This window comes from Hirundo rustica, chromosome 1 (genome assembly GCF_015227805.2).
Source record: "Hirundo rustica isolate bHirRus1 chromosome 1, bHirRus1.pri.v3, whole genome shotgun sequence".
In the NCBI taxonomy this organism is placed as follows: domain Eukaryota; kingdom Metazoa; phylum Chordata; class Aves; order Passeriformes; family Hirundinidae; genus Hirundo; species Hirundo rustica.
Genome location: NC_053450.1, coordinates 83,688,093 through 83,832,271, shown reverse-complemented (window position 1 = coordinate 83,832,271; position 144,179 = coordinate 83,688,093). Strand labels below are relative to the sequence as shown.

The following is a 144,179-nucleotide window of genomic DNA, read 5'->3' as shown; positions in this document are numbered from 1 at the left end:
AGAAGCTGGGGGAGAATGGATTAAGAGCAGCCCTAAGGAGAAGGACTTAAGGCATCAGGCTGTTGGTTGACAAGGAGCTTGACATGGCCTGGCAACATGCACTTGAAGCCCAGAAAGCCAGCTGTGTCCTGGCTGCATCAAAAGATTCTTGGCCAACAGATCCAGGGAGGTGATTCTGCCCTGAATTGCTGTGCTCAGCTGTGGAGCCCCTGGTATAGGAAGTACATCAGCCTGCTGGAGTGAGTCCAGGGAAGGGCTGTGAAAATGGTTAGAGGGTTGGAGCCCTTCTATGAAGACAGGCTGAGAGAGTTGAAGTTCTTCAGTCTGGAGAAGAGAAGGCTCAGTGGAGATCTTATAGAACTTTGCAGTACCTAAAGATGACCCACAAAAAAAGCCAGAGAGAGACTTTTTGTAAGGGCATGCAGTGATTAGGACAAGCAGGAGTGGCTTCACACTGAAAGAGGGTATATTTAGATTAGATACTAAGAAGAAATTCTTTACTGTGAGGGTGGTGAGAAACCAGGACACATTTCCCAGAGAAACTGTAGATACCCCATTACTGGAAGGGTTTAAGGCAGGGTTTGATGGGGCTTTGAGCAACCTGGTCTAGTGGAAGGTGTCCCTGCTGATGGCAGGGGTGTCGGAACTAGGTCGCTTCCAACTCAAACAATTCTAGGTTCTCTAATCCTCTCCAGCAGAGTGAGAGGATAGATGTGGGTTTGCACCCTTCTGTACTTCTGGGCTTAGGCATTGGTTTGATGCATAGCCCCCGAAAAATGGCTTCATAGCATCTCTGCATCGCATTGCTGGTTTGTGTACTGGAGCCTAAACGTGCTCATAGTACTGTGGGGATACAGTAAGGCACATTAAATGTCTGTTGGCTTCACAGAGTGCCTCTCTAATCTTAGCCATCTGAAATAACTTTCCAGTCTCATTTGGAGAGTTAAATGCCTCTTGAATAACAGGAAGGAATTAACTTTGTTCAACCAAGACAAACTAAAATGGGCCGTAAGTAACTGGGTAAGTTCCCACTGACTGCTGAAAATGGTCCTCATTAGAGAACAGTCATCTCTTTGGGTGCTTTTTTTTCCATTTTGTGTTCCCTTTTCTGCTGAAAGATATAACTCTGTCTCTATTTCGTATTCTCATGCACCTGTTCACCACCAGATATTGTCTGAGGAGGTAAGGAAGTGAAACAGACAGCACTTTGCAGCTCCCTGTGTCAGCTGTGAAAAGCCTCCTGTGAATCACAGTTGAGCAGACATGTCCTCTCTTCTTTAGAGAAAGCATCCTAAGACAAGACTGTGCTGTTAGGAGACAAACTAGCTGCAGGAGGGACTGTGATTTTTTTTTTTTTCTTAATAGTTCTTAAGTGAGTCTTTTTCACTCTGAGCTTTTCTTAATTAATCACCAGAGGACAAGAGATTGTTGCATTCAGAATGCACAGCTGCATGATTATTTTGTTTCTGAAGACTTGAAATTGCAGTAGCTGGCAATATCTCAGCCCCAACATGAGCTACACTGCAGCTGAAACTTTGGAACCTCCTGTCCCTGTCAAGGTCACTTCCATGCTGTGACATGAGCCCAAGATCCAGAGTTCAGCACACAGAGCAGTGATACAGGTAGTAATGCAAGTAATTAGAGAGAATCCTGATGGTATCCTCTGCATGAGGAAAGAAAGAAGTTGCAATAGGTAAATATAATTTTTTTGCAGGATGGTGGGGTTAAGTTAGAATTTCAAAGAAACATAGTTTTGGGAATTGAAGAAGATTTTTATAATCTCTTGATATACTTCTGGAATTAAAGCTTTATAAGTGAATTCCTGAAATTCATTCATTCCCTCTTATTTTTCAGCGTGTTTTCTGGTTATCAGGAGGACAGCAACTACGAATTGCTGTTGGAGTCAATAAAAGCAACCATAATGTTTGCCTTTGATTAACAACTTCTGTGCAGGGGATTCTCTCTTGTGAATCTGTCCCTTGATTTTTATTAGAGAAATGGAAATTTAGAGCAGTGGTGTTTTCACGTATTGTAAGAACCAGTCAACCAAATTAAACTTTTGTTTAAAAACTGATTGCCACCATTGAGGAAACCGTAGTGTAGATGGAACCTTAGGAAGAACCAGTCGGAAATTGAGTGGTTTTTCTTAAAAAGAATTTAAATAATATTTCATAATTTCTCAAAATGTTCAGCAGAAGATCTCAGCTTTTCTTTGAAAAAGTGAATAATTAATTTTTTTTACCTGTCAAGACAGAGTAGTTCTCAAGAAAAGAATGCACTTTCTGGAATGATACCAATTTAACAACAATAGTAATAATAACAATGACACAACAGGTTTGAGCTGATGAAAAGGCAGTTGGAACAGGATGAGTGGGATGGAAAGGAGGCTAGAGCAGGAGACAAAGCAAACCAGATGGGTAGTTCTGTACATTGAAAGTCTTAGGACCTGTGTCACCCAATAGCTTTGTAACAGCAATTAAAATTACCTCACCCTTCAAAAAAATCACAGAACCCTTCTCACTCTTCATTCATCTGCAAGTGTTGCCCCTTCCTGGTGTGTACACCAAGATATCTCCTGCATTCTGATTAGTAGAGAAGTTGCTTTGCAGCACTGGTCCCCTCTTTTCCCTTTGGCTGCGGTCAGGCGAGCTGACGGGATGCAGAACGGAACACATGCAATACTGCAATACCTGTACATGCAATAATGTCACTTCTAGTGGTACTGAATGGGGAACTTTCAGGTTACTGTACTATCCATGCTCCCTGTGTCATGAGTGTGTTGTTTAATGCTTCATAGCCATTTCTCTTGCAAATAAAACCAGAAGTGACGATTCAAATTATGCTAAAAAGTGCTGATCTTGTGTTTGCAGATTTGCTATTTCCCTTGAGTGTAGGCAGGACAGAGCTCTTAGTGAGAGCTGTGCCTTTCCCCAAGGCAAAATTAGGACAAGGAAGCCCGTGTGTTGCTTTTCCTTTCTTTCTTTGAGTGTGTCCTGTCTCTTTGGAGCAAAAGTATTTCTGGTGTAATGCTGACACTAAATGAAAGTAAACAGGGCTGATGGGCAACTTGCGAAGAGTTTAGCTCAGCTAAGCATTCCAGGGTTATTTCTTATTAATTATTGAGAGTATCTTTGTGCTGGAAATGGTGGAATACACAAAGGATAAAGTGAACTAGAGAACACACAGAGTAACTGAGTCACTGTATTGCTCTTCCACCAAATGCAGTTTAGGGACGAAGGGCGAGAGGGGTTTTAGTGTCACCATGCTGCTGAGTCAGGCATGTGCAGAAACGGTGACTTCATGCAGCTTCCAGAGCACACACTTGGGATGACTTTTTGCATGAGAAAGCCTGTACTTTCTGGATCCTGCTAAAATCTGGCTGTCAGGTTGCATGAAGAATCATAGGCTCGCACTTTCCTCTTCTATGCCCGGTCCTCCCAGCGTCAGAACTGGTAGTGTCACTTTCCTTAAGGAAAAACTTGTTCTGGATTCTATTTTTTCAGTCTATTCTAGCATATAGAACTGAGAAATTAATTCAGAACAGAGCCATGCTGTCCTCTCAAACTAGAATTCAAGCTGATGACTTGAAATGCAAAAACATATAGGTTATTCGCAGTGTCATGTGGCATGAAGCACTTCGAACCACTGAGAATGAGTCTTCTAAATTCTTCTCCCTGGAAAATCAGTGAATGAATGAAGTTTTTAATTTTCTCATAGCAGAGTCAAAAGATCTGTTCACAGAACTGTTTCATTTGGAATAGAAATTGCTGTAGGACAAAATCAGCGCAGATATAAATTTTACAGTGAAAGGGATGCAGTAAGAGAGGGCATGATGTGAGTCACACATAAAAAGCACCAAAAGAATGTGTTCTGAATAAGTTGCATTTGCAAGGAGGTTTAAAAGACAAATAATGGGGCCCACTTTTCAAAACAGAGTTAGCATAGAGCCCTTTCAGGTGCCCTCCATCTCCTGTACTCCTGTTCCTCTTCCAGAAGGTTGTGCCGTGTGTGTAAGTCCCATGAGGATGTCTTACATACTTAAGGGTATCTCAAATGGCACTTCACAATTATGTTCAGGTAGCCAAAACCCTGTGAATGACAATTCCAGAAAGTGTTTGGGTGGAATTGTGGGGACTGATCCAGCTTTTTGTTCTGTATTAGTAATTCCTCCTACCATTTATTTATTCTGCATCAGTGAAGTAAAAGCAGCCTTTACTGCAGGTTATTTCACGGTTATATCTGTCCCACTGTGGGGCAGAGGTACAAACAGTCACTTCTAGCTGAGATTTGAAAAGTGAATAAATCTTACTGACACATTAGGAGCAGGTGATTTAATCTCTGCTTGAACCACACTTTGACTGAGTAAAAGGATAACAACATATATTTTGCCAAATTAGGCTTCAAAAAGATCTTAAAAGTGAGAGTGCCAGATTACAGTAGTATTTTCTTGTCCAGACAGTTAAAAGAAGAGCTGCATTAATTGTGTGCTAATCAGTGACTACTTAAGTCAGTGGTTAACATTACCATAAATAATTAATAGTTCTTGGACTTGAATTTCAATACTGAAATGCATTTGTGTCATATTTATATGGCCTCACTATCTCTTCTTATTTTTCTCTCTTTTTTCTTTTCTTATCAAGATAATAAATTCAGTTCTTCACAACTGTTCTGATTATTTTCTTCTCAAGATTCTCAGGTTCCTCTCTGTGAATAATACTTGCTTTGTAAAGCAGTTGTGTGTGCAGCAAAAGGCTGGTGTTTGGAGAATCCAAAATTTTCAAATAATTAGATTGAGATAGGGGATCTTGTCTTGTTTGAATGTCCACAAAGTGCTGTTTTTCTATTCTGTATAGGGCCATACATCATTCTAGCACCTGAGTGCCTCTTAGTGTTTTGAGGTCCCTGAGTTCCTGTAGATCAAAAGCAGAATCAGATTACATTTCCTTTGTTTTTCCAGCTACAATAGGGACCGGTGAAGACACTGGATTCGATCCTCCCAGCTGACCTTGGAAGCTCCAGAGTTACAAAACCTCCTTTACACCAGCTTTACAATATGTTGCTGTTTTTAAAGTAGATAGGCTGTTTTAAAATCAGCAATGCAGAACAAGCAAATGTTAATGGGATTTACCAATACAGAGCAAATGTCTCCTTGGAGCATCTACAGTTGCAAGCTTGCAAACGATTTGGAAATCCTCTGAGATTTTAATGCAATTTAGCTTTCCTTAGAACAAAAGAGTTATATGTTTGGCCATTTTAAGGACTGCTACTTCCAGCTACATGAGTCAATCTGATAATAACTGCGTGCCTAGAATTTGGTGATCCAAAATTTGCAGGTTTACGTACAGAACTATTTTTTGCTGAGGAAGCAATGTATAATGAGCTCTAAGAGCTGCCAGCAAGCGTCTGCAGCTTAAAGTTATGCAGTTAAAAAATGAATACAGCCCTGTGAATTGTGAGCAGCTCTTTGGGAATCTCTTTAATATGTGTAAAGCAGGGTGTGCATAGTAATAGCAAATGCACGGATACCACAGCACAAACATTTTGGAGCAGGAAAACAATGTTTTTCCCACTGTTTTATTTGTTTTAACTAACCCATGTGCAGCATCAAAAATTATATCCGAGACCAGCTCTGGGTTCTTGAAAAGTCACTGTACTGTGTTAAACTACAGCAGTGGGGTAATAAATCAGTGTGAGCCTGAAGGAAATACAGCCCCATGCATTATGCTTTGCTGTGTTTAGTGTGAGATCGGTCCTTGAGGCTTAGCATGGGTTATTGACTATTTGGAGAGAACAAGGAGCTTCTGCAATGATTGCTTACAGCACTAAGTCATCGAACTGATGTTCCTACCAGACACATTTCCAGGGCAGTTCAGAGACTGCTGGCAAACCAGTCCCCATGCTTGGGCAGTAAGTGACCCAGCTTTACTGGGTTGTGATGTACCTGCTGGGGGAAAATGGGCTGCCCCGACTGGATCAGTGCTTGCAGGACACTGCACATCCCAGTGAAGCTGCCAGCTGGAACTGCTGAGACTGGAACACAGTGCTTCCCAAGAATGCTCCTCTGCAAATGTACCTTTGATATCAATCACTGAAATACGTTTCACATTCTTTCTTTTACAATTAAGTTTTGGGGAATGTACAATCAAATTTTACAGTTAAGCTTTGAGGAATGGTAACTCTTTAAAGCCTTTAGATGTTGAGGTTGAACAAAAGCCTGACTTTTCAATGACTCCCATGTTGCTTCTTGAAACTTACGGACTCAGTGCCTTCTTTATTTTGGTTATGCTATTGCTTCTGCTGTTTCTCACAGAATTTGGTAGGCATGTCTCATACTGGCTGAATAATATTAATATGTGTGATATATCTTCTATGATATCCTAGGTATTCCAAAACATCCTGGCAAAGTTTCAGCAGTTTCACTCCAGGTGTCATTGCAGTGTGAGCAGACTTAGATGCTTTTCAAGATACTTATTTTCTTATTCCACTTACCTGCAGGACATAATTGCCTTCTGGCATACTGATCTGTCTTTGAGAATAAAGAGAGAAAAAGAGAAGACAGTGTAACATCCAAGATTTTGATTCTTTTTTCCATTTATTCTTCTCTGTTACTGAGCGAAGCGGAGCTTTCTTAGTTTGCCGGCATAACATTGCCTCTACGCAAAAGCTTTTTTGTCATCTGGATCACCTTAATTTTTTACCATCCTCTGAATATAAACCATGAAAATAGTCCCTTTTCTTCTACCCTGCCTTGTGAATCTCAATTGTACATTGAGAGGGTCACAAGCAAAATGTACAGGATACCAGATGTAGCAGTTTAAAGGTTTCATGGACACTCATCTGGGATGACCTGCATAATTCACTGGTCATGTAATGTTTTAGTAAATTGGAAGTAATTAATTCATAAATTAGTGGGAAAAATTACTGTGAATTTGAATACAAGTGTACTATTCACAGGAATGGAACTTATTAAACTTCAAAATATAACGCAGCCTCTTCACCCCCTAGGCTCTACAGTTGTGATTATAACAGATAGAGATTCAGAGGTACTTAATTGGCTGCATGAAGGCTTTCTGACTGGATTTGAATAGCGCAATGGTAAAGGAGGGAGATAGTTGCAAAGAAAATCAAGATGAAGGACAAAAAAAATCCCAAGTTTATATCATGCCTGTTCTCCAGTTTGTGGTGAGTCACAATCATCTGCACTACCCAGGGGTTTGTTTTCCTCAGTAAGAAAAATGGAAGAATTTATCTTGCCTCTTTTATGCTTGCTTGGGTGTGTTCCCCCATTAGAAGTACTTTTCTCTCTGAGATGATTTTCCTGTCTCCCAAGGTGCAGCCTCTGTGCAACCTGGTTCTTCCGTCTAACTACAAAACCTCCACACCACTGAGAGCAAGCAGCAGCTTTTTCAGTATGGCTTGCTGCAGACTGAACTGTATCTCTGCACCTTGTATGTCTCTCTCCTGGTTACTCTCCTGCCAGGCAGTGCTAAGGTGTTGTATGAATACTTGCTTACACATTTTTGAATATGTTCTCCTAAGGAAAGGAGGCTCTGTAGGCTGATGCTACTTAGGAAATATAATGGAATTGCATGTGCATGTGTTTTCTGTCTGCCTATCTAGGTACTAATAATTCTCCTGGTTTTTGGAAAAGTAAAGCTTACTGTGTTTATCCAATTTCTTTAAACTGAAATCTAAAGTTTGGTTCTTTTGTATTCATGCTTTTCTTGTATGTCTGGTCAGCGCTTAGTTCTGGTTCAGTTAATATGCATTTATCTGCCTTACTTTTCAATTGAACTTTTACCCGTCATGGGCTGAGAAACAAGTTGTATTGTCAGGCCTCAGTTAATTACCAGTGCCATTATTTTTTTGTGGTGCCTAAGCAATCAGAACAGCAGGTTAAGTCACATTTGCAAAGAGATCACTACTCAATTAGTGCTTAAGCGTATAAAATGAAAAAAGGAATAATTAAGGGTATGGCAGTAACAACATTAAATGCCTGGTTTAGTGCTAAGGAACCTGCTCTACATAGAAGCTCACTAAAAGAATGAAGGATTAGAAGGGATGTATATAACGCCTGAAAGCAACAGGGAATTTGTGTGAGACTCTTCTCACAGAAACATTAGAAGAGCTTGTTAGAACAGGGCACAACATCTGGTTCTGCAAAATTAGATGTCTTTGGTTTGGAGGATTTGCTGCAGGGCTAGTTTAATTTTGGTTGTGAAAACAGAATTAAAAAGCATCTGACATTCAAGATCATCCTTGTCCACTCTAATCAAGAAGGCCCTGAACTGTCAAAGTTTTACTTGTTAGCTCTTCTTTCTCTCACTAGGGAAAGCTGTTTTAACTTCTAGGTTCAGCCATGCTTCTTTCTTTTGCATGCTGTAATTACACTAATTCCCATTATTTTTAATTACTTGCCCCAAAAAGTACTGAGCTGCAAACTCAGTAACTGAATGGATCGTTGCATGGGATTGGAAAGGCTGCCTCTAATTTTATTCTACTTACAACCTTGTGGTACTGACAGTGTGGAGGAGAGGTGCTGTTTCCCTTGAAGTAAAACTGCTAAGCAGTTGGAGCCAGCTGAGGAGCCAACTTTTTGGGTTATACATCCTTCCCTGGAAACTAATTAATTTGAGAGACATTGAATGTTTCCTATTTGTTAGCTGGGTGAAATGTTTCTGAATGGGGTGGTGGCTCAAGGATTTTTGAAGGAATTCTGGAGAAGAAATTGTTGTACACAGGAGCAGAGATATGCCAAAATACTGTTCACCTCCTTTTCCATTGAAAAGGTGGTTCCAGCTTGTCCTCCACCTCCAGGCTGAGAGACACAGCCCCTTGGCTGTGGCTTGCTCCTTCTCACACTGCAGATTTATCTTCCAAGTTTGTCCTCTTGCTCACTCATTGGGGTAGTCTGTGTCTGAGCAATATATGACTGCTTCCCTTCTCTATAGGAAGCTGGCTGGGAAAGTAAGACTTTTTCATGAGGAAAATCCATCTGCTCTTAAATCTGAGTGTTTTCAGCTCACTTCTTTGTGGCACTCTTTTACTGTTCCTTAGTTTTTAAAAAACTTGCAGACAGCCCCTGTGATGTGAGTCCGAGTAATGGAGCTGGCAGCAGTACACAGGAGAATAGGGAAGCTGAACTGCAGGATTAGCACAGTAAAAAACAATACTGGCACCGCACCAGTCCACAGCCGTGACTGAGTGTATAGATCACCACAGAAGGTGGATGGGGTGAATGTTCTTTTTTCACTGGGTTACAGATCCATTCAATGATGAGACCCTAGAGGAATTTGAATCTTCAGTGGAGAACAGCCACTTTCCTGTTGCTACTTGAACATACAATCACCGAGCTGTTTATATCCCACAGTGCCATGTAGAATACATAGGGAGTCCACTTCTCCTCCTGGGAAAAGTACAGTTTGGTACTATGGTGCTCTGCTCTAGCACTGCTATAAGGCAAGGATTACTATTCTGAGAAAAATTAATTTTTTGTGCAGCAAAATTTCAGCTAAGTGGTATGTGAACTTTTTCTGTGGGACAGGGTTATTCAGTAACACCAGGGGACTCTGACAGCTTGAGTAGGGGAAAGATTATCAAATATTTATTTTTTACTTTACAGGTGTGCGTTTAGAATTGCATGTGTTTTTAAACACCTGCAAATATTTTCTGAGTCTGAAAAACTGATCAGGAAGCATGTTTCTCCACAGAGCTGCAACCCTTTGTCAGGCGAGCTCCATGCAACTGCAACCAGCTGAGGTTACACTTAGTGTAGACATTTCATGTGGATTTAAACAAACTTGAAATTTTATTACATTTGCTTTTCTTATAAAGGCACCAACCTCTTTTCTTGACAGATGCAGTGGATTGACTCTGGCTGCACACCAGGTGCCCACTGAAGCCTCTCTGTCCTTCCCTTCCTCAGCTGGACAGGGGAAGGAAAACGTAATGAAAGGCTCCTGGGTCGAGATAAGGCCAGAGATCATTAACCGGTCACAGTCAAGAGCAGATAGACTCAGCTTAGGAATGCTAGTTTAATTTGTTGCCAGTCAAATCAGAGTAGAATAACGAGAAGTAAACCCAAATCTTAAAACATCTTCTCCTCACTGCTCCCTTCTTCCCAGCTCAATTTCACTCCTGATTTTCTCTGTCTTCTCCTCCCCAGCTGTGCAGGAAGACAGGGAATGGGGCTTGGGGTCAGTACTTCACATATTGTCTCTGTTGCTCCTTCCTCCTCAGGAGGAGGACTCCTGCCCGTGCTACAGCATAGGGACTCTCCCACAGGAGACAGGGAAGTCCTCCATGGACTGCTCCAACCTGAGTCCATTCCATGGGCAGCAGTTCTTCACCAACTGCCCCAGCAGCCCAGCAGAGGGGAAATATCAATGTGCCAAATTCACGGTACACATGACAGAGAACCCTGTCAGAAACAACTATTAGCAGAAACCGAGATAATGAGATGGGAGATGCTGCATTCCCTCTGCTCCAGAAAATCAGGAGCCTGTTGCTTTCCAGGGCAGGCTGCCAAGTTAGTCACTCTCCTTCATCCTTGAGCTACAGCTTAAGAGCTGGAGATTAATGGCTTCGAGGGACTGGGTAGGTCAGATGACTTTTGTTTCTTGTACTGGGGCTTGGCTAAGGGTATGTTCATGACCAGAGCATTAGGGGTTAATAGGCCACTAAGGGGCATTTTGTTATATGGTTAATTAGTTACCATGCAGGCTGATTGATTGCCTACCTATTAAATCTTCTGTTGGTGGACTTATAAAATGTATTACTCATCTGTAAAATGGTTATAACAGCTACAAATCATTTAAGGAACCTTATAACTCCTTTATGAACCTATTATTCAGAGTGAGGATCTTCATACCCTGTTTTTTAAAATTACACAGATTATGACAACACTTGTGTCACATGTGAGCGTATCTACCATACTGTACAATTTAATAGAAAGGATCAGCTCTGTTTCATAGTGGCTTCTTGTTTTCCTCTCCAAGTTTTCATCCTTGCCTTTATGAAAGTTAACACACTGCCTTTAAAGATATCCTACAAGGTCTGTGGCAAAATCCTGTTGGCAAAAGTGTTGGAGCCAAGGGGAGCACAGCCATTTGCTCTGTCAGTGGGAAGTGCTTGTTTGGGGCTGTTACACCACCGTGAGAACCCAAAAACGTGCTGAGCAAATGCCAGGTGGTCCTGTCCAGTGGAACCTGGTGGAGTTCTCAGTGGCTTATGAAGAGTAATCTAAGTTCTTGGCCAACACTGTTTTAATTTGATTAAGTCATGGGTTACCTGGTTTAACCTGCTAGTTCCTGAGGGCATTTCTGATTGTGCTTGCTTATGGCACTGAGGAATGATTCTAGGGACTGTGGAAAGCTGGGAGTGAAGCCTGTTTCCAGACCCTCTTATTTCCAGTAAAACCCTCGCTCTTTGAAGAGCAAGGACTGTACCAGCTGTCACATGCCATCATTTCCTTGCTTTTGGAGAGACCCTGTGGAGGACTTGCCGACAGTTTTATTTAACCAGGGAGCTTGTGTGGATGTGTTTGTGGAATAATTCTGGATATTCTTAAGCCTACGGTTTTCTTTTTTTTTTTCTTCACTTGATTCACCTCCAAATGTATCATTCAGCCTCAGTGCTGTTGCTGGGAAGAGACTGCCAGGGTATTTTTTTAAATTAAATTTTCAAACGCTTCCTTCCCACTCCTATGCTTTTTATATTAGCCTTTTGGAAATCAGAAATTGAAATCTGTTTCCTCCCTCGGGTTTCCTCTCTCTGTCTCTCTCTCTCTTCTATTTTTCCTTTTTTCCCTTATATTGCTCGAGTGTTTGATGACCAATTTTAGAAGTCAGCCTGTAAGTTCATGAAATGAAACAAGCCAAGAAACAAATGGTACTACGCTGAGATCGGGAGGGTGTTAATATATTTTGCAGAAAGGCTTTGCAGACTTCAGACACAAGCAGGAATGCAAGGATACAATAGGCAGTATTAGAATGGAGAGAATCCCATAAATACCTCTAGCACAGATGTGGGTTTCCAGTAGACAGCTGGTAGCAGACAATGAAGTCTGTAGATCCCAAATGGAATGTGTCTCATTATGAGACATCCTATGTTACGCCTCAGGACATGTTCATGTGAAGGCTGGACATTGGAACATTGGTCCAACAAACTGTGCCAGTTTCTCTCCGTGTGCTCTTAGTGCAGTGGGGTGTGATGTCATGCTGCTCTCTGGAGGTGATGCTGGTTCAGCCTGGTCTCCCTGGCACCTCACAGAATGCATCAGCGCCCCAAAGTGCGCCATGAGCCTGTGCCTGTCTTATTTCTCTTTCCATGTGCCCTTCCCTCCTTAAAGGGATTAACTTGCAGTGTGAGATAAGAAGAAAATCAGTCCCTTCTTTTATAATAAAAACCTGATTCCAGGAGTCTTGGACCATGTTCCGGGCTTTGGGGGTTTCATCACAAAATACTTGCTATACACGTTTTTTCATTAAAATCCACACCCACCTGAGAAAGCAGTTCAGTTTTTTCAATTATTTAGAGAGATTTTATCATGACTGGAAGCTCTGGGACATGATCTCCAAAGTTGCTAGTGTTAGTGGCAGATAGTTAAAAACAAAATGCAATTACTTCTTAGAAGAAAAACTTATTACAGTGAAGCAAAGAAAGCTTAATAATTTGGAAGTAGCTACCTTTTGGTGTTTTTGTTTGTTTGTTTGTGGGTTTATGTATGTATGTATGTATGTATGTATTTATTTATTTAAATGCTTGTAACTGACATAGCTGTTGCCCCTGCAAAAGAAAACATGGGGGTACAGGAGGATTGGAGGATTACCTGTCCTCCATGTCTCCTAACTGCAGTGTGATTTATACTTCATGCTTGGTATTAATGACACAAAAATATTTTTTTTTATTGTTGTGCAAATTTTAGCTTTGTTATTGAAGACTTTCCAGAGAAGTGCTTCTGGAGATGTTCAAATTAGCAAGCCCATATATAAGGAGATGACAGACTCCTTCTCTTAGCCTATGGGTTTACACAATTGTATAGCCTCCTCACTTGCATCAGAAATTCCAGCATGAAGTAGCTGCTGAAGCCATTGTTTTTTGTTCATCCTCAGATCTTTGTTCATGCATTTCTAACATGGTCCTTCACAGTTTGCCTCTTTTCCTCTTTAGCTAAAAGAATATGAAGTAGGATCAATATTTTCCCCTTATTGTTGTTCCGTCATCGTGTTCTGAATATTCTCTTTGCAGGGATAAACTGAATATCCTCACAGCCATGAGCATCCTCACAATCAAATGCCTCCATCTCCTTTCCACTGTCTGATTCCCAGACCGTTTAAATGGCAATTTTTTTCCCATGTGCCCCAAATCTCATGATCAGACAGCAACTTCCCTCTGGCTTCCTGCTCCTTTTGGACGGGCACACTGCCCAGTGATGAGATGTTACCTCCTCCCTTCTCTCATGAGCTGTGCTACCCTTAAATATGAGTCCACTTGCACATCTCAGGCATGCTTGGCTGACACGTGGTGTGGATCTGATGAAGGCAGAGTCTGGTTGCACATGGTGACAGTTTGGGATACGTGCAGCCTACGTGGGGTCTCGGTCTGCAGTGAGGTGCATCTTGGCACCCTCTAATACTGGTGTTTCTGGATGGAACCTATCCACTCCAGAGCAAGCCTCTGGAGTTGAGTAGCCTCTGCCAGAGGTATTATGAATGCAAAGCAGTTATTATTTACTGTGAACTCTGTCTTGCCCATCCCCTGCATGATGGATCCCCTTGTCAGTCATCTTAAAAGCAGCTCAGGGAAATCCTGAGCACAGTTAAACAAATGAGTCCTGAAAGCAGGACCTTACAGCCATAAAAGGCTTCAGTTATAAACTCAGCTCATCCAAACACCTTAACAACATTGCCAGGCTCCTCAAACACTGCTGCAGTGTGCCAACCCCAATTACCTGTTGCAGGGAAGTTTTCCTGTTTTCAGAGTGGTGCTATCGGAACTGTTGCAGGGTTGGACTGGATTTTGTCAGCTCCAAGGAGAGCCAGGGAAGCTGAAAGCTCTGAGGGGAAGCAGGAGGCTGGCATGTGCCATGGTTCAGTTGGCTTGCAAAAAGCTGCATTAGAGCCTGACCATAGTGTGGCTTCTCATCCCTTGCCACATTTTCAGCAAAGGGGGACGCTCCAGCCTTTATGATGTATTGATTAGAGGGAGAAAATAGCGTGCCTGGAGATGCTGTCTGTAGGCTCTCTCAGTGAAACTTTTCAGCCAAAACTAGGTCAGGTTTGAAAACCTAATGTGTGCACTGAAGCACAAAGGCAGTGATAGAGAGGACTTGTTCCCAGTAATGATATTTTAAACAAAAGGAAAGAGCAGGCATTCTGTTTGTTTAATGGCTGCAAGCTGATGGGATGTTTCACTACAGCTGTGTTTTGCTTTTAGATGGCTATCACAGTATTTACTTGCAAAGACAGGACAATGTGTTGCAGGCAGAGGCTGGCAGGGAGGATGCAACAGCAAAAGTAGCTAAATAGCATAATTTTTCTTGTTGTAATTCTGATACATTGCAGTACCCATTATCCAGACACAAAATGAGAGGTGCTCCCGTGGCCTTACAGGCAGAGTAGCTAAGGTGGAGGAAGCCATTATCTCTGTGTTGAGGACAGGGAACTGATACTAATAGAACAAAAAATTTGCTACGGGTCTAAAGAAAGTTTCTATCACACTATGTATGAAACCAGTGCCACGTTCTTGCGTCTGATCCTCAGTACAAACTTCTTTCAATTAAAAGAGAGGTTGGCCAGCTTGTTTTTGCCACGTGGCAGATTGAGCTTTGAGACAGGGGGGTAGTAGCTGGTGCTGACACCAGGTATATCCACCAGCAGTGGATGTGCCTGCTGGGCTGTACACTCTTGTGAAACTTGTGAAGCAGCATGTGCAGCACTACAGGTACCCAACACAATAAACTGGGTTCCTCTGAAATGTTACTCTTCACCAGGGTCTCTTGCACTGATGACTTAATGAGACTTCCCTTCATCCCTTTTGGAGTTGTGCAGGATCATAAATGTTAGGATCATAAGATCATAGAATGGTTGGGTTGGAAAGGAATATTAAGATCACCTAGTTCCAACCCCCTTGGTGTGGACAGGGACACTCTCCACTAGACCAGGTTGCTCAAAGCCCTGTACAACCTGGCCTGGAACGCTTCCAGCAATGGGGCATCCACAACTTCTCTGGACAACCTCTTCCAACGCCTCAGCACCCTCACAGTACAGAATTTCTTCTGGATATTTAATCCAAACCGACTGTTTCTGTTTGAAGCCTCAGCAGTCCCTTGGGCAACTCTGGTCCATGGGGACACCTCCTGTGTGGCCAGCAGATGATGGCCTGGGGAGAGAGAAACACTCCTTTAGGGCTGAAATCTTCCTGTCCTGAGAAGGGTGTCTAAGGTAATGTGCATGTTTTGCTGAGAATTCATGTTCTCTCTCTATAGAAAGAGCTTAGACATTTCATTTTTACATCTGGTCTGCATTTTTTCTGGAAAAATGGGACCTGCTCTGTTATTGGTCTCAAATCCTGCTGGGCTGCACCAAGGCACTCAGCTGATTTTCTTTAACAATGTTATTACAATAATAGAGTAATACTCTCCCAGGGCTACTGATAATAGAGCCACTGTACACATCAAGAATGCTGTGCTGCTTTAGTTATTCATATTTATTGTGTGCTTTGATGTTTTTGGGGAGAAGATCTGACAAAGAAGCAAAATATTGTGACTATGGCTGATAAAGTGAGACAAAGGGAATTATCTAGGATCTGGCTCGCCACAGCATTTTGTTGAAATATATTCTAGGTACGCTTTAAGGGAGCCTGCATCCCTACAACCTCTGAGTGCTTTCCAGTAATGCGTTAAGAGATGCTACCAACATCTGCTGCTTGTGAGTCATCCTTCTTTTCCTCTTTTCCCAGAGCTCAAAGTGTTCTTTGAAAAGAAATACGCAGCTTTATATCCTATCTAGCATGTGCCTGGGGCTCTAAAATGCTTAGCAGTCTGCTTAGATAAATATCAAAATTCTTCATGTTGTTATGTGATTTTAGAATGGGTAGCAGAGAGTTACCCCTGTGGTATGCTGGGTGGAAAGCCACAGCACAGAAAGACCATGAAAATTTGCCTGACCTGCAAGTAGCATCAATACCAGAGTCAAAACCACACCTCTAGTCCTGCAGTCCCTTGGTGTTGGTTGTTAGTGGTGAGCTGGGAAAGTACGCTGGGCCCATAATAACCCTTACATGGGGTTATTATGGCTTCACTGAAGGGTTGGTGGCAGATGCCTTGCTTTCTGCGAGCCCAGATATGAAAACATGGTACTGGGATCATAGGGAAGGTTTTCAGTCTTCCTTTCTACTTCACCCAACATGTTTTTGGGGTAGCTGCTGCAGTGGTTTATAGACTCTAGTTCCACCCAGGGGATGGAGCTGTTGGCTTTACTGACACTGGTTTTTCTTGCACCAACCTGCAAATGAAGCCAGGGCTGGCGAGGCTCTAAGACTATACCTTATCAGAAATTGCTGACAGGAAATGCTTGTTTAATTTGGTCTCGTTCTAAGCAAAGCCAGCAGTTTACCACATCTTTGAATGTGCTGTTCATTTATCAAGCAGAATCATAAGGTGGATGAAATTAGTCGGAGAAGATGAAGAAGGTACAGTATCTTACAAATTGGTCAGTTTGGAACTCTCACTGTGAGTGATGTTTCAAAAATGCTAACATCATCTGTAATGACTCAAAATTGCACATAATTTATGTTGTGCTTGTTCACTGCTCTAACAGTCTAGGAAAACACTTTACAATTAACTCTGGATGATAAGATTTAATTAGAGCTTTCAGAAATTTTTATCCTACTCATCTGTTTTGAGTTGTAAATGCAACATTGACTTTTGATTTCTTTAGTGGTTGGACAGTTGGTTGAATAGTAAATGATAGGCTCTAATATACAGAAATCATGAAGTGAAATTCCCCTGGATTAGTAGCAGAGATAATTTTCTGCTGTGGGACTATATTTATCATTTAACTCACAGATATGTTTATGTTATCGGTAAAAAAATAAATTTGCACCTGAGCTATAGCTCAAAATTCTATTGCCCACCTGCCATCTATGCCATAGGCATAATTTACTAAGTTGCAAGACGAATTCTGTTTAGGTCAGCAGACTGTTGGGAGAGGCTACCATTTCAACAATGATTTCTTTTGAAATCTTCATAATTTTTTAAACTTCTCTATGTTCCCGTTTATTTGTCTGTAAAAAAATCCAGACTATTCTGTAGCAGAATTTGCAAAACACTTTGCAATCTCAGGACAAGAACATAGTGTACAAGCAGAATATGCAGTTTTTTCCTACCTTCTTTCCTTTCCTTCCTTCCTAGTGTACATCTTAAATGCAAGATCATGGCAGTGGGCACCAGATTGAGGCTGTTGAAAGTATGTACATCAACTAATTAGCTTTCTTTTTGAGAATATGTCTCTAACCTGAAAGTAAACAAGAGTTTTTTTAAACCAGAAGGCTGCTCTGAGGTTGGAGTAAGTCATATGCAGGCTGGGGCTCTGTTTGTTTCCATTAAAAAGATATTTGATTGCTTTGTACCTCATTTTTTTTACTTTTCACCTGTGATACCTATGATCTTACAGAATATTTGGTTGAGCTTCATAAAGAAATGACTTTCATGGACAGATTATCTCCCTTTGACAAGCCCCAAGAATAATCTATGCAAAAAAAGAAAAGAAATAATGCCAAATAAATCATCATGTGTTAGCACCACTTCTTGAAAGAAAAGTTTTCCAAATTTTTCTTTTCCTAGAAAAGACCAAATCTTCTGTTTGGCACTCATCATGGTATTGTGTTGCACTTTGATTTGCCCATGTATGTTTGGCAGAAATAATCGCAGAATCATCACAGAATCACAGAATAGCCTGGACTGGAAGGGAACTTATAGATCGTCTAATTCCAGTACCTCTCCCATTGGCAGGGATACCTATGACTCGTTCCTCAGAGCTCCATCCAGCCTGGCTTTTGACACTTCCTGGAACATCTGGAACTACTAATCCTTTAACTAGGGATTCAGCTTCCTAAATTCCCTTATGAGTCTGGTAACGTTCACCCTTCCCACAAAGCAGAAGCAAAATCTGACCCCCATTATCATAGCTGTTGTCATTATTATTGTTATTGGTTTTATATGGCATGGCAAGAACTTCTGCCTCTAGTATTAAGGTGTAGCTCATGCTCCTTTGGGAAAAAAAATTATAGGATTAGTCCTCATGGAACCAGCCTATAGATATTAAGACATACCTTTGAAAATTCATGTTTCCCAAGGGGTCTATTCCCTAACGGTGAGCTTAATATCAAATGAGGTCTGAAAATGATATTCAGACTGTGTACTGTCTCCTACATCAGCTCTTAAAAAAATCACATGATTTTTAAAAGTCATTATGAAGTGACTCTCTTCTACCTCCTCCACTATATTATTCTATTGTCTCTTGGGAAATACAATATTAACACTGCACTGCAGCTTCTGCTCAGAGTCAGTGATACAGGCGGTTTGATGTGCCACCTCTGAGGTCAACAGCAAAATATCTTGCATGTCACTGTGGGCTAGGTCTTCAGAAGGTTGATATAAGAAAGCAAAACAGAAAACTTGCTCTTAAAGTCTTGGTTTGACAGTGAGACTCCCCAGCTCCTACTGCTTTCCTAGGATCACAGCTCTGACCCCACCTCAGTTTCACTGCTGTCTGTTAATTTTCCTGTCTGTTTCAGCAGGATGCACTGATACAGATTATTGCTGCATTACAGTCCAGATGAGAGGCAAATCACTGACCTTTATGCAGGAGAACGAATCCCTTAGGTGATACAGCTGTTTTGCAGCAGTGGCTATCTTGGAGCTCTCTGATGCCATATGGATTGGTGTGAGGGAGACAGGGCACAGCTGAGTGTGGAATGCAGCCCCTCCTCTTCTGAATGCTGCACATCTCAGCAGGCACAAAGTAGGATGTCTTGGACAGTCCCACTGCCTGTTTACACCAGTTTCGTTTTGAGAAAATACATTAAAGGCTCTTCCTTGAGCAGGATGAAATGGGCTTTCTCACACCCTGACACATAGGAGGAAGGAGAGCAGCAACATAATTAGCTCACAACAGTACAGATTTCCTCACATGCCATCCTCACTTGTTACTGAGCCCACCTTCTCTCCTGAGTTTGATCTAACTTACAGCTAAGCTGGGATAAACCAAGGTGATCTTAGTAATAAGACCTTGGCAGCACAAATGCAAAAGCAACTTAATCTCCTCGACTTTGAATTTGTCCAGGTCAGAACTTTTCTGGAATCTGTAAGGTATCACTTGTGCCTCTTTTATATGCCTCCTTTCTCTTACTTACAGGACAAGTAAGATGTAACGCATTTGCAGAACATACTTGTGGGACATATCCATCCCTCCAGTTTGATGGCTCCTGGGAGCTGTGCTCTGACAGCAGGTTCTAGCTTGTGCTATGTGAAAGTTGCATCAAGGAAAATGCTGGCATGGGCTAATAAATCATATTTCAAGGTGACCAAAATATAACTTCTGGGTCCCTGAAGGATTTGTGTCACTATTGGCTTTAATGAATGGTCTAAAAGGGGATTTTAGGCAACAAATATGAGGTAGGATAAAATGATTAAGAGCAATAAAAGCTGGAGGAGAAATGACAAAATTGAGAGGGGGCTAATAAAGCTGTATGAATGGGCAATGCAGCAGCAAATGAAAGGCAGTGTTGCAAGAAAATGTAAACTAGAAAAAATGATGTTAACTCTTTTCATGCATTCTTGAGTTCTTTATTTTGCTCTGAAGAAATCTGGAGTCCTTGACAGATGGTTTAAAGAACACTTGCTACTCAGAGCCTAGGTGTGATGACCACTGCAGAATAAGAGCATCAGGTCATGCAATCTACCTTGACAAGGCAGAGATGGGGGGGTAGGAAAAGCAAAGGAAAACATCAGAGACTGTACTGTTTGCCCATGGTCACTTGTAAAACCAAATGTAGAGCAGAGGGCTTAGGAGTGTCATGCCTAGGGCCAGACTGAGCAGCAGGGATGAATCCCTAGAGGCCAGGCCACTAACTGAGAGGCATACAGCTCCAGGGGGCCATAGCATCATACAGATGGCCAGAATGGGGGGAATGAATCACTTTGTCTAACCCTGTTTGTTAGAGAGTTGAGATGGATTGCTTAGCCCATATGCTCGATTTTTAAGTGGCTGAAATTACTAGAATTACTTGCACGCTGTTATTTTTTCCCCTGAATCACTGATTTGCAGCCAGAGCTGAGACTAGGGGATTGTTGCTGGAGGGCAAGTCCTTTGTCATCAGAGGAACAAACCAAAATGATTAGTGGTAACAGTTCTGTGCACTCACACCAACTTGGAGCACAAGGGGACAGGGGACACTGGTGAGGGCACATAGGACCTTGTCCTGACCCTCTGACATTTCTGTCCTTACACCAGGGCAGTGGATAGAGTGGGTGCCATGCAGAACTGGGGCTGTCCCTGGAGGTGTCTGGTGGTGTGGCAAAGTCCAGTCCCTCCACCATGGCAGGCTGAACTCCCTGGCTGTAAACCATGAGCAGGTTTTATGTAGTGCTGCAAATGTTCATGCACACAGCCAGGGCTGCCCATGAGCAGGAGGCTGAGGACCTATGTGACCAGTGTGCTTGTGTCACCGACAGTCTGTGGCACCACGCATTTTCTTTGGGCTTGGAGTCTTCTCTTCTACTCTGGGCCTGGGCCTTGATGTGTCTGAAAATGGATCCTTCTCATATCTCATCAGCAAAACCAGAGGGTTCTTCTGTTTTGTTTGTGGCAGTGTGATAGACGCAAGTGTTGGTTGTTGGCACGGAGATTTCACAGACTGCAGAAACACTGTCACCTGTTCCATAAAACAGGGGGGAAAAAAAAGTGCCAGGCTGCCAAGTGCCTACTAAACACCAGCTGGTAAGTGTCACAACATCAAGCTGTGCAGCTATTGACTGTGATCACAAGCTGAGGCAAACCTGAGGACAATCAGAGAGCCCAACGCTGACATGCAGCTTGGGAAGGTGGGTTATGAATCCCCCTGTGACATGAGTGCAAGCCCCTAGCAAAAGGGCTGCTGGTCTTTCCACACTGGGCGATAAAAAGCCTGAGAAGCTGCTCCTGGCTGCTGCATAGCCTCTCTTGCAGAGACCATGTCTGGGGGCTTCTGTGAAGTCAAAACAGACCGTGAGGCAGCTCGTCCTGGGAAAGCTCTCAGTCAATGCAGAAGGTTGAAGGCAATATGATGCTGGACTGTACTTTGAAGCCTCATCCTCTCACTCTGCCTACAATAGGAGATTTAAACCCTCATGGAATCAGGGTATGAAGAACAGTCTAAAGGCTCTTTTGTTACTGTAGACTGTGACTACCGGGAGAGACAGTAATGGTCTAAAAATACCAGATCATAGCTCTGTGGCAGGGCAGAGTCATCTATGTTCATTCCAGGCTTGAATGGCTGCAAGGGGTTTTATGCTTTATACTTCTCCTGGAATGCTTTCAACAATGAGTGTACTGATGCTGTGGAAGACTGCCTTGAAAGGTTACAGAGCTTTAACAGCTGGGGCTTTAAGAGGAAAGAGGCATCTGCTTAAAATATGTAAAAATAATGTTTAGATGAGACAGCGAAATGGTGGAATAGATGTCCTCCTGCCTATGTTCTGTGGTATCTGTTGTGGCAGGAGGTGAGGAGGCTCTCAGACTTTCAACATCAGCTTTGTGTTCTTTACACTATGTCCTTAATCATGATGGCTGCAGATCTAGTTTAATGTTTTAAAATCAATATGACATGTGAGGGTGAATGCTATGGTATGAATACAAGAATCGCTGTCAAGTAATTATCAGTGCTATTTGTGCAATGGTGTAAAGCATGTTCAGGTGATAAGCAGAACCCTTGGCATATTATGTTTGTGAAGGCCCAGATTTTCATCACATCAGATTAGCAAGCAGGAAGCCACTGAAACCTCTTTTCCTTGGTGGGTGCATGGCTCTCCAGGGATGCATGATTTTGTATGAGTCTATGGAAACAAGGCTCCTGTCTTAAAATTGATACAACCTAAGATTAGGCTAAGGAGAGACTGCAATGTTTTGTGCACATCTATAACAGGAAGTGAGCATGGCATGCCCACAGTAAAAGTGTGGTAACTGGGTGGTTATGTGTGTACATCTACTTTCTGGGCAATTGGAGGTGTAGGGAGTCCTTAGCTAGAAATAAACCTGCAAATTCCATTGCAGACTGTTCTGCTTTCAGAGGCCTTTCACCACTTTCCATTAAGCTTGTGTTAGTGTAATTTCCCTTTTCCAAGCCTATCAATGCCCCAGCCTGAATGTTTCAAAAAAATCAGGCAAGACTTTCTTTTGACTTCAGCATGATTCGATTAGAAAAGTAACTAGTCTGGTGGGCTGTACTTGGGCTGATTCACTGCTGGGGGCAATGTCCGGGTGAAGAGTGATGAAAGATGCAGACAATCTGCTCAGTTCTGGAAACTGAAGCCTTGTCTCCTTGACACGATGCTGATGAACCATTTTTTTCTTGATGCTCAAGGCATGTAAGAGCCTTAAGCAGATAAGAACTAGCTGCTGTGTGCAAAGTAGTCAATAAATTGCCATCAGACTGTCCCTTCTGTTTAACTTTTATTAAAAGAGGTGCTAAGGTACTGTACTGTATGCAGTACATCATATTTAATACCAAAATTAACAAATATACAAAACTTATACATGTAATTTTCTTACATCCATTTATTGGTCTATAATACTGCATTTGTTCAAGTAGGTTATCTACAGTATGTAAACATCCCTTGGATTGACCTCACACAGATTAGGAAAGCCCATCTAACCCATGTAGTTACCAAATATAGCTTTTTCTTATTTTAAAATTTATTTGGCTTTCATTGGTAGAATCTAATCTTCACATTTGGCACATGGAAGAGACATCTACAGTGCAAAAGAGGCAGATTTTCTGATTTTGTTCTGAGCAGTTTAGCAGAGTCATGGTTTTAAAGAGTCAAGAATAAATTTACACAAACTTGATAGGAGATGGATTAGTGTTAACGCCAATGACTCACAGATCAGCCATTAAACTAGAGCAGAAATTCAAAGCCTCTTCCCCAGCCCTCTCAGTCATGTGGGGAAAAACCCCAAAGCTCAGCCTTGTTCCTAAAGGATTAAAAAAGAACTCTGTTAGCAACAGAGGGAGGAGTTTAGTTTACAAGGAGCCCTCTGACATTCCAGTTTCAATTTTCTGCTTTGCGGATTTTTTTCTCTTGTTAGCAAGCAATTCTTTTCTGTTTTAAATGGGGAAAAAATGACCAGTAGGAAGCAACTCTTCTGTGGTGACAATTTCTCAGTGACTTGGAGATTACAGGTGGAGTTTACAGATCTTTGAACCCTGATGTATAGAGCTCAGTAAGCTGCCGTGTACAAAGGGGAGGGAAAGGAAAAGAGAGAGAGAGACTAATGCCATATTCCAGGTGTGGAGCTCTCCAATTTTGCCGTAAGAACCAAGAGAAACCTTCCTTCCTTCTGTTTCTCATAGTTTCAAAAATGTGACTTAATTTAACTGAGTAAAGCTGATCCAGAGAGACCTTCATTCGCACCCTTCTTCCCATTCTCATCCAAGCACTGTATTGCTATTTTTTTATGAGGCCTCACCCACATCCATGGAAGCATCTGATGAGAATGGACCGCACTGGACACCGTTTCACATGGAAAGCCCTCTGCCATTCCTCGTCTGTTACCACAGGGCCCCGCTGCTGTCTGTGGCCCCGTACATCTCGGCCAGCTTCTTGAAGCGCGGCCCCCAGTCCGTCAGGTAGTCGTAGCTCTGGTCTGAGTCTGTCGTCACGGACTGTAAGGAGCTGAGCGACTCTGCCACTGAGCCATTCCCTTCAAACATGTAGGTCTGGAGGGAGTCGAAGGGAGGCGCCCACAGGTCCATGTCAGCTTCGTACAGCTTGGCGAGCACGTAGTTGTGGACGTTGTTGTCCATGACGCACGCCTGAGGCACGTATCGGGAGAGGCTCTCTATTTCAGGGAGCATGTCCTGCCGGTTCTTCACCACCAGCTGGGCCTCCCGTGGGTTCCACATGGCGGCGATGTCAAAGGCCTCCGTGTCCTCCTCCCCGCCACCCTCGTCATCATACCTGACGATGTTCTCATGGATGTTCTCCTCCTCGTCGATGATGTACGGCTGCTTCCGCTGGCGCCGCATGGAGAGGATGAGGAGCACCAACACTGCGGGAGCCAAGCAAGACACGAGGCTGTCAGCAAGGAGGCAGATCTTGCCAGGGCATCAGACTTTCCTCTGCCCTACTCTCCCCTGGGTGAGCCCAACTAACCCCTTGGATTTAAAGAGCTGCAGTGTTTGCAAGCTGAGGGGTGTAGAAATCTCTCTCTCTCGCACTCCAGCTAAAATTGGTAGCTTGAGGTCATGCTAATCTGTCCCCCTTTTCACCTGAATACTTAACTCTTGGTGACACTTAGGACATGGATATGCAGTGGTGCTTCCACTTTTAAGCTAGCCAGCTCAGAGGTCAGTAACAGTTTATCTGCAGCAGCATAGTGCCATAGAGATATTTTGTTTTCTGCTCTGTGGGTGGGTTTTGCAGCTTTCTTTGGGGATGCCTCTTGCTCTGGCCACTGCATGTGACATAGATGGATGGTCCTAAGGCACTTGTAGTGATATGCCTGCCTACACAGCAAAATGCAGAGTTAGCCCCTTAGTCTGCTGTAAGGAATTTTTTGTTTATCTGCAAGCCTCCTGCAGCACTGCAGTGCTGGTGCTCCTTGCCCTCGCTGTGTTTATTAGCACGGGGGGAAGTGGTCACACAGGCACCAGAGCCCTTTGCTATTGAAAATGTGCCCTCACTTGGTGGCTATTTCCACAATTAGAACTCAGCAAAGATTTTGGATACTGAAATTTTGAACTGAAGTATCTAGGCTCCTCTGAAGAGCCAGAATTGAGGCACTTTTAAAGAATTTTTCATGTATCTTACTACACTGTTCCTCAAAATGGGTCCCCTGAAATTTCCGAGAATGTGAGTTTTGAACTAGTATCGCATGATTTGAGAGTGTGAACAAGGGAACTGAAATTCTTTTGATACCAACAGCTAAGAGAGGCCATAGGATATCTGGGCAAGGAAAGCATGAAATCTAATTGTGGAGACAGAACTCATGCAAGACACTCAGCCCCTTTACTGCAGCACAGTCACCATTTAAATGTAGAGTCTCAAGGAAAAAGGAAATGGAGGTGGGGATATATCTCTCCAAATGACAAGAAATACACTTACTGAGCTTACTGTTGGAACCCTGGAGGCCGAGAATTTTAGGCTTTTTGTGCTAAAAGGCACTGACCCTCAAGCAAACACTACATGTGACCTAAGACCGTGGAACAGGCTTCTGAAATTGAGTAATAGCACTGGGATTATGGGTGTGTAGTTTGAATAGAAATGTGTAATGTTACAGGGTGTGAAGCTTAGGATTTAAGGCTTTAGTATATAGTAATATATATGGGGCAATATGGAGGATTTAGGGTGTTGGCTAAGTTCTTCTTTCACCTTCTTCTTCATTGCTTTGGGCGGTAGTTTGTAATTGGGTGAAAAGGTCTCCACATTGCGAACCTCGGGAATTTGGTTAATGGGTTAAAAGTATAAATAATATAGGTGTCATCTTGTTATTGGGTAATTAGTGCTTAAAAGACCATGGAAAGAGAGAGGAATCCATTTTCTACCTTGTTAGCTAGAGCTCACAACTGAGACTGTACCATAGATAAGAATTAATAAACATCTGAGTCTGAACACAAAAACAGCATCTCTGGTGCTTTAATCCCGGCTCTAACAGGAAGGAAAGAAAAAACCTCACAGCTTACCACTGCTGTTTCCTATGGAGCAGGATGAGAAACCAACCTGCCCCAAGCCATAGCTCTCAATACTTCCCACTGCATATCCTTGCAGGAAAGCATGGCCACATCGGACTCCCTAATGCTTCGGGCATCTGGCAGAAATATTTGCAGGCCATTGTTTTCCCCCATTCCTACGGTCCAGAGCCTGAAGCCATATGCAGCTGACAACCCTACTGGGTGCTTGATTTGGCCCTTTAGGCATGCATGTGTCTACTTGTACAGTTTTATACAAATGTGTGTGTGTGTGTGTGTGTGTGTTTGAGTTCTACACCTTTGGTGGATCAGCAGCCCCCTGGCCAGAAGAGAAAAGTCTGTCCCTCCCAAGAAGAAGCGAAGGCTTTACCTAGCAGGACAAAGATGCAGGCGAGGATGGCAATGAGCGCCCCTCGGCTCAGGCTGACGGGGAGCACGTAGGCCTCGGCATTGCAGGACATCACCATGCCCTCCTCATCGCAGCTGCACACGTGCACGGTCAGCGTGCCTGTGCTGCTCAGCACCGGGCGCCCGTTGTCGCTGATCAGGATGGGCAGGTAAAAGGTGTTCTGCTCGTGTTGTCTGAAGCCTGAGCGCCTTGTCAAAATCCACGCTGTATTGTCTAGGGGCAGGAAATGAACAGAGAGACAGCTTATGTGCAGAGCAAATGCATTCAGCAGAGAAAGAATGTTAAAAAAAATAGCCCTAGACCCACATCCATTTTTTTTCTTCTCTTTTTTTTTTTTTTTTTTTTCCAATCAGTTCGTCACTAATCATTTTGTCTCTGCTTCCCCTGTTCCAGTGTCTTCTCAGGCCATAGATCCCAATGTGAGAGGCATACACACCTTAGGGGCTGCTTTTACCCCTTCTGATGTAAGATGCCCAGAGCAAACTCACAGTGTTCAGATTTAGCTAAGGGAGCTTTCAGAAGGCAAGACAGATATGAGCAGTTGAAGGCAACTTCTTGTCCCTGTTTGTTTATGCTCAGCAGTTTTTCTAGATCTCAGATGCTGCCACCATTTTGGAGACACTGGCATAAACCCCTTGTGGACATGTCATGGTACTCTGTGGTTTTTGATGCATGGCATGGTCATCTGCTTGAGGCAACAAGAGGACGAAGGAAAAAACCCAGCTTGCTATCCTAAAGCAGCAGCGAGTTGAAAATCCACAACGAAACATTTTTTCTGTGAAATACATGCTGTTTTGTTAGGACTTCTGCCACGGAAAAAAAGTCAGAATGCTTCATGTCATCATTGTCAGAATTATTCTGCTTTGATTTGACCATCCTGCTTCATTTAGTGTGACTGCCTGTTTTTTATAAGAAATTAAATCAAAAGGAATCAAAATTATGCTGCTGAGAAAAATAGCAAAAGAGTGACCTAACAACCAGTTGCTGTTGGCCATTTCAAGGGAAATTCCTATCTTTGGGGCTTTTTCCTTCATATTCAACATGTTTTTTTAAATGTCAAAATTTACCAGTGGCATTTGAATTACTGTCTATCTCCTCCCTCAAATTCCTCAGAATGTGCACCACATTTTCTAATTTTAAAAAAGTGGAAAAAAAAGTGGAAAGTGGGTTCAGGAAGTTGTTCTCAATTCTCATCTCAGGATGCCAAGGCAAAAGCCTTTGGAGATGAGTGTTGATTTTGTCAGTGCTGACTTTGAGCCTTGTGGCCTCACAGAGACTTTTGGAAAGTGCAGGTTAAATGTCTCCAATGTGATCTGGCTCACTAAGGAATCTAAAGGAACTTGTATGAAAATTATCCTTTCTTACAAATATGTCTTGCAAGATTTGGGCCAGGAAAATTAATGGGGAACATGTGTACCTTTTCTCTTTGGCAGACCTACAAACTGATTCTGTGCACTGATGCTGTGGCATTTTTTGGGAGATGATCTTCATGCAGTCTCTTTTACTGCTTAGTTTTGTTTCCTGTTCCTTAGTTCAAAAGCGGTCACAGTCTGGCCATCTACATCTCCAGGTTGTTACCAATGTACATTTGCTATGCTTGAAGTGCAGGATGCTGATCAGTTACTTGCAGGTGGATTGGCACAACGGGATTGCTGCCTGGAAATGGCAAGCAAACCTCTTGTCACAAGTAGACTGTGAAAAAAACCTAAAATATTAACACAGAAGTGTTCAATTTCCTTATTATTTCTCAGTCCATTCACTGCTAAGATTTAAATCTTAGGTGATTGTTTTTTTCATTGTAGAGACTCAGGTTGCATGTAGATAAATTCAGCCATATTATTTACTGTAGTCTGCACACAAAAAATTATTTGATGCCTTTTTGATGGGAAACCAGGAGCGTCATATACAGCCAACTCTAGGCAAACTCAAGCTAGACTAGCCAGACTTGTCTCCTAGACCTAAACTATGGTCCAAGTTACAAACTCTGTGCTGCAAATCTTATGGCATAAGAGAGTACAGGCATACCCAGGTACTGAGATGTCAGGTTCCAGAGTTTGTGAGATGAATTTAAATTTGTGACATGTTTTTAAAAAGAATCTCAGGGTCTTTTTTCTTGCACATCAATAACATTTCAAGATTTTACTCTTAAAACCTAAAACTCTGAAGTGTGCTGCATGTCTGCATGCAAATACATACTGAAATTGTAGTGTCTTGTTAAATCATGTGATCCCAAGAGCTGGAGCTTTGAGGAAAAACCACCAGGAGCAAGATGAAATCCCAAAGTTGCTTAAAACTGATTATGGGTCAGTGCTTACTGATTTCACCTTTGATATGCAGTGCTGCTCTGAGTGGGTGCAGCGGGGTAGACATAGGTAGGTTCCTTCCCAGGAAGAAGCAATAGGACAAGAGGAAATGGCCTCAAGTTGTGCCAGGGGAGGCTTGGATATTAGAAAAAATTTCTCCACTGAATGGATGGTCAGGCATAGGAAAAGGCTGTCCAGGGAAGTGTTTGAGTCACCATCCCTGGAGACATTCAAAAGATGTGTAGATGGGGCAATTAGGGCCATGGTTTAGTGGTGGACTCAGCAGCACTAGATTAACAGTTGGACTCAATGATTTTGGAGGCCTTTTCCAACCTAAATGACTCTATGATTCAGGAATGTGTCCCAGAATTCATCAAGAGCAGTACCCTGTGCCTCCCATGGCTCCTGGGCAAAGGGAGTACTCTGGACAGGAGCCCTTGCCTGTGCAAACCTTTCCCTTCTCTCTCTTGGGGCACATACAAGTGCTGTCTCTCCCTTGGGATGTTTATATGCCCTCTACATGTGCTCCACAGCTATTAATATCACATCTTTTCATCACTGGGCCAGTTTTGGCAGCCCAAAGGCAGAAAGTGGCAAAGTGCCTGCATTTATGTTGTGTCAATGAAAATACTTGAGTCACCCCAACTGTCATAATTTGGTTGTTTTTCTCTTTCCTGGGTGAAAGATTCCCTTTCTTTAAACTGACTTACAATAGAAGCCACAACTTCTATTCATGTGACAGCAAACCTTAATTTCATGTAATATTGTTCTTTGTGAGGGGAAAAAATTGATCATTCTAAGCTGGTCATACTTTGCCTGTGAAAGAAGTCACAGGCAGTAAACCTGACAGAAGTAGTGCAACATCAACCAGTGAGAGAACCCAAGGGTTTTTAATAATTCTTTTTTCAGGCCAAATCCAAGTTTCTATAATCTAATATTGAAAGATATATATGTATATATGCCTTCTGCTCTGATGTGCTGACCATATCATCCAGGTATTAAATGTTCTTGGTGATTAAATTCTCTTCGTAACTCCCAGCATTACATTTTGGGCCTTTTGTTTCATTTTGCTTTGTACTAGGCAGGCATCCAAATCATCCCTGAAGAATTGTTCTACCTGTTACTCTGCAGCTGAAATACATTGGTGCCAAAGCTCGTTGTGTGACTCATCAGAAGCCAATGTGATTTGATGTGCTAGTGCAGTACGAAGGACATGCTGGAATGTGATGCAGCGTGGCAGAAACTGGAATACACAATTTTATTCCAAATTTGATATCTGCTAAGCCCCAGCCATCAAGAGAAGAGGGCTTGTGAGGACATGAAAGCCCTTATAGTAAAACAAAAAAAAAAAATAAAAAAAAAAGCAAGCATAATAAGAATGCAAAATATTTTTCCTCCCAGCTTCCAACACACCACCTTTGGCTCATAGAGGGCTGGATGGCGGCACTCTAGCTCCAACACTGAGCAGAGATGCTGAAGATTGCAGCATGGTTGGTTCCACACTTGTGTGAAAACTGAACTCCCCACAGGTGTGCAGGCTGGTGTCTTCATGTGGTTGTGAGAACAAGCCATGGAGCACCATCTTCCTACAGGTTTCTGCCTCACTGGAAATGGTGTACTCTCTGGAGAGGTCAGAGGAATTAACCACTGTGTAGGTCCCAACCTTGAGATCAGAGCTAACCACTGCTCTTCTCACAAGAAAGGCTTGGTTTCTTTCTGAATGCACCTGCAGATGAACTGGGGATGATCAGCCTGACAATTCTGTGAGATTTTAAAAACTGATTGTAATAATGAAGAGTTAGGAATAATATAAAGATATATTCCACCAGGAGTAGGAGAAAGGACACAAGGAATCTGGCAATCTAGACATGACTGGGTTGGGAAAAGAGTCACACCTTTCCTTGAGGATTTTCAGCTCACTGCTTACATGTGTGAAGTAGACCACGGTTTTAGAGAAGGCAGAAATAGCTAAAAATTTTCCTAGGACAAATTTAATTGTAATGAGAAAGACTGCCAGAGGCTTCCAGTGACAGGCCTAGTGGGGGGTATGACCAATCCTGATCCTGCACCCCTTAAAAAAAAATTCCTGGTTCCCTTAAAAAAAAAAAAAAAAAAATCTCTTCAACAGTTCCTTGCCCCCAAAGATGAAGGGCAGTGATTAAGGATCAATAGAAGATCAGCTCAGAGTTTAATCTGGAAATGTAGTAAATTTATTTTGTTGCTCTTGCAGCAAGCCTCTCTTTCCACCTTTTTCCCAGCATGGCCTCACCTGGAAGAAGGTGGAAGGAGGATGGATTGCCAGTGCCCTACAGCAGACACCGAAGCCGTGGGAGACACCAGCTCAATTCCCTGCTTCATCACATTTATCCTATAAGGCCTTGAGAAGCCATTTGTGCCCAGATTGTTCCAGCTACTTAACATGTCTATTTCTGACTGATTTTACTGAACTCAAAGAGAATCCAGCGTGTAAGTAGCTTAATTTCTCCTTACCCCAGATCCCCATCCATAAAGGAGAAGGACAGGATTTCTCTCTCTGCTGAAGATATGCAAAGAATGAATAGACTGAAGAAGTTCTCAGAGACTAAAATTACAAGGGCCAAAATAATATGTAAAACAGCTCATCAGAATGCAAACTGTGATCTATCTGTTGCTCAGTATAAATCAAGGTTTCAATTGTTGCCAAGAAAGCTACGCATCTTGCAGTTTCTCTTACTGCTATATTGGACAACCAAGTAATCAGCACAATTGCTAATCTTAACAGCGCCTTCCCACAGCCTGGGAAGCATTCCTGTCTCGTGTTTATGGGCACAGGCTGTGACTAGCAAAGTGTGTTCTGTTTCTTGTCTAGCCACCCTGTGACAAACAGTATAGCTACTCCCTCTGTGCCTAAGTTATATGATTTATATAGTTCTTAGTGGCCCCTAGATGAAAATAGAAGCATAAATTACTTTTACTGAAATGACTACTGCACTCCAAATTGCTGAGGCAGTAAATAAACCCTTAATCATAGAATCATAGAATATGCTGAGTTGGAGGGGACTCATCAGGATAGTTGAGTCCAACTCCTGGCCCTGCATAGGATACTCCAGGAGTCACTGAACACACACAGTGTGCCTGAGAGCTCTGCCCAAATGCTTCTTGAACTGAGACAGATTTGGTGCTGTGACCACTTCCCTGGGGAGCCCTTCCAGTGCTCATACAGCCTCTGGGTGAAAAACCCCTTCCTCATATCCAACCTAAACCTCCCCTGACCCAGTTTCATGCTGTTTTGTTGAGTCCTGTCACTGGTCACCAGAGAGCATAGATCAATACCCGCCCCTCTGATTCCCCTCGTAGGGAAATTATAGACTGCAATGAGGTCTCCCCTCAGTCTCCTCCAGACTGAACAGACCAAGTGACCCCAGCTGCACCCCACACAGCTTCCCCTCAAACCCTTCACCATCCCCATGGCCCTCCTTCGGATGCTCTCTAATAGCTTAATATTCTTCTTATACTATGGTTCACTATATGGATAATTCAAACAGTCAATGGCTTGATACTTAACATTTTTATTTCAAATGAGTAACTAATAGTACCCTAAGCTTCTCGTGAGGTGTATGTGTGTGTGTGTATGTGTGTATATATATATGTGTGTGTGTGTGTGTGTATATGGAAACCTGGTATTTTATAGAGAGTGGGAGGCACAGCCATTCAGTCCCTGCTGTCACTATAAATTATTGCAAGAATGGCCTTAGACAGAAAGAGTGCATCTGATGCTGGGAGTTTTGCAAGTTTCTTTATTTAGAACAATGCCTTGAGGATGAAATGAGCTTGCTTTGCCAAATGCTTTAGCAATAGTTGTGTTATATTTGTTCATTTATTTTGGCAATATATACTCACAAATAAAAAAAGACAAGGAGAGAAAGAAGGGGATAAAAATGCAAGAAATTGTGTGGGGAGGCCTCAGGGCCTCAGGGACACCATAGAAAAAAATGTTTTGGGGATGAAAGAGCATTAGCATGCTGTGGAGGGCTCCAGACACTGTAAGTAGCATGTTTCAAGATATGTTTGGTTACTGAAGGCATGGAATTCTTTATAAGCCTTTCTGTTTCTCTTTCATATGCCTGGAGAGGCTAAGACAGGGGCTTATGGAAGTAAGTGTGACAAGTAGGCATGTGTGGGAGCAAGGCTAGGCTTGGAGGCTGGCCGTGGATACTACAGGTGGCTAGTCTTTCTCCCCATTTATTCTGGAATTGCTTGCTGATTCATGGTACTTTACACACTAAACTTGTACTGAAACCCAGACCCTCAATATTGACTTTCAAAGCTCTGCACCAGGTCACTCAAGGTCATCCCTCTTTCCTAATGAAGGCTGGTGCAGACCAGATGATTTTAGACCTTGTCTGCCCATGGAGATAATCTATCAACAGCAGTCATGCAAAGGCCTGCCATGGCAGGACTTTCCTGCAGACTCTGAAATCACCAAAGCTTTCCCAAAAGAATCAAATTCCACTGGTTAGAATGTTCAAATGCCAGTGATTTGCCATGAGTCTTCCCACTGGAGTTTCAGTTTCTACTTAGGTCATCTTACACAGACCTTTAGCTGTACACCAAGTTACCTCCCTAAGGCTCTGCAAGTCCTCCCTACTTCCCTCTTTCTCTAGGGAAATGAGGACGGGCAAGAAGATAGAAGAAAAGTGCTTGGGGGAAAAGACTGGAACAGTACAAAAACCTTCCCTTTTTCTGTGCCTGGAAGAAAACATGATGAGTACAAAAGAGCAATGTAATTCCCTTCAGATTTGTCTTCTAGTTCCAGTTACTATCCTACCTTTAAGCATCTCCTTTTGAGCAAATGTAATTTCCACTCCGATAATCCAAGATGCCTGCAGCCTGACCAAAAGACCTGAATTTGCACAAAACACTGGTCCATTTCCTCGAAATAGAAAAAGGGGCCTATTGCTAGAGAAGAAAATATCATATAACTTTCAAGTGTATTAAGTAATATGTCATTTTATTATTGCCTTTAAGGAGCAGGTGTCACTTGGTATTATTTGAAATGGCAGTCTTACCACCCACTGTAAGTCACAGCTTCTCAAGTCCAACTCAGGCATTAGAAATTAGAGTAGCTAACTGTCTGTGTCCACTCTGATTACCTTGATTGTCCCTTAGAGTAAAGTTGGGGTTGTTGGCTGCCTCTGGAGCCAGGCTGTAGTAGAAGTGCTGACCCTCCTGTGGGTCATCCCTGTCGATGGCACTCACTGTTTGAATCAGCTACAGAATGCAAGAGAAAAGTAGAATCAGGTAAGAAGCAAAATATTTATAATATAAACAAATAATCAAACAGATAACATGTATTTTATATCTATAAATATAAGCAACTGGAGGATTTGAATAAAATTGCCTTGCAGAGGTACAATCTCTCAAGAAGAAACTCAAAAGCTTGCAGGGGTCATCTATTTTGCTGTGGTCATGCACATCACTTTTAAACAAAGGAGGAGACATTCACTTTACTTCAAATAACAGATGCTTTCCTCTCATGCATCCCTATCTTCTGTTGCACATTTCTTTTTGTCTTTTGGGGGCCCAGGTTTTTTCAGAAGATTCACTGTGCATTAGAGAACTTGTAAGAAAGCTCATACTTACTTTCAGCCTCATTATGCAGGTAGAAAAGGACTTCAGGTTGATTATTTTGCCACTCTTTTAGTTTTAAATCAATAAAATTCTTCCTAAGATGTCAGTGGAAATGAGAGAAAAGCCAGCCATGCAGAAACTCTGCATATGCAATAAATAACACCAAACTAAAGAAATTAAGACAATGCTAAATCCAGAAAGAGATTTGTACTCTTCACTCATAGTGGCTTTGTTAAGTAGGTCTAACAGCTTGAAGCACAATGAGCAGTGTCTGAATAAACATTCTGGCATATTTTTGGACAAGAAATAAATCTTTACCTGGATTTTTTTAACTTAAATGTTATTTTGGTATTCAAAGGCAATTGTCAGACCCATAAAGGCTCTTTCACCACCTTAAAACTGATTTCAGAACTTTTTTAAAATGAAGCAATAGAATCTAGCATTCTCTGCTGAAGGAAGTAGTCCAGATTAGCATTCATAATAATATTGAACTTAGACAGCTTATCACTTAGGAAAAAAGGTCTAGGCAATGATTTCTATTGCCTATATTATTAATAACCTTTGTAAATTGGTGAGATGAAAATATCCTATATATAATAGTTGTAAGGACAGTTACCCCAGCAGTGAGCAGCTATTTCATTCTGCTTCACACAGCTGGGAGAAGCTACAGCAATCACACAACGATGTTACTTGCACCATTTTTCCTTCACAGATCATGAGAGGTGTGTGTTTAAATGTGTGTGTGTTTAAATGCTATTTAAGCTAGTCAGCTTTGCATTAGGAGGCACCAGAGCCTGGTGGTGGAGCAAGAAATGGCTCCCCACAAATGATCAGCAGCAGGTCCAGCAAGGGAGCTCATGTCTGCCTCTGGCACTGGTGACTTTGTTCAAGGGCTTTGATGGAGTTTTGGAAGGGAGAGGAGCAGAGACTTCGCCACTTGCTTGAAGGTGCTGGTTTAGTGTCTTACGTTGCTTTTGGAGAAAACTCTTTGTCATCTCCAGTTCACAGAAGAACATATTCTGCTTGGCACCCCTTTGAACATAATACAGTAAGTTATGTCCAGCTCCCATAAGTCCAGGTGTGCTTAAAGCTCTTAAAACATTTAGTAGGAAGCCTTGTCTGTCACATGTGGCCTGGGCTGATTCTATGGCACTTCTCATAACCCTTCTCCTCTCTTTGATGCTGCTACAGGACACACTGGCTGTTTGCCTGCTGGCACATGCCTAAGGGAAGGCTTTATTTCAGCTATGCAATGTATTGTGCAGTGAGCCTAGAATCTACTTTGGGAGAAGAAGAGAAATTTGAGAGAAACAAAAGAGTTACTATATGTGATGCTCCTTCCAGTGCGATATGCTTGCCTTTGTAATGAAGTACAGGTGGCTTCTGATAAGAGTTCAGATGAAACATGTGAGCAGCTGAGCCCTCTTTTCAGCATTCACCCTTCCTGGCATGCTGCCTTCATGTAGGACAGCATGCCCCTCCCAACCTGCCTTTCTCACCTGGCCTGCTTTGGCATTTTCACAAACAAAAGCTTCATAAAATCTTGCAAACTCTGGTGCGTTATCATTCACATCCAGGACTTTCACCGTCACAGAGACGCTGCCCACCTGGGAGGGGTTATCTGGAAGAAGAAGGTTTAATGTAAAGAAAGGCAATATATGGGAAGGAGAAGATGCTGCTCCTCACTCTGCTCAAGAGGTAAAGCAGGTTTTCCAGTACCAGCTTGTGTTAAATCATATTTTCGCATCAAGAACTGTGGTGACTTGGATATTGTGTGACTCAGACTGAAGCTGCAAATGCTCTGTCTAGCCCGGCTTCCCATCTAATCACATACTTTACAAACAAAACAATTCACTTTAACCTGGTTCAGTCCAATGAACTATTTCTACTGCAGAAGTTTTAGACAATGCCCCTTGTTATTTTTTATTGCCTTTCATCTGGGCAAAACTGTTTGTTGAGCCTCCCTGCTGGGGACGTGAATTAGGACGGTACTGTTTTAAGTATAGACTTGTTATTTAGAACTTGTTAAAAATGGCAGTTTCTATCTCCAGTTCAGATATGCTTTGGCTCAGAATTTATGTTCCTTGAACTCAAAAATAGTGTCAAGTCTTTGATACTTTGTACAGAGGGGTTTAAAATGTAATAACACATGAAATTGTACAGAAAAGCTTTCAGTGAAGCTTAAAATTGCAATGAAAATTTTACATTCTGCATGACATCATTTGTGATGTTTCTGTCCCACTGGTGCATTAGCTTTCTTAGCCAGTAAATCCGTACATCTTTTCACACATATTCACAAATTCCAAACTAAGTGGCTACAGACTAATTTGTTTTTCTTACTATGCTTGTCTGCCCCAAATCATCTTCCCTTCAGCCCTTATTTAATGATAAAATGAAACTGTAATCAGCAGGGAAAAAAAATATTAAGAGATGAGAAGAGGTGCAAAAATCAAGAAAATTCTTTAATATCAGTATTCTCATTAGCTGCAGCACTTTGTATCTCCAAATATATTCCCTTTATGGCAAAAAATTATATATTCATATAAACAATAGAGTTTACATAAACTCTGGAATTTTCTTAAATGTTCAGTGTACTGTATTCCACAACGTGTCACACTGTGTCATTGAGATAATACCCAAATTATGTTGTTTCTCCCTGATTTCTAATGCAATCCTTCAGCTTCCCACTTATGCATACATGCGTCTTGCTAACACAGCTGTTGTGGCAGATGAATACTTGCATTTACACTATTAGAAATAATTGATCAAACCTTTAGCACTAGGGACCTTATTCAGGAGTGCACAGCTAGGACATTTTTGAAGCCATTCACTAAATTAAAATATTCTGCTGCACATGTACAGAGCAAAACTGACAGAGGATGGATGGAAAGGGAACCAAGGGAATACATACCTTCCTATCGCTCTCACTCTCAGGTGCTGCTACAGGGGCAGCTTTTACAGATGCATGGAATTACAATGGTCAAAAATAAAAGTAGTGTCAAAATAGATGGGGGTGTCAAAAGTAGTGTCAAAACAGAAAGGCATCATGTGCTGGAACAGCCTGCAAATATGTGGCAGAGTCACTCCAACTCTTGTGAAACTTTCCCCCTGCTTTCGAGCTGGCTGATTGCAATTTGGGCAAGTTGTTGAAACTTTGCTCCTCTCAAAGCACTCCATATCTCTGGCATAGCCTAGACATGCAGGAAGCTTTCTGAGACACAGGGGATGACTCAGCTGTTGGCACCAAGCTGCAGAAAACTGCTGCCCCTCACAGATGAACTGAGATCCTGAGCAAAAGCTATGTGAACCAAAGGAATTTCAGGTGAAGACTAGGTGAGCCTTTTATTTGCTTATATAGCTGAAGCTCCTTTATGAAGCTCACATCTGTGAGTATTTCAAACTCAGCTATATTTTTCATACTGACACTATGAAATAAGCATCTCCTTCTTCTCACAGCCTTGAAAAATACCCAGCACCCAACTCAGGTGAATCCTGAGCTGAGTTTTAGCTCATTGTAAAACCAGAAAGCATAATGAGTTCAGCATACTCGAAGATTCCAAAGCACTCTGGCCCAAATTATTTATGTAGTAAGCAGATGGTGATGTCATTTGCTTGCTGCTGAACTAGAGCAGTTTTCAACTAGTGACCCAGCAGTGCAGGATCACTGCTGCCTAGCAGTCCTTGCACCACTCAGTCCTCCCAGGCAGGACTGGGAGCTCTAGAAGCTGTGCAGCCTTTGCAGTATTTGCTTTAGCTGCCTAGCTCTTCTGAACTGAGAGGACTCTGCCAGAAACACATCAGGAAGAGTTTTAAATAAATCCCTGGAATGCTAATGAGTTGAAAGAGAAGGACTCTGCATTTAATTGCCATCCTCTATGCCTCCCACCACCCTGTGAAAATGAGTATAAAAAATAAATAAAATGCAGTATTCGCTTGTTGATGTCAGAGGAGCAGTTCACTTAATGTGCCTTCCCACTCAGTGCATAACAATATGTGAATTTTGAATTCAGGTCTCTCAGCCTGCTTTGTTTACTGTATCTCTTTTATCTATGTACAGTCTGCATTCTCCTTACTCAGCTCCATGGCCAACACAGTGATGTTGTGCCAAGAAATGTCCTCCCGGTCAAGAGGCCTTGCAGTCATCAGTGCTCCCGATGTTATGTCGACATAAAAGAACCGTCCTGGATCACTGCTCCTGTCAAGCGAGTATCTGCAAGAGTACATATGAAAAACATTGTGCAACCCTTGTGAAAACTGTGTGTTATAGCCAACAAAGTATCCCAACAATGGGGATAGTGTCATACAAAGCAGATCCACATTCTTCCACAACCTAGTTGTGTGCTCCTTTAACTTGCATAGGTCCAGACTGAGATGCTGGAAAAAGTTCATGTGGCTAATGGCATTTAATAGTGAGTACTGCTTGAATGGAGCTGGAAGACAGGAAGATTTACAGGAAGAAGCCTCAAAGTAAGGCACAGATCAGTGCAGGAGCATCTGCTTCACAGAGAAAATCTGCTAGTGAGGAGTGTAATTTCTTTTTCTAAGTGAAATAATTATGCCCTGTCCCTAGGCAAATTCAGACAGGATGGAAAGGGCTTCAGATCAGCTCATTCTCTGAGCACCTAGGTTGATGAGGAACCATTCCCTTCCTTGTTCTTCTGTATTCTTTCCTTCTTCAGGGGAATAAACTCCACCTGCATCCTGAAGCATGCTACTGATGGAGCTGTGTCAGCACGAGGGGGATGTGTGGCTTTCTCATAGCATCCAGTCAAAAAAACAGCTCCCTCTGTGAGGCTGATTGATTGTAATTACTGAACCTGCCTGACCAATGTCATGTCAGCTCAGTGCTGGGAACCAGCTTCCCGCACCTGTGAATGGGGGATTTTCTGACTGCAGGCCAGAAAACCTGGGCAGGGAGGCAGCTGATTGACAGAAGTCACTTCAGTATTTGGTCAGAGGGATGATTTCGCAGGGTGTGTAAAACGCGCAGCATCCTTCACAGGCGTGGCTTTGCTGTTAAAGGCACTCTGTGCAAGCTGCCTTCCCAGCTGAATGTTAACGTGGCAAGGGACGCTTTGGCCAAAGCCACACACAGGCCTAGGTAAATGTCACAGCCTAGACCAGAGCCCTGACTTACTGTCCTTTTTGTTGGTTCTTTTATCCGAGTGGATGGGAATTGAAAGCACTAGTCACAACAGACAGTGAACAGGGCTCATTCTTCTGAATTTCCTCCTTTCAGCATGAATGCATTCACTGGAACAAGCATGACAGCCTTATCTTTATATAGGGACTTATTAAACCAGGATATAAAACACTATTGAGATATGTTGTTGGGAAATTCTTTTACACTTTTTTTCAGAACAACCAAAGAGGAAGGGATGGCAGGTTTGTATTCCTTTCCTTTCCTTCCCTTCCCAGTCCTTCCTATCTCTTCTTAAATAAAGAGATTTCTCAGGCATTTGATTTATTTAGACAGTAAGTATGACTGTTCCTATATTTAGGCAAAATAATTATTCTTGTATGAGGGCTAAAAAAGAATTTCTCTCTGACATTTTAAGACCAACAAGTATCTGAAATTGAATATAGACTTGTGATTAGTGGTTCAGAATTAAGCATGGGTGTCAAGAGTCACAGGTGGATCTTTTTCTAGATTCTCCAGCTAAGCTTTCTTGTTAATGTTCCTGCATGCTTGTTTCCACTGTACTATTTAGATAATATTCCTGAATCATTTAACAACAATCATGGCATATTTCCAGTTACCAGAATTTCACAGTGTGGGAGCCAGGTACTGGATGATGGGAAAATGAGGATTTGAGCCAGATCACAGTTCAAATTTCAGATGGATTTCATTATGCAACATAGAATGTATCTGGGATTATTGTCTTTCTTATCTTGCCTTGCCCTGTGCAAAGTGAATTCAGTGCAAGCTAAAATCATTGTTGGACTGATACTGCGCTGAATTGGAATGAATTGAGGAGACCGTAGGAGAGGTCTCTTATACTAAGAACTAATTCTTATCATCTGCATTTTAGATAGCATTACAAATGGTATTTATTCTTAGTTTTTTCATCTGTTTCTTTACCTCAACATAGGGTAAAGGAGGAAAGGAATGAGGGAAGAAAGGGCAGTGGAAAAGGAGGAGGGTGGAGAGAAAAGAGGAAGGAAGTTGTCAAGGAACAGTTACAAAACTCTGTGCATATTTACAACTTTTTTTTTTAATGTATCTTTGTTGATGGATTCTGTGCTTTATAGAGTGTTGTTCATCAAGGGCAGTCACTGCAAAGCTCTGAAAAAACCTAAGAAAAAACTCATTAAAAATAACAATGATCAATTCTATCCTCTGATAGCCCTCAGAATTATTCTTATACTATTTTAAGCAGATTAGCAGAGAGCTGTTTGCGTTGCAGGGTTTGGGTAACGCCTGACAGTAATCAGCAAAATAAGATGTGAGTGGAAAAAAGTTTAGGGTAATGAAATTGTGATGCAGACAGTATAATAGTTTTACTGAGGAATTTGAGGCAATGTCATGAGACGTATGATAACCTTATAATGTAGGCAGAAAAGATAGGTATATTAAAGCAGCAGAGATGAAAAAATAATTAGACCAGCAACACAGAGTGCAATACCATTAAGAAGAACAGGCTCTGTGTCTGCTCAGATCTCCTGGCTGAAGCCCACAGAATTGCTCATTTAGATTTTACTTTCTTCAAAACATCTTCAAAACTCAATGTTTCAACTCCCTCCTTTATTTCCTAGGACTGTTCCTGAATACAGACATCTCAGAAGCTGGACCAATGCATGGGTGGTCAAACAGCAGCCCAACACCTAAAACTCTCAGACGAGAGGAGTAGCCAACCAGCTGGGATAATCAATGTGCAGTCACTAGTTGCTCCTGCAGGTAGTGAAAATTTCTGTGTGTGCTGGCCTTGGAGAAGAACAGCCTTCTCTGATAAATGGGGCTGGCAGTGGCTGGCAGCCACTATGGAAAAAAGTGCTATGATCACACAATTTGGCTTTGGCTCCTTGCTGAGCTGCAGCTATGAAGCTCCCATGGCTGTAAATACACCTTTACCTTTCTTAGCACCTTATGGGAATATCCAGCTTTGCATCTTTGACCAGACACTAGATAATTTAGCAGTTCTTGAATATACATTAGCATGCATTCAATCTACTCCAAAAGTAGCTGCATGTTTGAGCTTGTTGACAAACGTAAGCTTTGAAAGAGAAGGGGGAGAAAAGAATGAGCAAGTTGATCACCTTGCCATTGGGATGGCAGCGGGTTTTCAGCAATGCTGCCAGGTTTTGTATCAGGAAAGGCAAGATTCTGGGGTTTGTTTTTAATGTACACTATCAGGACATGCTTCACCAGCTCATTGCAAGGCTTGATGTGGATGTCCTCCACACCCCAGGACAGGGAAAGCTCCTGCATTGCTTTGACAGAGCCCTCAGTGTGTGAGGTCTGGTTTGCTAAACCCACTGATGACTATAACTAGCTGGAAAGAGAGAGAGAGTGACCTTCACCCATCACTGCCCCACCAACCAGACGTACTAAGGAGCGTTTGTGGAGCAACACACAGAGAGGACATACCTGATGGAGTTGTTGGTCACATCTGGGTCCTTGGCAGAAATGATCTGTATGGTGGTCCCTATCGCCACATCCTCCGGCACTTCCACAAAGTAGATGCTGGGCTCGAACACAGGAGGCTCATCCACATCCTCCACACTGATGTGGACAGTGGTGGTGTCACGGAAGGGACCCAGGTTCAGGAACCGCATTTCCAGGTGAGGGTTGGCACCCTCTACTTTCAAGGTGTAGCTTTTCTTGCTCTCAAAACTTAAAGGCTGTGGGAAAAAATATATCTACCATCAGGCACACTGAGCCATATCATTATTAATTTCAAGTGTAACAAAGATAAATATTTGCAGATGAAGAAAAAACAGTGAAAGACTGTAGTATTAGCAGCGGCCCTGTATACTTTTCCTATCTTTTATTTGATACTTGAGCTGAAAAGGCCAGGAGAAATACTTGCAGATCACTTCAAAATACATTTTCTTTTGTTCTTCTTGCTAAAATGAAAATATAAGCAGACAATACACCATTTTATTGTAATTCACACAACCTGTTTTATGCCACTTTGCAGAAAATACATGAAGAAACAGTCCACAATGGGAGTACCTAAAAGTAAGGTAAAATAGTTTGTTCCTCAAAAATGGGTCCAGTGGCAGGAACAAGGATGCTCACACAGGAGGTTGAGGTCCCAGTTAGCATCCTCTTTTGTTCCCTGAGGACACTGGAGTCTTGTCTCCAAGACCCCTGTCTGCCAAGCTGAGAAAGGGCACCAATGTGAGCAGGGAACATGGTCAGCCTCTCTTGCAAGTTCTTGTTCCAATTTTTATTCATAATCCATCTTTCCTAGAAGTGAGGGTTTTTTTCACCTCTTCCTTTCATTAAGTATCCTAAACATGGGTTCACCATCCAAGTATGATGAGTGCTAGGATTTGAATCTGCTCCCTGCCTAGAGAACAGTTTAATTTCAAAGCAGTTTAATTAAGAAGTATCCCTGATATCTTCCTGTGGGAACTCTTTCACTTCATTTGAAACGTGAAATATTAAGTACCCAAGTATTATTTGAAGCAGAGAGTAAGAATGGTCTCCTTTTCCCTTTTCCCTCTCCCCTTTTCTTTCCTTGCTGAAACAGTGGATAGAGGGGGCCAGCTTCCTCTGTTAGTAGTTACATAAATTTGATTTCCTGTCTAGATAAACTACTTATTTGATATACATGGATATAGAAGTAACTGATGCTGACACTGAACCTCACAATAAATAAATTTTTCATCTCCTTCCATCTTCTTTTCACAGATCCCTGAAGAAAATAAGTGTCTCCAAAACCTTCTTTGAACTGAATGAAAAACTGCACATTTGATGTGCTACTTACCAGTCTTGGTAAGAGATAACTGTGAGGATTTGACAAACCAGAATAACAGTATGGAAGGATCAGTCCAAAAAAACCACCTGTCACTAGATGAAGTACAGCTCACAGAGGATAGTCACACTTCTCAAGTTACAGTCAGAAATTGCAAGGAATTGCTCTGTGATTAGTCACAACCCTTTACTTGAACAAACTGGGGAGGTCTGATGCTGAAAACCAGCTCAGCTGAATTCCCTTAGCTTCCACTGATTCTGAGCAAGACCAACTTTGTACCAGGGAAGAAGTGGCTAATCTCAGAGTCACCCAGTGGGGGATACCCCTCTTTGCTATATGAAGAGTTTTCAAAAAGAGCGGCTTTATCTGGACGGAAGGATTTGAGCCTCACGTGTGGAATTACCACACAGAGAAGTGGTTCATTTAGACTGCAGTTAAGATGTCTGCTGGTTCCCATCCAGCCCCTTTGCTTCTTCTATTCAGCTCTTTCTATTTGAAGACCAACCTCCAGACTGACACATGGACATGGGCAGGAAAATAAAAGAGAAGGAGGATTCCAGAGCAACTGGAAGTCAAAGGTGCAAAGGTCATTACTGTGGCAGTAAAGTTCTCCTTTGCCAGTCATAACTCATTTCTTTCCTGCCGTGCTCAATGGGAAGCTGGCCAGTTCTGCAGCCGTGAGGTGTGTATTAGTGTAAGCAGCATCAGCAGAAGATTTCTGTGCTGAGGCATGGCAGCAGTGTATGCTATGGGCCTCAAAACACCCCCTGAATTCAATCAAGCCTTCAGTACTTCTCTGCTGCCACAACAGCTTCTTTCTTCAGAAGTGAAACATTGCAGCGACATATTGTCCTAGGTTACAAGTAAGATGTGCCCAAAGTATGTATTCTATCACCATCTTCATGGGCTGCTGAAACTAGGTTGGGCAGTGTTTCCCTTGCCCCCTCCCTCCAGACTATCTTCTGTTAATGGCCCATCAGTGCCCTGCTGCATGACTCATAGGTAACTCCCTCCAGGAGCTATCTCTGTTTAATGGGCAATCAAGGACCCATTGCAAGGCTCATAGAATGATATCAGCCCCTTGTGAGATGCTCTGCCCAGGGGGAGGAGCCAAGCATTCCCACCTGGATATAATCTGGGCCTTGGGACAGCACAGGCAACCTCACTAGATTCCTAGAGGACAAGAGCTACCAGACCTTTCTGCGGGAACACTGCTTCAACAAGACCACTTCATCTGGACTGCTACCACCACCACAGGGTATCTGGTTGTATTCTGACTCTGTCAGTGATCTTTTGTACTACTGAATTTATTTTATTTTACCTTTTTTTTTCCCCTCTCCTATTAATTTTTTTTTCTGACTTGGAGTCTCTTGCTGGTCTTGCTTTTCAAGCCAGAACACATATCAAAGCTCATGCTTTCACAGTAAGTTACCAGTACTGATGTCCTGCATAGGAATGTCTGACTAAAGACTGGCATTCTTGAAATGATAAAACTGAAATTCACTCAGCATTTAGTACACGAGAGTGAGGAATGAAGACTGGAATGGGAACTAGTTTCTTGTTCTGGGGACCTGATGGTCCAGTATAGCTGGAGATGATGTACAGTAAGTGAGGCAGTAAAAACTGTGCACTGTATGGCAGCAGCTACGAACAGGTGATCTGAAACTTGCTCCTGCTGCCTTTAGTTCCACCTGGTACATCACCGACTACTGCAGGCACAGCACTTGTCAGCAAGGGTTTGGTGAGGTCTACAAACATAATACCCCTGGCTGCAGAGTCATTATTGTCTACCAGTTGCATTTTTACGCACTGTAAAATTAGCAGTAAGGTATTCACAGGACCAAGTAACACTTATTGTCCATCTGGCAAGGAATGTGCAATGCAAAGGTGCCTAAGCATATACTGAGAAAGAAGCTATTATATTTAATTGTTTCCCACGTGAAGAAAACTGCATGAGAAACTCTGCATGTACACTAAAAAGCTAAATTATATAAAAAAAACAGTTAAATCACAGTCACACTTAACAGCCATAAAACCCCATTACATTATTAAAACTCATAATCAACTAGATCAAGTTAGAAAAATGAGAAAAATCAGACAAGTGTACTAGACCATCATAGGTTTGATGTTCCTGTTTGCCTTCATTGTCAAAGACGACCTTCCCTCCCATTTCTCTCCTGTGCTAATGCCTCAACACCACCCTCATCAGATTTGTCTCCCATGGGAGCATTCAAACCTCTTCCCAATGCTGGTCCCATGGGGAGGGCAGGCAAGTTTCCTTCTCCTGTGAACTTAACATGCTACAAAACAGAGCCAAGAGGAGAGGCAGCCCATGGAAAGCACTCCTTGTCCTCCTTCCGCCAGTGCTGCCACAAGCGCTGAGAGGTGGCACCATGCAGCGGGGAACTTAGCAAGACCCACTGTGAGAAAGTGATTGATCAGGCATTGTCAGGGGAGGAAGGCAGGACAGGACAGGGTAGTCTTGTGTGCTGTGCTGGCTGGGTAACCCACCACCCTGCCTTCCGTGGGCATTGCAAAAGGGAAGGAAGGGAGAAGAGGAAGGTAGGGTGAGCATCAGTCTCCCAGGCAGGGAGCTTGGAAGGAACTGTAAATCTTCAGGAGGTGCTCAACATTTTGTGGGATTAGTAGGCTGTGATAAGTAGTGACAACACCACAAGCAACAGTCTCGTCAGTAACTGTAAATTCTGGCGTTCTGATGGCCATGTTAGATGTGCTAATTATTTTCCTTGAGAAATCTGTCAAGAAAAATTAAAAGGAAAGTTTTGCTTACTTTTAGATAAGATTTCAATCTTGGTTTAGAAATTCTCTCTTCCCCCATTTTGATAACTTTCTATATCAACACCAGTTGATTTTTTTTGTTTTGTTTTGTTTTGTTTTGTTTCTTGCGTGGATTCAAAGGACAGCTTTCCCAGTGTTTGGCTATTGATAATCACAGCATTACATAAAGCTAGATACATACGTAAAATATTACAAATGTTTATGCACAGTAGGTAGATTGAGCAATATGTACCTGATGCTAGTACGTATCTGGTATGATTGATTCCATACATTTTATAACTCCTCTGGACATACATGAACATGTAGCAAAACTGTACTCCTAATCACAAAGGTCAAGCTTATTGACACATTTACTCCAAAGAAAGTATTTTCTTTCATTGATAAATGAGTGCAAAATTACATTAGAATTTGCATTCAACATCTATTTCATTCCAGAAGATATGCTTAACTTTAGGGACTAATATGCACACAAAAAGAGCCAGGGAAAGGTGACTATAAATACATGCTTAAATGCTTTGCTGCAGGACATAGAGGTTTGCAAGGTCAAAGCTCTCCCCTATATTGTTCCATTTTAGTGCACAATTTAATCCCAGGCCATTTAAATGGAAACTATACTTCCTTATTAGTACACTAGATATGCTTAGGCAGAAATATGGTTACAATTTCATAACCTAGAAACAGAGCTGAACTTCTAACATTTATGTAAGATTGTAGAATAAATATCCTATAGCAGGGAGCCTAAGCGAAATGCTCGATGGCTTCCTGCATAGCCTGTGGTACAGAGTACCAGCAGTTTCACAGCTGCCATTTTAGAGACACCTTCCTCTAGCCTAATTAGCATTTATGGATCTTCAAGCAGCAATTAAAAAAACCCCCAAAAAACAACACTGCCTGGGTTTTATTGGTTTATAAATAATTTCAAGGCATGCTCTATTATTGTTTGTGGAACACCGGAGTGAAAAATATGTACAGTTCAACTGCAAATATTGATTTAATTTCTTGCATTGTAAGATAATTAAGCTACAGAGAATATTTAAATAGATAAATAGGGAGTCAGAGCATTCCTTTGGTGAGAAAAGGCATGTTTATGCTAATGCTGTTCCCACTTTATAAAAATTGTTCCTAGGAATGCAGTCTGCTTTCATATTTTAGCAATAAATGTTAAAGAAGTTGTGTTTTACAGCTGGAAAGGGGCTACTGTCACATAATGGGAACCAAGTTACTGCAAGCGTAAGGGAATATTCCACACATAAAATATAACAAGGACTGTTAGCCATAAAAATTACTATAAAAAGGAAGATTTTTTTACCTTTCTCACAGTGATGATGCCAACTTGGTAATTAGGATCGGTGTTAATATCAAAGACATCCAGTCCATCTCCATCTACAAGGCTGTATTTCATCTCTGCATTAATGCCTTCATCCAGGTCTTTAGCAACCACACGGCCTACGGTGGAGCTGACGGGAGCAGACTCCAGCACGCTCATCTGATAATGCTCTGGCATAAGCAGCACAGAGGGAGAGAGGAGAAAAAACAGGCTGTGAAGAGGAACCAAAAAAACTGCAAAGCAATGCAGAGTGGATCAGGGAGGCCACAAGACTGCAGGGCCTGCAGAGAGTTTGTAGTACCTGTCCCAAAGCTGTGACGGTTGTGCGATTTCCTTTAAAAAGCCACAGCCCAGCTAAATTTCCTGGGCAAGTTTTATTTAGGTGTTTGTTATAGCAAGCAGGTTTCTTGAATGTTTTTTTTTTTTTAAAAAAAACCCCCAGCAATACACCTGAAGATAAGAACTTCAACTAGAAAAATAGGCCAATTAACACCAGTGTTGTTGCAGCCATGATATAAAGCAGGATATGGAGCAGATTTGATAGGACAGGCGTCTTTTTATTAGATCAGTTTGTACAGCAGGAATAAACATAAGCACCACAAATCCTTTCTCAAGTCCCTGCAAACTTCTTTTCAGCCCTGAAGAAAGGTCAGGAGCTTGCCTGTTTCTTTCAAATTTACCAGTTACTCTATTAAAATGAATTGCCTCTCCCTACCAATCAAGAGTTTTCTTAATCAGGAGTTTGATATCAGTTACAATTCATGCCACCTTCAAAACACATTTGGCACTGGTGTGCTCAAGAAGTTGCTCTAACAGAAGATGAAAAGTGGAAGTTGAGATTTCTTGCCGATCTAAGTGGAACACTTTGATTTAGCAGTGCAACATGCAGAAACAGATGAAGAGGAAACAGGAGAAGAAGAATACCAACAAAAAGAACTGCAAGAGTTTGCATTACTCAGCTAAATGAGAAAAACGTCAAAACCAAAATGGCTTGAGATTGATTTACACTGCTAAAAAAAAATCAGCTTTCTTTAAAAATCCCAAATTACATCCCTTGAAAGATTTAGTCCAATCAAAACTGAAAAGGTTCTTTCACATTTTTAATGGCAGCATGGAATTATGTAAATAAATGCCATAAATAAATCTTGTAAACCAAAGAGCAAAATATTGCAAATCTTGTTTTGAAGTTCACTTTTGTAAATATAAAGTAATGTTTCTGATTAGAGTGGAGTTGCCTATTTTTGCATCCATTAAGTCTGGCTGTTACATATCTTAGGGTTTAACAATATATTGCCAAGGTTTAGATGAACCTTTCCTGGAGGACAGCCTGTATGACAACCCACTCCCCACTGGCAGCACAGCTCCCAGACGCTCCCCTGCTGTGGCCTGCCTGGAGTGTTGAATGAATTATCTTTCAACTTCCAGCACCACCACATGTCCCTGATTTGAGAGACATCCTCTGGAGATAGGATGAAAAGACAATCAGAGCAGCAATTAGTAGCCAAAGGCAATGGCCATGAGCAGTCTAAACACGAAAGTTCTCCTTCCTGCCTTTTTCCGTAAATTAATTTCCCATCCTTTAAATAAAAAGAAAGTTGTTTTTGGTAATTTTGGAGGTAAGAAACTTTTTCTAAAAGGCAAGGAGTTGAATAATTCCTTTTGGCATTTTTCTGAGAGAGAGTTCCATATAGATTCTGAAATTCTGCCCACATCTAGTTGCCACTATCCTGAGTTTGAAAATGGCTGTCATGAGAGCAAACAGCAGACATAAAACTCAGCCACCCCTTTTTGCCTGTCGTGGCACCACGGGTACTCACTCTGTGGAAATCTGGGTGGATTGTCATTGACATCAGAGAGAGTGATGTTGACTGTGGTTGTTCCAGCTAATCCTCCCAGCTGTCCACCCATGTCCTTGGCCTGGATAATCACTTCGTAATATTCTTTTGCTTCTCGGTCCATGTTCATTAGAGCTGTTCTAATTAAGCCTGAGATTGAGGGTGGAAAGGCATTTGGGGAACAAAAGAAAATGGCAGTTAGAGAGCACATAAAGAGGGTGGAGGGCTCTTGCTCCTGTGTCCTGTTCCCTGTGCCAAGAGTGAGACCAGGCTCTGCACCGAGTCCCACCTTTCCTGGCAGAGTAAAACTCACCCGAGCGGAATCTAGGTTAACAGAAGGTGTGAATTTTAAACCAGTCAATTAAAATGCATCAGCTCTGGGACAGGCCGACTGCTCAAAATTAAAATGTGGCCTTCCAAGGAAAAGCTTTTTGGGAACAGTGCGCTACGTCGAATTAAGGCCCTGCTCAGGATGACTACCTCCCCACAAACCCTGGGAGTGACGCGCTTTGCTAAAGGATCCATCAGGACAAGTTTTCCAGAGCGCTCCTGAGCACGCAGTCCTAGAGGCCACCTGGCATGAGCCCGCGGGTTTTGCCCGTGTCCCTCGGGACCCAGGCTGGGGCTGCGAGCGCAGAACGTCAGGAGCCGCCCCGCTCCCCCGGACCGCCGGGCATCGGCCCTCGCCGCTTCCCTTCGGGTAACACTACTGCGAGAGGACGTGAGGTGGCAGCAACACTTCTCTTACGGAGGCTGCGAGCGCCGGCCCGGGCAGCGCTGCCGGTGCCGCGGGGCTGCCGGGCGCTCCCGCTGTCCCGGCGCAGCTCCGCGCCCCCCGGCCCTCCAGCCCCGCCAGCCCTCACGCCTCCAGCACCTCCATCCAGCAGCCGGCAGCGCAGCCCGGGGATGCGCTGCCATGGGATTATCCCTTGCTAGCCACGCGTTAGCGGTGGGGGCAAGCGTGTCAGCGCCAGGCACCATCCCGGTCACACGGTTCAACGCGCGGCACTTGCACATCAGCCCACTATTAACTTGATTGATCCGCAGTTAGGCTTTATTTTTAGCAGGAAGACAATGTATGCGTTTAATAAAAAAGCAGTAAAAAGATATTGCGTTGGCAATTATCACCGTGTGTGAAGGGAAGAAATAGTGACCGGTATGGAACAACGCGCTATTTTAATCTTCCCGCGTGGAGTCCCTCAAGAGTCCCATCCTGCAAAGCTGAGTGCCTCCTGTGAAGTGCTGTAGTTCCTCAGCTCCCATGGATATATAAATAAGATATGAAAACACTTAGCATTTTGGGAAGTATTTTCACCATATATGAACACTTTGTAGGGAATTTCCACTCTTGGCTTGACTTAAAAAAAAGACATCAGCGCCTAAACCCCAGGCTGTGCCATGCCTACCTTCGGGGTCTCTGGTGCCTAGAGGAGTGCTAGTCCAGGACACCAAGACTTAGAGCCAGATCAAGTACCCAGAGGTGCAGCAATTCAGAGCAGGGAGCATCTGATGCTGCTGCACACAGTCCATCAGCAATGAAATGCTAAGGATGGTGGAGAACATAAAACACATCCTTAGGGCTATAGGAAAGGCTATGGGAAAGGTTAAGATCCTCATGTCTTCCAAAAAAATGTACTGGAACAATTTCTTTCACTAAACTGAGTGAGGTTTGTGCTTTTAAGAAAACAGTAAAGAGCAGAGGTGATGTCCTTCCTTTTCTGTATCAGCTGGATGGTTTCTTAGGAAGTGGGAGAGTTCTTTTATCTTCTAGGGGAAGATGATTGTGGTGAGGCTGTAAAAGTGTTCTGGAAGAACACTCTGGAAGAGGAGGCTCTCAACTTTCCTTTGAAGTTGTGTTTTCACACAGACACTTGTTCAGCACCTGTGAGGACAGTGACAGAATAGGAATAGGAGCACACCTCTGGAACTAAGAGGCTGTGTTGGGAGGTAAATGGTAAGGACTCCAAATGCTACTAGAGGAGGACTGTACTGAAATCAGTCGTCCACTATTGGGTGTTTTAATCACTATCTATCAACACAATGGAGCTGTTTGTCACTTATGCTCTAGCTCTGTTTTAGAAGAACGTCAGGGCTGCAATTGCATTTTGTGAGCTGCCAAATCCCACAGGTGAGTTTGCACAGGGGAAGCTGATTACAGTCCTGTGCTTGTGATAAGGAAATGGCTTCTGGCTGACAACAGTGCTTACCCTAAATGGGAGCCCAACTGCTGACTGAGGCAGCTAAAGGCGGAGGAATCTCTGAGCCTGTCTAGAGATGCAGGTGTAAGTGACTGGGAAGTTAATCAGAGGAGAAAAACACCTTTTCTGGGTTAAATACCGATAAAGCACACGATTTTGGACTTAAGGGCCTATCTTCTGTGTAAGTTGCATTCTAGTGGTTAAATCTGTGCTGGGTCTGACCCTGAATCCTTTGCTTTCTTAGAAATAATTTGGTACTCAGCAGACCTATGATTACGCCCTTATTTGTCTGTGGTTGATACCTGATTACAAAAGGAGCATTAATAGTTTATTTATATTGTAAATATAAACAAAGCTGAGAAAATAACACGCCACATACAAGTTTGTCTTTGGCTAGAGCACCTACCCCATAAACTGCTAACTTTAGAAGTTTATTCAGTGTTTTTCCTCTGTTGTCCCCTAGGGCTCTGCAGTGACTATCGTCTAATGAGTTTCTCACCTTAGCACTATAGACGCCCTTTAGAAACTGTCAAAATCTGTCAGATTCCACCTTTGAATATAAACCTTGGATGTATAGAAAAAAGAGAGAGAGAATGCAAGTGAAACAGAGAGGGTGTCCTATAGATTAATGTAAAGTTATTAACAAGAGCACCCTTAGTTAAAACCACTCCGGATAACTGCATCCTTTAGCTTGCACTTTTCGGTCCTGGCTGGTTCATAGATTTTTTTTTTTTTTCCCCTAAACCTTTTTATCAAATAGATCTTTTGAAGCCATTTTTCAATGATAGAAGCCAGCCAGAGTATTTACAGCACCAAACCCATCCAGATGCTGAGTTGCAGAATATGGTCACTCAGAGGAATATATCACTGAAAAAAGCATGTTCTTCTTCTGGAGCTCACTGCCACAGCATTACTTTATCCCTTGCACAGTGCTGCTCTGTCTTGGCTTCAAGCCACAAAAACACATTTCTCCGATCACAGCTATGATGCACTGCCCTTTCTTTCTGCTTGCAACTTTTTCTTTTGGTTTTCACACCGACTCATTCCCTGATGAAATAACATACCTGTCCTAGAGTCCACAGAGAAATATGGTTGTCCTTGGAGAATACTGTATACGACTCTCGCGCTGTTCCCATAGGTTGGGTCATCAGCATCTGTCGCTGTCACCTGGATAACAGAGGTGCCTGACAAAAAAAAACCATCAAGGTAAGACCTTGTGGGATAAAGAGCTGGCAGGAAAAGTGCACAGTTCAAAGTAAATTGAGATGCCTAACAAGAGCTTTCCCACACCGAACTTTTTCACTTGACGCTCGTAGGTGCTTGTACTTATTGTTCATACTTGTAGCTCATTAGCACTAAAGGAATTAATAGGTATTAATTCATCATGCTTCTCTAAGAAGATATAAAAGAGCAAGTACTCTATGGACCACAGTTACAAAATTGCTGAACTAACAGTACTTTGTTATGGTTGGCAGAGAGACGGTAATTATATACTGCTTGTTTCTTCCCCCCTTGTCTTGATTTTAAATGCTATTAGGAGGCAGCTCAAGGAAGTTCCACAGCTCTGCTGACATAAATCACGAACAGTTGCAGCAAGCCCATCAATGCTGTAAGTTGACTGAGAGATGGAAATTGTACACAAACAGTGAGCATGAAGGGTTGTATCTCTGAGATAATCTCTCTGGGGAATGCAGTTTACATTGCGTGGCCTAGAGATTATACACTGCTGAAGTGCCTTTGCAACCCATACAGAGGCATATATATTTCTTTTTTCAATTGGTTTTCAAGGTCTGCTTCCTCTGAAGCTAGTAATGGCTTGCAGGTGATGTAATTTATCAAGAACAAGGAGAAGGTGAGGCACAACTGAAATATGTGTGGGTTTTGACTCCTTAAAATGTCAGACAATGCCTTTATGAATGTATCCAGCCTTCTACATAATGTTTTGTGTTACAAACAAATCTGATGTTACTAGATAAGCACTTGAAGTTAAATCTGAATTCAAGCTAGCCATTACCATTAAGAAACATTATTTCTGACTGGAATTTCTGTATTTGATGCCTCTCTCTAGCTTTATGCCAACATAATATTGAAGAATGAGAAGTTGAAGCGTATCTGTAACTTCAGGACATGAAATTTGTATGGCATTATTATCTCTGCAGAGATATCACAAAGCCATAAGCAATAAGCAAATAAAGACAACTCAAAAAGAAAGAAAAAAACTTCAGAAAAACTGTATTTTATGTGATTATTTGATTTCTTATATGGAAATTATTTCTCCTGACTTGTGTCAGGATAGGAAGATAGGAAGGCTGCTGTTTGTCTTCTGCATTGCAGTAACAGGAGTGTCTTCAACACGATCCCATTTTGTAGAAGTAGAGGGCAAATAGTACCAGAATCTCAGGATTCACTGAACTTTGTTTAGTGCAGGCTTACATGAATTAGAAGGAGCTAATGATTGCTTTCACATCTCCATGTTTTCAAGGGCTCCTGGACAGTAGCTGAGCTCTCAGTATGAACTTGATTAGGTTGCTAGACTGTGTCATTTTTGGGATGGTAATGGCTGTCTAATGGACGTTATTATTTCTACCATCTGATGTCAGAGGAGAAGCAGAATATCACTACAAATCGTCTAAACCTGACAGGTTTGAATCGCACGTGTTTTCAGGTCTCAGGCTTCCCTTGGCACGTCTTCTTTCAGAGGAGCTGATGCTTGTTGTAAATAAAGCCTGTTGTCTCTTTTCTACAGCAAGCAGACACTCCAGGATAAGCTCCTCTGTCCTACAGCTCCTGCACAAGGGGCAGAAGCTGAGGTTGAGGAGTCAGGGAATTTGTGTTTTGGTGACCATCTCCAATTTGCTTATAAGGAAAAGAAACTCCAGAAAATCTGTCTTACCCACAGGTGACATTTCTGGAACAGAGGCTACATAAGGTCCATCCAGGAACTTGGGTTCATTGTCATTGATGTCTTGGATTTTGATGATAAACTCTGACTCTGGTTCCATCGGCCGGCCCGTTCGCCTGTCCAGAGCCTGCGCTCTGAGGGTGTACTGTGACCTCTCCTCCCGGTCCAGCCGCTGAATGGCGTGAATGTCCCCTGTCGTATCATCAATTGTGAACACAATGCCAGCTCCTTCTCCTGAGAGGATGTATTTGATGGAACCATCTCCCCTGTCCATGTCAGAGTGGAGCTGTGGAGAGGAACAGGATTCAATTAGACTGTGAGCTGGGTAAGCAGATGCTGAGAAACACTGAGCACGTGATCATCCCGAGCATTCTGGTCCCACTGTTGGGACTCACAAGCTGGTTTTAATGAACTCGCTTTGCTGAAACAGGCAAATAGTAAAGTCTGTATTGCACAGTTGCAATTAAAAACCCTCTCCAGTCTTCCTGTTTGTGCACCCACAGCTGTGCCAAAAGAAAAGGCAGAGGCACCCAAACAGGAACCGGCTCTGCGCCTTTTTGGAATCCTACTCAACACAGTAATTTCTTTTGCCTTGTTGCAATGGCCACTGAGAAGATTTGGGATAAAGCGAGTCAGTAAAGCTGCGGACTGCTTGCTCACATGGCTTAAGAGGTGTCAAATACTCCAGGGATAGCATAAGGTGGGGGAAATAAGGCAATTCTGTTTGGGATTAAGGGAAAAGCAGAATGGGAGAGCTACCCAGTAAGTGTTATGATTCAGAAATATTTTAAAATTTTTTCTATTAAATTTTAGTAATAAAATTAGTCTCGATCCTTACATCTTCAGGAAGGAATATTGTCAAACTGTAAGTAAGGAAAGCAGCAAGAAACAGTTGCTTATGCCCATGGCAGGCTTTAGAAATGAGAACCATCCCAGATTTTCTAGGAAATTAGCAAACGGATTTATTGCATGACTGCTAATTAGTTCTGAGCAGCCACAGATAGCTGTGAATGCAACAGAACAGAGCCAGAGTAAATGCAGTTTACTTAATTATAATCTAAAACAGGGAAACAAATCATTCTGGGGACTACATTCTGTTAAACACCTGGTTCCCATGAAATACTGGAATGACTATCAAAAGCAATCAAATAGCTTAATTTCACTCACACTATGAAAATCCACAATGGTATGCTCATACTTCCGTGCTTTTGAGGAACACAGCATAAAGACCAATGGCAGAGCATAAACTGCCCAGTGGCAGTATTCATTCAGTACCAAAAGACAAGAAGGCAACAGACTTGAGGTGCCATAATCAAAATGGTTCAGATGTGAATATTGTTTTCCAGTGTGAATATCATTGTGGGAGATGAATAAAGGATAAATAATAATTAAAAACAAAAAACAAACAAACAAAAAAAAACCAACAAAAAAAACCCACAGTGCAAGTGGGCTGGATTCAATTAAGCACATTTTAAAATGCATATATGAGCAAATAATCTCAGAAATATGGTCTGAATTAGGTGTGTGTTTAATGCTTTGATGAGCTTAAAGGACATACGGGAGTAATCTTGGAGGATGGCGCCAAACATCCTCCAAGGTAAATATTTGTACTGGAAAGAAAAATCTTAGACTAATAAATTGAATATATGAACAGAGGACTTGAAAAAAGAATCCAAACAGAAATGGATAATTTGTGTCAAAAAGCAGAAGTCAAACTTCATACAATTGATTACAGACTATTCTCTCAAGAAAGAAAAAAATCTCATCTCTGAGCTGTTTAAGAACAATAAAGAGCATATACAATACCTTATTACATAGGAAAAATTTAATAGGAATGTGGACAAAATGTCTTACCTGACCTAAACATTTCTTGAGCCAGTGAAACAGCTCCTCAGCTGTTTTAGGGCACACAATCCTGGTGACTGGGGAGCGGAAAGACCTCTTCCCCCAGTGAAGGGTCTGGTTGGGAGATGCTCCTTCCCTGAAGGGTGTTTCCCTTGCTTGCCGCTCAGGTAGGTCACATGACCTATGCAAAACTTGGACCCACTCCTGATATTAGGGCAAGAGTGCTGGCTCAGTGCCAGCTGAGGTGGGATCCCGTGGTTTGGTTTTCCATGGCATATCCCAGCCTGCAGACAGGTCTGTATGGAGGTGGCCCATGGACTCCAAGTGAGCATTAAGGGCAGCAGCACTGCAGTGTGGTTGCAAGAGCTGAAGGTGCAGGCTGTGACAATGGCTGTGCCAGGCCATTGTATTTCACTGGTATTTCACTTTGCCAACCTCCCTGCAGTGGCTACTGTGTCTGAGAAACATTGATGTTTTGGAGAAAAGCTGGCAGCTCTCAGGTGATGTATTAACTGCACAGTGGAAGAACAAGCCCAGAAAAATTTGGCAGTGGTAAACAGTTAAATTTAGATGGCTGCCATGTGTATTAATTCACATGCAGGCACCAGGACTGCAAACTGGCGTATCTTCAGGAAACACCATCTTGTGATTAATTTAAAGATAGACAGTGGTTGTCATTACTTACCCTAAATATCCATAACTCAGAGATTATCTCTGTAGGAGCTAGTAAACAAGATACTTCCAGAAGGAGGACACTATTATAACTTTTCAAATTGATTCAGAACCACTAAGCTACATCTTGGGCATTTGTTTTAGTGCATTAGTGCACCAGTGAAAGACTGCAGCTGCTGAGACAGATACAGATGTTAGACCTGACTGGGGAATTAGAGCGGGGCCTGATGGAAGAAAACGTGTTTTGGAACACCAACAAGTCCTCATTAAGTAAGAAAAAGAAAAAAAAAAAAAAAGGGAAAGAAGAAGTCAAAGTCAAATTCAAAGTCAAAAGGCAAAAATGAAATAGAAAAGAAAGAGAAAAATGAAAAAGAAACAAAAAACAAGGAAAAAAAGAAAATGGAAAAAGGAAAAAGGAACAGGAACAGGAACTGGAAAAGAAAAAGTAGAAGATAAAGGGGAAAAGAAGGAAAAGAGAAAGAAAAAGAGAAAGAGAAAGAAAAAAAGAAGAAGAAGAAGAAAAAGAAAAAGAAAAAGAAAAAGAAAAAGAAAAAGAAAAAGAAAAAGAAAAAGAAAAAGAAAAAGAAAAAGAAAAAGAAGAAGCATTTTTTGAAATAGCAGTGGATGCTAAGGAATTTTCAGAATACTTAGAACCAAAAGATGAATCAAACTCATGGGTTAAATTACACCTTCTGTCCAAAGCCCTATTTGGAATAAATGTAGTTGTGAAGGGAGCAAACAAGGAATGAACATGGCATGCTATTAAGAATTTGGGAGTACAAGAGGATCTCTGTCTAACTGTGATTTGTTAGAAACATTGGGTCTCAACCAAGGCTAGGCAGTAAGAAATGCTAGTAGCACTTTTGCAGCTTCTTGTATAACCTGCTCTTTCTAGACAAAGCAAAAAAATAAAAAAGAAGTGTATAAAAGACGTAACACTGCCAGACTGCAATAAATCTGAAAGGATTTGGTGTCTGTAGGGACTGAAGCTCACACCAAACCCAATATCAGGATGTGTAATCTGGAGTGTAAAAGTCACCGTGTTGGAAAGGTGATCGAGTTTTAAGTTGGCTCTGTTTTATGGGTGGTGCAATAACTTGCGCTGCCATGTGGTTGATACAGAGTAGGAAGAATTAATTTGTGCTTTCTCCTCCATATTAAGCAATGGGTTATTGGAGGAATAAAGCTGATAACTCCTGAGAAATTTTTAAAATTTTTAACCTGCATTGCTTCTTTTGATGAGAATAGTACAAAAAAAGATTAAGGATGTTACATATGCATTGGAATGACACACTTCCTGGCAAAGGGCATGTGGAAGAGAGTAGTGCTGCAGTGAGCAGCTCAGGGGAGAACACACACAGCTCTGCTAACCCAGTCTATGGCTCCATCCTTGATGTGCTCCTCCCTTCTCTGCTTCCAGGGAGGTAGCACCTGCAGGGGATTTTTGTAAGGATGATGCTTAAAGTGAGTGTGGTTGATGTACATTGATAGTCTGTGGAGAGGTTGCATTTTATTCATTTATTCAGCTGCTGTGATTCAAATGCTTCTTTGAAACAGGGTTAGGGAGTCTCCAACATGGCAAAACGGTGAAGTGTGTCCCCGGTTCAATTACTGACACAGTGTAGGCTGCTCACTGAATGTGGAAAATACCTGCTGTAGCAAATGAAGGGGCTTTGGTTCCCCTGGTTCATCCTATTAACCAATAATGGCCACCTCCAGGAAAACTGAAGCCTTGTATTTATCTGTGACAGGACCAGGAACCCTCTGAAGCTGAACTACTTTAAATCACTATCATGAGCACTGGAGAAAAGCAAAAATTGTACTGGCTTCACATCAAGAAGTTTCTTTCATTTCCCTGTCCAGAACATACTTCGCACCTTTCCTTAACAGTTGTCTGAGAAAGCAGCCTCGGAAATCGTATTAGGCAAGCCTGGACCGATGGTTCAAGTCAGGGTGCCTTACTGGTTGCTCCAGTCATACACAACCACCCGGAACCAGCCGTACAACCGGCTCTGTGTTGCATTCTTTCTCCTTCTGACAGGGGCTTGGAGAGAGCAGATGGATAAAAGCACGGCCTGGCTATGAGGGTGTTTCAGGATGTTGTAGCGGTATCAGTTAGAAGAGGCCCCGCCTGGCCTGGCACAGGACCCAGGGCTGTTTTGGAGGGCTGGTGTGAGCAGCCAGCAGCAGACTGAAAGCCCTGCTGCACCTCCACCCCACTCTGTGCAAGCCTTTACAGAGCTATTTTTGAGTCAGCATAGCGTGACTTGGGCTGAAAAATTTCTGGCCTGCCAGAACAATTCATTCACCCCACAGTCTATTCCCTGCTGACCACTTTCCTAAGGATCCCTAAGACTCAGGCAGCACAAATGCAGGCGGGCGATGAACTGTGGGAGGTCGCTGCCTCTTCGGAGCACCAGTGCCTCCGGCTGGGTGAGGCGAGGGGAAGCCATTCCCTCAGAGCGCCCCACAGCCCTCATCCCAGCGCTCGGCTGGCAGCTCCGCACCCGGATCGGGGATGGGAGATGATGGAACGTGCGAGCCCCAGGGGCCCCCAGGGCTACACGGAGCACTGCTGAGTCAGGAGGCCTTCCGAGGGATCCAGCCCGTCAGCGCAGCAGTGCGTGGGACTAATTGGCCCTCGTGTTAACCATGGGAGCTAATTAGCCCTTGTGCACCCCGGTGCGGGCACAGCCAGGGCCCAGGCAGCCTTGGAGAAGCTCCCTGATGGCGGCTTGGGGTTCAGAGTGATGGGCACAGGCCTTGAGGAGCCATCTTGGTGTCCTTGCCTTGGGCAAAGCTGGGCGGTGGCAAGCTCAGCAGTGCTGCCGACTGTGCCAAATGTGTGCGCTCCTAATGGCACTGTCAGGTCTAAAAGATGAGCTGGTTTCTCCTCGCACTTGTTTTACCTAAGATTCCGCTCACAAGTGGAAGCCTGGAGTCATTTCAGACGTAACTGAGAATGTGAAATAGTAAGTCTGGCCCTTGTTCTGAAGCTGGGAATTGCCTGAAAACAAATATTAATTTCTTTAACGAATAGAGATATCAAGAGCTGAAAAGCTAGGTGCACAGATGAATGAAGACTAATGAGGTCTCATCTGGAGGCAATCACAAGTAATGCCATTCCTGTGGGAGGAAGGAGAGCACATCTTGCTGTCAGTCATGCAGGGATAAATCAGGAGGAGGTCTTCTGAAGCCCGTGGATTCATTTTGATTTATACTGGTGTGACTGAGAGCACAGTTTAGCTCTATGGGGCTGTAGAATGATAAATATGTTTCCAAACTGGGCCTCTGGATATGTAATATTTTTTTTTTCCTGCAGATGGATAGCTTGGAAGGAAAAAGGGAGCCTATATTTTCTGTCATCCTTTCTAAGTTACTTTTCTTATATACCTCTGTGTAGTCTCCACTTGTTGTAGCTGTATCTGATACTCTAGGCATGTAAAATCTTGATTGTATTGTTCAAACACTTAAGCACATTAACTCTCTCCACATTTTTGTCCAGATTTGTCACCTTGGTGTAAAATAGAAGCAAACTTGATGCTGACCATAAAACTTTGAATAAGAGGGTCAATACAGGGACAGCAATTCAGGGTCTTTAAAAACAAAAGAAAGGATGGTTATAGTGAAACAGATTGTGACAACAGACGTTACTGGTCTGATTTCCATCAGCTTCTTCCTCAAGGAGACACAGAAAAGTAAATGCAAAATATTGCCAAGTATAGGTATAGGATGATCTCAGGAATACATTTTACACATATCTGTACTGATGGGTAGGTTCTTGGGGTGTAAGCGATCCAAAAATGGGGCCCTTCATAGTTGGATTTAATGAGGTGTCCTTCTACCCATCTGGGGGATGGGCCTGGGAAATCTGGGGGAACTTCTCTGTAGTCCACAGTAACCTGCAGTCAAGAATACAGTAAGCCAGAAGATACTCTGACCCTGAAGATTTGCAGAAAACAAAAACTGAAATGTCAAATTTCAAGGCAAACTGGCTATTTAATTTGATTTTGAATTGCAGCTTCTAGCTGACTTGATCATGGACAGAAGCATGATCACAAATTCTTCCTTTCTTTGCTAATCCTTATATGTCAATATAACCTTGCTTTGCCTTGACATTATAGGAGTCCCTGGAAAGACTGCTGCAGATTTTCTAACACTGCCTCAAATTGCAGATGATGATTGATGCAGCGAATCTCTTTGAAATAGCAAATATATTGACAGCCCCTTGAAACAGAGATTCTTCCCAAACAAAGGTGACATGGGGAAAAAGCTCTTGGAAGCAGAAGCGAAATTAACGCGGATGAAGTCACTGCCAGAAAAACTGCAAAATCATTCAAGGTAACATCCCGTGTTTCACCACAATCTGCAGATACACAGATGGATGCACTCTTACAGACATCCTCCTGCTGTGGGTCTTACCTTCCCAACGTAGAGAGGGTCAGTTCCTGTGTATTCCTCCAGAACAAAAAACTGGTTCCACACCCAGCTCCTCTTCATACGCTGATGCAGCTTGTCTGACAGGTTGTCTTCCTGCCCTTCGGTGAGGGGCCTGGCACTTCCTGACAGCACCGTTGTGGTAAGGTCCATCAGTCCCCAAAAATACAAGGAGACACCAAGTCCAAACAAGTTCTTTGCATTGCTCATTCTACCTGAAGTCCACATCCGTATGCTAGGACTGACTTAAAAGTCCAAACACAGTAACTTGTGTCCCTTGAAAAAAAAAAGTAGGTCCTCTGTGTAGTCCTTTGAAATGTCCAGGTGCGATCCTGGTTCTCAGAAATGCAGTATCCTGTAAAGTTAAAGGATATTCATAAGAGGATGCCTTTTTCCTCAAGGCAAATGAATTTTCTCAATAGGCAAATATGCTATAAAGTATTTAATCTTCTATATAAAAATGTAAGATCAGGGTGCACACCTTTTGAAAACAGAAATAATATTACCATATAAACTGCAGAGCCTCAGGTAGAGTAACATCAGGGTTTAGTCAATAAGCGTGAGTTCTCTACTTTGCTAATTTAGCTGTAGGGTTGCTTTATGATATTGATTGGCATGAGTTAAGCGCATACTCTTTAGAAATATTTATGACCAGAAGTCCTTAGAGAATATTTAAAACCAGCTCACTCTGGAAAATTATGATAGCTGGAGAACAATATTTGGCAACCATCTCTCTGCTTGGAAACTATGCCATTGTCATTACACACACGTCCATGCATGTCTACATAAATACAGATATTATTGCTATATTGCAAACCTTGAGTATAATTTCTGGAAGCTCCAAGTTATTTCTGGTTTTGATTATTCTTTCAGTCTCTCTGTTGCTTGAATTCAGGTTTCACACTCTGTTGCCTCCTCTCTGAGGAGCTGATTACTTCTACAAATGCAACATTTCTAGATTTTGAATCGTCAGTTAATCATTTTATAACCCACAAAATGTTTCACGCTGCTGATGGCCACACACTGTATGTCCAAGGAAGTCATGCTACACATTTTTTTCTTTCACAGTCCTTAAAGACTTGTTTAGGCAAAGGAATGCCGACCTCTATCAAAGGACACTTTCTCATCAGTCTAGGATCTTTTCTTATCATGAAGTCAGTTTAGTTGGTGACCTCACTCCAGGCTATGGATTATAGCAAACCTTTCCTTCACCATTTTGCTGAACTTAATGATCTAGTGCTGCACGCAAGTTACTCTGTCAAAACACTCCATACATCCTCTGTTGGTCCAGTATTTTTGATGTTCCTTTAAAGTACAGTTACTTTTTCATGACAAACAGACTAATTAGGAAAGGCACATGGAGCTCTGAGACTTAAGCCAGTAGTTCACGGTTCCTTTTACTGCTGTTATACACTTAGGTGTTTAGGCTTAATTAATTATTTTATCTGGTGGAAATACATGTAGCAGGAGATGTCTGTCAAATATTTACATCTAAAATCCTTGAAAGATTTCAAAATAATAAAAAAGTATTTTAGACAGTTGCATGACTTTAAAGTAAAGACTGAGACAATGCAATGTTTTTAACAGAGAAGAAGAGTGTGGTTGTGAATTCCCCAGCATGAAGGCTGGTACAACTGGAGAGCTGGAAAACACATAGAAATCTACTGAAACAGAAATTAAAAAAATAATCTGAAAGTTGGCTGAATCTGAAAATGGCAGTGTAAGTCTGGAAGTGATGTCCACAGGGGAAGTAGAGACAAACTGACCATCTAAGATGAATTTCTACAAAAAACAATGTTTCCAAGTATAAAGTCCAGAAGAAGCATGACCACAGAGTGCTGCTAGCTTATAGAGTTGTGAAGTTTAGTAAGCTAATGGGTCCTTTACCTTAAAAAAATTTACAACCTAAGCCTGAATAGATAAAACAAAGAAAGTCAAAACTATAAGCACAGAACATGGTAAAACTAAACAGAGCAATGTCCAGAACTGCTGGTTGTTTAGACACTGGCTACATCATATGTTAGGGTTTATCGTCTGCAAAGCTAAAGAATGGGGGTTTACCTAGGCAGTACAAGCCCATAAGGACCACATTAATCTCTGAGTGTCTGTCACTTCATGAAGAAGTTGGAAGCTTTGTGAGAGGCAGGGACGTGGCTCACAGTCCCTGCTGGATGCCCACAGCCAAAGAAATCTAAGAACTATGTGTGCAGGGCTTGCTCTGCCTTTGTTCCAACCCTCCAATACACCTGTACACTGGGGAAAGAAGGCTGAAGCCCCCTGCACATAAGTATACCCACCATGCTCTTGGCATCTTCTAAAGAATAAGTTATTCTCAGCGAAGTCAGGGGGACACTATTTGCGACCCATTTTGCTTATGAGTAAATGTGGAGAAGAGCTTCCCACCATCCCCCAATATAATTAGAAGGAATACAACACTGCCTCTGCCCTGCAATGGCAAGAGAAACTGGGGGCAGGCTATGATCCAGCAACTAAGGTCTTACCTGGAGTTTTTGCTTTAAGAAATTCCATCTATTCTTCTATACTGTGTATAGAAGTGGAAAAGATTGGTTTTTTTTCTTTGTTAATAGCAGAATTTCTGGTTTCTCATGCCTTTCCAAAACTATGACCAAGTGGGCTCAAACTCATTGCATTTTACTCCTTGCCCAAGGGCAAATTGATACCATTAATAACAATGTTTAGTCCACAATGGCTCCTCTCTATGACTGAAGGGGAATGACATTTTTTTTCTGTCACAGGTCCTCAGCGGGTGTCAAAGGGGTGAAAAAGACCTCTGTTAACTCCTGGGCTGAGGTGCTGCTGATCTGTCTGGGTCTCTTTTCCCACAGTGTCACCACCCGAGGTGTGCACTCTTGGCTTCTGCATCTGCAAGACCTGCAGGCCAAGGAACACGTTTCTCAGCAGTGTGAAAAGGCACTCACATACATTTAGGGTTTGAACTGTGTGGTAGCACAAGTGGTGGCTGAGCTACAGTTAAGGCCATGGATGACTGAGTCTCTCAGAGGACTCAGGCAGACGGCTTCTTCACCGGATGAGCGTGATGGGTGAGTACAGGATCATTTCAGCTGTAGGCACAACACTTGGTTAGGATAAGAGACAGACACTTGGGGTGTATTAGCTTGGTGGGATCTCTGGACTTAGATGGTCCACAGTGGTTTTTGCCACAGACGGATGGCTCAGGCTTGGAGGCAGAGTCTGTTCCTCGCAGGGATTCAGGGGGACCCATCACACAGGAAGGGTTACTTGGCATTACTGAGTGAGGCAGAACTGAACTTTTAACGTTCCCTTAATGCAAATTGTTTCTTGGAGCCCTTCAAAATGCATTCTTAAGGAGATCTGCAAAGATGGAATTGATGAGCCTCTGCTTGCCATATGAAATATATTACAGAAACACATTTCATGACTCAGCATGGAGATATGCAAAGAATTTGAAAGCAGTAAAAAGAGAGAAATCTTGTTTTCCTTGCTGAGACACAAAAATTATTGAGCCTGGGAAAAGTACATGACCAAAATCTATGAGATTTCTGCATAGGGTGCTTTATTTTTCAAGAATAACTTAAATGTTTCATTTTGTTTCTCACGGTTGTCTACTCCACTGTAAAACATTTAGGTATATCTGTGCAGTCTATATACCCAACCCAAAGTGAATGCCTTTCTTGCCCCTACTTCTGTGATAAATGTTTGATTATCAGCTCAGTTGTTTAGGTTACTTTCTTTTTCTCGCCTTGCAAACATTGCTGAAAATCCTTTTTCTTGTCAGTCAGCAGTTACAAATATGACTTTTGGCTTCATAAAGACCCATGAAGATCCGATTGATCTTTGTGTTACTTGTGCTCTATACATGGTACAGAGGACCTACCTATTTGTTCTACACAAAAAAGAGTCTGACAATGAAAATATTCTTTTTTTAGCCCATACTGCAAATTAAAGTAGGCATATTCCAAGTGTGAACTACTCTTCATGCTCCAATTCTACAGATATTCCACACCCCCCGCCACCCCTGCATATATTTGTTCTGTAATTAAGTAATTCTTAATTGAATAGCTAATTCTGGGCAAAGATGAAAAGGAAAATGAAATAACTGCCAGAACCGACTTCTGGCATTTCTTGCAAGTGACCCATTTATCTTGTTAATTCTGAAGAGAACAACGCTTCCAACAAAAGGATAAAAACATTAATAGTTTGGATGACCATGTGGGCACCCAGAGAGTTCCACTGGGATTGAAATGTATTGTGCTCAATACATATTTACATAAATGCCAAGGATTTTATAGTCAAAAAGCTCAGACTTGAAAAGCTTTACTGACACGCTTACTGTACTCATCACAATGAGCAAGTGGTTTCCCAGAAACTCAGTGGACTATTTACATTCATAAAATTAATTACATGCTTATATCTTTTATGCCTGGTCCTTGCAATGGATTTTGCTGCATGGATTCAGCACTCTTGTAGAAGACCACAGACCTTAGTGCGACCCATGCAGACACGTTGCTTGAGCAGAGGCAATTCATTTGGAGGGGATGTATTACACTGAGAAAGTGAGGAAGAGAGGCAACCAGTTTTAAACTGCCCCTTCCATTTCCTCTGTACATGGATACACAAATACATACGATACTCCTTAAGTAAATGTTTCAAATACGTTACGTTTCTTAGCAGCACATACGCTGCACTAGGAATACGCTAAGGAAAAGGATTTCTGTGTTTAATGACACATTTAAAGATTTTTCCCCTCAGTATTTTTAAAAAGAAACTAAACAAATTGATAATGACCACAGTAAGAAGAAATTAAATTTGACTGAAAAGAATTCTCCAAATGAGCTTTTTACATTGTTCCTTCTATTTCTCAATTTTGATATTTTAAACCAAGGTGGAGGTGGGAGTACTCTGCAGTTTTTTACCCACCATGAAATGGATTATTCTTTTATGTTTTCACAGTTTAGTTCTTAAGGTTCCTGTACCCTCATTTGCTTGCTGCTTTGACATGAGACACCTTTGCAATAAGCCCAGAGGAGCACCAGTCAGTGAAGCAGCTGTAGGCTGTATTCTGCACCAGACACACCACCACAATGGGTGTTAAAACCACCTATGGAGGCTCTGCTGATCCTGCAACTAAAATTTCTTAAGAAATTAATGCCATACTTGTCTCCTTTTCGGCCCTAGTGAGGTTGTATCTTGGAGTGCTGTTTCCAGTTCTGGGCTCCACAGTACAAAAGAAACATGGCGCTCTGAAGCAGGTCCAGTGGGGGACAATTAAGGTGCTCAAGGGACTAGAGCATCTCCTTACAAGGAAAGGCTGAGGGAGCTGGGCCTGCTCAGTCTCAAGAAGGACTGAGAATGGGCCTCATCAATGTCTGTAGATATCTGAACAGAGTTGCCAAGAGAATGGATCCAGGTTCTGCTCAGTGATGTCATGCAACAGGACAGGAGGCAATGGGCAGAAACTGATGCACAGGGAATTCCACCTAAACATGAGGAGGAACGTGTTTACTGTGCAGAAGAACTGAGCACTGGAACAGATTTCCCAGAGAAGTTGTGGAGTCTCCCTCACTTGAGATATGCAAGAAATGTCTGGTTGCAGTCCTGTGCCACGCATTCTACGATGACCCTGCTGGAGCAGTGAGATTGGACCAGATGACCCACTTGTGGTCCCTTCTGACCTGATCCATTCTATGATTCTGTGATTTTAGAAATCCTAATGCTTGCAGTACCTAAGTTAATTATCTCTAAACAGGATGCATAATTATAGTCCTAAATATTTCTGCGCTACTTCCAAGACTTCATATGTTTTATCTCTTGCCCAGGACAGTTCTACTGTGTTGTTGTGTATTATTTGGGTTTATATTGTATTTCATTTTATATTGGGTTTTGTAATGGTTTCTTCTGTACTCCCCTGTTCCCCTGGAAAATGTATCATCCCTAGGTTTGTCCCTGCTCCTTTTCTCTGCCCATTCTCCCACACTGGAATGTAAGCCAACTCTGTTCCAGTCCCACCTTATCCCTGATTGGGTAGTGGCTTGTCCCCGCCTCTAGCCCCTTCCCCCTGGATAAAAACTAGGAAAAGCACGTGGAAAAGCATTTTGGCTGGGGGACAGGGACTGGGTTCCTGACCGAGGCAGGGGCAGGACCACAGGAGAAAGACTGAATAAAGCCCTGATTCCCCCCTCCCCGCCCCCGGTTAAAGTGCAGACTCTTTCCTTTTGCCATTGGCAGGCACCTGCTCTCTCTAAAGGAAAAGGTTCACAGCCGCTCTGGGATCTCTAGGGCCCTGAAGAAAAATCCTTCCAGCTGTGGTTTGTCTCTCAAGCTAGCTGAGGCAAAATGGAGCTGGGGCTCAGAGAGACAGAGAGAGAGAGAGAGAGAGAGAGAGAGAGAGAGAGAGAGAGAGAAAGACAGAAACAGAAAGACAGAAACAGAAAGAGAAAGAGAGAAAGAGAGAGAAAGAAAGAAAGAAAGAAAGACCACACTACTGTTACTATTACCTGCTTTTATACTTTCTGCGCAAGTTAAGTTAAAAGGAAAAATCTAGAGTCACTTGTTACTTTTCTTGAAAACAGACTGGCCAAAACATGTATTTTTATTTTTACTTGACTTTATTAAGATCTTCATAAATACAATGAAACTTGACAATGTACCATATGGTGCGTAAACATTAACTCAAAATACAGTCCATTGTCATAAAATTACATCTACAGATTAGTCAACAATCTCTCCTGGGACACATCAGTGAACTCATTTTACTCAAGATCTGAAGTCCTTCAAAGCTTTGGAGTGTCTGCAGAGTGAAAAATCCCACAGAATGACAAAGGGAGTCCCATCGTATAAATCCCAGCCCTATGGTTATAGATGCATAAAAAGATCAAAAAGAATGAAAGATACACACAATCACAAAGTAAACATTTCCAAATAGAATTATGCTGATAACTTGCATCAGGGGAAGATCTGATCCCCAGCTTTTACTCAGTGTGAGGCACTGTAAATACTACTGTCAAGAGCAGTACAGAAGTACAGGAAGGTTTCTAAAGCTCCATGCATGTCTAACTAGCTCTGCTGAAGTCAACTTTGACAGGAAATAAGTGTAGCATTGCAAATACACTGCAAAATTCAAGTAAATTTCAGATAGAACAACCCCTCTTTCATCAAGGATGTGCAAAGATACACAAAACCTATGAAAGTCATACTAATAATGCTTTCATTATTAATTAAAAATTCCTTTTAATTTTCACATCCTGACTACTTTTGCCATGCTGTCAAAAATGCTGTACAAATAACTCTAAATTGTGAATTGATGTTCATTTAAAGTAGCACGTATGATGATTTTTAGAAAAAGCATAAAGCCTCTCCTCTCCCCGAAGTGTGACCTCTCTTTGCTGCAGTACAAGGAGCCTTTGCTCAGACTTGTCTCAAGCCCTCTGAGCAATACAGGCCTCTGCCATTCCCCTGCTACGGGACAAACAACAGGGACAACCTGTTCCTGTTGTACACCTGGAATGCATTTTGAACCTGAGGTGTCCCTGTCTGTGCTGCATGGTGGCTACGGTAGCAGATCATCTTTAGCTACAAAACATTGCATTTTGTGTGTGCTAGTCCCCACAATATGACATATTTCCATGTAGCAGTGAAAAATGGTGTCTTTCTTATCCCACAGCTAGTGGGTAGTTGATAAGGCTCTCTGATAACCCCAAATGCCAAAGACAGAAAAGGTGTTATCTCCTATCTGGTGACAGATATGAGAAGCAGTTGTCTGCCTGCACCAGGTAGAGGTAATATTTCTTCCATGCATGAAGATCAAAACCAATGATTGGCAAGGGCCAATGTGCTGTTGGTGCTGAAGACAACTTCCCAGTTTCACTGTGACTGTATTGTTCCTTGCTAATTTGGCATTTCATACAGCATTTCGTCATGTTAGAAAAGGACCCAAACCAACCCATTTCCAAAAGCAGCTGTCGAAGAAGTGAATGGGAAATTTCTTTTTCTTACCATAAATCAGTATTTTTGCCATGTCTCATAATTAATCCATGCACCCACTGGCACTTACTGGATAGTGGGCTTTTCTGTTGTTGTTTTTGGTTTGTTTGTGGGTTTTGTTGTTGTTGTTTGTTTTTCAATTGTGTCTTTTCATAGGGAAAGGATATTCTTTAAATTAAATTAGAAAATAGTTGTAGGTGCTCTAAAGGTGAAAATCTTTCCTCTAATTCATATTTCTTGACTCTGACATTGTTCAGCAATACAACACTGTCACCTGAACCTCCCCTGATCTCATTGATTGCCTCATCTGAGCATGAGGACATACGATACTGACCAACAGAGACTGACATTTTCAAGTCATCTCCAAGCTACAGTATATGAAACCAAACCAGCAAAAGAAACAGAAGTTTTACAGCCTCCTTCTGTATCTGAGATACTAGAGTCTACCTTGTTTTTATCACCTAGCTTCAAAGTATTTCTAGAAATACAAAATACAAATGCTTAGCCTTCACAGGACACTTTCCAGCTGAAAGAATAAAGAAACAATAAATTATGTGCTAACCTCATTTGTCCTGGTTCTAAGACAGAAAGCAAAATGTTCATAAAGCCTGAAAAAGAATCTCACATGCTTTCTATGCCAGCCTCTAGGTTTTGGTCTTCAAACTCAACTGTTCCAATTTCCACAGAGAGTGTATGTAATGTATTATCTAGTTGTCCTCTATAAATGTGTCATGCTCTAACAACACCCGCCCCTCACAAAGAAGTATGTATTATCTATTTTCCATCTTCTTCATAATCCATTGTTGGGCCATGTTTCCAGCTTTCCCAGTGCCTCCCATTTCATAAGATGAGCATCCTAAATGAAGCAGTTCCTCTGTCTGGATTGCTTAATGGCTAAGCAGAACAAGCATTTACTAGAATATAAAAGATCTTTTGTCTTGCTGGCAAACTCTTTTCTTGTCAGTTTGTTACAGGTGAATTGTCCAGAGAAGAATCCAAAACCCTGTGCTCCATCTGTCTTAGTATTCAGTTTGTAATGGTGATGTAATAGCAGCTTTTGTAAGAGCTGAGGTATTCTTGGCCAAAATTTCCATCCTTCCATTATCTGCTGTGAACCATCTGGTTGCTATCCTTCAGAGAGGAGAATCTTCTGCAGCTGTTTTGAGTCTGATTTCCCAAAGAAATGAGCTTATGCAGTGATATAATTGCACTGATATTCTCTTAGCACTGTGAAATCAGAGTTCCCAAGAATTACTGTATTTCATAGAATCATAGAATCATTAATGTTGGAAAAGACCTCTAGGATAATTGAGTCCAACTGTTTGCCCAGCATTTCTATCTGCTCCCTAGGGATTAGCAGGTTTATTTGAGAAGGGAGAACCAGGTTAATGTCCCCACTGAGGCAAGTATGGGCAGTTATACAATCTCTTTGACTAAGGGATCATTTTGCATGCAGTTCTGGAATAGTAACTGAGGTATTTTAGCTGTTACGACAAGGCAGTTGTAAGAAGCTGAAATTATTGTGTATGAAGGAAGAGATATGAGGGAAAGACATAACCATAATACACCGGCTTTGTAGCTCTACTCCAGTTGTTTCTTAAAAGTCCTAGGGAAAAATGTAATTCACATATAAATTCTAGGGGCCTCCCCACTGCTTTAAAGCCTTTTCAGTGATCCAGTAGAGCAAATCAGTGCAAACTTTTGAGTATGGACCTGAAAGTAAGGTATGGCTTCCATTCACTATAACTGGTGGTCTCTTATTTGGTGCCTCTCTAATATTTAGGCACAACTCCTCTTTAGGCAGGGAAACATCGGCGGTGTACAAACAACTAACGACCCTGAAAACAGCACATGAACACAGAGAAACCCTACCAGCAGCAACTGCAGGGTCATCAAGGCCCATTTCTCCCACTGTTGGTAGCCACTTCATGTAACCCCTCAAATAATTTGAAGATCCCTTCTTAAATCTGTATGTGTACTTCATCAAAAAGATTCTTCTTACATGCGTTCTTTCTTACTTACGGATCTGCATTTTTATCAGCAAGTTCTGCACTGCAACCTTTTGAGATACCAGGATGGGCTTGTCAAAATAGATCTCTGCTCTAGCGAGATTTTGGAAATTGCCTTTGGAAATTGCCAGTAGCTGATACTTCCAAATAGTTAAACTCCCTGTTCACATGCTTTGGAAGAGATAGTTCAGAAATGAAAGAAATTCTGACAAAAGAAACTTGACATCAGAATAGCTGTGACTAATAGCAGCAAAGAGGATTACACCAGGAAGCTGGAAAGATGGTACATCCCAAGTGGAACTGGAGTGGTCTTTTAGTCTGACACAAGTGAAATCCTAATGAGAGAACATATAAGAAAAGGAGAAGTGGTATTTTTCTTAGATATTGAACTACACATTGCTGGGAAAATGTATGAGATGTGAAAGACATGCATGCATACTTAAATAATTTGCCTGAAAGATGGTTACACAAGGAAATTTTGCTTCAAGGTAAAGCTGAAAAGTCCAGCCTTGAAGTAATTTGTTTCTTTCTCCTTGTTGCAGAAGTCTGATTAATTAAATATTTTGTATTTGAAGTTTCAGAGAGGACAAGAAGAAGTGGAAAATAAAGAACAATGGGAATATGCACCAGCGCTCAATGTTGAGGTCAATAATGTGATACTGCTTGATGCATAATCTTTAGTTAACCATAAAAAATAAGACTGTACTGTTGTGAGATGATGGAAATGGTGAGAACAATTCCTTGCTGACCCTTGTAATCAGTTTATGCACTGAAGCGTGAGTTTTGATTTCTTCCTTTTGACTGAAGAATTGTTTCTTCTCTTTAAAAAAAAAAAAAAAAAAAAAAAAAAAAAAGTAGCAGTATAAATACTACCTTCAGTTTCTCCCGCATTTTCAGCCTTTTTCTGAAGCTTTTCAGCTTCTCTTTTAAATTTTGGGGAAGCATGAAGAAATAGATAGATCCATTTTTATTTCATCACTTCATCTTAGCCAAAAGCCAGGTACAGTGCCCAGTGAAAATTGATGGGATATTATATATTATGTTCTGTCTTCTCTCAAGTCATATAACCTACATTTTTGAAATCTCTTGCAAAATTAATCAGTCCACATTGAATTTTCCCTCAGGTACTTCAGAAACCAGCTAAAGCAATAGACAAAATTAGTGAATGCCTTCACATTATTATAGAAGACAAGTGAGTTCTTAGAGGACTGGCAGAGAAAAACTATTGCACATATATTTAAGGAGTGGGGAAGAGAAACTGGTGAATTACAGAGGATTCATTATAACTTTAATATGTGGAAGGTTACTGGAACCAACAACCAAATTTTAAGCATCTAGAGGATAAGGCGCTAAGGAATAGCAAACGTACTGTGAAGAACAAGTTGACAACAAAATCAGCCCGATTTTCCTCTCTGGTTAAGATAACTGGCCTAGCCTATGTGAAATGAGAGAAATGCGCTACATCTTGACTTTAGTAAAATGTTTCACACAAATCCACAACTCAATGTCAAAGGCAGCATAGGGTAGTAAGACCCTGGTGAAATGACAGTGACAAACTGGAAAACAACCTGAAGAACCACTGTCAGCAGCTCAGTGTTAATCTGGGAGTCAGCATCGAGTGGTCCTGCAGGATTTTGCTGCATGTTCAGAACACTGAATGGTTACGCTAACGGTTAAAATGTGAGAAGGACATCAGGCTGGGAGATTCTGTAAGCACTTGGGAAGACAGGGGTAGAATTCAAAATTATTTTGGTAAACTGGAGAAATGTTTGGAAATCAGTACCAGAAAATTCAGTAAGGACAAGTGAAAAACACAAGCCTTGGAACAGCAAAATCAAATGCCCGGGCACAGAGAGGTGAGTAACAGCCTATGAATCAGTATTGCAGGAAAGGAGATGAATACAAAATGAACAGGAGCAAACGTTATTGCATGGGTTATTCTAAAGGAGGAAAATGCTACTCTGTGCTGTGTCCACAGGCTGCTGGACAAGCTGCTTGTGTCATGTCTGTGGAGCATTTTTACTGGCAACCTCAGCATAAAAAGGCAGCAGTTCACAGCTGAAAAGGAGACATGGACAGACTCCCAAACTGCTGCCTAGAAAACAGCAAGAAGTATTAGCAGAGGTATGGGAAAACAGGACTGGTGGAAAGATTAAAAATTTGTAATTTCTGAGTCTGGGGAAACAAGACTTGGGTGAGGGCATAAAAACAGATTTAAAAAAAAGTGTAATGAATACTAACAGGTGTAATAAGAAGAGTGCTGATCTACATCTTAGTTTCCAGGACAGGTGAAGGTGAAATAAGCCTATTTTGAAGCAAGAGGAATTTAGGTTACAAACAAACAAAACCCCTAAGAATAAGATGGGTGGAAAATGGAACAGGTGACTGATGGAAACTGTGAAATCTCTTCTTTTTTTAGCTTGTGAGAAAAGGCTTGAGAGTAATCCTGGATGTTGTTCAGGTGATCTTTGATCTTGTAACAGAAACAAAAGATAGAAGTAATTTTAAAAAGTCCTACATTTCTGTAACCCTGAAATGCAAATAAAAATCACGTGTTATAATGTAAAATAAAAGGTCTGTGGACTCATTATGTTTATACTATTCTATAATTTCTTTGGATCTTTCCACCTCTTTGTCTCCTCCTCTGTTAGGCTGAATCCACATGTTCCAATTGTCTTTACTGCATAAGTACTCAAATAAACCAGCTGGTTGTACTGTGTGGTAGAGAGAAACCCTATCAGGCATGGATAATATTGCTAGGCTTATGTGAACATACTGAATGAATCCTGTAATGATTAGTGTTTCTCATGATAATTAGGAAAAAAAAAAGATGAAGAAAAAGGCCCTCATGCTTTTCTTGATCATCATAAGAAATGGCTCTTTCCAGGAAAGAGATGATCAGAAGGTGTTTGTCCAGGATTGCCATCCTGTGGGGCTAATGAGGAATAAAGGATTCACTCCAGCTGTACTCTGTTTGCTCTGAAGGGTCCCAACTTCTGTAACAGCAGTAATTTCATGACAGGTAAATCCGATCCAGAGCTTTTGTATGCTTTAACGGTGTTTCTTTTAGACCATCCCATCAAGCAGGAGGTTGTACCCTTGATCCCAGTATAAGGACTTCTGTGTTGCAAGCTACCCTGTAATCTCCCTAACCACATTGAAGTGCTGCCTTACTTCATAAAATGACCATCAAACGATGTTCTATTGATTCAGAAGGGGCCTCTGATTCTGCATCTGCTAATTGATACTTTATTAAAGTCTAAGTTAGCATACAAAAGTGCTAACTAGGCCAAACTCCCCGCAGCTTTGTAAAAGACCATTATTCCCCATTGCCTTTTAAATCCCTATATGAGGAGATAAGGACTATCTAGTCATTTTTCTCATTGATTCCCACCTTTGAGAATAGGTTCATAGTCCATATATCCAAGCAAAAATAATTAACTGACCCCTTCTATTAAGTACAACGTATTTTCAATAAAACAAAGTTTGAATACCAGTGACTCCATCCTATCTTGCTGTACAGCATCACGAGGCACAGCAAGAAATGCTTCTTTGCATTAGGCAGTTAACATATAAAAGAGACCCTAGGTATCTCTGCCTCTTAAAAATTGATTGACACTTTCAGTAAGAGTGCAAGTGTTCTTTATCATCTCTCCTAAACTCACTTTTCTGTTTATCTAAATCCACCTAAAGCTGGCATTGATTGACTTACTTTTGGCCTGTATCTTACAGCAATGCTCTCTACATTACTGCATCTGGTCTCCGACTTGCTGTGTTTCAATGTGAAGGGTTTCAATATGCATAAGAACCAAATTTCCCTCCCCAACCAGTTTTGGTGTGGTGGGTGGTGTTTTTTTTTTTTTTTTTTTTTTTTTTTTTTTTTTTTTTTTTTTTTTTTTTTCCCCCTCCCAAAAAAGCTTCTGCCCAAGTCTCTAGATTTTGACAGACTTTGCTCAGGGTAAATTTTACTTGCTTGGCTCATTTGCACTTCCCAGGGTACTTCAGTAAGAATATTCAGGTGAGCAGAGCCATGAAGATATGACCTACAGTTCTGCAGAGGCATTTAAAAGACATAAAAGGATTACAACACCTGCCTATATACTTTGTAGGTACACCTGTAGGTTTGTCATGGAAATGGCAGAATTAAATGCCTATATTATATCATTAGCCTGTTAATTGTCTCATTACCAACAATGAATAATGGCAGGCACAAAATATGTCTGAAGAAACTAAAATTTTATTCAGATACTATTTATACTACTGTGACATTCCTGGGGATGGATGTGCAATATAAATTCACAGTATTACCTGTCAAAAATCTATCACCTCTTCTCCAGCCCCTAAAATATCTTTCCTTCAAGAAATATTTTGCTTGCCAATCACATGATAATAAGCAAAATGCAGCCTAAATGAAATTTTCTACTTTTTAGTGCCCGAATGATCTACAATTGCATAATATAATGGGACCGGGTTTCTAAATATTTCACTCAAGTAAAATTAAATAGTATAATATGTTACATAATATACTGTAAAGCGATATAAAATGCTGCAATATAATATGACGCATATGGAAAGCATGGTGTCCATTTTACCTAGGAGATGTGGCATGTTTATGAAAATGTATCACTTGATAATGTCAGGAAGGGCAAACCCAAGATGCATGCAGCTCATGCCCCTAAGTGCTTGGACAGCTCTAAGGCAGGGCGACATGAGACACCTTTATATCCTCAGTTTGTGATGCACTGAAGAAATTATCAGATTCGATTAAATCAGTTGCTGAGAATTTCTAGTTAAATATTGAAGGTAGAGTAAAAAAACAGTGAATATGATGGACTTGGGAAGCCTCAGCAAACAGCTGCATTTAGAGAGGATTTAAATAGAGAAATGGTATCTTGCGAAACTGATGTAGAGCACTGCAGTCTGCTGGAGTGACAGAGAGACGTGGAGGACTGGGTTGCCCCAGTTCTACACACAGGCAGCAAAGGCTGAAACGAAGTCCTTCCTAAATTATTTGTTGAGCTGTGGTTTGTCCACTACACCCACTCTGCCTGCCTGCACTTCCCACCTGCTTCAGCTGGCAGAGACCATACCTGGGATCCCAGCCTTGACAAGCACCTACAAATGGCTGTGGGCAACCAGTGGGTGCCTGGTTTGTGCCCTCTCCAACCATTCTGAAACAGAGATAAAAGACCCCGGACTGCCTGTCCTGGACAGAAACTCTGCAGAGTTTGTACATCAAAAATCAGGCAGGGGAAAGTCTCTGCCCCATGGCCCGCAGAATCTCTTGCTCTGGTCTAGAGAGGTCTCAGAGACCCCCTGACAGAGTGCCACCCCAAAGCGTGAGGAGTGTAGCTGGCTGGGAAGATGGAGGGATGGCCCCAGTGGAGCAGCAAAATAATCACTGCTTCTCGTGCAGTGTCAGAGACAGGAGGAGCAAAGGGAGGATTTCCCCATGCATGGGGACCAGACTGCTTTGCTTGCAGAGGGTTTTAACAGGCATTTACCCACCTTTGCAGCCTTTAGAAAAACAAAACAAAACAAAACAACAACAACAAAAAACCCCACAAAAAACAAACAAACAAAAAAAACCCACAAAAAACCCCAACCAAACAAACAAAAAACAAAAACCAAACCAACAAACAAAAAACAAACAACAAAACAAAAAACAGGAGATTTTTCTTTAATGATAATCCCCACCCAACATTAATTTCAGAGTGGACTCTAGCAGTAGTTCCTGGTCATTTTGCTATAAAGAAAAACGGAATAAACTAGAAAAATATGAACAGTACTTGGAAAAAAAATATATCAAGGACAATAAAACTTTTGATTTCTGGTTTAGTATTCATTCAGTATTTCAAGAAAAAAACAGTGTCTGTCCAATGTTATTAATTAGCATGAACTTCATTCACTGTAACTCTTCTTTCTCTTCAAAAAACCACATTGTTATACATCCCCCATTTTTTTTCCCCCAAGAGGCCCATTTCAAAACAGCTTGTGTTGTTTCTGATGCAATACTATATCAATCTGATTATATTGTACATAATAAGATATGCCCCCAGAGCACTGCATGGATTTTTATTTAGAAGGGCATCTTTGATGTTGTGTGAACTAGGAAATTCTAAAATTCTACTGAAATAAAAATGAAATTTGTCACTGTAATCAATCCTGATCCACTATAGAAGTCTGGGCTTTGCCTAAGTGCCAGTCTAATCTACTTCCAAATATAAGCATCCAAACAGACAGTCAAGAGACTCAGATAAGCTGTTTGGCAGGATTTTTCTGAAGGCACAAATAGAAATGTATGTTCCTAATGCCTATTTTACAAATCATCTTTTCAATTAGGAGAGTTTTACAACTAGTTTAAGAAAAAATTGTCCATGTCACTGTTGCTTTCCAGTAATGCCCAGGTCTGAACTTCCAGTCTCCTTGAACAGACTGGAGCAAATGAGGAGCAAATAATGGAATTATTCCAAGCCTCTTACATGGATACCAATGAACACAACAGACAGCTACTAAAGATTTCTGAAGCACTGTGTCAGACAGCTTGTCCACATATTAGAGAACATAGCATATTAATTGTTTCTTACCAACACAAAAATACAGTGTTTTCCAAATCTGGTTTTGAGCAATCCACTGCATACAGCAGGAAGCAACAGAGAAATTGTACTTCATGCCACTGAGAAAAATAAACAGTAATATTACAACATACCTTTCACTATGTTTGCATTTCTCTGTTCTGTCATTTGCTACCGCAGCTCGGTTTACACACTGCATTACTCTTGTGCTCCTCTGAGCAGTGTGCGCAACAGGTTGCCTCAGCAGCTCTGCCCTCTTTTTAACATAACCCACTCCAAAGAACAAGTCCGGTTTGTACTACAGCATGCAGCAACTTTCAGGAAAAAGAAAAGACATCATCACAAACCAATCAGATACTCTTTGTCTGATGACCTAGCCTCTTTCTCAACTGATGTACCAGTGTGTGAATGGGACCAGTAATCCTGGAGGTGAGGTATACAAACACCATTCACTGGAAAGGATGCCGGGGGAACATTATCTACATGAGTGGACAGTGGAAACAATAGCAGATGTTTCACTTGAGGTGACTGGGGATGAATAATGCATGTACTGGGGAGACAGTTGCCCCATTCTGGTGTGGAAGGCGTGGTAAGAGTGGGCGTGAGAGGTACCTCCCTGGTCATGTTAGCATTTCTAATTAAAATCATCATCTGCACAGACCCAGAAGACACCGTAGGATGAGAAAACAACAGGATGAGCAAACTTCCAAGGGGGGCCAAATTCCTATTACATGGACCAACAGAAGAAGTAGCTCAGATTCAAATACAGTATTTTCTGTAGGCAAGCAGGCACTCACAAGTGAAACCAAAGGACCAAGAGAAATCTTAGCAGGTGACATGTTTTGATCTGGTATTGTTTAGATACACCATATAAATGAATGTTTCATCTCAGAGGAACCAGTCTTTCAAATTGTTGTTAATTAAGTAATAATCCCTGAGAAATGTGTCATTACCAACAGTTAGGAGCAACTTTATTATGCTGTCCCCAGGCTAATGTTAATGCTCAAACACAATGGCCATTAATTGCAGTAAGAACTAATTTCCCAGGAATTACACATGCACTTTCTAACTATCTGGTGGCACAGATTTTGCTTTTAAACTTTGTTTTATCAACTTGTCTAACTAGAGCATTTGTCAGTCATAAAAAATATTCTCTAATTGTCCTGCACAGAAATTACCATTAACAAAAAGAAAGCTGATCTTTGCTACCTTCGTACATTATTAATTTTTTGTCGCAGACAACAACAGCAAAGGTTATAATCCCTACAAACAATGCATAATCTCTAAGTTCAACAAAGCTAGCAAAAGCATTTTCAGTCAGTGCAGTGAGCTTTGGAGAGGTCTCAACACTTTATTTAGAAACAAGCAGGGGCGTGTCTGTTGTTTTCTAAGTTTACATTGCATCTCTTCCTCTGCAATATGTTATTAATACAATAAGAAATCATTTCTGGGATGCCATTGACCAAACTTTGACATTTCTTCCTGTCAGATGTTTTCAGTGTAGACAAATTAGGTGGCCATAAGAATTATTATTATTGAACATTGTTAAAGGGATAAATTGAGAAAATTAATCCAGAGTCATGGGGGGAAAAAAAAAAATCTACCTGGAGTTTAAAGTGATTTTCTCCACAAACACTTTTCCCATCGGCTCAGGAGCAGAGTATAAGAAAAAAGCCTTAAAGAACAGCTGCCATTGTCATTGCATTTTGAAAGCATTCACATGACAATTTAAAAAGAACTGCCATTTCAGCTATTTCATAAATAACCTCTTTCTTCCTCCATAATCATGGAATATATTTCTTTCACCTTTTGACTAGCACTTTGGTTTTTTTAATAAACTTACACACTCATTTTGCAGGAAATTATATTTTAAAATGCTTCTCAGAGGTGTTTTATCATAACACTCTCATTTGGGTTGAATTAATGTTGAATCCTGATTTTCAGAAATAGAGGACGAGGAAGAGAGGGAGAGAAAGAGAAAAGAAAAAAGCTTAGCTTCTACCCCAGCTCCAAAACACACTTATCGTCAATTCGCATTTCCAAATCAATCTGAGCGTAACCTTTATCTGTAATAACAGAATTATTCTGATACTTCTGAAACACAGACAACAGCAATGTAGTTATCTGCTGGACTAGCCAGTCAAGAGTTTTTTCCCCATTCTCTTCACCAGTGCACAGTTTGTTTTCAAGCCTTCAATGCCACAGTGTCAGTCCTCGCTTCACAGGTTTTTTTCCTTTTTCTTTTTTTTAGGACCTCGTCTCTCTCTTTTCCCCATTAAGATGCGAATGGGCTGGTACCTCAGCCAATATGTCTATACATGCCTGAATAGACTTGCAGAAAAGCAGGGTCTCCTTTTGTCTGGGTCCATAAGGCTGTATGTCATTCCAAACCGACAGGCAAGGGCTCCTCTCTCTGTGGGAGATTTCCAATAATTGCCAGAACAAATTAAACTGGGGCTTATCTGCTCCTCTCCCTTTTCAGCTTGAAAATGGAGGAACAAGACCAATTCTAGCTGGTGACAAAGTAGCATAGAAACAGATTGGACACAGCTTATGTGGAGTCGCGCTGTAGATAGCAGGGGCAGGACACTGCTTTGAAGAGAGAGGCGATGTTGCGCTACATGGACTCAGCGGATCCTTGTGATCTGACAAACAGGAAATGAGTTGGGAGGTAAAGAGCAGTCTATCTAGTTACCATTGTCACAGGTGAAGGATTACTTCTGATTACACATCTGGATGTGACACTCAGGGACATGGTTTAGTGGTGGACTTGGCATGTAGGTTAATGGTTGGACTTGCTGATCTTAGAGGTATTTTCCAACATAACCATTCTACGTTTCTATACTACAGTGAACTGGGCAGCACAGAAACACAGAACAGACTGAAAATATGTAGGTATGTTTTGAAAAATAAAATGAAGTGTAAAATAAATTCTGGATACTCCCCCACACCAACACAGCTCCTTCCCTGCCTTTGCCCTCCACCACTTACATCTTGTGTCTTAGTCTACGTGAAACCCTCACAAAGTACAGACTTAACCTGTGACAGATCAATGGGGAGAGTTCTGCCTTGTCTCTGCAGCGAGTATTTGGAAGTCTTGGGATGAAAAGACTGTATTAAGAGTTAGTATAGTTATCAGACACAAATTTTCTATCACAAAGAGCTGTCATCTTCCTTTGCAGATGAGGTAAAATGATCTCAAAGTGCTTTCTCCAGGCAAAGCCAGGCTGGAAACCACACAAAGGAATGAATTCTTTGACAGTATCTGACAGATAGAAATCTCAACAATCAGATTTGAAAGGGACCCTTAATTCTTGGGGCTGCTGAATGCCAATGAGAAATATTAGGATTTTCTCTTGACCAACACGATTACTGCTATCAAGTAAGAATGTGTCAAACACCTTTCAAGACCCTCAGTCAGTCAAACTCTAAAAAGCCATCATTCTGTAAACTACCTTCTAAACTACCACTCTGCTTCATTCAGACTTCTCCAGCCACAAAGTCAGTGAGAAATTAATAGAGAAAAAAGCTCCTGCAGTTCTTAGTGCTGTCAGCTTTCCAGCTCTTTTTCTCTCAAGCTCTCATGTTCCTGACCCACGTCAGAAAATCAAGAATGAAGCTGTGACACAGTAATTAACGAAGACCAGAGGAGGTAACTTCAGGTTACTGGAACTGGATGGAACATCTCTTAGTAAGGTCACCCTTGTGTCCTATCACAGGACACCAGAAAGAAGAGATCACCTCCCTCTCTGCTTCCCTGTCATGAGGAAGGTGTAGACAGCAATGAAGTCACACCCCTGTCTCCCCTCCTCTAATCTGAACAAACCCAGTATCTTCAGCCACTCCTCCTAAATCATGCCCTTTACTCCTTTCACCATCTTAGTTGCCCTTCTTTGAACACATGCTAATATTTTAATATTCTTATATTGTGGAGCCCAAAACTACACACTGTACCAGAGGTGATGTCATGCCAATGTTGAGTTGTAGAATATTTTCTATAAAACTTGGGACAAATGTTTGCCTAACATAATAAAGTACTAGGGTCTTGGTTTTGTACAGAAGGGTTCTTTTATACAGAAGGGTTCATTTTTAGCAGGACACACAAAAAGCAAAAACGTAGAAAAAGAAGTGAAAACTTTTGGGAAAGACCAGACAGATTGAAAGAAAGTAAAATGCAAAGTCATATTTTCAATTTAAAATGTCAATCCCAAAAGTGCCCCTCCAAGCTGAGTAACTTCAGCAACTTGTGAATCTAAAATAAGCAATTTTGTTTCCTAAATAGTCCATAACTAAAATAATTACTTAAGGACACAGTAACACAAGGTCCATTGGTTTTACACAGATGCAGGACACAGACCTCTTCTGAGTTCTGGACAACAGCCAGTAATCTCTTTATTGTTCCAAGCTCCTTTTTATAGCCAGTTAGAACTTCCCAGGTTTGGGAAGCCTATTGGTTGGAAATCTGCGCCACCCAGATCTCTGGCCAGTGGTATGTCTGCATCCTGGGCTTAGGTCTTTGTTCCCTTAGGGACTTCTAGAACCAACCAGGTCAGCCAAATTGGGCCTGTTATGATCAGATTCATTATATCCAGCTGTAAACCAGCTGCATATTGCTACAAGACATGGCACAATTTTATATAATTTTTAAGCATCTCTGGAGGAACTTATGCAAAATTCAAAATAGGTTCATTCTCTATTTGGTATGCAAGAAAAAAAAATAAAATAGCAAAGTGTAAGCTTTACAATGCGATGTTTAGTTCTACGATCTGTGAACAGTCAGCAAAACTGGAATGGCACATCCATTCTGAATTGACTTTTTAATAGTCATAAGTCTGAGAATTCAACCTTTTCAGAAGCATGGACTTCAGAGACTCTTCAGTATTTTAGTCCCATGCATTCTCATTGCCAGCTATTCTTTTGGTTAGGTCACATATGGGTGAGTCACCATCCAATGGACAAATGCGCACATTCGAAAAGGGTTTTTTAGGGTAAAGACAGAACTCAGCTTTTCACTGTTTTGGACCTAAAACCACAGCAAAGTCAATAAAACCTACACTGCTGCCAAGAAAATACGATCAATTTAAACCATTTTTTATTGTCTAGAAACATTTATTACCTAGGAGGCATCAGTAAGGGGCATTCTACGCCTATAATGTGGGGTAGATTGTCCTCAGCCTTAATTAGAGCCATGCTGGAGAAAGCTGAATATGGAATAAAACTGTCCTTATGTTTTATAAACAGACAAATGAAAAAATGAAAACTTTTGCAGAAAGATAAACATAGAAGAGTAGTTGCATGTCAGGATGACGTTGTGGATGACCTCTGAAGTGGTTGCCAATGCAAAGTGAAGAAGGGACAGTACTCATGGGAGGAATTAGTACCCATCTGCCTGCCCCCTGGTGACCCCTCTTCAGAGCCTTGGGAAGTGAGGGCTGACTTTGCCGGTTGTGGCACTGAATCTGCCTGATCTGATACTTTAAACAGGAACAAAATCAACTGCTTCAAAAGGTGCCCTGCAAATCAGCCATGAGGCTGGGCAGGGAACAAAACCTTCCCGAACCAATCACAGCAGGATTGACGTTTGTTGGACCTTTGTTGTCTCACTGTGGCTGTCACTAAAGGCTTAAAAAGCCCTGCTGCAATCACAGTGAGTCGAGGGGCCACAAGCAGGTTCGTGTGGGTGGGCTGGTGGCTGCCCTGCTGCTCCTCATCCTTGAAGGCAGACAGTCCTACCTGAGGGCACCCTGACTAGGGGCTTTCCTCCATTCTAGTAGTCCTGGGAGAAGATGCCAGGTGCCGCTGCAACAAGGCAGCACCTCCAGCCATGCCAGAGGAGACAAGCGGGAGAGGAACCAGTGCCTGACTCACCCATTTGCCACTTCCCCTTGTTACTGATGGCTCAGGTAATTTCTTACAGTCTTTCCCTCCAAGAACTGGAGACAATGGGCCAAGTAAAGGAGCTTCCATTTGGATTGAAGCAGGAGATCTGTTCAGGACTGTATGGTGAGCAGCAGCCTTTAGTGTGATAGTAGGTGGTGCTGAAGCATTGCAGCTTTCCTGCTCTCATGACTGAGCTGCATGTCTCAGTCAGCAGCTCCATGCAACTACTTAGTTCATCAGCAGTTTGCGCTGGTAATTACTGTTGAATATCAGGCCAAAGAGGCTTGGCCTTCCCTTGATAGGACAAGCTAATGTCCTATCCTGTCTATTGAGGACTGCCTGTTCTTTTGATGCACTGGGGCAGCAATGGAGATCAACCAGGCTGATCTCCACAGCCTCGTGCTCAGAGCCGGAGCACTCCAAAGGTCATTGCAGCTGCTCAAGTTTTCTCTTCATACACTCTTATCAATTTTTTCCTGATTCAGCAAACCTCCAGTGCCCAAACAGAAACAGACCCCTTCCTAGTTTCAAACTGCAGTAGCTTTTGAGCATTCGTGTCACTCTGAATTATGTTTCTAAAAGCTGTGGAAGGACTGGAAAAGGCAGTGGTTGGGAGATTCCTGAGGAATATCCATTTGCCACAGATACTTCTTGCTAATTCTGAAGATGCGTCCTTTCTTCTGAACAGGACGTTAAAATAAATTCTTGTTTATGTGAGGCTATTAAAAGACGCAGCAGTCTGTTCAACAAGAGCAGTAGTGAAATCTTCTGTTTCCTTTCCAAATTCCAAATCAGTTTAATGACATGTGCAAGGCACTGTGCAAAGCCCCATCAGTGAATGCTGGATTTCTGCTAATACCTACTGTCTAAGTAAATTCCCTTTGTTGTTTCATCTGTGTGTGGCAGTCAGCCTCAGTGCCTATCCTGGACTATTTGACGGTGAACATCTTTCACTGCTGACCTGCTTTATTTCAAATGTGGTCTGGGGAAAAATGAAATGATTCTTATGATTCTTGCCCACGTAAATCTTGATGAAAGATTTTATAAATGTACTTTAATTATTCATCACTGGTAGTATTACATATACTAATGTTTTCCTCAAATTATAGTGTACCCCCCCGAGCCGTAAATATGTTAAAGAGCTGTAGCTCCTTAAACAAATTTGGCACAGAACTGAAATGAATTTCACCAAAGGGGTAGGATCAAACCCATTTTTTTTTTGAATAGAGAATCACTTCATCACCTAGGGAAAAGTTTAGAGAAGGAAACAACAAAGAGCTCAGAAATGCGTGTTGTTGATGGCTTGTAGTGTACCATGAAGCCTTTGCATCAGACAGAGCACAATTCAGAGCCAGCCACTAAAGCTCATCACCATATGCACAGCAAAGACATCGAGATCTCTGCTGAACACAACACTGCTTAACACCAGCTTCACGATTACCCTATAAGCTGTCCAGCCTGATTAACCACAGACATCAACAAAAATAGTGGCTGGAAATTTCTGCAGCTAAATATATCTTTGCCCTGTAAAGCTGGTTTGGGTCTAAATTCTAAGTTGTCTGCACAACTGTGTGTAACAATCAACTACCAGCAGCAACCCTTAATGGCTCTGTTCAATGTAAACTATGCACTTAGGAGGGATCGTGTTGTAATTATAGAAAAATACATTAACAAGTAAAGCTTTAAAGAAAAAAAAGCACCCAAAATCAAATAGTAAGTTGGAAAATGATGTTATGAAGATCAGGTAAAGTCAATACAAACTGCAGTCATTTTACATAGGGATGGCAATAAAAAAACACTGGTAGTAGGTTGTTATGAATGTGTTGGTGAATGTTTTGCTGTTTTGTTGTTTTTTCTAAGTTCTACCAACAGATGCAATTAAAAGAAAACAGCACTAAGTTCTAAAAAAAGAATCTTCTGCAGTGGTAATCACAATAGGCTTAATGACTGCCAGCTCTCTATTTCCAGTTGGAGGCTGCTAGGAACTTTCCACTCAATACAAGAGTATTAATGCTGGAATTTTCCTTTCCTCTCAAACCTGACAGGCCCCAGGGTCACAGTGAAACAATGGACTACAGACAGTGAGCAGTGAGGTGAGAAAGGATGTTGGATGTTGTCCTGCTGCTAGATGGAAATGTCAGTATGAGTAAATGCATGTGCATGCTTGTGTACCTACATGTGCATGGATATTCTGTTTAGTTACCCTACTATCTTTCTATCCAAAAGGAATCAGCAACTTCCCAAATTCGTGGCAGAAAAAGGCACAGGAGGAAGCTGCTGCTGGCCAGTGGGGAAGCCTTGCCTATGGTACCTTGCACGAACCCAGGGCCTTGCTGGCCTTTTCACCAACAGCGACTGGAAAACACAATGATCGCTGCGAGCGGGAGGAGAGTGCAGGCAGTTCTAAACCATTCTACGCTTTTTGGCTGTGGCACTGCACTGACATGAAGAAAGTCTGAGGAGCTCATACTCAATTATTTATATTTGTCTCATCTGTTCAGACTGAAGAACCATGCAGGGTCGCGGAACTGTTATCTCGTGCCTCTCATGTCAACAGATGACAGGATTTTTGTTACACAGGAAAATTGTAGGTACGTACATCTTATGTGATTTGATGCTACACATCCCGCCTGCACTCCCCAGCAGTACATGAAATATGCAGCCCATGTCAGCTTCTCAAAAGGCACGTCCCTGGCACTTCTTATGAGTTGCAGTCTCATCACGAAATAAGATGCTGTAAATCATTAAATCAGCACAAATCAGCCACCTATTGCTGTGCAGAAAAAAGGCTCGCTCAACAAACATTCCTAGTAAGAAATAACCAGCAACAATGAGCACTGCACTAATTTCTACATTATCTAACACAGGCTACAATATCCAAAAAAATCCCCATCTTCACTGCTACTGAAATATTAGAATAATGAACAAGCATTAGAATAACACACAAAAAGCTATTTGTAATTCTATATTTGGATCAATAATTGTGCACTCATTTAAGGACCCTCAGAACTGGCAGCTCCCAGAGACATGAGGCATCCAGAGAGACATTCACTGACCATGTTTCATGTGAAATGCTAGGGATGGTACAGTGGCAGACAACTTTACTGTGAAAAACCTAGCACCTCATAGCACTTTACTCTCTAGTTTATGTGATTTAAAAACACAGTTTCCCCATATTGTAACATGTATTTGCAGGAGAAATTTTCAGTTGAGACAAGCACTTTTCTCCAGGCTTCCCATAATAAGACAAGTCTGTAATTTTTTTTTTTTTTTAATTTTTTTTTTCTTTTTCTTTTTCTTTACTGTTGACTACTGGAGAGGCCAAGGACAGGCAAAGGTAAAAGAGTTTCAGGTTTCTCAGGCTGTCTTGTAAACACTAGACACAATCTACTCTGGTCTGTACAAGCACAAAGTTGCTACTCTGTAAAGCTAGCCATATGGAAAATTTCTCATTGACCAAGGAAAGAAGGAAGCTGTGCTCATCTTCCACTTGTAGGTCCTCTTCTGCCCTCTCTACCATCTCACTATGGTAGACTTTTTCATCTCCCTTGAATTCTCAAGTCTGAGCAAGATGAGGGGCTTATGCAGCTTTTTTGCACGTTTCTCTGAACTCCCGAAACTTTTACACCTCTTCAGTGCAGACACAAACGTTCCTTTGCTTTGCCTTTTCTGAGTCTCAGAGTTCACTTGACTTGCAACGCAATGGGGGTAGTGACCTATTTCTATAAGGCTGGCATGGAAAGTTTGCTAGCACTCATTTTGCTCACAAGCAACCTCCCTAGGCTCTGTTAAAGGACTCAGGGATGCCCAGGACTCACTCAGGCTGCAGAAGAGCTGCCTCTGCTACACACCATCTGTATAGCCTGCCATGTTTTGAAGCCTCAAAATTCAGCTACATATCACATTGCTGGGAGTAATACCACTTGTATTGTCTACCTAGAGAATAAAGGATTTTTAGCTGGATTTTCCAAAGAAATGGGTGTATAGTAGTTTCTTTCTGCCTGTCAGTCCTCATCTAATAAAACTGGAATCCATTTAGCCAATTTCAACCCTATTTGACAGAAAAGATGTTATAGTGTATAGGGAAGAGGATTATCTGCGATATACCCAAAGGACTTTTTTTTCTTTCTTTCACAGAAAATTTTGTATATGCATGCATTTAGTTGAGAGCAAGCTCTTCAAGTATATCTGCTTCTTTGATATGCCATGTATACACTGCTTGCATGGTTGTCTAATGGATGTCATCTTTTTAATGTGTATTTACAGACAGCTTAAAGTATGCACTGGGATCTTAATTTGGAATGAGAATGATAGTATGCAATTAAAATCTGAAATGAAATACAGCAAGAACATTGTAGGTTGTAATTGCAATTATTACCAGTAAAAAGATGACACGCCTGAGATACGGTCTGTCTATCATTCTGTGAGTGAAAGTTCCTCAAGGAAAGAGCTGCTATTTGTTATAAGGTTGTACACTGTCAGTAAGAGCGGTCACCTTGATCCTCTCGACTAACATAATAAAGCTAAGTTGAGCTGAGTTAAGGGAAGATAAGACCAGGCAGTATCACAGATGACCATGAGTGACACTAGAGTACTTTCCCAAGTTTTAGAAGATGGTGCCAGCACTGCATCTTTAGCAATCCCTGTGTGGTAAAAGTTAGTGACCTTTTAATGGTGACAGTTATATGAAGTAGTTTGAATAATTACCCATGAAAAGATCTTTTTATATATCTTTACAGACATCCTGCAATGAGATGCTCTTTTGTGGCATTTTCATTTCCATTCTAAACCATATTAATGATTCAGAGTTGGAGAATCAGATGGGGAGGAAAAAAAAAAAAAAAAAACCCAACCCAAAACAATTTGCTTCTTTCAGTGCTATTGCCTGGAGGCGCTGCCTCAAAAGCAGCCAAGCCCTCTCCACAGCCTCACCAGAAGCAGGAAATTTGAGGCACCCTTCTCTCAGAGTACCTTCTCCATTACAACTGCTACCAGGCAGATAATGGGGAAAGAGCATGGGTAACAGCTGCAAAGAGCAGTAAACAAGCTGCAAACAAAACTGCTTAGGGAAATTATCATTTGATGTTGCTGGCTTTAAAACCTGCATCTGTAAGTTTGCAAATAATTGCTTTTACTTAATTCAGTATATAGCATACTGCAACAGAAAAAATGTTGGAGGAAGGAGGTAATGAAAATTGCAGAGAAGGAGACTGTGTAACAAGCAAAAGGACAGACCTTAAAGTTATAAAACAGTTTAAAACATCAGTGGGTATTTTTTTGTTTTTGTTGTTACAGCTGTTTTATTTTTTTTTCTAACAGATGTTCAAGGAAATATCTACAGACTAAGAAATATCCTGGCCATATAGGAGAGGAGTAGAAGATTAATTTTATCTGTGTTCTTTTGTAAAAAATCACTGAGGTGAGGGACTCACTCGTAATAATTTCACCAAACTCTTCTGCATTTTTATTAGCCGACAGGAAAGTTAAGCCTACATAGATCTAAACCTCCTTCACTCAAAAGACAGATCCCATATTACTACTCCTTTTCTGTTCTCCATTTTCCACAAGGTAGACAGAATAAAAAGAAAACAAGTTTAGCAAATGGAAAGAGGCTCCACAATACCCATGCAGACCTGTACAGGATATGAAATGGACTTTAGAAGCACTTTATGCCATGTCCTTTTAGTTTGTTGGTAAAGCTTAAAACAAAGGTGATGACAACTGGTAACAAATATTCATCTTCTCAGGGAAAAGTACCCACAGATCATTATGAAGCTGATGCTGAAACTTAGTTTTGTGCGATTCAGAGGTGGCACCCTCAGAAGACTTAGGGAGTCTCCATCAACCTTTATTTTTCTCTGAATTTTGTTCATGGCTGCAAATCATCAGTCAATTATCTAAGATCTGTTGCAGGTGGAGACAGTTCCACTGTTTTGAGAATCCTGAGATTAAGTAGGGCGTAGGGCATAGGGCATCTAAAAGACCAAGCTAAGGAGCAATCAGAGCTTTCCCAAGAGTTGAAATATTCCGTTAAAAAACACCCTGAGTGACAACAGTATTTCAACATCAACTTTCCTTTTATTTCAATGGGCTAATTCTTGTGAGAAACAGAGAAGTGGGGTAGGAGGGAAGGCAGATTTTTTTTTCCCCAAAGTCTACACAGCTTTTGCAGAGAACACGAGAAGTACAGAGCCTGAGACCTCATAAGAAAATGAGCACCTTAGGTCCTTTCTTGACATTTCTGCCCCCCCCCAGTGAATATTTTCACAAATTCACTTGATCTTATACCTTCTGTCTTTAATTAAGATGCTGGCAGGTATGGTTTGCTTGAATTCATGCCAGAGGATTTATTCTAATTTCCTCCTTTTATGATATGCTCATCTGGAGGAGCAGAAAAAATGATTCATCAGTTCCTGTGAAGGAGACATACATACTCCTTTAATTGTGTTGGAAATCCCTGTGAACCTGGGAGAAGAGAAATATTTAGAAGACATGACCCCTCTAAAATAATTGGTATTTTCTGTGGGCTCTGACCCCCTGACTTGCATTGAGCAGGAGTGGAGTCACTGAGTGGTCCCATGGAATTTTGTGTTGCTGGAATAGCTGGAGCAGAGGGAGATCACTTTGGAAGGTTTGAGGCAAGAGAGGAGAACCTGTCTGTCAGTCATGGTCTATATTCATCAGAAAGTCAGAAGTGGAAAAAACCGCATCAGTCTAGACTGTTACTAACACAGCTACTCAACCACGGCCAAATCTGCCATTGATGCACATTAAGAAAGTATTTATGAATAGCTCAAAGAATAAGATGAATACATGTATTGCAAACTGGCCACAAGCAGGGAAAAGTGCTGCTTGAACAATATCCAGTGAATATGCTATTCATCTGATCTGCATGGTTTTTGTTTAAAAAAAAATCAACAAAAACTCCCCCTCTCTTCCCACTATTCAGATTTCTCTCCAGAAATGGTACAATACGTTCCTGCCATTGAAAGCAACCAGCAGCCCAACCCACGCTGACAGTACAGCTCTGGCACAGCACAACCTACAAAGAAGGGCTCCCAGTGTCCATGAACTCACTTTCAATGCTCTCTGTACCTGCTGCTGATAGAAAGGACTCAGAGGAGATGCCTCCTCCCCCTCAACCACCTCTTTTTCCTTCATACCCTGCTCCACACTAGCCCTTTGATGAGATCACATGGCATTACTGATTTTTATTTTCACATTTTGACTTCAGCATTTTTCTGCCCTACTTTCCTAGGCTCCAGCTCTACAGGACATTTGTTGGCAGCCTGGTTTACATTTGCAAGCTAAATGGAAGGTGGTGATTGGGCACCCACCTGGCAGTGGGCAGAAAGACCCAGACACAGCCCAGCAGCACCAACACCGTGCTTGGAGCCCCCGGACTGTCTCAGGACTGGAATACCTGCCTTTATCAGAAGCTGTGAAAGTTCGTCTTTAATTAAGTCCAACAAAGATACACTGGGGCTCAGTAGGCTTGTGCTTTTGCTGCTAAGGTAAGAAGGTAAGGTATCACTCCACTCTGCTAAAATAAGGATTCAGCATGAACTGTGTAATTAAGGGCTGAAAGGAGAAAAAAAAAATGAAATTGAATTAAACCTGACAGCATAATGCAAAGAATCAATAGCTTTATTTGCTGCTTAATGATGATGATACTGTTCTCATTTCATTATGTGTGAGTCACAACCAGCTTTTTGTTGGCTTAATTGTATTCTTTAGCTAGTAAACTGAGGCATACAATTTACAGCAGCAACACCTGTTAAAAAAAGCTTATGACTGTCATCAATCAGTCCTGAGCAGTGAAATGATTTTCCTTACCAGCACACTAGATTATTCATGACTTTTTTTTTTTTTTTTTCCTTTTCTTTTCATTTTTCTTTATATAGCAATACCATAATAAAGACTTCCTTCGTCTGACAGGACAGAAAACCCAAACATCCTCTGGCAGTGCATCTTGTGATCTGAACCCTACAATGACCTGTTTCAGTTTTCACATGTTTCGGATTACAGAGTAAATCCTAGATTGCTCTGCCTCTGTGAAGTGACTCCAGCTTTTGGCAATGGCTGAACAATACTGTATTTTTTGTCTTTCTTTTTCATGGCCTCTCTACCAAAAGTATCATGTAAAAGAAGCAGAAAGAGGAACAGAAGTGGGTGAGAAAAGAACTCAAAGGAGACAGCTGAGGAAGGAATGACTGTCACAAGACTGAAGGCATTGTAGGTGTTTTCTTTAAGCAAAATGGCAATGGGAAACACTCATTCATTTTATTTTGAGGTCTTACAGAGTGCTTCAGCCTCAGAGAGGTTTCATTATGGTGAATCTGGGAAGGGACATAGCTGTAAATGAGTTCCAGTAGACTGCAGATGCAAGGAGGCACTGGCAAAATGAGAAGCAGGTATAGGGTAGGCAGTGACCAGTTTATTTGTCTTTATTTCTCCTCCTCGTCACATCTGTTTTGCTCCTGGTTCCTGTTTCTCCTCTGTCTGCGTCAGTTGATCTGGGATTTTTTAGCAGCCTCCCTTTCCCCCAGCACTTGGTGAGGTCCCTAGGGGCTGTTTTTCTTACAACCCAGATGTGCGAATTCAGCACTGAGGAGGCCTCTGGGTACTTGGGGCACCCTGTGACTCCTCCAGGACCCAGCTGAATGCCCAGAGGAAGGTGAAGGTGCAGGCACAGCCACATCCAACCTGGGCTGAGCTGCTACAATGGGCAGGTGCCAGGGACCATTCTGGCACACATCCCACAGCAAGCACGGGATGTCAAGTGTGACTGCTGTTCCTCAGATTTGGCTGGAAGTGGCAGGTCTTTCTGATTGAAATCCATTAGTTTACCTTTGCCAGAAAAGCTCGCTTTCCCCTCCCTCTTGTGCATTCTGCAGTGCCTGTGCCACCACTGAACATTCCTGTTTCAGGGCAGCGGGGGGATTCATAACTATTACTGCCATTTTCCAGTTGCCTTTGCTTTACATGTCTGCCCTTATCTCTGGTCTAAATTACCAAGGATTGCATATTTTAATATTACTCTGAACTGCAGAAGTGATGAGCTTTAAACAGCTCAACAGTCTCATCACACCTGAGGCCTAATATCGTGTTCCTCTAATCAGAAGATCTTCACTGTGGAGAGGTGTTGAGGTGGCCCTGACAATGGGCTGCCTGCACAGAACAGACAGATTTTCATAGCTTTTGTAGAACCTGAAGATTTCCTCGGGGACCTAATGAATTAAACATTAAGCCAATGTATGTTGCAGTAGATACAATTCCATGATTAAATTCTAAAAAAAAGTAAGAAGACATCTACACGTGAACACCTCCAAGACCTCTATGTCCCACAGCATAACTGGGAGTGTTAAAATGCAGCGTTCTAGGAAGTTCTGCTACAGCAAAAATAATCACATTGTGCATGTCTACAATTATAATTTCATGTGTGATTTTCTGCATAACATACATTCAGCTTGAGAGTAATGTGGATATTTTTTTCCTGCCTGCAGACCTTGCAAACCATGTGTACACCTGGACCGGCGAAGTCTTTTATACAGCTACCAAGCGTGAATGGCTAATTGGCAAAACTGCACTGCTGCTGGACCTCGTGCAGTTCTGTTGGCCTCACTGCAATTAGTCAGGTTGAGACTAATTAGCTCTCTGTAAATACTTCTGAGGATGATGCTTATGATAGAATAGAAACCTCAGCTCCTGTCTGCCTGTCTGTATCAAGTCTGCAGGACAAAATAAAGGGAAAAGCAACAGGAGTAACTCAGAGTTTTGTCAGATCCCCCAAGCAAGAAGATGCTCTTTTTATGTGTTATTTTTTCACAGTAAAGTTACATACAAATGGAACAAAATCCCCCTCCCCTCCTGTCTTTAGGCTGTTGAATGCCTTTTTAGATGATTTTCTCCTAGAGACAAAGAATCCCTGACAGAGGATTTTCAGCTTCTTGGAATGATAATTCAGGATCTTCCCTCCAAGTTCATAAGCCCTTTTCTCATACACAAAACCAGGAAGGATTTTAAGGAAACTGCAGACTAAAATATGTTGCCCAGTTATTTCCATGATAGCTTCTGGAAATAAAAAAGGAAAGTGCTTTGTGAGCAGTTGGCATCCATTCCCTTCCACTGCCATGTATTCATTGCCTTCACATCGGTCATGGTTAATATTTGCTACTTTCCTTCTATGAAAGCAGAAAATGGCAGTAAGGGCATCATCCTAATGAAGCTGCGAAGATAAATACAGCTAAAGCTTGTCAACAGCTTGGCTAACCAGGGACCAGAGAGCTGGAGACCACAGACCTCTGTGCTGTGTACTCAGGGGTTGATATTTCAGTGCTGGCACATGCCAATCTTTTTCCACCTAGAGGGGAAACTGACTCTTAAATATCCAGGACAGATTACTTCTGAAGTTCTCTCCAGCCCTTCATATCATGATATTTTAAATGGAGGCCCAATGTCTGATTAAATAATATGCCAGGAAGGACTGGTTTTGCAGGGATTTCTGTTTGGTGAACTGTTTAAATTGCTTTAAATACAGCAGAAAGTAAAGATTACTTTTGTTTTGTTTTTTCTTCTCTGAAGCCTTAAATAAATGAAGAAAGAATTGCAGAATTAGAAAGAACACTTACATTCAAAACAAGAGGCTTGACTAATTTTGAATAAATAATAACACTTTCCTGTGCTTAAAGATCCATTAAGTAGAATCAGATTGCAAGGTCCTGATTGTGATGAGATAGCTGTGGTATGTGAACAGCCTTTGTCTGTACCTGAGTGGGAGTATGGACAGGGAAAATGCTTTCACAGAAAATAAAGCAAACAGCGCTGTTGTGTTTGCAAGGATGTTAGGAACCTGCAGATGAGGGAGGTAAACAATTGCTTTTATTAATAGCAGCAGATCAATGCCACTAGATTAGCAGAAACTGGGAATAAAGCAGAAAACCCAATATTGTTTTCTAGTCACACCCTTTCACCTCCACTGCTAGGCACAATCCCTAGCTAGGAATGGAAGCAGTAATATACCCTACTGAGTACGGGATCAAATTTTGAGACCAAGTGAAAAATTTCCTCAGATTTAAAACTAAACAGAATGTAGCTATGAGCATACACTGGGGATGCTAGCTGTATGGATGGAAGAGCAGATGAATGACTAAATGGCTCAGAAAGTCTTCCTCTTTGTCCCTCCAGTTTTCTTCTGGGAAGGATAAACTAATCCAAACCAAGAGTGGTAAAAATGTGCATCTGGGACTTCTGAAGGGGTTCTGGGAGCTAATTACCAGGCTAGCTAGGCTGAGTAGTACTGAGTGTCATTACTTGTGTGGGTTATCTTCAGGCTTGTCTCTTCCACTTGTCAGCAGCTGCCTGAACATGAGCCAGCATGTGCCCAGGTGGCCAAGAAGGCCAATGGCATCCTGGGTCAACAGGACCAGAGCAGTGATTGTACCCCTGTACATTGGGGTTTTACGAGGAGAAGCTGAGGGAGCTGGGATTGTTTAGCCTGGAGAAAAGAAGGCTCAGGGGAGACCTTATCACTCTCTACCAACTGCCTGAAAGGAGGGTGTAGCCAGCTAGGGGTCAGCTTCTTGGAGGTAACAAATGACAGGACAAGATAAAATGTCCTCAAGCTGCACCAGGGGAGGTTTGGATTGGATATTAGGAAAAATATCTTCATGGAAAATGTTGTCAAACATTGGAGCAGGCTGCCCAGGGACATGGTGGAGTGACCATCCCTGGAGGTATTTAAAAAATGTGCAGATGTGGCACTTGGTTTAGACATGGTTTAGTGGCAGACTTGGCAGTGCTGGGTTAATTCTCAGACTTGATGATCTTAGAGGTCTTTTCCAACTGAATTGATTCTATGATTCAGCGGTGTTGGAGAGCTGTAACCCTCACAGGCTACAAAAGGCTGTATGAACCCCTGTTCTGCCAGCATGTCAGTATAAAAGCTTCCAGATAAAAAGGAAAACCAGAGTTATTTACTAGGCAGTTTAACGGGAATAGAGCCATGGCCATACCAGAAATTTTGCCCATGTATCTATTGGAGAAAGTCTCATACTTCTCATGGCTTACACAATTTTGTCATTTTGGAAGCAAAGATGCCATTTAGCATCTTTTCTTTACAAATATTCTTTGAAAAGTTCTCCCTATAAAATTAGCAATAAGAATAAAATTCAGAATTTATAAAAAAATAAATTAATGGTTTAACTTCTGAAAATTTAAATTCAAGATATTAAACTAATAATTACAAAATTATTCTCTCCACAGTTCCTTCATTATGTTTTGAATATTTGTTTTTTTAATGTCAGCATCTAAATGCAATTAACGTATCTGAGAATTTCCATTTGCTGTTGTATATATATCACTGCAATATCAGTGACAAAACCTTGGCTCCTATCTGGGTCAAAACCCTCACTTAATGACTTGATACATTTCTGTATTTTATCTTTCCTAGAAGATCAATAGTCATCAGCTCCTGAGGGAAGTTAACAAGTCAGATCACACATTCCACATTTCCACAGGACTGTTGCCGAATTCTTTGAAAACTGCAAAAGGGTTTCTGTTTTGCAAACCCACACACAACTAAAATTTTCAACACTGCTAAATGTTGTCATGCAGTTCTCAGTCATGGAGAATTCAGACTTCAGCACGGGCGGGATGTTACAAGATGATTTGCTATTGTAAGAAATAATGAAAGCTAAATTACACTTAACAAATGAATAACAAGAGCTCTATCTCATTACATTATACTGATCATGTGGTATATTACAAAATTCAGTCATTCAAAATGGGTATCCCATTTCTTATTTTACACTGAACGTAATCTGAGAGAGGAAAAATAAGGCACACACTTCATTTGGGTTAACCAGCTGTACGTATCTTGGGGGAAACAATTTGCAACTTGCAGTTCTAGGGAAAAAAAAAGGTCAGAGGTTATAATGGATCACACACACCAAACAAGATTCAAAAATACCCTGCAGATAGAAGAAAAAGAAACACCATAGTGGGATGTCTGAACAGGAAAAAAGGAAGACATCTGAAACAGCCCTTCTCATCGCACTTGGCGCAGAAGAGGCCTCATGGGGATCTGCATTCAGATTTGGGCACCATGCCTCAACCAGTGCGTGGCTCAGCCGGAGGGAGGGCAGAGGCAAGCACTGAAGTAGATCAGAGGTCTGGAAAACGTGACTTCAAGGAAAGTCTGCAGTTAATTAGCCCGAAGAAGTACTAAGGAGGCAACATCACAACAGCCATGAAGCACATAAAAGTATGATGTGAAGCAGAGAGGCAAAGCTCACTGTCCATGCCCACAGGGGATGCCAACTCAGGAGACTTCCCTGCCTGCAAGGGAGGATTGGACCACATGTGACCTTGCAAAGACAAGGCTTATCAGGCACTGCAGAAGGTTGCATGGGGAGGCTCTTGCACCCCAATTCCCAATAATGCTTAAATCCAGGCCAGACTGGAGGTATAACTGATCCTCTGCTCAGGCAGGAGTGGCCTCTTGACCCTGCAGCCCTGATTTATTTCCATTTTAGAGCTGTACAAATGCTGCTGGGCCAGCGCAGAGCACTGTCCCAGGCTCTCACCTGTGCCAGTGGTTGGCAAGGGAAGTTTCAAAGGATGTGCAAAAACTGTGTAACGTAACAGTAGAACAAACTAGATGTCAAAAATGTGTTAGTATTTATTTTCATTTTGGAAGATTATGGCTTTTTCACACATTGTCTTTTGAAGCTGACCCAGGGTAGCAATAGGCATTCTCAATGTACACATACTTTTCTACCCTTTTATAATTTTTTTACTAGATGATTTGCCTCAGTGGTAGCTAGTGGCAGCAAATTCCTTGTTTAACTGTGCTTTTGGGTAAAAAAAAATCTCATCTTAGCAGTTAGTGTTGAGTTATAAAGAAAAAGGTAATTAGGAGTTCCCAAGTTGCCGCCTCTACATTATTCATTACGCGGTGTACTTCCGTCATGCACTATGTTATTTATTTAATCTCCGGGCTAAGGAGGTTCAAGATTTTCTCTGTCTTTTCATATGGAAGTCTTTTTGTGTCTGTAGTAATTTTCATCACTGGTCCCTGAATCATCTCTGTTGAGCAGCATATGCAAATCTCTTTTTTTCTAACTGAAGCAAGGGAAGAACATGCATGGTTATTTTTGGGTTTTTTTGGGGGGGCGAGGCAGGGAGGGAAGATTTTACATTCATACTTGTTTTCAGAACATTTTTTGCATGGCTGATTTTCCACAGATTTCAAAATACATGGCTACAGTGGAGGAATTACAGACAGTTCTGCAAGTTTGTTCTGAACTTGGGAAACAGTGCGTGCAAAACATATTGATTTCTTTGTCTGTATCGATCCCTCTTCATTACTTAAGTCTCAAGCCATAAAATCTGATGGTTAGAAAAAATTCTGATAATCTATATTCAGCTTATTAGAATTTCTGTTATACATGGCGTGTATTCTTCCATTTTAAAAGCACAGCAAAAAACTGAATTAAAGATTACAATTTTGTCTAGTAAAATTTAATCTAATTAAATATGAGGAAATACAGAATAACATGCAAAGTATTGTATGCTCTGTTCTGCTTGTCCACGATGTATGAATGGGACCCTTGTATTTCTTGTCCTTATCCTCTATCTTTTAAGAACTGTGTGGATTTTTCAACCACTATATGGTGAATGATGATAATCTGCAGTTTTGCTTCAATGCTGTGCTTCTGCTCCAAAGCAAATTGCTAGCATGAGTACAGTCTTGACTCCTAATAGGCAGACAGGCTGAGAAGACATGACTACACCCTGAACTCAATACCCGCCCCATACCCTTGCTAGAGGAGCTGGCAGGCAATGTAAGTAGCACAAAACTGACCCCATCAGCAGAAGGAATAGTGACAGGGGGGTTTGATAACATCAGAAAGGTCAGGGAGGTTCCCCCAGGCAGAACGCCATAAGGGCATCTCCAGGAAGAAAGTGAATCTCAAGCTTTCTTAGAGCATAGTTATGTCTCTGTGGGGTATTGAACCCTGCCTTATCAGGTAGCAAATCAGGGCATTTAAAAAATGACAAAGTTACCGTTGTGAAAAGTGATCAGCTGGGCATACTCACTTTATCTGCCTTCAGGTCCTCCTGCCACAGAATTATAGCATAAAAGATGACATTTTGTTCAAACTTTTTACTGATTTGCATTACAGTTAGAGGTAGACACAGTATTCTAACATCATCTGTGGGTTGCCTGGCATTTGAGGGCTTATGTCAGATCTTTTGGGTTATATGAATATTTTCTTTGATGTAATGATATTTTCTATTCTTACAAGATCTATTTAAAAGACAAAGAAAAATCTCTCTTCAAAATGTGTAGTTAATGAAATAGCACTCTGTGTCACCTAATGCACTGTGCATTTCATAAATATATATTACAAGTTAGGACAGCCACTTTCTCATGCTCATCTCAGTCTAATTCTTTGAGATCTTCTGGGTCACAGTAGTTTTATTTGAGAAATACAGACATAGTGCTGCAGCTGATCAGCCTTTTTTGGATATTTCATTAATGCAGAAAACCCATAAAGAGAGCACATGGACTCAGAGATGCCAGCCTTTGAGTACTAGAAATATACAAGTAACAATTTTATTTATTTGATAATTCATGCATCAAACTACAGTTTAGAACAGATTCCTGTATCACTGGCTGCTCCTTCTAAGCCTCTACAGACCTATTATGACTGTATGCATGTTGGACTGCAACTTCTGAATATTCAGGTTTTTCTTCACTTTATGGTGTTTTATACAGTAATAGAGCAAGAAACTACATTTTTTTCCCCTCCCTAAGGTAACATGAATCCAGTTCAGTCTGTTGCACAAAATTCGTTGTAAGAGTTAGCAGAAGTCATGGAAAATACAAGATGTCTGACTGGTAAGCCCAGCAAGTTTGCTGAAGTCTGACCAGGAGGCACAAGGACATAAGACCTTGAGAAATCAAGGTGCTGAGAAATAAACTAAAAAATAAAGAGTGGATATGCTACTCCACCTACCATTTCCATTGGGAGAGCTATTTGGAAAGCTGATTTTAAGAAATTATGGTGAGTATAATACAGGTATGCAGATAGTAGTGTGTGTGTTGAGGACACCTCCTCTGATCACACAATTGCACCCTAACATTGTGGGATTTGACTTTCCCTGTTCCTGGAAAATTTTAAGACTGAACCAAGCAAGCATCAGGGGGTTCTAAAGGACACAGGCAGTTTTTTTACCTCAGAACTACTTCTGGCCAAGATCTATTGTGCAATGAATGAATGCCTACTTTGCTCCTTTCTATGCCATTTCTTTATTGTCCATCTCTACCCTTATTTGTTCCTTTTCTATGCTATTTGTTCTTTTTCCATAGTATTTTTTTTTTCCTTTGTGTGTGATTTGGATGTTCCTATACACATCTGTGTGCTTTTTGATGTGTCAGTGTCTTTTTTGTGTGAATTTGATCGGCTTGACTAAGGTGGCAGCTTTTGTTGCTACACTGAGCATGCCATCAAAACGGGAGCTACCAGCAAGTCAGCCCAACACCAGTACAAAGACTGAATGGGCTAAGAAGACTAGATGTGGTGCCTGCTGTTTTCTAGGACCACTGATTCAAGTAAGAGTCAGTCTCAGAATCCAAAGCCCAATTTTTCCATCTTTGATGCTCTTTGCTCCTTATTTGGCGCACATTTTGTCCTTCAGGGAACCAAGATGTGACAAACCAGCTGCAACCCAGCCCAGATGACATTTTATCTTTTCTTTAACAAGAGCAATTACTATAATCTCTAATATCAGTCAAATGGATGCCAAGTGGTCTCTCTACAGCTAAAGTCTAAAGAAATATGGCATATTGCTAAAAAGAAGTTACCTCACTCTTTATATGTCAGAGGCATTAATCTTCCTCTTTTCTTATTCTGCATGTTTAATAAAGGATGATAGATTTTTAAAGCTAGTTGTTTACAATGGTATTAAGCAGATTGAGATATCTCTGTCAAAACCATAAATGCATTTAACTGTATAATGTTCTGTATAATGACAAGGTTGTGAAAACACCCCTAAACCCTTTGAAACCAACACAGAATTCAGCTGTTCTTCCCTTCACACTACTCTGCATCCCAGGAAGCACAGAGGCTGTTTCCAAGCCAAATTTCTCCCTGTGCTCACACCCAGATAATTTTCCCCATCTTCCTTCAGATTGCACCCGAGTTATGTTTTCCCACTGGTAGCCTGGGTATTGCTATCCTTCTCTCCTGCAAAGCAGGCGTTGGACATGACACAAAGGCTGCTCCTCCTCACAGGTCCCAGGCAGAGCTTCCAGTGGCTCTCTGTTCTTCCGGAGGGATGGAGGTCCTGTCTTTAGAAGTCCAGCCTATTGACTCATTTCTGGACCACACTCTTCTTGCTTTTCTGACTTCAGGCGGGAGGCCTGCTTTTGATGCTGTAAAGGCTACTCCCCATCAGCCCCTGACACAGGGAACTGGAACTCAAAAATAAGGCCATGCCTGCACCCTGGATGATCTGAGCTGCTCCTGAGTGATGATGCACCAAGCTGGGTGCATGATGGTGCAGTGCAGGAAGTCTGGGCACAGCTCAGATGCATACAGGGGCAGCACTGCTGCATCCACTGGGAAGGGAGCTGCATGGGAACAGAAGCTACTAATCCAAGAGCCTTTGTATTGATTCTGAAAACATGCAGCCTGTGCTGCCATTGCAGCTTTGAACGTGCACTGAGAAAGCCAGCTCTGGAATTGAACTGTTAGGCTGTCTTAACCTTTGGCAAATTAAATAGCGGTGCCTGGGCAGTGGATGGTGGTAATCTGTCTTTCAAGACTGTCAAAATAGTCCCCAGTCTCATGGAAAGTTTCATGCCTACTGGTCTCAGTGCCATACAGCAGTCCTGGGCATGTTTAATTAACTAGGATAGATGCAACCTCAAGCTGCTTTTATCATCTGCACAGATGCTGACAGCTCTCACTCTCAGAGCTGATTCTGCTGCTGCTGAGCACCTGAGTATTTTCACTGGCATACAACTGCTGTCCCTCATACGACAAAAAACCAGTCAGCAGTACCTAAACTGACCATAATTTGCAAACTGATAGACATAAACATGCAAATAGGACACAGTAACTTATTCTGTAGGAGTGTGTGGTTCTGTGTCTTTGGTGTGTGCCGGTGCATAGTGTCTTCTGAAACTCCCTAAACTCTCAATAAACCCATGCAATCATCTTTTGTTACCTACAGTTTTGTTAAAGTAAAACTTTAAATAAAATGTGTCAGATATTGTAAACCTGAGCTTATGCAGATGTTAAACCTACTTGTTTTTTACAGATAATGTTGGCAGGTATACATAACCTATCAGTTCTTAATGTGAAGTGATAATACTTCTGTGTGCATTTAGTAGTTCTGGAATGAAAACAGCTAATATGTGTGCTCTTGCCAACACTCAGATGTTTCTGACATAGAAATTTTAATTTGAAAAGCTTAACTAATGTTACACAACATTTCATTTTGAAGAACAAAACAATTTTTAAATTATAGGAATCTTGAAAATAGCCCAATTCCTAACTCACTCCTATTTTCATGCATTATAATCAACTTGAGAAGAAATTCACCTGAGGTTTGTTTGTTTGTTTGTTTTTTCCTTTGGATTACAATGTATTAACAGCATTAACAGTGCAAAATTAGCACTCTGAAGGACAGGAAATAACTGCTGCAAGGAGAACTTCTACTTCAGAGCATCAACAACATTGCAAGCAGTTGTCTTGACAATAAGTTAAGCCTTTTTTCTTTTAATACTCAAATTAATTATCAAATATTATTACTCATAATTAACAGATAAGATCAATAATAACAGAAGTAGAACTGACTCTATCCAGACAGCAAAACCAAAGGCTTTTGTAATCTATGAATTGTGCATCCAATTGCAAAGGTGTTCGCAACCATTTAGTACTTTTTCTCTAAGATTACAAAGAAGATCATGCCAGCTGAAAAACTGGAGGTTTTGTTCTAAGATATAAAAAAGCAACTATAAAATATTAAGTCTTCCTGAGAGGAAGACAGCCAAACAGCCAAAAAACCCCCAAAGAGGAGTACTTCAAGCTTCAAGCCATATTTGTTTTTTGGCTCCTCACCACTGAAATGGACAAAAATTAATCCAAACATCCCCTTTTCACTCTTCCTCCTCCCATTCTTTTCAATTTCACTGAAGAGAGATTTTAGTGCTTTGTGAAGTTTTTGGATGTAAAAGAAAGTAATCAATAAAAATTAAAGCTTTAAAAGTAAACTTTGGACCATTCCACATGTACTTGAAGAAGTAGGAAAACAGGCTGCAAATATCTGCTTTGAAACAGGGAAAGAAGAGGCATCTCAGATTGGACTTCCAAAGCTAGAGGGTCATAAGAAATTTGGTTATGCATTACTTTTAATCTCTCATGCTTATTTTATGCCACTTTGCATAAATAATTAAGCGTCCATGAGAAGAAAAGAGAAAGGAGAAGAACTTTATAGCTCTGCAGTGAGGATTCTCACCTGAGAATATGGGAACCTGCTTTCAATTTCCACACAAAATAATACTTGTCTGTTTCACACAGTGGAGCAACAGTGCTGGGATGCAGAGCAAAGATGCTGCTGCCTGAAATATCCAGAATCCTTTCTCAAAGTTCAGAGAATGCAGGCTTTCAGGTGGAGGAGAGAACTGACTGAGATTGCTGGGATTCTCTTAGTGGGGATCAGTTGCAGACCTCCTTCCCTTTCAGCTAACACACTGTACATCCCATTTCTGTCCAGCCAGGCACTTCTACACATACAGCCTAGTTATGTCTGGAAACGGCATATTTTGGAAAAGCATTATTTTATATACTTAAATATACCATCAGGCAGATAGATTTTCACCCTAATTTTCACCAATCATTTTTGATGACAGAAAAAAATATGTTTCTGAGGTATATTCTGAGGTATATTCAGCACAGGCTAATCATTTGCCATTTTTTAAGTCATGCAGTAGACTTGGTTAAACATTGGGGAACATTGGTTGTATGTGCAGAGACTTACTTTTAAACTGCTGACACCCCACAAAATGAAAAAGCACCATTAAAAAAAAATAAATTAGTATTTCTCAATATAGGTCTCTAAAACACACACATAGTTTAAAATAAATTGACTGAACATTTAAACCTGCTTAATTTTGGAATCAATTCCACGTCTGAAATAATCTACAAGTTGAAACAGCTGAAGCATAAAATGTATTTGAAGCCGAACAAGTTTAAATATTGAATCAATTTTGACATAAATGTGTTTGCATATTAAGGCATTAAAAATGAATCCAGTTTAAATACTAAGCTGATGAGAGAAAAAGCTGTGCTAGGGAAAAAAGATTAAGGATGACCACTAAAATTACAACACGCTGAAATATTAGAAAAACCTGCAGTTTGTTATTTAATCTTAGTGAAACAGCTACAGTTAAAGGAAAAAGAAAAATCCTCTAAGCGTTGGTATGTAAAAGAGTGAATAAGGCATTTGAGAACACTGAGTGGTGATGGGTGAGGAGTTTCTTACTCAGATTTTACTCAGTGCTTACCTGATTTCAAGGGCCACCCTACAAAATCCTCTTCCATTCACAGCTCTACTTTGTTTTTTTTAAACTTTTAACTTCCCTAAGGAGTGAAGGAAGGGCCCACAAACCTCATCCTTCTACTCAGGAAGAGTACTCACAAGCCATAATCCCTTGTTCTCACAAGCCATAATTTTTTGATGGATTATCTGTAATTGATGGGGACTTAAAACGTGACTCTCTTCATGCAATCAATCACACCACACCATCCTCTCCGCAGCCTGCTGCAGACTGCGGGGAAATTGCCTGTGCCTTGCACCCTGCTTTCCAAGTAAAGGATAAACTACAGGTCATGGCATAGTCTTGGTCCTCCTTTGGCTATACCTGTGCATGCAGGATGCACTCTGGGGCATATGGTGAGTAGGCGAAGAGGGAAGAAACAGTAGGGTAGAAAGTTCCGCAGGTAAAAGGAAAATAATGGCAGTGGGGCAAATGTGCTCAGGCAAAAGAAAAACCCACCAAAACTTACATGCCACCATCAGCAATTTCCTTAGTTAAGAAGTCAGGCTACATTAGGCCCCCCTGCCTTGGCCCATCCAGCTGCAGGAGGCTGGTAAGACTGGCAGGAGGGAAAGTGTCTTATGGCTCGCCAGCTAGGCACTGCTGCTAGAAGCAGCAGCAGGTTCAGTAGCTCAGCCCACATTTTTCACCTGAATTCAGATGACTGAATTTTTCCAGATTTCATGCCATTTAGTCAATTACTCACTTGGGCTGCTCATCCTCTGACGGGAAAGCTGCACCCACCTTGCTCTGTGTGCTGCTCTTTATATTCTGCCTCCAATCTTAATTTCACAGCCAGAGGGAGATGACTATTGCTTAACCATTTCATCTCTGAAACTGCCCCTTTCTGCACGTCACTGCCCAGTGCTATTCCTGCTCCAGAGAAGAGCAGAGCTTAAAGAGATGTTCCAGATAAGGAGTGTGCTCGACAGGCAGCAACACAGCCTCTGGAAATCACCCTGTAAGCATGACCTAAAGGAACTAAACCCGCGATGTGGCAAGTTTTGGGGCTCACCAGGTATCTTGAAACCCACGTGTCATTTTTGCTAGACTTCACAGTTCTGACTTCTACTAACCTCAGCAGCAAAGCCCATACACTACCACAACATTTCTCCTTGCCCTAGGTACAACAAGGCAGCATTTTTGTAAGGAGTGAACCAAGGGTCTGAAGACTTGCATATCTGGAATGCTCAGGTCCATATTCCCCAACATAATTGTTACTGCGAATACTAACAGTCTATGGGCTAAATCGTTCCTTGAGGAGAAGGACCTCTGGAATGAAGTCTGCTTGCTGTTGAAGTTTCAAAGAGGATGGCAGTTTTAGTTCTTCTCTGTGTGGAAAATCTCAAAGAAGTTATTTTTTACCAGAATTTTATTTTAATAATAGAAAAGTTTACACATGACAAGAACTATTGTCTGACAATGTGAATTTGAAGACCATTAAGCTGTGATTATCAAAAGATAATGCTAAAGAAGTGCTCCCTGTATTTGTGTAATGCACATCTAAAGTGTAATCTTCAGAGAAAAGAAAACAATGATGTTTGACAGTAGGAGGTATAGAATCAGCCTCCACAACTGTGGAATTCCCCAATGTAAGAGCAGGACACACCCCTCCTATCACGCCTATCTGTATTTTAGGTATTTGTCTGAATATTTTAAATAACAAATATTAGAACCTGAATATACAGTATTTTTCATTACTCTTCATCTTCACTTCTACAGATTCTCTTCTTGGTCATAAGAATGGCACAGTTTCACTCTGTGACATGTTACACATCCCTTGAAAAGGCTGACTGGAGTTTACTCATTTTTATTTGATTTAGGGTCACAGAGAGATTTACTAATATTAAAGAATGGGAGCAGGACCTCAATAACTTAATCAACTGCTTATTAGCCTTTTTTTGTTTAACTGACCTGTGATCCATGAAAATGAATGATCCATGAAGCTGTTCCTCAAAGTCTTACGAATGCATTTGCATCACTTGACACAAGAGCAACTCATGGAAAGGCTGCTTGGCCCTGGGTGCACAGGAGCACAGGGAGTCCAGAGGGCAGTGAGACAACTGCACCTGTCTTGCACCACAGAGAGCAGATGCAGATGCTTTGCACATGCTGAAGAAAACTCCTACAGAGCACTGTACTGTTTCTCTCTGAGACAAAGGCCCTTCTGAAGCACACACCGGAGAGCTGTATCTCTCCCTGCGCTTCTGTGAGAAGTCCCAAACAGAGCTCATCTTGGTGATGCAAAGCAATATCCTTTATTCTTTCAAGTGGGGGTTAGGGGTATCATTAACTTTACTGGGGGTAAAATCTAATGCAACATTTTTGTCAGCCCCAGCAGTGATGACTGGCTCTGTTGGACAACTCCCCAGCAGTTCTGGAGCACAAGACCGCCTTCTTCTGTATGAATTTTCTTTAATTTCCGTCCTTCATTCATTCTCTGACAACTTTTCCTTCATCCTTTTTCACATGTGAAGCATTTTCTGCATAAAAGGAGTGAAGGAACTTGATCCTGCTTCTTCCTATCTCAGACTGAATAGGTTAAATTGCCATGGTTACCTCTCCTGTGCTGCTAGACCTTGAAATACATCTCTATTTCACTTTAGCTTTCCAAGCTCAAAGCTGAGCTCTAGACAAATTTAGGAAGACTTTTCATCAGGATATTAGCTCCCCTCCCAGAAGTCCTCTTTTGGGTTTTGTTCATGCCTCCAGCTTCCTTCTGTGCCTGTTTAAACCAACAGTTGCAGCAAACCTCCAAATCAACAGCCTTGTCAGGATGAATAATCTAAAATTAATGTGCACTTGTCGACATGCATTACTGTTCCTGACAGAGACGCGCTGCCTGCGCTGGCTACAAACCGACAATCCTTCAGAAGAAGTTTGCTCACCGCAGACCATGGGCTGATGGAGAGCCAGGATAGGGCTGGGAGTTGGATTTCAGATGATAAGTACAATGGCTCCTGACATATAAGACTCAGAGAGAATTCACCGAAGACCAGGCTGCTTGTTTTTTTTCCTGCTGTTTGCCTTATTCTCACTGGTGATGGTTATCGCATTTATAGAGCACCCCCTGAGAAATCATCTGGATGGGTTTTGAACATCTTGTTTTTACCACCCTCAATTTCAAGTTGTGGAGCAGAAGCGTGAATAATCCAGCACACCACCACTGATATATTGCAAATGCATACTTTAACTTTGTGCTTGGTGCTCCCACTCCTACCTCTTTTTTTTTCCTATCCTTAGCTCTTGCAAGCCTTTCTTGACAGTCAAGTGTGCTCTTTTGCAGTGCTGTGGGCAAACTCTAGAGAGAGACAGGGCCTTTGGATCCAGGGAAATGCCATTTGTGGGAGCAGTTTAGGGTTACGGTGGTTAGCACTGTGTCTGCTGAAGTAATACAATCATCCTGAAATGAAAACAACAAAATAAAATACTGCTCTGATTTTTATTTTTATTTTTAATTTTGTCCTTTTTTACACGGCTCAGTAATCAGCATTCAGCATATTGCTGCATTTTTAAAGTTAACTGTTACGGAATTAATGAATTCTTCTTCATGAATACCAAAGGACTTGGTCTTTTGCAATTTAATAGGTAACAGAGTAATTTTAAATAAATTGTCACTTAGCTTTCATATGTCAACACAGTTGTATGAAAATTGAGAAAGGTTTTTATTTTTGGTTTTGCTTAAACTTTCTCACTCAGTCACCCTCTCTACTCAGCCACAGCTTTGGCTGGATTCCTTCGTCTTCCAATTCTTCTCATTCTAGGAAGACCTGGCAACAGTGGGGTGGTAGTTCACATGAGGGTGACCTTGTGGGGGGACCCAGAGCACTTTTGGAAGCCCAGAGGCAAACGGTGTGACCCGTTGGTGGGATGTATTTGGGGAAAGAACAGGTGCACTGCCCATGCCAAAGGAAGCTGCAGCCTGGCTCCTTTGTCCCCTTTGACCAAAGACAGCCCTGGGTGCCCAGGCTCACCCCACCAGCACCCTGCTCCAGACAGCCCTGGGTGCCCAGGCTCACCCCACCAGCACCCTGCTCCTCCCAAACTGGCGCTAAGCTGATTTGAAACAGAGGTGACTTGGGAGCGCCTGAGTGCTGCAGCCCTCGTGTCCATACCTTCCACAGGTCCCACCTGGCTCTCATCCCCTGACAAGGACATCATGGGGAAGAAAATGGCCTTTCAGTCTTCCGTGCCAGCATGCACCAGGAAGGAGGCACAGATGCTGACATTTTAGTGTCTGACTTCCTGGCTGCTCACGGCACTGCAGCTTTCACCTTGGGAGATGCTGGCCAACTGCCTCGATCTGGCTGGATGAATCTCAGCTGGGAAAAGCCTGCCCCCAGGAAAGGCTGTTCTTTCCCGATGCTCCCCTGAGGAATCTGGCAGTCTGCCTGCCCACTCCTGCGCCCATCCAGCCACTAGCAGGCTGGAAGCACATCTCTCTGGCTGGCTGCTTTAGGGTGGCAGCAGGGGCAAGATGTTAGAGAGGCAGCTCCTGGCAGTCGGAGAGGAGCAGCCTGCTCCTTGGAAAGTGCAGCCTGCCTGCAGAGAGAGACGTGACTCGGGGATGAAGGAAAAGAATGAGCAGAGAGAGAGGCTGCAGAGGTTGGGGCAAAGGGTGGAAACATCATGGGGAAGTGACGGTATGTGAACAGCTTTGCAGGCAGGACAAGCATCCCCTGATGCTCTTCCTAAGGGATGATTCTGTGTAATTTCTGGGGAATTGTAAATTATTTTTCGTTATTGTTTTCCCCTACTCTCTTTCCACTTTTCTAAGAAGAAAATTACCTAGCATTTACTCAGCTGCACAAACAGCTGGTTGGCAGCTTTCAGCATATTTGGAAAACCATTTCTCTGGCAGAATAGCATACAGGTTTGTAATTCTGAGATGACATCACAATAATACACCAAGGAGCTCAGACTAGCATCCCAGCAGATTAAACATAAAAGAGCTACCAGCAGTGTCTTCTCGCAAGGGACTTACTGTGTTCGAAATGCATGCTCCTGGCTGGTACTGAAGAACAAACATCTCAGCAGCCTTGGCTAATGATGCGTGGCACATCCATTCATCCTTTGCCGACTGCAAACAAAACCGAGGTTTGGATGTGACGCAAGCTGAGCTCTGGATGATGCAGCATGCCGTTCCCTGCTCTTGCCTTGGGACTCCTGTCTATCCAGGGAAAAGCATGCTGAAGGAGATCTGAATTTGAGCCAGGAGAGTTTTAGGGACTGGAGCAATGAGAGATCATGTAGGGGGAAACCAAGAGCAAGCCATTAAACTGAAGGAATTAGTTCTCATTATATAGTGAAGTTTAATGGCTAGGCACACTCATATCTGTTGTGAATGTTCCTACAAAAGCCCTGGAAAGTTGAAAGCTATCAGCATTTGAATAGTAAAAAAGACCCAACTTGTGCACTCAGATGAACTTTTGCCTCTAAGATTTCAGCGGAGGGATGACACACAGGCAACACGTGAAAAGGGAAAAGGGTCAGTTTAAACCCAGGTGGAGTCTGAGTGCTGACTTAATGGGCCCTCTGAGCCTCCAAATCATTGTGTCCAGCACCTAGTTAAGACTAGCCTGGAAACAGGCTCTGGGCTGTAGGCTCTAGGCTCAGATGTTTCTTTGCACCCCCGGTTTGTTCACTGCCCTGCAGGTCCTGGGAACACGCAGAAGTGGAGAACAAAATAAAAGCAGTCCCTGACAATTGTTTTCCATGGAGAGTATCAGGCTCTTAATGAGCCATACCTCACCACATAGTGTTGGTTTTATGTACCTCTCCATAGGAGCTAGGTGAGCCAACCTGTCTTTTTTTGCTTTTTATTTTCCCTCTTACAAAGCTCTCTTAAGAAAGGCTGCTGGGAGGCATCGTCAGCATACTGAGGTTACATCTCATCAGGTTATGCCATGGCATGTACCTATGAAGACAACATGAGGCGAGATCATGTCACAGAAATTAACAATGCAGAAAGACATTTTCTTGATTCACAGCAAGGCGTTAACTTATACATCTGAGTAGTGGATTAAAGGCTTCCAGCAGTGAGGTGGGGAGGAAGCAAGAGAACAAGCTGCCAACTGGTAAATATCCACACTAATTTTGCAAATGCAGGTATTTCATGTCTTTCCTAATCTAATTGTGAATGCAAACTGGATTACTGCATCCGACATGACAAGAATAAAACAGCACCAACAGACTCTTGAAATTAGCAGAGTGAGTTTGCTGGAGGAATTACACTGCTGATACAAGTCACTCTCATAATAAAGGGCACTCCTAAAAAGGGAAAAAAGAAAGCAGGAGACAAAAAAAAGAGCAGGACTAGGCAGCCTTTTTCCCATAAATGAGAGACAAAATTAAAAGGCTAATTCTTTTTGAACTAAGAACAGACAATTTTCCCATCAGATGCTCGCTGCATCACAGAAATTAGTGAGACCATCTATGACCACTTGACAGCAGAATATAGGGAAGGATGTTGAAAATACCAAGGGCACTGGAAGCACATTCAGAGGGACTGGAAAAGATGGGCCCAGCAGAGGTTCCTGGAGGTTCAAGGGGGAAATCTATGAAAGTGCAAAAGTTAAGAAGAAGAGCTGTACGCAGGTACACCTCCTCCTCAGAGTGGTGCTAAAAGGGGTCATGCCTGACTTTCTAATGTCCTCAGCTTTGGGCAGCCATATAAATTACTACAAAGTTACTGTAAGAGAAAGCACTCAAGACTGGTTTTATTTCTGGCATCGTGCTAAACAGAAGTGCAGAGGAGCAGAGAGTCTTGCTCTGAAATCTACCTTTTATTTCTGTGTTATTTTCAGGTTATTAACAGAATCTTTACTGCCAGCAAAGCTGCCCTGTTTCTCTAAGCTCCTATCTTCTGTATGTAGCATGGCTGAAGTGGTCCTCAAACTACATAGATCACGCACCTGGAAGGAGAGGAGTTGCATCTCAATCTAAGCTGCAGGCTGTTTTCTGCCTGCTATGAGAATAAAAGATAATCAAAGAGTGAAAACTTCTTAAGAGAGTGATTGCATAAAGAAAAGTTCTAAATCAGAAAGGGAACAGAGAAATAACCAAAACAAGCAGGTTTAAGAAAGTTAAAGTAATTTAAAAGACCATCTTTTACAGGTGCCTTTTGTGGAGAAACTGGGCTGAAAGCCAAATCGAAAAAGCTGTGACAGCAGGGGGGAACAGTTCCCACAAAGACAAAATAGGAGAGGGGACTGTCCCTGCAGGAGTGGTGAGAAAAAGCCCAAACCATTAACATTGCTATGGAAAAAAAAAACATTTTAAACTGAAAAATTAAAGGAGCAAAAGTTATTTTTTCACAGGTGTTGGGGTTAATGGGTCTTGTACTCCCTTTCCCTCTTCCCTGCCCCAAACATGGATGTACTGCTTTTGACAACAAATGAGCAAGGCTGGGGTCAAGAGGCTGCTTCCAGGGAGCTTTGTGCAGTACCAAGCCTTCCTAGAGGAAAGCCAATCTCCTCCACTGGGGCAGGTGGCAGGAGGGCTGCTTATGAGCCCTTCCCCTGGGGAACCTGGGACCAGCTGCCACAGGATGGCAAAAGAAAACAGGACACTGAGCACAGGCTGCAGGCATGCGGAACGGGGAGCTGCAGTGATGGAGGGCAGGAAGGGGATAGGAAGCAGACAGTGGCCAACACTGTGAAATCACCACCCCCAGCATGCACTGCATCCCAGTGCATGGAAAACCTGCCTTCAGGAGTGAAGTGTTAAAGAAAATGTTAAATGATCAAACTAGTCAGGCCTGAAGCAACGAGAAGAGAAAAGAAAAAGCAAGAGCCAAAGAGAAGATGGAAAAGATGGAAAAGTCTTGAGCTAGAAATGAATAAGCTTAAAGCTACTGAATACAAAAATTAAGGCAGGAAACAGTAAAGCACTGGATATAATTAAGAGAGCCAAGTGACCATGGCAGCAGGCAGATCTTTGTTCAGGTTAGCTGGTTTTTAATAAAGTTTACCATAAGGCACTGCAGAACACTTTGGTGTTAAGAGCTCTTTCTGGAGTCAAAAACCAAAGGTGGTTTAAAAAGAAAGCCAAAGCCTTATGAGAGAATAAGCCCAAGCATCAATGCTGGTTATTTCATCACACCCAGATGTTTTGGTCATCTCCAATGTCATCCATAATCAAGGATTTACCTCTGTTGCGTCTGTCTTTCCCTCTGCCCCAGACCACAACAGCACTGAGGCAGAGTAGGTATTCACATGCTGAGGTGCCACGAAGGCTAATTTGCCTTGGCTGAAAATGTTGCTTCTTACTTCTAGTTTTGTCTCCTCTGGCAATTTCTTAAGTAACTACATTTTTAGTTGGCTGCAGCAAGCCTCCAGTTACAAGTTTCTCATCCTAATATGTCATTGTCATTAAAAATGTCCTGTCTACCGCTGTAATGGAGAAAGATTACACTTTTGGACATTTTTTTTTTTCTGAGAAGTAAAGCCTTAACTCATTTCATGTTAGTCACACAATTGATTCTTACATCTCCCTCCCTTAAAAGCCTTCTATTAAGCTGCTGTGTTGTTCTGGGGACATGGTTGGGAAGCCATGCCTGACTTTTTAGTCCCCCATTTTCCTAGCCAGAGAGGTCTGTCTTAACTAACAAGACGGGTGAAGGAACCAAAGTACAAGGAAATAAACCAATAATAACATAAATGTGAGGCAGCCTTGCTTTAGCTCAGTTTTTTGAGAAAAAACCTTGCCCCTAACCTTTCAAGGTAGAGAGGTAGAGCATAGGTTCAAAACACAACCCTTCCGTAATTTTTTCCAGATATTAACTAGGATTTTGCCCTACTTAGAAATTTTAGAGGCAAGAGACAGGAGGCTGCTTGAGGAGACCCTGCTTGAACGGGGAGGTTGGACTAGATGACCTCAGGTGTTCACTTCCAATGTTACCTAATTTGTGCTTCTGCAATTCCGTAACACAGCTTCAATTCCTGGAAATCATGTTATTTTTGTTGGTATTTTAAATACCCAGTTTTAAAACATAGGAGCCCAGAAACGCAGCAATAAAATGACTTTGCCTACATGTGAAGACAATACTTCCTTCTCTATGCCTGCCACCCTAGAATTAGTCTGAAAATTACTGAATGCTCTCCAGAGCAAATCTTCCCCCATGGTGGCATGACGTGGCATCCAACAGATCACATTCCTGCTTTTGTTCTCTCACACATCACAGAGAATGAGTCATGCCTTTCCTTTAGACCTTTTTCTTTCAGACTGATGAGAAGCCAGACTTGGCCAGGATCACCGAGAAGAGGGCAACTGGATTTTGTCCTAGAGACTGAAGTCTTCCATGTCTCTACAGAAGATGGTTGTGCTGATCTAAGTGGTCCTGCCAGCACCCTTCGTACCCTCCAGTGACCGAGAAGTTATCTTGCCTAATAGATTTCACCAGTTAAATGTTCACTAATGAAAAAACTGATGGCAAAATACAACACACGAAGGCTACCACAATTTTCTGACATTTGTGTAGTCTGCACTTGAACCTACAGCCATTAAGTAAGAAGCTTTTTGTTTTCTATCAGTCTCTAATAATTTAGTTACCCATGTAGATGTACTGAACACTTGTTTTGACTTATAGGGGAATAAAAAGAAAATGTAAGAGAAAAATGGGGAAAAGGAAGAGGCAAAAGGAGAAGAGGAGAGGGAATAGAATTAAAACTAACCAAGTTGAAGTTAGCTGGAGCCTGCAGTCTCCAATTAGATGCTGCAATACAATGATTTCTTGCTATCCTCTTAATTTGAATTTGCAGTCCTGTTCTAGAAAGCCCCTATTAGGGCTTCGTGCCCAACGCAGTAAGAGAACTGCCTCCACCTCCATCAAAATCCATCTCTGTGTCCTGGCAGTCCATACATAAGGAAGGTGAAGGAGAGGGAGAGCCCTTTGTCTTTCCAACTGGCTGCTCCTGCCCATCGCGCGCTGGGTTTGTGACGCCGTGGCGTTTTGCAAAGCGGCATTGCCTGATGATGCCAGATGGAAGCATTACAAGGGGAGGATGTAGCTCAGGTTGGGGCTGTCTGATAGTGTTGGCTGCCATTCAGAAGCAAGCAGTGTCCAGCTGCCTCACTCACCCCAATTAAGGGTCAAGGGCTTACACGGCACGGCCCCCACGGATGCTGGCGCCGCGCGGTCGCCAGGGAAGGACAGTCAGCTCACGTAACAGTCCTTGAAGAGGCACCGGTGCAGAAGTGGCTCCTCTGATAAAGGAGACCAAGGGACAGGCACTGATTAGACAAAGCAAGTTAATGGAACTGATTTAAAACATTCTTAATTGCTTTATTCCTGGCTAATTATTTTTTCTAGTGGGAAAGAGAAAATCCAGGAAGTCAACCAGTCAGAACTAATGAAGAAATATTTCACAGCAATCATTTGCATTAATAATAATATGAACTGTTATGATGAATCAGAATGGTACAAACACAGTGAGTTAATTGCAGGTTGCTCATTACAGATTCTGAGACTAGGACTAATGCACTAAGTGGACACACAGTCAAATTTAAATATGAAGCAGCATCACTGATTACTCTGAAGTTTTCAGCGGCATAACTCAGATCCAGATGTGATCCATGGTCTTAATTTTCTACTTGGTCTGCCCTATTTGGACAGGTAATTAGGTCAGCTGAATACCCTATTCTTTGACTTTAGCTCATAAATGGAAAAGCTTTGTTCTCCAGCTCATTGTGAACCTCACCCCACTGAACCAAGGGCCCATTCAGTCATTCACTCCAGAAGTTAATGACTTTGCCCTATATTTTATGGGAGCAGGAATTTGGCTGTTCATATGAGGGGCAAGGCAGGTTCCTAAAAAGAAAGAAAGCAACAGTCACTAAAAGGGACAGGTTAAGGTGAGAAATCTGAAAAAATGTTCTGTTAGTTTGGGATTATGGGCATTATGTGGGTTGCACAGTTTCTAAGACATAAAAGCAATTACTATTTAAACAAGCATTAAATCCAAATCAGAGACTTGGGGTTTCATCTCCAGGCCAAATAACAAGGGTTAGAAAGAATTTATTTTTCTCTTTGTCTTGCACCTCCTCCACAGTATTTCGTAAGTGAATGAACCCATTTGAGGCGTTTTGCTTTGTTTTGCTGGTTTTTGGAAGAAGCATAACAGACTACAGGATTGTTCAAGTTTTGGCAGTGCAGATATTTCATTACAGAAGTTTCTCCAGCAGCGTCTAATCAACACAGATTTTAAATGCAGGTAAGCATTAGTTATACTGTTATTGCTATTTTATTGTTTGTATTGTTATTATTATATTGTTAGTACTATGCTTAAATAATAGTGTATGAGCCTGTTAACTACATAAGAATTATATCTCCTCAATACTTGTAATGAATTGAACAGTTCAAGGCATGTTCTTTTCTAGGGAGATATGTTTGTACTTGAGATGATTATCTGCTTCAGAAGTGGATTACAGCAGGTACATAGGGACTTTCTGAAAGTTAAGCAGGTACTTAACTGCTGTCCTGCAGTGGGATGGACTTCAGCACCATTAAATTCACCAAGGCAGAAACGTGCATCTTTTCTTAAGCATGTCCTTAACTGAATAGAGGCAGCGCCAGAGGACGGGGTGCTACTGAAAAACAGGGTCAGGCTTATGTCTCAGTTTTAACTGCATGTGGAAGAGTTGCATCACATTCATTTTTAAATTGGCTGGTTCCAAATTCACTCCATTTTACAATAAAAAAAAAAGAGGAATATTCATCTGCAGTTTAGGCTGGGTTTTTCCTGCTTTGCTGACGTCTCTCCGCTCCCTCCTCCATCTGAGAATACGATCCCTCCCAGTGACTGCACCAGTTAAAGCACAGGCTCATAAAGAAATTTTGCCATCCTTCTGTCTATGGCAGAATCTTAAACACGTGAATGTTAAAGGGCAGTGCAGACTGTGGGCCTCAGAGATCTTGGGTAAATACATGCTATGTGAGGGAATGACACTCCTTCACCTGCAGAGCAGGGTTTGGGCAGGCACATGGCCCATGGGAGGTACAACCTCCCTGAAGATGCAGCCCAGTGCATCAGATTTACAGCCCACCTCCAACTTATCTGCAAGCAAACAGCAGATGGTTTCTGGAGAGGCAGCAACCTGGGGTGCTAGGGATGTTGTTGCCACAAAAATACAGAAAACACCCTTTCCCTCAGAAGGTTTCCACATCTGAGATCTGGGATTGGACTGTCTATACAGGACTGCATAATACAGGATCACCTCTATTATCAAGCACAATCCTAGCACAGACTGATGGGTCTCCAGAGTCTTTCAAGGCTGGGGCTCTGGGTGCTTACACACTCACAGCCTGTTGCTTAAGGCAGGGCTCTCTATGTTTGTCTCTCCTGGCTAGTCATAATTAGTTTAAAATCTGTTGGCCTATTCCAATCTCAGTTCTTTCAAGCCAGTTTCAGTTGGCTTAATTCAGAGCTGACAGCAACAGAAATCATCAGGGCGCTACATGTATTATGCAAAACTGCAACAAAGAGAAGAAAGGGCCAAATGAATATCCCATGGAGAGAAAATCTACAGCAAGTTCTTCTCTCTTAAATGTGGTTCTGACCTTGGTCTCTGCTGGGCAGCCTGGGGATTTGGCTGGCCAACTAACACATGGGTGGCTTGGACCTTGCCATCGAACAGATCCCCATGGTCTTGAAAGAATCTTTAGTTTTGTGTAGACACTGATGCGGCACGGGGAGGGAAAACTGAGATGTTGTTGGGGTGGCTGAGACAATAGGAGCCACAACAGAGGCAATAAGGCTGCTCCAGAAGAGGCTCGGGCATGTAGGGGTATAGGAAACGAGTCTATATGACTCCAGGCTTTTTAAATTGTGCTGCTCCTGGAACAACTTGTTAAATTTTATGATACTGACTGTATCTCTTCTTACTTCTCATTTGGAGGTTATATGAAACAAATCCCCAGTGAACTTCCACATCTCACTATGGGATAGAACTCAGCACTTAAGAGTTGGGAAATTAATTTTACCTTTGTGGTCCCTAGTGACTTCAATTCTTGTAAGCCTGATTTCAGCTGCCTAAAATATTCCATAGTCATTTGTCACCATTATCTACTGCTTTACTAATGTTACTTAGGTAAATTATTATAATCTCAGAAAAAAAAAAAAAATTCCTTTACAACTTTGTTTAAAGTAGTCTTAGCAGAATTAGATTAATAAAACATACACCTTTCAATATACTTCAAAGTAACTTTTGCAAGATATGTGCATGCCCATTAATTCTGCAGTAACAAGCAGATTGTATAAATGCTGATTTTAACCAAGAAGCCTCATCTACTTCTCTTGAAAATCTCCCTGTAATGTAGGGGGTTCAGTTCACCCTCAAAATCAAGCATTTTGGTCACTGTCACCAACATCACTCATTAGGGGAAAAGTACCAACACTTGAGATATGTTGGGTTCAAGGGTCATCCTTTGCTCTAAACATTTGAAACTGTTCTGCTTCCTTATATAACTTCCTTTTCATGCATCAGCACTGCTCCTGTTTATCTACTGGGCTTTCACATCCTTTGGTTGCCCGAAAGCTGTCTTCACAGCCTTTACAAGAAATGCCTCTCTAAGACATGCTCTAGTTTACAGTCAGATAACTCCTGAAGGCTCACTTCCAGTTGCTCTTTGACATGTAATAATGCTGAATTAATGTACAAATTACTGTAATCTGTTTATTCTCAGGTAACTGCTTTCAAAAGCTAAGCCATTACGTTATCAAGAGCTACATTACCGATATTACAATACCATTACCACGACCTACTGCTGCCTTAAATCTTTTCTTTCCAGTAGACCTTGTCTGAACACAGATTCTATGCAGGCTCTCAAGTCGTAAGAACGTCAACCTTGCTTTTTTTTTTGTTTGTTCCTCCAGCACACACACACTGAAGGCCATCTGAATTTAATACCAATGGTAATATGGCAATGCAATGGAAATCTAAATGAATATGCAAGACTAAGATTGTTCTAAATCAGAGTTCTAAAGCAGAGCTATTTTAAATTGATCCACAGGACTTATTGAGCACAGTTGTGATGTCTATATTAGAAGCAAAATAATATAATGCACAATACTTGAATGGCATTTAAAGAAAATTTACTAAACAGTGTTAAAAATTTGAAGAAAAAAATACTTAATTTTATCTGTTCTCTCAGTGAGATACGGAGCTTTTGGGAAAAAGAATGCACCTCATCTTTCCTGTGACACATAGAACCTGACAAGAAGATCTGTGACTATATGTTGGCTGGGTCAAATTTAAGGGGAAGAAGAAAAGTTTTCATTTTTGCAAAAGCTTTTCACAGAGACCAAGACCTGGTGCTTTAGAATTTGAAGCTCTCTGCTGCTGAATGGGCTGAGTCTTCTTACACATTTTTGTACCCTAGTACTCAGCAGTCTTTTAGAAATGGTTTTGAATAATAAATAATAGCAGTGTAAGGTGTAGCTTTGCTTCTTTTTTCTCCAAGGTCTACTGATATTGTCTACCCTTTGCTATGTGCATTGGTGAGCCTAATATTTCAAAGGAATTCAGTGCCAAAATTCACATTAATCTCAGTGAAGTTGGATTCAGTCCTGATGCTTAAGATGCATCTGATAATTTTCAATCCTACCTTTATAAGCAAATATTTAATGCTTGAAGCATGGCATTATAATAACTGAGGTCTGCTGTCAGAGACATCTCTGCACTTCCAGAGTCACAGTGTTTTACCATAACTTTTCTAAGATATGCCCATTCCAGAGCAGGGGAAAGGCAAAGGAAGAAGGAACACATTTGCTACAGGCTCTCACTGATACCCTCCTGCAGCAAACATTGCCCACTGGTCTGAACTGGGCAAGTCAGAGAATGTTAACTATTTCATTTAGGCAGATGAGAAAGTGCTTTCCTTTCCTTGCAGTCTATCAGTCACTTTCATGAAATGATCGGTTTTACTAGCATCCACTGCAATGCACTCCATAAACTGGGAAGAAATACTCCTGAAGGCTTGAGGCAAGACTGAACACAATTTCAGAGGCCTTTTTCATAAGTGAAATCAACAATCCATGCTAACCCATTATTAGAAGTTCAAGGTGGAATTTCTATCCTGGGGGGGAAAAAAAAAAAAAGTTTTGAACACCCTCGATTCAAAGTCTGCAGTGGCTCTTGGAAGGGAAAAAGGACCCCATCACTCAAAAAAGTCTTATGTCTTTATAGTTTTTCTGCTCTACCTTTCTCGCCCTGACGTTATGTGAAAAAGCTCCCCAGAGAGGGATTTCAGTGTTGTTGCAGGAACTTGTCAGAAGAGTGCAGTGTATGGTAACAGAGAGCAGCGCTGATGTCACACAACAAATCTGGTCAGCAAAATCAATATCCCTCATTAGACAGGCTGACCCATCTGAAGCAAAGTTGTGGGTCCAAAATCTTGCCCAGCTTCACCATCTGGCCCAACAAGGGTTCTTACCTCTTCCCACTCAGGTCCCTTTGCTGGTCAGAGGTGCAGTGAGCACCTCCCTGTGCGAGGCTGGACCGGACCTCCTCTGTGATGCGCGGTGTGCAGGCTGCCTGCCGTGCCTGATGAGGTGACAACACACAAAGCCACCTCCATCTCTGGAACTCTGTGGAATTTTTACAGCAGAGTACATCTAATGGATGCTAGTAAAAACAAACTCCACTTGTTCTGTCACGAGAAGTAAAAAGGGCGAACACATCAACTGTATTTAGGTACTTACATTCTGCTCTAATTTTAAAGTAACCTACTTAGTATATAATTTTGTAGCCACGAAGTGTAATAGAATGTAGTCTACTAATGCATAACACTTTTCATCCTGTATGTTGTAGCCAGACAGCTTTTTACCATTAGTAAGTAATACACATATATTAATTAAGAACTGCAGTATAATACACAGGGTGCCCACGATTCTCCTCCTCTATCTTCTGCATGAAGAAAAAGAAAAGGAAAAAGGGTCACCTAATGTGACTAGAAGATGCATGCATAGCTAAGAATGAATACTAACTGTGTGCTCAAAAAAACCTATTAAAGCATTAGGGGGAGGCATTAGTAATCCAACATCATGTACTTTAGAACAACTGACTGCCAGAAAGAAAGATAGTGAGGACAAAACTAAAATAAAACAAACAAGGAAGCAAAAAAGAAGAAATTATGATTTCTTTGTGCAAGCTAACTGAAATATTTGTAGCAGGAATATGGGACTGTTTCAGTCACAAAACAGCCTGATTGAATGATAATCAAATTAATTATCTACATTAACTGAACAGTTGAGAGCCCAGGTTGAGATTTAATAAACCACACTGCATGAGGATGCTTAAAGATAAATCACAGCATGTGACTCTGTGAGCATAATTTATTTTAAAACACTCCACTGTTTCTGCAAATTGCATCTATTAAAGCTAAGCAGAATCTTCAAATCCTTTCAAAGCTGAGGACATTTTGACTGTGCTGTTTCTTGTTACTTAAGATGCACTTCACAGAATCACAGAATCACCCAATGGGTCAAGCTGGAAGGGACGCACAGTGGGTCACGTAGTCCAACCTCCCTGCTTAAAGCAAGGTCATCCCAGAGCACATGGCACAGGATTGCACCCAAGCAATTCTGGGAAGTCTCCAGTGAGAGAGACTCCACAACGTCCCTGGACAATCTGTTCAGTGTGAGATCACCTGCACAGTAAAGAAGTTCTTCCTCTTGTTCAAGTGGAACTTGTTATGCTCTAGTTTCAGCCCAGTGACTCTTTCCTATTGCTTGGAAAAACCAAGATCCTGTCTCCATCCTCTTGACACACTCCCTTCAGATACTTATAGGCATTGAAGAAATCTCTTCTCAGTCGTCCTCTCTCAAGGCTGAAGAAACACAACTTCCTCAGCCTTTCCTCATGAGAGAGATGCCCCCATCTTTCAATCGCCTTTGTCACCCCCTGCTGGACCTGATCCAGGAGCTCCATGTCTCTCTTGTACTGAGGAGCCCAGAACTGGACACAGCACCCCAAATGTGACCCCACCAGGGCTGAGGAGAGGGGCAGGATCACCTCCCTCAACCTGCTGACAGTGGTTTTCCTAATGCACACCAGGATTCCTTTTGGCCACAAGGACACACTGCTGGTTCATGGACAGCTTGTTGTCCACCAGGAACCCCTTTCCAGCACACCAGACCCCAGCTTGTGCTGGTCCATGGGGTTATTCTTCCTCAGGTGCAGGACCTGCATTTTCCTTCGCTGAATTTCAGAAAGTTCTACTCTGCCCAACTCTCCAACCTGTTGAGGTTGTTCTGAGGGGCTGCACAGCTCTCTGGGGTATCAGCCACTCCTCCCAGCTTTGTGCCATCAGAGGGGCCTCTGCCCCTTCATCCAACTCATTGGTGAATGTGTTAAACAATACTGGGCCCAGTATTGAACCTTGGGGGACACCACTAGTGACAGGCCTCCAACTGGATCCTGTGACAGTGATTACAACCCTCTGGGATTTGCTGTTCAGCCAGTTCTCAATCCACTTCAATTTGTATTTTCTCCTGTAATTCTTGATGAAATTTATGTGGCAGTCATGCTGGGAGGAAAAACATGGATCCAAACGTTTGCCCCCAATGGGATCAAAAGCTTGATCCCATTCCACCTTTTCCTATTTTCTCTCTTGAGCTTGCAGTCCCAAACACATTTGCTCCACCTATTTTCCTAACATACATGCCAATGGCCTGGGCACACGACCCTCTATGTATACAGCTACTCCTCATATTCATTTGTTGTCCCTATGTTAAAAGATGTCCAGGGCACAGTCAGCTGCTGATGGGGCTGGAGGAGATGTGGCCACAAGCTTGCGTCTTACTCAGAGACACACCCAGCTTTGCCCAAAACATGGGAAGGATGGTGCCAAATGGCTAATATGTCACGTCCTACCAGCCCTTTGATAACAGCCAGGGCAACTAAGAGGAGCGAGGCCAACCAGACTGCAACAGAGCTTCCTCCTCGTCTCCCAGCTTGCAAGACCCTGGGCACTGAGATTGTGCCAGGATGGGGGGTGTGGGAAATCATGGGGTGAGACAAAGCAGCCTCCCAGCTGCTACTTCCACAGGGTTTGTGGGAGGGCACAGCACGGCCCCAGCCCTGAGGGGCCACCTTCCACCTTGGCCGCTGGGTGCCTCTGGGATGTGGGGCAGCAGGGCTGTCAGCAGATCCATGGTGGGGAAGGGTGGCCTCAGGGCCAGGCGGCTCCTGGTGGTCCTGGCACGGGAACTGTGCTCCTGTCCCATGCAGGGACGTGGCACCTGTGCACGCTTGAGTGACGTGTGAACTCAGGACACACAAGGTTAATTACAATGCCACCTGTAGGAGGTACTTTCCCACAAATACAAACCTTCTGTTTTTTCCATATGCTCCCATATGGTCCAATTTTTCTTCATAAGCAGAGTTGTACTAGAGCTAAGAAATGACAGCAGAGCTTTACTTGTGTGCCTGTAATGTCAAAACCAGTCGTCACCTGACTTTGATAAATCCAGGGTTTAAAAAAAATGTATTTAAATAAATTTCATCTTTTCCTTTGACACTGTAACTTCAGAATAATTTGAATTCACAAGATACATAAAATTTGACAGATTTTGTCATGAAACATTTTCATTTGTGCCTGTCAAGAGGTCAGTGAGGAGACTCAGATTTTCTTATCTTGGTGTCTTCTCTGAAGCTTTCTCACTTCACACCCTTGCTGCAGTCCAAATATGCCCTGCTCTACACATGTAGAAAACATTACAGAAATCAGATACAGTCTCTGTTAATCTTGGGAGGAGCAGAAAAAACAGTTTGATAGTGATGCACTACAAAACACAGTAGTAATGTGTGATGTACTATAAAACACAGTATTAATCCCTCAAATAATAGCAGAATAAGCACAAATGTTCTTAATCAATTTCTACTAATTCTTATCAACAATAAGGAAAAAATCAGATAATAAAAATGCTTGAAGCATTTCAGGTTTCGCCACATGGCTTCTGAGAACAGACTTTGTTAGCAGATTGACTGAAATCTCTCTGGTTTTAGAGATGTGTGAATGGTTGTGAGAGGAATGCCTGAAACAAGTCACTTCTAGAGAATCTTTGAACAATAAAGAGCCTCTGTTTTCCAGTGAATTGTGCATATGCACACAAACGCTCATCCATAATGCGAGTTTAAAATAATCCTGAAGGGAGTGAGAGGGGGGAGGGACACATGGAAATAACTAGGCAGACTTTGACCCTTTGTGTCAGAAAACAAAGCCTTGTAGTTCAAATCTGAGATAGCAGTTCCCATTTGACATGGTTTCAACAGACATACACGCCTTCTGGCTTAAGCCTGTCCCTAAAGGATGCTAAAACCAAGCAAAGCTTGCTTACAATCCACCCAACCACAACACGATGGTTTTAAGTGGAAACAAATGAATGGAATAGATGTAATTAAAAGTCCAAACTGAATTAGTCAAAATCGCTACAGCTTCACTTTACAAAGTCAGTGAAGGGCAGGAATGGAGCATCTGGAATAGCTGTTTGGCACAGGGTCACTACGAAGATGAATTAGGGTTAATTTTCTGCTGGAGTGTAGGTCAGGCACTGTGCTGTGGCAGAACACTCAATTTACTGGGTATGTTTTGGCCTACTTAGAACTTTAGAAAATAAATATTACAATGTTAAATTAAATATGCTCTGTGACAAGGACTTGCAACATTGGGAGAATGTGATTTATATGCAATTGGCTCACATATACCATCTAATATGATATGCACAGTGTAATGAAAGCTCAAGGGTCTGATCTGCAGTGCAGAGATGCTTTACAATCCTCTTTCAGGTTGCACATTGTTTTTTCTTCCTCCTTTTTTTTTTTTAATGACTACATGAGTTAATTAGTGGTTATGTACTCTGTCTCTTTGCCTGGCCTAGCTTATCCCTACTGCAATAAATCTCTTTTCTTTCACTCTCCCAAGGATCATTACAACTTTAGCCAGCACTGTCAACAAAACTAATTGAAAGCGACCTGCTTTTAGGAGCACCTTAATGAAAAATGAAGGAGTTAAGAAACAAAATTCAATCAACTTTCGAATAGTCTTTAATTTCCTATTAATTCAGGCAAGTGCAGAGGCAGAAAACCCCTTACATTATCCCTTTTGTTTTCATTGCTGGCCCTATCATCCAGTTCTCCTTACATCTGTAGAATTAGAAATTATTATTTTTGTAACCTAAATCTCCCATCATTCTTTAATGTGGAACTAACAGTTTTACATTTTGTCTTTTTAACTGCTGCTGTACAAAAAAAAAAAAAAAAAAAAAAAAGACATGTACTTGCAAATAGCCTTCCTATTCTTTTTGCTAAACGTTTGGGTTCTTTTAATCAGGCAGGTCCAGATTCAGCAGAACTTTTATGGATGTCAAAGTCCACTTAAGCACTAACACAAATGATCTAAATCTTACTGCCTTTGATGACATTCAAGCACCTGCAGAAATCTGGGAAAAAGGCTGAACATGCAAGACTGAATAGTTATGGATTTTGTGAGGGCGGGCCTTGGTACCCAGACATGCACATACTGAACTTCAGGCAGGTGACCAAGTACTATTGAACCTGATAGAAATTAAACACGTGTGAAGATAAGCACTTCGCTACCGCTGCACTGGAGCTCACAATTTAGTGGAGTGGGCAGGAGTAAAGGAAACAATCTTGAGATAGCTTGATGGCTATACTGTTTCTTCTAACTAGTTTCACAGCCCATCCTTAGTTGTGGAGAAATAAGCCTGAAAATGGTTGAGTGGCTGATTTATTTCCTTCAGGGCAGCCCGAGCAAAATACTGAGAAAAGAAAAAAAAAAAAAAACACACAGAAGGGGAACACGAGACAGATGGGACTAAGGACTATTTGTGTTGCAGCAGGGCTTAGATGTCCCAGTAAAGCCTTGGGATCCCACAGCACGAAACGCTGTGCAAACGTGTCAGTGAGGGTGTTCAGTAAAGGGGAGCTGCCTGTGAACACTGCATGTGGAAGTCCCTTTGAAGTCAGCAGAGCCCAGGCAAGCAAGAGGTTTGTACTGCTGGGCCATCCGTTTCAAGCTGTATGATTGATTGCTGTCGAGTGTGCCACAGCAGAGGACAGGCTCTCTCATAGGATGGCCACCAAAGATATAATGAGCTGAGGAAGAAAAAAAAATAGGTCACAGATAATCTATTGGTTTTATTTAATAGTCCACTGTTTACTTCCTGTGAGTGCAAACATACCATTATTTCTCTTACTTCAAAAGAATAAAAATTCTATTTAGATTAAGTTTAAAACAGCACAGGTGACACGCAGTGTGGGATAAATGTTACCTTCATGCAAATGTACTCTCATTGATTACAGTAATAAGATATGCAGAGAAATATCAGAGGAATATAATTTGATCCTTTTCGGCAGCTACTCTGAAATCCACGCTGCAAGTAGTGTGTGTGCATTCACAGAAGAGGAAGAATAGTGAGGAGTCACAGCACAGCAGAACCTCCCCAGTGATGGCAAATTCCTGCTGCTTTAGAAGTGAACTGATGGCTACAGGGGGTCAGTGGACCTAGAAACAAGGTGAGCCCCCCAGTTCGTGAACCAGCAGTTTCAATGGTGCAATCATTGCTACAACACGCAGAAAAGGCTTAAACGCAAAGGCATACAGAAGAATGAAAGAAAGGAAAAAGTACCAGTCAGGAATAATTATCACAGTGTATAAAACTTTCCACTCCTTTATTATCATAAATTGCAAAGTTTTATTGATGCATATTTTATCACAGCACTCTTGCCATATGTGATCTGAAGATTCAGAGCCTGTCCCCGGGGACAACGGTACTGATATAGATAATCAAGAATTCCTTTTATGCTCCTCTCAACACAGCCACAGCTCAGATTGAAATTAACATCTTTTACAATGAAACACCAGTTTGCTGCCACAACTAGACATGACAGCTGGAGAGAGAGACCTGCTTATCCAGTTACTCCTTCAAGTCTCGGTTTCATTACAGCCATGAAGATGTAAACTAAGTACAAAGCAATGCGGACGGTCACTGAATACCAGAAAAATGAATCTGCATGCAACTTGCCAGATGAAGAAACGGGAAGAGAAATGTTTCCAAATAAATCCAGGGACGAAAAGCAAAGATCAGACGCAGTCCCTTAAAAAAACCCCAAAAAACAAAAAACCAAACGATGAAGAGGAATGCAAAATCTTTGAACTTTTGCTGCGTTCACTGCCTGGACTAGACTGGGTGATGCTTGCACACACACACATGTGGCACACAGGAGTGAAACCCACGGCCATAAAGAAACCCAGCATGGGGCTCTGTCCTGTTTAAATTCTCCAAAGCAACGATTTGACCTAGTGGAAGCACTAAGGCTGCTTAGGGTTGGTACTTGTTTCTGGTCATTTTTTTAGCTTGACTGCTTCCACCTGTACATTGTCCCTGTTTCTCACGCTGCTGAGAAGGGGGGCATGGAAGTTGTTTTACCCTGCTCCCCATGGGGTCAAACGTCACTGTAGGATCTGACGGTCTTCCCGTAGAGCATTAAACAACCAACATCTGCCATGCTCTCATCCTACTCCCAAGGGAGAACTGGGTATGCGTTTGTGCTCTTTTGTTTTGTTTTGGCATGAGTTTGTTTTTGTTGTGTTAAATCTACATGCTGGGTATGTTGGGAAGGAAAACAAGGGCAGCACCTCGCTTGTGTAGGAGAAGGTGGTAGGGTTTGAAATGGTCATTTGTTTCTGAGGAAGTTAGTTCCAAAGTCTCAGCCTGGTTTCCCAGAAGGTGCAGCTTCCTGCTGGCTGCTAGAGCTGATAGAAAGGTGCAAACTTCATAGACTGTCACAGGGAGCTGCAAGTGATAATGCACTGGAAAATTGCATCTGTTCCATGTGTAAAAGCAGTTCAAGTCCAGCTTCGAGCACTTGCCTACCTATCACAACATTTCAAAGGAGCCTGTTGCTTTGTTATATTACATGCTGGGACAATACATAGCAAAACCTACTCCGCTGATCATTGGCTTTTTTGTACTTCTTTTCTGATTAACACCCTACAACCTAGGGGTTGTCTCCAAACAGGGGCGCACAGAAGAGAGGTTATCAATGTGTTTTGAAACATGTAAGTGGGCAAATGTGTTGTTTGAGATGCAAGGATGCTCAAGAAACATTTAAAGGCTATTGCACACCTTCATGTTAGATCAGGAAAGAAGTATAAAAAAGAAGGCACCCACCACTTTTCTAACCTCATGTCTTTTGTCTTTCTACAGGCTGCACAAAACAGTACTTCTACATTTCAGTTCTGTGGATGAGCTCAGGGTAAAAGCACATGTAAAAGCAAGCCCACTTCTGGGTCACTATCAATTAAGACAGGGAAAGAGAAGGCCATGAAAGAAGACAGATATGTCTTCTGCTTTGTAAGGATCTAACTGAAATCATCAGCAAAAAAAAAAAAAAATAGCACTAGCACATTAGTGGGATGAGTCTTCAGATGATAAAAATGAGAGGGCAGGACCTCTCACCACCCTGCATTAGGAGACAGTCATTTTCACTTTCCTTAACCAAGGAATGTTTGGAATTTCCTGCTCCTCATCCCACTGGAAGGGCTCATCTCACTGGGAAAGGCTGATTCTCAAATACTCAGTCTTTTGCATTCCTGAAGGAGATTGCTTTTTGAGTTACTCATTCTGTCTTTCATTATATTTTTAATTGACACATTTCTCAGAGTTCACTATTATAGAATGCTGGCACTGGAAGTATTTAACAATGAAGATCTGCATGAAGGACACTTTGGAAGACTAGTTCAGATGACCAGGATTTCTCCAGTCTTACACACACACACAGACACACACACACACAGAGTGATGGCTGCAACCTCACTGCAACTATGAAGTCTTGATTAGTTAAGACTGTTTGAGAGAAATGCAACAGTACCTCTTAGTTTTCATTTTACAAGAGATTTAAGATGGAATAATTACTATGATCAATTTTTATATCAGATTGAAAAACAGAATTTCCATCCTGCAAGAAGTTATAGCATTTGGCATTTCTTCCAAATCAGACTAAAAAGCCCAATTAATGCAATTTATATTTCCAAAGAGTTCTTAAAATCAGTTTTAAAAGGCAAACCCTTTAACTCCTATGGTATCATATGGGTCATCTCCAAGTTTTAGAAATAAAATGTTTAGTGTTAAGGAGCGAGAGGAGTGTGGTGATCTTGCTCCTTCACTCCAGCTTCAGATGGCCAAAACTGAGAGCTGATATTCGTGACCCACTTGTCTCCATCTACCTATGGATCCCTCTCCCCAGACAGAATTAGAACCCCACCAGACAGGAGAACCTCACAGTGTGGCTGTTACCAAGAGGCTTCACAACAATGCAGCATCTCACTCCAATTACAAAATATATATGCCAGCCAGATTTTCCTGTGGGGCATTTTACTAGAAGGTCTATTTTCACTATGAACATTTTCAAATTTAATTATCAACAGAGAAATACTTAATTGGACACTTTAATGATCAAACCTAGTTGGTTTTTTACAACTTGCTTTTTTGAATCCTTTGAGTGGGACTATCAAGGCAGAATATCAAGTCAGAAGTCTAGTATCAAACTAGAATCTCAGTTTGATTTGTAAATAAGAAAAGACTAAAAAGCATTGGAGATTAATCTTTCTTCATGGCCTCAAGTTTTAAAAGTGTGTTTTATAAACAACTTTTTAATAATTCTTTTTATGGCAATATTGATTTAAAACATTATTTTACAACTGGAAATCAAGAAGCACACTGGAACACTTTTCCATAAAACTTTCAATAAGGTAGAGACCTCACTGGGCATCTGTGCAAGGTCTATCATGACATATAGAATGACCACGCCAGAGGGTGCTGGGCTCATCATTGTAACAGAACAGTAACAATAAATTAATTAAAAAAAAAAAAAAATCAGAGACAATCGAGCAATCAAAAATCAGTTGCTTACTACAAAGAAAACTCAGACCCTCTCTGAGCGAAATGTATTCTCACCAGCATAACCCCACTGAAACCAGCGAAACTTGCATTATTGTATTAAAGAGCAGAGTAACAGAGACATGCCATGTTGTAAAAGTTTTTTTCATCTTTCTTTGAATTAATGACATGGGTCATTGTCCCAGACACCAGTCTGTCCTTGCATAGTAAATCCTGGATCTTTCATATAGATGGGCTGTAATTAGAACTAAAACATGGCCTATGGGGAAAGATCCTTCCCCACTTAAATCTCATTGTTTTCATTGCCGTGCTGGTGTAAATGGTATTTTTATGTATGTGTCCAGAAGAGAACACAATTGCTATATTTCTTCTCTGCTGCTGCAATATTAGCATTCAAAAAGCAGTATTTTACAAAAGTCATATAAACACAGTGCTTCCAACACAATCAGTTTTGTTGGAATTATTTTACGCCATCTTTCATCCTTGAAATGATATTCCTTCCTTTGTGGAATGTTTGAAAACTTAAAAAATTCTGAACTTATTTGAAGTAAGATTCAACAGTACATTAACCGGTAAAAATCAAAGTACTTCTTTTTCTCCCCAAGCCCAGAAGAATTAATTTTGTTGCCACTAAAGAAAAACAGGCACCCAACTTTTGAACAGAAACTGACCTAATATCTCTGAAAACCCTGCATGCAATTAGCTTCTTGTAAGAGCCATCTTTCAAGCAGTCTTTTTCTGCCTCTGAACTCCAAAAGCTGCTCATGAGATCCAGCAAAATTAGGATATTAATAGAGAACCATTTATCAAGCTCGATGGGTTTCTCAGAGGCACACTTGTCTAGTTAACCAGCACTGTCAGGGTATCTTTTAAAGCAAACAATACTGTTAAGGGCCTCCTTATAATTTCTATTCCAGGTTTTTTGCAAGTGTCTGTCCAGCAATGGAAGCAATGGTGGCCTAGGAAGTGGTGCTCAGACAGCAGAGGGTCTCCCCAGAAACGGAGCCCTCCTTGGCTATGGGGTGGTGTGGCAGCCTTGTCTCGAGATGCCGAGATGTCCAAAGGGGGGAATCCTGGCACAGCAGGGTGTACGCCTGCCCCTCGCAGTGCTGTGAGCATGTGAAGTCACTGGTGGGTGTCCACAGCAAAGAGTGCTGCTGCCCTCCTGATCCCAGGGACTGCAGCCCATTTCTCAGAAACTTTGGCCTAGGCTGAAAAGAGGAAAATAGCTGGTGAACTGGGATGGCAAATTCATGGTATGGGATTGGGAACCAGGGGCTGACTCCAGTGCTTGGTTTTTCTGTTGCCTTTCTCCTTGAGGGCCCACAATGTTCTCTGGGTTTGTTTTACCTTCACTCTGCCTTCTGTTCAACAGCATTTCGGTTTTCGAGATATATTCTCTTCAAGAAAAAAAAGCAATTTTTCTTTCCACCAGAAACATATGAACTTCAGCCTTTTCTAGGAAAAGATTTCTCAGATCAGGGCTCCTTCTTGTCACTTTGAGACACAAACCACAATCCTGACCTCTTTATTACTAAGTGTGATTGCTCTGACAGGTCTTTTGTCTGAGCATTTTCTAAAGGCTTTGGTCTCCCTCTAAAACACGATGATTTTAAAACCTAAGCTTTGACAAAACAGAACTGTGATCTCTCAGCTCTGGTATTTGGACTGCAACCACTTTGATGGAGCACTATGCCCTATGAGTTTGTACTGCAGGGGGATCTGCATATTACCTAGCACCTGCAGGCACCTCTAAACCACAAACTAGAACTAATAATACAAGTTTTACCTTTGTCTGGTGATTCAGTCTCAGAAATATAACCTGATGGATGTCCTCAAGCACTCAGATCCACTGTGTGGACAAAAGCTACAAAATCCCTGTTGTTATCAGTGGATTCAAAGCTGAACTCAAACGCTGCTCTTTTCTAGGCATATAATCCCATCAGACTGTGAGCCTTTGGCTTTGGCAATAGAGTGTCCAACAGTGCCAGAAGTTGTGATAAGGCAGGACACTTACCCCACCCCATCTCTGCCTCCTTTTCCACCCAGACTCACATGGCTGTGCTAGCAACACTCATTTACTGGCACCAGTACAGCACAAGTTTCAGATAAAGGAGCACCATTTTCTGCAGTCCTATTCCTTAAACATTTATTGTCACATCTGTGATTTTTTTTCTAGTTCCAGGGTTTTATATAAGACAGGAACATTGAGGTTATCTGATCAACTGATGTTGACAATACCCCACACATGGCAGAGGACAAGAGGATAAAGCACTGTAGGCATTGTGAATGCTGTGTCTTCCTCCTTTCCCTTTTTATTTTCTCTAAACATTACTGGAGAAGAATGTACTGCAAAGTCATAAATAAAGTATACTTGTCAGAAGCTATGTTCCTAAAATATTCTAACGGTTTGTTTGCGTTCTCTCCATAAATTGTTTATTGGTCAATATGGACAGAATATGCAAATGCATCCTCCTTTGCAGTTCACTGATATTACCTCCATTTAAAATACTTTCATCTAGTATTAAGCTTCAAAGAAATCCCCCACTTTCCACCCTTTTTTCATTGATGAGAAATTTTGTAATGCTGAACATTTAACTATGCAGCATTATGTTACCCTGTGTTTCTTATCCTTAAGAAGACGGACAGCATGAAATGACTGTATGATTTTTAAAGTTACTGTCAAAGGTGGGGTTATGTAGCTGGGGTGATGCTTTTTGAGTTGTCTCCATCTACACAGTCAAGCAAATAAATAAAAATGTCTGTAGAAAGTAAGTTTCTAATTTATATTTTTATTTCCCTGTGTCATGTGAATGTTCTTCAAGTAACAGGCCGACACTGTGAAATGGTACCCTGGTGAGTAAATTATTACAGAAAGAAGTTTATCAAGGCAGTGATTTCAGTGTCTGAATAGACCACGAGCATACAGAACAGGAAAGATCTCTTTAGTCAGAGAAGACACCAACCTTTAACACAGAAAACAGACATTCTTCTAACTCTCCTAGAGCCCTGCAAAGCAGGGTGGTCTTCCAATAAAACAATCATCCTGCACAGGGTGATATTTTAAATCAGAAGTTAAGTGGTTCAGGCCCCTCTAGATAGTTCCTAAAGAGGTAAAAAAAATAAGACCAGTAGACTTAAAAATGCTTTTAAATGCATACCATGGTTCATGGATTGACTATTTACAGCTAGTAAGTCAAACCTGTTACACCTGGTAATTGCCTCTTCAACAAATAACTTAATAAGTTCCCAAAGAAAAGAAGGCAATTTATCTCAAAATAAAAAGTTTTGGTCCACCAACTCTTTGAGGACAATTTGGTAGGTAACTGTAACTACATGGGGAATTTGGATGCTCAGCGATCATTAAAAATAATGGGAACTTAAGTGTCCAGATCCTACAGCAGTTTCAAAACTCTTAGCCATACTCTCCTGGGACAACAATTTTTTGCCCACTGCAAAGGTATTAAAAACTCAGAAAAGAAAGAGAACAAACTGCATAAAACCCTAGCGTCAGATGGTTATCTATGAGCATTTTACTGATATTTTACTAAATTGACACAATGAAGAAGAAAACAGAACACCTTATAATTTAGTTTTGATACTGCAGTTATTGACATTTCAACAAAACAAGGACTTCACAGCCAAAGGGTTCACTGGCAACAGGATTAAAGTGACAAAAGATTTTAATAAGAATGCATTTTCTGAGCTTAGGAATTCGTAGTAAAAAATTAACACCTACCTGCCACAAAAGCATATATGTTGTTCTGCACAAACACCTGTACAGCCCAGTAGGGGATTACAGAGGTAATGCAATGGAGCTCTTTCTCCCAAGGGTGAGAAACAAATGAGGTGGAGATAGCAAACAGTAGTAGGGAAAAGTTATGAGCTATACTGGGTATCACTGCTGTTAGCCATGGTTGATTCACTGCCTCACTAACAGCCGCCTGTTTAGCAGGCTGTAATAGAAATGAGTCTTTAACGGGAGCCCCTTCTCCTGCGCAGAGCAGCAGGACAGCAAAGGAGGGCACTTGAAGAGCTACATGGGCCAAACAAGGCCCATGGGAAGGCAAGGAAAACAGACAGGCAGAGGTTGACAGCTCAGTGTTGAGTTGCTCTCTTTTCTTTCTCTCCTTTGCTTCCATTATCGCTTCTACGCATTTGAATCCAGCATCCAGTTCCTTTGTCCTCCACTTCATGCTGAGATGTACCCTGGGCACGAGACAGCAGGAGCCCACCTGGAAGAGTGGAGCCTCAACCACAGTGTATTTAACCCAGTGCCCTTAGCGGCACCACTGAGCTCACCCTCATGAGGATTCACCTTTCCCAAGTCTATACTACACAAAAAAAAGGTTTAGCCATGGTTCAGACCAGCATTTCCATACAACAGCTGCGTTTTGTATATAGGCCTAATATCTACAACACGTTGCTGACAGATGCCTTTCTCTTGGCATACTGATGAGCTACAACCTGAAACCACATGCAAATCTAGAAATATGATTTTTTTTAATATCCCCAGTCCCCCTCCCGCCCCAATATTCTTTAGTCACCCCAGAGACTTCTTGTGGGATCCAGATGCTGTTATTCCAATCCCTATCTGTTACCACAAACTCCTCTGCTTTCTGCCATGCTCATTTACAACCCTATGGAATAGTTATTTGCCTTCTTTTTGTATTAGTCTCTTTCCAAGCCAGAGCCAAATTCTATACTTGCCACCTATCAGATCAGTCCTGTTTTTGTCTCTGTTACTGTATGAAGACATTTGTCATTTCTGTCTGTCTGCCTCACTATACAAATCCTGTTTTCTTGCCCTCCTGCAGGTTCTCTCTCTGTTCAGTCTCCTCAAGGTTTTGTTGCTATTATCATCATTTTCCCTCAGCATGCTCTCTGTCCTCTTGAAGGCTGGTTTGACAGATCCTCTCTTGTCATCTGCTTGAAGGCTGATTTCAGCTCTTCCCTGCAGCACTCTGCCTATGCGCCTCCTCCGCTACAAGTGTTCCATGTGGAGCTTGTTCCACCGGAGCTGCTCCCCGTGGCCCTTCCTCCCGAGGAGCGTCTCCAAGACAGAAGGTGCACAGGGCTGTGGGCCACGGAGCCGGTCTGATAATGTCAACAGCTGACTGCTGCCTCTCCAACAGGCCTGGCAGCCCTTCCCCTTGTCATTATCAAGGACGTGCACTAGTCATCTCCTCTGGGTGTCCGTGGGGTGCCCAGAAAAGATGGTGTTTAACCTTGCTATTGGGATAAATTTACCACCTTGTGCTCACTCCTCATGCATTGTTTGCACGGAGCCTGTCCATTTCCGTATCACTTTCTGAAGGAGACAGAGCAGCAGCTCCTCTCAGGAGGTACGGTAGCTGCACGCAGCCCTCCTCTGACATTGAAAGAAACTGAGTGTCCAATTAAAACACACAGGCACCACTGATACACAGTCATCCCACACTCTCCTTTCTGGGAAAGCATTTTTCTGTCCTTAGGCCCTTCATGAGGCCTGCAGATTTCCCCTTTATTTCTCCACTCTCTTCCTTAAAAACATATTTTTGCTCTGAAGCTTTAATATATTACACCTGCGGGTCAAGTAATACATAATATTTACTTTAATGGTTAATGTCCTCCAGATTATGCATGGATTGGGGGATGCTTGGGGCAAAACTTCAAAATTTATTTGAAGGGAAATGCTTCTTTTCATTAAGGAAGCTCCCTTCCAGAAGTCAGTCTTCTAGTTCACACAGGGAGTCACCATAACTTCACCTCTTAAAGCCTGTCTTTCCTCTTCAAATGTATCTCAAAATTTAGAAAATAGACTAATTTCAGCAATGGGCTAAGCACAGAGAAGGTACTCTGTAATCTAGTGAAGTACCTATATTATTCTTAAGAGATTTGCCAACTCGCGATCTACTACTGCTATTTTAATTTATGTTACATCGTGATTGCAATTCTAAATTAAACTCATACAGGCAAGAAAATTTATAGCTAAGCCTTTCTGTCAATCCTTAACTTTCTTCGCAGTAACAAAATGACATATTGCAAGGGCTCTCGACCGCGTCTCACAATACCTAGGCATGCACAAAGGTTAATGAATGTATTGGATTTGAGTGACAAGGTTTTGGTAGCTGTGGGGCTACGGGGGTGTTGATATGAGAGCTGCCAGAAGCTTCCCACATGTTCATTACAGCCAATGTCCACTGATTCCAGGATGGACCCACTGCTGGCCAGGGCTGAGCCCATCAGCAACGATGGCACCGCCTCTGGGGTAACTTATTTAAGAAGGTGAGACCACCAGCTGCAGCTGGAGAGAGGAGTGAGAACACGTGAGAGAAACAGCACTGCAGAGATTCCCCTGCAGCCCCTGGTGAAGACCACGGTGAGGCAGCCGTGACCCTGCAGCCCCTGGAGGACCCCACACTGAAGCAAGTGGATGCACAAAGGTGGCTGTGACCCCCACGGGGAGCCCATGCCATAGCAGGCTCATGGCAGGACCTGTGGATGTGTGTAGAGAGCCCATGGTGAAGGTAACCTATGCAGGCAGGATTTATGATCGATCCTGCAGGGGACCCATGCTCGAGCACTTCATGGAGAACTGCAGCCCATGGGGAGGACCCGTGTTGGAGCAGTTTGTGGAGAACTGAGTCTCTGTGGGAGGGACTCCATGCTGGAGCAGGGGAAGAGTGCTAGGAATCCTTCCCATGAGGAAGGAGAAGCAGGGACACGGTATAATGAACTGACTTCAGCCCAAATTTCCTGTCCTCCTGTTCCACGGGGAGGCAGAGAAACTGGGAATGAAGTTGAGTCTGGGGAGAAGAGCTGTATAGTAAATTAAATTGATTTTCCTAAGTTGTTTTGCTGGTAACAGTAACTGGTGAGGGATGTCCCCTGTCCTCAACTTGACCTCACTGTATTTTCATTGTCTTTTGTCTCTCCTGTTCAGCTGAAGGGAGAGAGTGGCTTTGGTGGGCACTGGGGTCCAGCCAGGATCAACATACTCCAATTACACAGCTGCATTTTTTACCTTTGATTTGCTAAAAGGAGTCATGTAGAAGAACTGAGCCCCGGTGTACTGTCTTTCTGAAAACTCTTAGCATCTCTTGGGCTAGGCTGTCAGGCGCTGCACAGCTCAACAGGGCAAACCCTACAACTTTCAGTGAATGATTGTTCCATTGGGCATCTGCACAGAAGCAGGAAAGGCATCAGTCCTTCTGAAAAAAGTAAAATAATTTACAGAAATATTTTACTGAGAAACAAATCCACATGTTTTCCCCAGGGGCCCCATGGCAGCCCTAGCCAATTCCATTCCTTCCCTCTTTGGTGAGGACATGAACTAATGGCATGGGTGCACAAGAGCATCCCAATGCTGTCACTGCTAGAAAGGAGATGACACAGATGGCAAAAAAGGAGAAAACCAAGAGGGAAATTCAGAAGGCAGCCCCCTGTGTATTACCCAAACACCTCTGTGTTTCACTGGTTCCAGGTTAAGCTTGGACTCTTTTGGGGTATCAACCCCTGAATGCTCAGGTTTTTGAAGAGCCATTTCAAAAATCGTCACAGTCAAACACTTTTAACATACAGAATGCATTTAGTAGTGTAACTTGAATTTATTTCTTAGAATATGAATTACACTTACGCTTTTCAAAACAAAAGAAGTAGTTTAAAAATTGCAACTGCCTGTGATTGCATGAAATGCTCCTTTCATCCATTCATTCTGTAAATGAGGACCCGAGTCAACTCCTTCACAACAGTTACGGTTTCTCAAGTCTGCAAACACTTTTCAAATGCGTGCTCTATCTTTTGGAATGCCATCAAGACATGCTTGCTAGTGTTGTAGCTGGTGAATTTTAAGTGTTTAGCTTTCAGATGAAATGCATGTATCTATGTTAAAAATTCCTCTGAAAAAAAGTAGGTCTTATACATGTGTTGCTGTCAGTTTTCACAGTTCTATCCTTTTTTTAATTACCCAAGGCATCCTGATTACAGAGCTACAAAGTAATCTATTTAAAGCTGGGTTTTACAGTGATCTAATGGGCACAAAAACCATATGGAATTAGAAAACATTTACTTCTCTTTCCCTTCTTCTTATATTGCCAAATATTTTTAAATCAAACTTGTTTTAAAAAACAAATATTCCCAGGGTAAGGACTTTCATATCAACTTCTGGTTGTTTCTGTTGAATTAGAAACCTCTGGCAATTTTTTTCCTACTGAAATGTAAATGATGACATATCGCTAACTAGCAGCATTACACCACTAAAATACTAGGATGTGTCTTGCTTGCCTCAAACTTCCCTCTCCTTAAGTGCAATGCCTTAGAGGCAGCAGTGTTTAAATGGTACAAAGTACTCTACTAGCACCAGCCTGAATCTTTATTTAGGAGAACAAGCTTCACATTCTTCCCTGCTAACACAGTATATGGGCATGTTCGGCTCCTCCATAAAACACACTCATACACTATTACTGTCTAACCCAAGGCACAGCACTGACATGACAGATTCATGTTCCCAGCTGTGACATAAGGGCTCTTTGACAATACCACAGTGAAAGCCCTATTAAGAAAACATGTGCCGGACAGTGCATCTGATGCAGTTAAATGCTATAAAAGATTTTCCAGGTGTTAATGAGTTGCACGAGTAGAATGAAAATGAGGGGGATCCGTGCGCTTGGAAATTCTCAAGGAGTAGGACTCGGGCTCTCAGAGAGACGGACAAACAGCGCTTTATAAGCACCACTGGCCACACTCTGCACCTGACCACACGAGGTGATGAGCGACCCCGACTATTCACTGGGGGAACTGTTCACTGAGGATCGTTTGCATGGGAAAAGACAGACTTTCATGTCTTCCTGCACTTTACTACATCCTTTTTACTTTGCTCTATTTGGGAAAAAGCACTAGTTATTTTCCCCCTTTTAAGTTTTTTTTTTTTTTTTCCCTCCCTAAAGAGAAGGAAAAAATGCCTGTTGCTTCTTGTTTTTAGTTTTATGAGGGATTGAGCTTGACACAGTATAGATAAGAAATTGTCTTTTAGCTTGTGTTAAAATATCACTACTTAGAGTTTATGTTTTAAAGGACAGACATACAGTCTGTTGCACACCTTGAAACAGAGGTGGATGAAATTTTTCAAGACAATGTTGAGGCCTAATATATATTCCTTTAAGATATGTATAAAATCATATGTATGGGCTGCCCTGAGAATTTCAACCACTTCAAAGTATATGCATATGTTATTTTGTACAACAGCTACATGCAGGAGAATTGTTTATTCATATAATCTACTGACTTGATAAAAGATTGTTTCATTTCCTTAGCATGCGTGAATTTTATGGTTACTCTCCTTGAGGTGATAAGTTTTGTTTTATCTACATATGACAGGTACAGTGAGGGAAGGCTGCAATGCAGATTTTTTCATGCTGTTGTGACCACAATCTCAGTCTTAATCCTGGCATACAACTGTATCTAGGGAAAAAAAAAAAAAAAAAGAAAAGAAAAGAAAAAAAAAGGATAATTTTGTCGCCATGCTAATTTCAGCCTGATTTTCTGAAAAGGGGAAGCTCCCAGTAATATGAGAACCAATGGAGTGTCTCCTCTCAGAAGTTAATTTAGAACCACCCATTATATTTCCCACAGAAAAGTCAATACTATTTTATCTTTCATTTCCAATCTAATATCCCAAGTTGTCTACCCACTCTTCCTCCGCCCCAACAGAGTTACTTAAATTAACTTGGAGCACTAAATTTTCTTAAAGGCATAAGAAGACTAGGTGGAGAGAATAAGCAAACCACTATAATAACACATTGACACAGATTCTTGAAATTCATGTCTTAAGGGTTAAATTCCTCTGGCTTGCCAGGTGTTCCGTGCAAATGTTGCATTCACAGAACGTAGTATCTGACCATTTAACCATATGTCAAACAATCTTTGCTATGACAACCAGATGTAGACATTGCCATGGAATGAAATTATCATTTTATTAATTACCCTTTAATTAGTTGATACAGGAGAGAGAACATGCAGTAATTTAGATATAATTGGCCTGACTGAGACTCAGTACTTAAAGGGATGGAGTCTGTTTGTGAGACTACTTGTTATGAATAAAAATTATGTCTGTGACAATGCAATTTTATTATAAAGATGTACTATGCATTTCAAACAGTCTAAGTTAGTATTAAGGATAGGTGTAAGATAGTATCCAAGATTCTAGCTACATTTTGATGGAAAATATTTTCCTTGAATAAAGTTTGTAATCCTCTGTGTTATAACAATGCAAGAAAGACCCCTTACCAAACTCACTGTGATGCCCAAAGTGTTTTTTCAATGAATTTTATTACAGAAATGAGGAGCCACTTGCACTTCAGACTCTTCTCAAAGACTTTTTAGCAATCTCCAAATTATTGCAGACATTCGAGACATGGTATTTGTGCAAGGGGTACACCATGCAAATTGTTTGAAACACTCTTTGACAAAACACTGTTACCAGAAACTTGAGCAGAACCTCTTATGTAATGACTTGCCACTACACTTTTTGGATTTTTGTAAGAAAGTGGAACATCCCTAGATTTCTTGGACTAAATAGGTGCAAATAAATTTAGCAGCATGCCCCTCTAGACTGTAGCAATAGGTGAACGTCTTGAGGACATTCTTTCAGCACAGATTGCTGTGAAATCAGGAATACTCTTCACAGACTGAGTATTGAGTATCACTGTACCAGGACAGAGCACATTCAACAGCTTGATAAAAATGCTTGTAAAGTGGATCTTAACATTGGTCCTTACATACCCAGCTGTTAAGAGATGTTTTTGACATTCTGGAGCCATCATTCTGTCCTTGCTCTTCTAAACTTTGAGAGAAGACTTCAGTGTGTTATATTAGTTTTGTACTTTCAGATGGACAACATGCCTCATGTTTTTGCCTCTTGTCTTTCCACAAAAATCTCAGAAAGTGCAGGTCAAAACCTTCAGCAAACACAGCTTCAACAGAATATAACAAACTGCTTTACTTTTCAGAGCTGAATGAAAGCTCCCTCCTATTTTTTCTCATGATGGGTAGCTTCCTAGTTTTCTGCATGCACAGAAATTATACCTAACTGAATTACTTCTAAAATATTTGCCAGTTGCAGAATGTTTATTTATTTCTTTATGATGGATGTGCAGGCTATATAAATGTCTCTGAGCCAAATGAGTCTTTCATGTAACTGTTGTAAGGTCAAGGAAGTTATACAAAATATAAGCCTGTTTCCTTCACCATTCGACTTTGAGAAATCCTTCCACCTCGCTTAAATGACTATGGACTGCTTTTGAAGTTTGTTGTCCTTTCTCTTTTTAAACATACCATCCTTCCACCCTTTCTGACGGTTAATTCACTATTATGCTTCTTTAGCACAAATGTGTATATATATATATACACACATATATATATATGTGGAAAAACATGTTATATAGGAAAGCAAAACACCTTCTGCCTAGGGTGCCATCTTCCAGTTAATATCAGTAAGTCATACTCTGTTGCTTATAAGTGCATCTTGCTCAACAACATATCATCACCTCCAGTACAAACACTCACAGGTTGTAGCTTCCTGCTGGTGTCACAGGGAATAGCTAACACAGTGCAACAAGAGATCATTTCATTAGATTACCATGAAAGAATCACCGCTGCAAAGACCTTGAGCTGAACAGGGACACAATCGCAGTGTTAAAAACTCGAAACAGTTTACCATTAAAGCCTTGTGTGACTGCTTGAGAAATGTCTTCGAGCAGCACAAAAGCTGGCACCATTAGCTTTCATCCCTGCTGAGTTGGCAATAAAGTGCAGACATAAGTAAAATGCATTAATTGGTATTAGTCAATCTAGTTAAGATGTTCATTCTCCAGGCATCTTCAGATTTAATTTCCATAAAACAGGATTTCTTTAAGTCTCATAATTTGATTTTGTCCAGCCGAAAATGATATTGACACAGTGGCAGCAAAAGCACAATTACACCCCAGCTTTACAAAGGTGCTCTCTATCTAAATAGACTGGGACCCACGTGCTCCCAGTTTCACACACACACACAGACACACACAGAGAAAAAAAGCAACCCGCATTAAAAAAAACCACAAAAAAACAACAAAAAGACAACTGCAAAAGAGGAAAAACTGATGCATTTTCCTATCATTTTCCTATTGCTATTTTTCCTCCTTTTCCTCCGTATTTTTCCTACTGTGCACTACTGATTACTGCACTTTAAGATCAGAATGAACAATTAACTGCCTAATTATTCCAGTCACACCAAGCCACAATGAAATCTTTATTCAGTGTTTACAGCAATCTTTGGCAGAGACTGTCTTGCTGTTTTTAAACCAAGAAGAACTGCTCCCTTTGGCTCCCTTCAGCATCAGCTGCCTGGGTTTCAGAGCTGGATGCCAATAATCAGCCTCCTTTTTCTCTTCCAAAGTGGCAATTTTTTTTTTTTCTTTTTTTTTTTAAGGGTGAAAAGACCTATTCTCATCAACTCCCCATATATTCTGCCTGATTTATGTCCCAGCCACTGGGTCTCTTCCTTCCGCATCTTTTACCATTTGTGTCCCCCCGCACCCCCTCCGCGCCTCTCCCGCAGCGCCCGCCGAGTCCCGGAGCCCCCGGACACCCCCGGAGCTCCCGGACACCCCCGGACAGGGGGGCGCTTCTTCCTCGGGAGCCCCGGCGAGGGGGCGGGAGGCGGCGGGGGGGATAATTTCCAGCTCTGGCTGTACAGCATCCACACACATCCATCCGCACACGCACGCCTTTCCCCATAGTTTTTTCTCGTTCTGCCGAAATCCCGGAGGAGGCTCCCCGCCCTGCAAAGTTGGAGGGAGCCGCTCCATGCGCCGGGCGGCTCATTCCGCCCTTTCTCCGTCCCCCCGACCTGCTCCCCTCTCCCGATGGGCAGCCGCGCCGCCGGGACGCTCCGAGCCCCGCTCCGCCCGGCGCTGCCCGGCGCTGCCGCCGCGGCAGAGCGCCCGCGGAGCGGGGGGAAGCTCGTCCCAGCCAAACTCCAGAGCCACCCGGAGTGGGCTCGCTCCCTTCCCCACCGCCTCCTCCTCGCCCTCTGACTGCGGCTGGACAGCCAGGGGGTCGGGGAAAGAAGTAAAAAAAAAAATAAAAAAAAAAAAAATAGGAGGAACAACTAAGGTTAAAAGAATAGTGAAACCCTAAGGAGAAAAAGGAAGAAAAAGTAAAGAAGAGAGGGAAAAAAAAAAAAAAAAAAGGAAAGGGGGAAAAAGAAGAAAGAAGGGAATAAAGGAAACAAAATAAGGAAAATGAGACAAGGAAAAGGAGAGGGAGAAAGAGGGGGAAAAGGAAAACAACAGAAGAAAAAGTCGGCGAAGGAGAGGTCGGGTTACCTTGCGGCGTGCAGGAGCTGCCGACTGCCTTCCTGGCGACGGGACTTCCCTCCTGGGCCGGCTGCGCCCCTCACATGCCCGCGCCCCGCGTTCCGCTGGCGCGGAGGGAGCTGCCGCTCGCCCTGGCTCCGGCTGCCGAGAGACGCTCGGGCTGGGGGGGCTGCGCGGGGCCGCAGGCGGAGGAGGAGGAGGAGGAGGAGGAGGAGGAAGGAGCCCCGCGGCCGCCCCGCTGCCCGGAGCTGCCCGCGGGAAGCTGCCGCCGCTGCCCCTGGCTCGGCCGCCCGTGGATATCGCGGCGGGTCTCACGCCGCCGCGGGGACCTGCGGGAGGCGATTGGAGCCGGGGAGCTGCGCCCTCCTGCGCCGCCCCCCGCCCTCCTTCCCGGGGAACCCCCCGCCCCAGCTGCGGGCCCCGGGCTCCACGCAGCCCCTCGGCTGTGGGAGAGCGACCCCGGCTGTCCCCTCCGCGGGGCCGGTTACATCTCGGGAGGATTCCAAAACGCACCGCGTTGGCTGCGAGAGGATGGGCTGCTGAGGTAGACCAAAAGTCACACCGGAGTGGCGCAGCGGTCCTTTTTTTAACTAAAAGGGTACGAAGATGAAAGCTAAATTTCTTTGGAAGTCTGGCTTTTAGTTAATAAACATGCTGAGATTAATGTCAGAGCTACTTTTATGAGAGCAAGCAGTAGAGTTTCCTGGAGGGTTTGTGTAAGACTTTGGAAACCAAACAACCGAATAATAAAGGGGTTTTACATCCACCTTTAGAGATAATTTTAGCGTTCATAAAAACTGCCAGGCTTGCTGAAATACTCCCCATCCACAGAACAACAACTGCAAAGGCAGTGGCAGGACAAGGCATTCTTCCTGCCAACTAATTTGTCTCGGTCTTGACCTGAAGCTATCAGGAGGGCAGGTATTTCTTATTCACCCTTCCTGTGCTAGCCTTCATCTTTCTGCGCAGAATGGGAAGGCAGCAAACTTGCACCAACTTTGATGATGTGTATGTGTGAAAAAGAGAGGGGAACTTGCCCACTTGGGTATGAGAAGGTTATTACCTCTCTAATAGCTCCCCGTAGTAATAACTCCTTTTTGCTGCCAGCGCACAGCCCATTCCCTGTCTCAGTTAAACTGGTAAATCTCAAGCAACTCTGCTAAGCAGAGCTGTGCCCCATCAGTCTGTGGCCAAGCCGGTGAGTGGCAGTAGGAGACTCTAAATCTCATTATCGATTACCTGGGACGCTGCCAGCCCCTCAACAGTTAGATCTTGAGATGGAGATTCAGGTTATACAGTCAAGATTTGTTTTGGTTGTGTTTTGGATTTTTTTTTTTTTTTTTTTTTTTTTAACCTCTCCAGATTTGCGCTGATGATTATTTGCAGAACTAAGGTCTCACTGGCTAGTTTTCTGGCCCTGCATTTTTCATATTGATGGTAACATAGTCATTTCAGCATTTCAGAAGAAAAAGGGCAGTCAGATCTCTGGAGAGAAGTTGTTGGAAGTTTGAATGCTGGCAAAGTGCCCAAAACAAATGATGAATTACAGCTATGATAAATGAATTCTTGGGTGTGTTGGGAAGCCATACAATGTTCTCCCAGTTGCCTTTATTGCATGTTCATCTTTGAGCTCATCCTCAGGCTGAT

At 41.9% G+C, this 144,179-nt stretch overlaps 1 protein-coding gene across 1 annotated transcript; it reads right to left on the bottom strand.

Annotated features, from left to right (window-relative positions):
* Nucleotides 1–22,693: 22,693 nt before the first annotated feature.
* On the bottom strand, nucleotides 22,694–142,689 carry CDH20 (cadherin 20). Its single transcript, XM_040074577.2, has 12 exons — nucleotides 142,542–142,689; nucleotides 61,197–61,566; nucleotides 54,249–54,543; nucleotides 52,420–52,539; nucleotides 49,140–49,307; nucleotides 47,305–47,492; nucleotides 41,861–42,114; nucleotides 38,346–38,482; nucleotides 35,772–35,893; nucleotides 33,795–33,912; nucleotides 26,321–26,572; nucleotides 22,694–24,311 (listed from the first exon to the last, which is right to left on the bottom strand). The coding sequence occupies exons 2-12, from the start codon at nucleotides 61,437–61,439 to the stop codon at nucleotides 23,812–23,814; spliced, it is 2,397 nt and encodes a 798-aa protein (XP_039930511.1). The 5' UTR covers nucleotides 61,440–61,566; nucleotides 142,542–142,689; the 3' UTR covers nucleotides 22,694–23,811.
* Nucleotides 142,690–144,179: the final 1,490 nt, after the last annotated feature.

Bases quoted from the DNA above. Each gene is read 5' to 3' on its own strand.
- CDH20 (XM_040074577.2), bottom strand. From the start codon at position 61,439: ATGTGGACTTCAGGTAGAATGAGCAATGCAAAGAACTTGTTTGGACTT. The intron at 42,115-47,304 runs GTAAAAAAATCT...TTTTTCCCACAG, and splicing joins GCATCATCACTGTGAGAAAG to CCTTTAAGTTTTGAGAGCAA. The intron at 38,483-41,860 runs GTATGTCCTCTC...GTACTCTTGCAG, and splicing joins GTGACCAACAACTCCATCAG to ATACTCGCTTGACAGGAGCA.